The following is a 144,179-nucleotide window of genomic DNA, read 5'->3' as shown; positions in this document are numbered from 1 at the left end:
GAGAGAGAATACATTCCCTACTCCCCATAGAGGAGAGAGAATACATTCCCTACTCCCCATAGAGGAGAGAGAATACATTACCTACTAAACAGAGAGGAGAGAGAATACATTACCTACTAAACATAGAGGAGAGAGAATACATTCCCTACTCCACATAGAGGAGAGAGAATACATTCCCTACTCCCCATAAAGCAGAGAATACGTTACCTACTCCCCATAGAGGAGAGAGAATACATTACCTACTCCCCATAGAGGAGAGAGAATACATTCCCTACTCCCCATAAAGGAGAGAATACATTCCCTACTCCCCATAGAGGAGAGAATACGTTACTTACTCCCCATAGAGGAGAGAATACATTACCTACTCCCCATAGAGGAGAGAATACGTTACCTACTCCCCATAGAGGAGAGAATACGTTACCTACTCCCCATAAAGGAGAGAATACATTACCTACTCCCCATAGAGGAGAGAATACGTTACCTACTCCCCATAGAGGAGAGAATACGTTTCCTACTCCCCATAGAGGAGAGAATACGTTACCTACTCCACATAGAGGAGAGAATACGTTACCTACTCCCCATAAAGGAGAGAATACATTACCTACTCCCCATAGAGGAGAGAATACGTTACCTACTCCCCATAGAGGAGAGAGAATACATTACCTACTCCCCATAGAGGAGAGAATACGTTACCTATTCCCCATAGAGGAGAGAATACGTTACCTACTCCCCATAGAGGAGAGAATACGTTACCTACTCCCCATAAAGGAGAGAATACGTTACCTACTCCCCATAGAGGAGAGAATACATTACCTACTCCCCATAGAGGAGAGAATACATTACCTACTCCCCATAGAGGAGAGAATACGTTACCTACTCCCCATAGAGGAGAGAATACGTTACCTACTCCCCATAGAGGAGAGAATACATTACCTACTCCCCATAGAGGAGAGAATACGTTACCTACTCCCCATAGAGGAGAGAATACGTTACCTACTCCCCATAAAGGAGAGAATACATTACCTACTCCCCATAGAGGAGAGAGAATACATTACCTACTCCCCATAGAGGAGAGAATACGTTACCTACTCCCCATAGAGGAGAGAATACATTACCTACTCCCCATAGAGGAGAGAGAATACATTACCTACTCCCCATAGAGGAGAGAATACGTTACCTACTCCCCATAGAGGAGAGAGAATACGTTACCTTCTCCCCATAGAGGAGAGAGAATACATTACCTAACTCCCCGTTACCTACCCCATAGAGGAGAGAGAATACATTACCTACTCCCCATAGAGGAGAGAGAATACATTCCCTACTCCCCATAGAGGAGAGAATACGTTACCTACTAAACATAGAGGAGAGAGAATACATTCCCTACTCCCCATAAAGGAGAGAATACGTTACCTACTAAACAGAGAGGAGAGAGAATACATTACCTACTAAACATAGAGGAGAGAGAATCCATTCCCTACTCCCCATAGAGGAGAGAGAATACATTCCCTACTCCCCATAGAGGAGAGAGAATACATTCCCTACTCCCCATAAAGGAGAGAATACATTACCTACTCCCCATAGAGGAGAGAGAATACATTCCCTACTCCCCATAGAGGAGAGAGAATACATTCCCTACTCCCCATAAAGGAGAGAATACATTACCTACTCCCCATAGAGGAGAGAGAATACATTCCCTACTCCCCATAAAGGAGAGAATACGTTACCTACTCCCCATAGAGGAGAGAGAATACATTCCCTACTCCCCATAGAGGAGAGAGAATACATTACCTACTCCCCATAAAGGAGAGAGAATACATTCCCTACTCCCCATAGAGGAGAGAATACGTTACCTACTCCCTATAGAGGAGAGAATACATTACCTACTCCCCATAAAGGAGAGAATACGTTACCTACTCCCCATAGAGGAGAGAGAATACGTTACCTACTCCCCATAGAGGAGAGAATACGTTACCTACTCCCCATAGAGGAGAGAGAGAATACATTCCATACTCCCCATAGAGGAGAGAATACGTTACCTACTCCCCATAGAGGAGAGAGAATACGTTACCTACTCCCCATAGAGGAGAGAATACATTACCTACTCCCCATAAAGGAGAGAGAATACATTCCCTACTCCCCATAGAGGAGAGAATACGTTACCTACTCCCCATAGAGGAGAGAGAATACGTTACCTACTCCCCATAGAGGAGAGAATACGTTACCTACTCCCCATAGAGGAGAGAATACGTTACCTACTCCCCATAAAGGAGAGAATACGTTACCTACTCCCCATAGAGGAGAGAATACATTACCTACTCCCCATAGAGGAGAGAATACATTACCTACTCCCCATAGAGGAGAGAATACGTTACCTACTCCCCATAGAGGAGAGAATACGTTACCTCCTCCCCATAAAGGAGAGAATACATTACCTACTCCCCATAGAGGAGAGAATACGTTACCTACTCCCCATAGAGGAGAGAATACGTTACCTACTCCCCATAAAGGAGAGAATACATTACCTACTCCCCATAGAGGAGAGAATACGTAACCTACTCCCCATAGAGGAGAGAGAATACATTACCTACTCCCCATAGAGGAGAGAATACGTTACCTACTCCCCATAGAGGAGAGAATACGTTACCTACTCCCCATAGAGGAGAAAAATACGTTACCTACTCCCCATAAAGGAGAGAATACGTTACCTACTCCCCATAGAGGAGAGAATACGTTACCTACTCCCCATAGAGGAGAGAATACATTACCTACTCCCCATAGAGGAGAGAATACGTTACCTACTCCCCATAGAGGAGAGAATACATTACCTACTCCCCATAGAGGAGAGAATACATTACCTACTCCCCATAGAGGAGAGAATACGTTACCTACTCCCCATAGAGGAGAGAATACGTTACCTACTCCCCATAAAGGAGAGAATACATTACCTACTCCCCATAGAGGAGATAGAATACATTACCTACTCCCCATAGAGGAGAGAATACGTTACCTACTCCCCATAGAGGAGAGAGAATACATTACCTACTCCCCATAGAGGAGAGAATACGTTACCTACTCCCCATAGAGGAGAGAATACGTTACCTACTCCCCATAGAGGAGAGAATACGTTACCTACTCCCCATAAAGGAGAGAATACGTTACCTACTCCCCATAGAGGAGAGATAATACGTTACCTACTCCCCATAGAGGAGAGAATACGTTACCTACTCCCCATAAAGGAGAGAATACATTACCTACTCCCCATAGAGGAGAGAATATGTTACCTACTCCCCATAGAGGAGAGAATACGTTACCTACTCCCCATAGAGGAGAGAATATGTTACCTACTCCCCATAGAGGAGAGAATACGTTACCTACTCCCCATAGAGGAGAGAATACGTTACCTACTCCCCATAGAGGAGAGAATACGTTACCTACTCCCCATAGAGGAGAGAGAATACGTTACCTACTCCCCATAGAGGAGAGAGAATACATTACCTACTAAACATAGAGGAGAGAATGCATTACCTACTAAACATAGAGGAGAGAGAATACATGACCTACTCCCCATAAAGGAGAGAGAATACGTTACCTACTAAACATAGAGGAGAGAATGCATTACCTACTAAACATAGAGGAGAGAGAATATATTACCTACTCCCCATAGAGGAGAGAGTGAATACATTACCTCTTCCCCATAGAGGAGAGAGAGTACATTAGCTACTCCCCATAGAGGAGAGTGATAATACATTACCTATTCCCCATAGAGGAGCGAATACATTACCTCTTCCCCATAGAGGAGAGAGAGAATACATGACCTACTCCCCATAGAGGAGAGAGAGAATACATTACATCTCTCCCATAGAGGAGAGAGAGAATACATTACCTCTTCCCCATACAGGAGAGAGAGAATACATTACCTACTCCTCATAGAGGAGAGAGAGAGAATACATTACCTCTTCCCCATACAGGAGAGAGAGAATACATTACCTACTCCTCATAGAGGAGAGAGAGAGAATACATTACCTCTTCCCCATACAGGAGAGAGAGAATACATTACCTACTCCTCATAGAGGAGAGAGAGAATACATTACCTCTTCCCCATACAGGAGAGAGAGAATACATTACCTCTTCCCCATTGAGGAGAGAGAGAATACATGACCTACTCCCCATAGAGGAGAGAGAATACATTACCTCTTCCCCATAGAGGAGAGAGAGTACATTAGCTACTCCCCATAGAGGAGAGTGATAATACATTACCTATTCCCCATAGAGGAGCGAATACATTACCTCTTCCCCATAGAGGAGAGAGAGAATACATGACCTACTCCCCATAGAGGAGAGAGAGAATACATTACATCTCTCCCATAGAGGAGAGAGAGAATACATTACCTCTTCCCCATACAGGAGAGAGAGAATACATTACCTACTCCTCATAGAGGAGAGAGAGAGAATACATTACCTCTTCCCCATACAGGAGAGAGAGAATACATTACCTACTCCTCATAGAGGAGAGAGAGAATACATTACCTCTTCCCCATACAGGAGAGAGAGAATACATTACCTCTTCCCCATTGAGGAGAGAGAGAATACATGACCTACTCCCCATAGAGGAGAGAGAGAATACATTACCTACTCCCCAAAGAGGAGAGAAAATACATTACCTACTCCACATAGAGGAGAGAGAATACATTACCTCTTCCCCATAGAGGAGAGAGAATACATTACCTCTTCCCCATAGAGGAGAGAGAGAATACATTACCTCTTCCCCATAGAGGAGAGAGAGAATACATTACCTACTCCCCATAGAGGAGAGAGATAATACATGACATTACCTATTCCCCATAGAGGAGAGAATACATTACCTCTTCCCCATAGAGGAGAGAGCGCATACATTACCTCTTCCCCATAGAGGAGAGAGAGAATACATTACCTACTCCACATAGAGGAGAGAGAGAATACATTACCTACTCCACATAGAGGAGAGAGAGAATACATTACCTCTTCGCCATAGAGGAGAGAGAGAATACATTACCTACTCCCCATAGAGGAGAGAGAGAATACATTACCTATTCCACATAGAGGAGAGAGAGAATACATTACCTACTCCCCATAGAGGAGAGAGAATACATTACCTACTCCCCATAGAGGAGAGAGAGAATACATTACCTACTCCCCATAGAGGAGAGAGAGAATACATTACCTACTCCCCATACCGGAGAGAAAGCGAAAAAGCGAGAGAGGAGGAGACAGTGACTCATCAGTCTGGATCACTTTTAAAAATAGTCACTCCTTTTCAGAGATTCTCCTCTTTTTCATGTAGTATTGTGAGGTACAAGGACATGGTTACAACCCTGATCTCACACACACACATGCACACACACACACACACACACACACACACACACCAAAACGAATATCAGGTTAGCTACAAGTCACATGTAAGAACCAGACTTTGGCAGAAAAAATGTTGTATTTTGTTATTCATTTGAAAATAGTGTTTAAATAGAGTTTCAACAGCTCTGAACAAAGATATTAAACTCAAAATGCAACAATTGAAAAGATTTTACTGGATTTCAGTTCATATAAGGGAATCAGTCAATTGAAATAAATAAATTAGGCCCGAATCTATGGATTTCACAAGACTGGGAACACAGATACCTTTCAAAAATAAAGTAGGTGTGGATCAGAAAACCAGTCAGTATCTGGTGTGACCACCATTTGCCTCATGCAGCGCGACACATCTCCTTCACATAGAGTTGATCAGGCTGTTGATTGGGGTCTGTGGAATGTTGTCCCACTCCTCTTCGATGGCTGTGTGAAGTTGCTGGATATTGGCGGAAACTGGAACACGCTGTCGTACACGTCGATCCAGAGCATCCCAAACATGCTCAATGGGTGACATGTCTGTTGAGTATTCAGGCCTTGGAAGAACTGGGAGATTTTCTTCTTCCAGGAAATGTGTACAGATCCTTGCCACATGGGGCCGTGCATCATTGTACTGAAACATGAGGTGATGGAGGAGGATGAATGGCACGGCAACGACCTCAAGATGTCATCACTGTATCTCTGTGCCTTCAAATTGCCATCGGTAAAATGCAATTGTGTCCAATAACCGTAGCTTATACCTGTCCATACCATAACCCCACCCCCCCATGGGCACTCTGTTCACACTGTTGACATCAGGAAAAACCTTCGCCCACACAACGCTGCCACCTGGTACACCTGGTACACCTGGTACATCTGGTACACCTGATACATCTGGTACACCTGGTACACCTGGTACACCTGGTACATCTGGTACATCTGGTACACCTGGTACACCTGGTACACCTGGTACATCTGGTACATCTGATACATCTGGTACACCTGGTACACCTGGTACATCTGGTACACCTGGTACACCTGGTACACCTGGTACAGCTGAAACCAGGACTCATCCGAGAAGGGCGTACTTCTCCAGTATTGCCAGTGGCCATCGAAGATGAGCATTTTACCCACTGAAGTCGGTTACGACACCGAACAGCAGTCAGGTCAAAACCTTGGTGAGGACGACGAGCATGCAGATTAGCTTCCCTGAGAAGGTTTACCAAAAACATTTGTGAATAGACATTGGTATTTATTGATCCCAGGTATTTATTGATCCCAGGTATTTATTGATCCCAGGTATGTATTGATCCCAGGTATTTATTGATCCCAGGTATTTATTGATCCCAGGTATTTATTGATCCCAGGTATGTATTGATCCCAGGTATTTATTGATCCCAGGTATTTATTGATCCCAGGTATGTATTGATCCCAGGTATTTATTGATCCCAGGTATTTATTGATCCCAGGTATTTATTGATCCCAGGTATGTATTGATCCCAGGTATGTATTGATCCCAGGTATTTATTGATCCCAGGTATGTATTGATCCCAGGTATTTATTGATCCCAGGTATTTATTGATCCCAGGTATTTATTGATCCCAGGTTACGTTGAGCTTCTCTCCACTGCTCCTACTTTGTTTTTGGTTTTAGTCAGGTCGGGGTTTTGAACTTGCAACCTTCCGGTTACTAGTCCAACACTCTAACCACTAGGCTACCCTGCAGGAGGCAGTTACTCAGTGACGTGTTGTGTTGGATTTGCCCCAATCATAAGCCAAAAAATGTAATCCTTTGTTGTGTGTTTTTCCCTCCTCGCTATTACTTTAGTTCCTTGTTTTTGCATAAATTCTGCTGTTGCAACTCCTCTCTTGAATGAATGAACATTTTACAATCTGACACAATGGTAACCTACCTGTTGGGCTTTGCTTTGGAGATGTGCAATTATTTTCAGGATTTTTTTCTTAAGCACTTCTAACGAGGGGGGGGCATCTTAAAAAAAAAACAGCATTGGAATAGTATTTACATCTATTTAGCATAAATTTACATAAACAATTAGCCTACCTGTCAAAGTTTAGCCACGGTTTAACGCATATTGGCTACAGCGTCTCATGTCCACACTGTTGCTGACACGAGAGGTGCCAGAAGATGAGGCTTTTAATCACATAAATATAGGCGCAAGTCAGGTTTGAATATTATATATATTATAATGTAGAATCATTTACATTAACGTCTAAAAGTCTTTGGTTCTGTTGACATACTTGAGGCATGTCTAAAATATCGGTTCTGTTGACATACTTGAGGATTGTCTAAAATATCGGATCTGTTGACATACTTGAGGATTGTCTAAAATATCGGTTCTGTTGACATACTTGAGGATTGTCTAAAATATCGGTTCTGTTGACATACTTGAGGATTGTCTAAAATATCGGTTCTGTTGACATACTTGAGGCACAGTTCCTTGTATTTTTATTAAATGTGTCTGAATGGGGCTCCCTGTATGGACTCAATGGGGCTCCCTGTATGGTCTCAATGGGGCTCCCTGTATGGACTCAATGGGGCTCCCTGTATGGTCTCAATGGGGCTCCCTGTATGGACTCAATGGGGCTCCCTGCTTGGTCTCAATGGGGCTCCCTGTATGGTCTCAATGGGGCTCCCTGTATGGACTCAATGGGGCTCCCTGTATGGACTCAATGGGGCTCCCTGTATGGTCTCAATGGGGCTCCCTGTATGGTCTCAATGGGGCTCCCTGTATGGTCTCAATGGGGCTCCCTGTATGGACTCAATGGGGCTCCCTGTATGGTCTCAATGGGGCTCCCTGCATGGTCTCAATGGGGCTCCCTGTATGGTCTCAATGGGGCTCCCTGTATGGTCTCAATGGGGCTCCCTGTATGGACTCAATGGGGCTCCCTGTATGGACTCAATGGGGCTCCCTGTATGGTCTCAATGGGGCTCCCTGTATGGACTCAATGGGGCTCCCTGTATGGACTCAATGGGGCTCCCTGTATGGTCTCTATGGGGCTCCTGCATGGACTGAATGGGGCTCCCTGTATGGACTCAATGGGGCTCCCTGTATGGACTCAATGGGGCTCCTGTATGGTCTCAATGGGGCTCCTGCATGGTCTCAATGGGGCTCCCTGTATGGTCTCAATGGGGCTCCCTGCATTGACTCAATGGGGCTCCCTGCATGGTCTCAATGGGGCTCCCTGTATGGACTCAATGGGGCTCCCTGTATGGACTCAATGGGGCTCCCTGCATTGACTCAATGGGGCTCCCTGTATGGTCTCAATGGGGCTCCCTGTATGGACTCAATGGGGCTCCCTGTATGGACTCAATGGGGCTCCCTGTATGGTCTCTATGGGGCTCCCTGCATGGACTGAATGGGGCTCCCTGTATGGACTCAATGGGGCTCCCTGTATGGACTCAATGGGGCTCCCTGTATGGTCTCAATGGGGCTCTCTGCATGGTCTCAATGGGGCTCCCTGTATGGTCTCAATGGGGCTCCCTGCATTGACTCAATGGGGCTCCCTGCATGGTCTCAATGGGGCTCCCTGTATGGACTCAATGGGGCTCCCTGTATGGACTCAATGGGGCTCCCTGCATGGTCTCAATGGGGCTCCCTGCATTGACTCAATGGGGCTCCCTGCATGGTCTCAATGGGGCTCCCTGTATGGACTCAATGGGGCTCCATGTATGGACTCAATGGGGCTCCCTGTATGGACTCAATGGGGCTCCCTGCATGGTCTCAATGGGGCTCCCTGCATGGTCTCAATGGGGCTCCCTGCACGGTCTCAATGGGGCTCCCTGCATTGACTCAATGGGGCTCCCTGTATGGACTCAATGGGGCTCCCTGTATGGACTCAATGGGGCTCCCTGTATGGTCTCAATGGGGCTCCCTGCATGGACTCAATGGGGCTCCCTGCACGGTCTCAATGGGGCTCCCTGTATGGTCTCTATGGGGCTCCCTGCATGGACTCAATGGGGCTCCCTGCTTGGTCTCAATGGGGCTCCCTGCATGGACTCAATGGGGCTCCCTGTATGGACTCAATGGGGCTCCCTGTATGGTCTCAATGGGGCTCCCTGTATGGACTCAATGGGGCTCCCTGCATGGTCTCAATGGGGCTCCCTGCATGGTCTCAATGGGGCTCCCTGCACGGTCTCAATGGGGCTCCCTGCATTGACTCAATGGGGCTCCCTGTATGGACTCAATGGGGCTCCCTGTATGGTCTCAATGGGGCTCCCTGTATGGACTCAATGGGGCTCCCTGTATGGTCTCAATGGGGCTCCCTGCATGGTCTCTATGGGGCTCCCTGCATGGACTCAATGGGGCTCCCTGCTTGGTCTCAATGGGGCTCCCTGTATGGACTCAACGGGGCTCCCTGTATGGACTTAATGGGGCTCCCTATATGGACTCAATGGGGCTCCCTGTATGGTCTCAATGGGTCTCCCTGCACGGCCTCAATGGGGCTCCCTGTTTGGACTAATTGGGGCTCCCTGTATGGTCTCAATGGGGCTCCCTGCATGGTCTCAATGGGGCTCCCTGTATGGACTCAATGGGGCTCCCTGTATGGTCTCAATGGGGCTCCCTGTATGGACTCAATGGGGCTCCCTGTATGGACTCAATGGGGCTCCCTGTATGGACTCAATGGGGCTCCCTGTATGGACTGAATGGGGCTCCCTGCATGGATTCAATGGGGCTCCTTGTATGGACTGAATGGGGCTCCCTGCATGGATTCAATGGGGCTCCCTGTATGGTCTCAATGGGGCTCCCTGTATGGTCTCAATGGGGCTCCCTGCATGGTCTCAATGGGGCTCCCTGTATGGACTCAATGGGGCTCCCTGTATGGACTCAATGGGGCTCCCTGTATGGTCTCAATGGGTCTCCCTGCACGGTCTCAATGGGGCTCCCTGTTTGGACTCAATGGGGCTCCCTGTATGGACTGAATGGGGCTCCCTGCTTGGATTCAATGGGGCTCCCTGTATGGACTGAATGGGGCTCCCTGCATGGATTCAATGGGGCTCCCTGTTTGGACTAATTGGGGCTCCCTGTATGGTCTCAATGGGGCTCCCTGTATGGACTCAATGGGGCTCCCTGCATGGTCTCAATGGGGCTCCCTGTATGGACTCAATGGGGCTCCCTGTATGGTCTCAATGGGGCTCCCTGTATGGACTCAATGGGGCTCCCTGTATGGACTCAATGGGGCTCCCTTTATGGACTCAATGGGGCTCCCTGTATGGACTGAATGGGGCTCCCTGCATGGATTCAATGGGGCTCCCTGTATGGACTGAATGGGGCTCCCTGCATGGATTCAATGGGGCTCCCTGTATGGTCTCAATGGGGCTCCCTGTATGGTCTCAATGGGGCTCCCTGCATGGTCTCAATGGGGCTCCCTGTATGGACTCAATGGGGCTCCCTGCATGGTCTCAATGGGGCTCCCTGTATGGTCTCAATGGGGCTCCCTGTATGGACTCAATGGGGCTCCCTGCATGGTCTCAATGGGGCTCCCTGTATGGACTCAATGGGGCTCCCTGTATGGACTCAATGGGGCTCCCTGTATGGCCGCAATGGGGCTCCCTGTATGGTCTCAATGGGGCTCCCTGTATGGATTCAATGGGGCTCCCTGTATGGACTCAATGGGGCTCCCTGTATGGACTCAATGGGGCTCCTTGTATGGACTCAATGGGGCTCCCTGCATGGACTCAATGGGGCTCCCTGTATGGACTCAATGGGGCTCCCTGTATGGACTCAATGGGGCTCCATGTATGGACCGAATGGGGCTCCCTGCATGGATTCAATGGGGCTCCCTGTATGGACTGAATGGGGCTCCCTGCATGGATTCAATGGGGCTCCCTGTATGGTCTCAATGGGGCTCCCTGTATGGTCTCAATGGGGCTCCCTGCATGGTCTCAATGGGGCTCCCTGTATGGACTCAATGGGGCTCCCTGCATGGTCTCAATGGGGCTCCCTGTATGGTCTCAATGGGGCTCCCTGTATGGACTCAATGGGGCTCCCTGCATGGTCTCAATGGGGCTCCCTGTATGGACTCAATGGGGCTCCCTGCACGGTCTCAATGGGGCTCCCTGCATGGACTCAATGGGGCTCCCTGTATGGACTCAATGGGGCTCCCTGTATGGTCTCAATGGGGCTCCCTGTATGGACTCAATGGGGCTCCCTGTATGGACTCAATGGGGCTCCCTGTAAGGACTCAATGGGGCTCCCTGCATGGACTCAATGGGGCTCCCTGCACGGTCTCAATGGGGCTCCCTGCATGGATTCAATGGGGCTCCCTGCAGGGTCTCAATGGGGCTCCCTGTATGGACTCAATGGGGCTCCCTGTATGGACTCAATGGGGCTCCCTGTATGGACTCAATGGGGCTCCCTGTATTGACTGAATGGTGCTCCCTGCATGGATTCAATGGGGCTCCCTGTATGGACTGAATGGGGCTCCCTGCATGGATTCAATGGGGCTCCCTGTATGGTCTCAATGGGGCTCCCTGTATGGTCTCAATGGGGATCCCTGCATGGTCTCAATGGGGCTCCCTGTATGGACTCAATGGGGCTACCTGCATGGTCTCAATGGGGCTCCCTGTATGGTCTCAATGGGGCTCCCTGTATGGACTCAATGGGGCTCCCTGTATGGACTCAATGGGGCTCCCTGTATGGCCTCAATGGGGATCCCTGTATGGTCTCAATGGGGCTCCCTGTATGGATTCAATGGGGCTCCCTGTATGGACTCAATGGGGCTCCCTGTATGGACTCAATGGGGCTCCCTGTATGGACTCATTGGGGCTCCCTGCATGGTCTCAATGGGGCTCCCTGTTTGGACTCAATGGGGCTCCCTGCATGGACTCAATGGTGCTCCCTGCTTGGTCTCAATGGGGCTCCCTGCATGGACTCAATGGGGCTCCCTGTATGGACTCAAAGGGGCTCCCTGCAGGGTCTCAATGGGGCTCCCTGCATGGTCTCAATGGGGCTCCCTGTTTGGACTCAATGGGGCTCCCTGTGTGGTCTCAATGGGGCTCCCTGCATGGACTCAATGGGGCTCCCTGTATGGACTCAATGGGGCTCCCTGTATGGTCTCAATGGGACTCCCTGTATGGACTCAATGGGGCTCCCTGTATGGACTCAATGGGGCTCCCTGCACGGTCTCAATGGGGCTCCCTGCATGGACTCAATGGGGCTCCCTGTATGGACTCATTGGGGCTCCCTGTATGGTCTCAATGGGGCTCCCTGCAGGGTCTCAATGGGGCTCCCTGCACAGTGTCAATGGGGCTCCCTGTATGGACTCAATGGGGCTCCCTGTATGGACTCAATGGGGCTCCCTGTATGGATTCAATGGGGCTCCCTGTATGGTCTCAATGGGGCTCCCTGTATGGACTCAATGGGGCTCCCTGTATGGACTCAATGGGGCTCCCTGTATGGACTCAATGGGGCTCCCTGTATGGACTCAATGGGGCTCCCTGTATGGACTCAATGGGGCTCCCTGTATGGACTCAATGGGGCTCCCTGTATGGACTCAATGGGGCTCCCTGCACGGTCTCAATGGGGCTCCCTGCATGGTCTCAATGGGGCTCCCTGCATGGACTCAATGGGGCTACCTGTATGGACTCAATGGGGCTCACTGTATGGTCTCAATGGGGCTCCCTGTATGGACTCAATGGGGCTCCCTGTATAGTCTCAATGGGGCTCCCTGCAGGGTCTCAATGGGGCTCCCTGCACAGTGTCAATGGGGCTCCCTGTATGGACTCAATGGGGCTCCCTTTATGGACTCAATGGGGCTCCCTGTATGGATTCAATGGGGCTCCCTGTATGGTCTCAATGGGGCTCCCTGTATGGACTCAATGGGGCTCCCTGTATGGACTCAATGGGGCTCCCTGTATGGACTCAATTACATTTACATTTACATTTACATTTAAGTCATTTAGCAGACGCTCTTATCCAGAGCGACTTACAAATTGGTGCTTTCACCTTATGACATCCAGTGGAACAGCCACTTTACAATAGTGCATCTAGGTCTTTTAAGGGGGGGGAGGGGAGAAGGATTACTTTATCCTATCCTAGGTATTCCTTAAAGAGGTGGGGTTTCAGGTGTCTCCGGAAGGTGGTGATTGACTCCGCTGTCCTGGCGTCGTGAGGGAGTTTGTTCCACCATTGGGGGGCCAGAGCAGCGAACAGTTTTGACTGGGCTGAGCGGGAACTGTACTTCCTCAGTGGTAGGGAGGCGAGCAGGCCAGAGGTGGATGAACGCAGTGCCCTTGTTTGGGTGTAGGGCCTGATCAGAGCCTGGAGGTACTGAGGTGCCGTTCCCCTCACAGCTCCGTAGGCAAGCACCATGGTCTTGTAGCGGATGCGAGCTTCAACTGGAAGCCAGTGGAGAGAGCGGAGGAGCGGGGTGACGTGAGAGAACTTGGGAAGGTTGAACACCAGACGGGCTGCGGCGTTCTGGATGAGTTGTAGGGGTTTAATGGCACAGGCAGGGAGCCCAGCCAACAGCGAGTTGCAGTAATCCAGACGGGAGATGACAAGTGCCTGGATTAGGACCTGCGCCGCTTCCTGTGTGAGGCAGGGTCGTACTCTGCGGATGTTGTAGAGCATGAACCTACAGGAACGGGCCACCGCCTTGATGTTATTTGAGAACGACAGGGTGTTGTCCAGGATCACGCCAAGGTTCTTAGCGCTCTGGGACGAGGACACAATGGAGTTGTCAACCGTGATGGCGAGATCATGGAACGGGCAGTCCTTCCCCGGGAGGAAGAGCAGCTCCGTCTTGCCGAGGTTCAGCTTGAGGTGATGATCCGTCATCCACACTGATATGTCTGCCAGACATGCAGAGATGCGATTCGCCACCTGGTCGTCAGAAGGGGGAAAGGAGAAGATTAATTGTGTGTCGTCTGCATAGCAATGATAGGAGAGACCATGTGAGGTTATGACAGAGCCAAGTGACTTGGTGTATAGCGAGAATAGGAGAGGGCCTAGAACAGAGCCCTGGGGACACCAGTGGTGAGAGCACGTGGTGAGGAGACGGATTCTCGCCACGCCACCTGGTAGGAGCGACCTGTCAGGTAGGACGCAATCCAAGCGTGGGCCGCGCCGGAGATGCCCAACTCGGAGAGGGTGGAGAGGAGGATCTGATGGTTCACAGTATCGAAGGCAGCCGATAGGTCTAGAAGGATGAGAGCAGAGGAGAGAGAGTTAGCTTTAGCAGTGCGGAGCGCCTCCGTGATACAGAGAAGAGCAGTCTCAGTTGAATGACTAGTCTTGAAACCTGACTGATTTGGATCAAGAAGGTCATTCTGAGAGAGATAGCGGGAGAGCTGGCCAAGGACGGCACGTTCAAGAGTTTTGGAGAGAAAAGAAAGAAGGGATACTGGTCTGTAGTTGTTGACATCGGAGGGATCGAGTGTAGGTTTTTTCAGAAGGGGTGCAACTCTCGCTCTCTTGAAGACGGGAGGGACGTAGCCAGCGGTCAGGGATGAGTTGATGAGCGAGGTGAGGTAAGGGAGAAGGTCACCGGAGATGGTCTGGAGAAGAGAGGAGGGGATAGGGTCAAGCGGGCAGGTTGTTGGGCGGCCGGCCGTCACAAGACGCGAGATGTCATCTGAGAGAGAGGGGAGAAAGAGGTCAGAGCACAGGGTAGGGCAGTGTGAGCAGAACCAGCGGTGTCGTTTGACTTAGCAAACGAGGATCGGATGTCGTCGACCTTCTTTTCAAAATGGTTGACGAAGTCATCTGCAGAGAGGGAGGAGGGGGGAGGGGGAGGAGGATTCAAGAGGGAGGAGAAGGTGGCAAAGAGCTTCCTAGGGTTAGAGGCAGATGCTTGGAATTTAGAGTGGTAGAAAGTGGCTTTAGCAGCAGAGACAGAGGAGGAAAATGTAGAGAGGAGGGAGTGAAAGGATGCCAGGTCCGCAGGGAGCGCGAGTTTTCCTCCATTTCCGCTCGGCTGCCCGGAGCCCTGTTCTGTGAGCTCGCAATGAGTCGTCGAGCCACGGAGCGGGAGGGGAGGACCGAGCCGGCCTGGAGGATAGGGGACATAGAGAGTCAAAGGATGCAGAAAGGGAGGAGAGGAGGGTTGAGGAGGCAGAATCAGGAGATAGGTTGGAGAAGGTTTGAGCAGAGGGAAGAGATGATAGGATGGAAGAGGAGAGAGTAGCAGAGAGAGAGAGCGAAGGTTGGGACGGCGCGATACCATCCGAGTAGGGGCAGTGTGGGAAGTGTTGGATGAGAGCGAGAGGGAAAAGGATACAAGGTAGTGGTCGGAGACTTGGAGGGGAGTTGCAATGAGGTTAGTGGAGGAACAGCATCTAGTAAAGATGAGGTCGAGCGTATTGCCTGCCTTGTGAGTAGGGGGAAGGTGAGAGGGTGAGGTCAAAAGAGGAGAGGAGTGGAAAGAAGGAGGCAGAGAGGAATGAGTCAAAGGTAGACGTGGGGAGGTTAAAGTCGCCCAGAACTGTGAGAGGTGAGCCGTCCTCAGGAAAGGAGCTTATCAAGGCATCAAGCTCATTGATGAACTCTCCGAGGGAACCTGGAGGGCGATAAATGATAAGGATGTTAAGCTTGAAAGGGCTGGTAACTGTGACAGCATGGAATTCAAAGGAGGCGATAGACAGATGGGTAAGGGAGAGAGAGAGAATGACCACTTGGGAGAGATGAGGATCCCGGTGCCACCACCCCGCTGACCAGAAGCTCTCGGGGTGTGCGAGAGCACGTGGGCGGACGAAGAGAGAGCAGTAGGAGTAGCGGTGTTGTCTGTGGTGATCCATGTTTCCGTCAGAGCCAAGAAGTCGAGGGACTGGAGGGAGGCATAGGCTGAGATGAACTCTGCCTTGTTGGCCGCAGATCGGCAGTTCCAGAGGCTACCGGAGACCTGGAACTCCACGTGGGTCGTGCGCGCTGGGACCACCAGATTAGGGTGGCTGCGGCCATGCGGTGTGGAGCGTTTGTATGGTCTGTGCAGAGAGGAGAGAACAGGGATAGACAGACACATAGTTGACAGGCTAGAGAAGAGGCTACGCTAATGCAGAGGAGATTGGAATGACAAGTGGACTACACGTCTCGAATGTTCAGAAAGTTAAGCTTACGTAGCAAGAATCTAATTGACTAAAATGATTAAAATGATAGAGTACTGCTGGGGTAGGCTAGCTGCGTTGTTGACACTACCTAATCAAGTCGTACCGTTGAGTGTGAAGTTTCTACAATGCTGCTTTTCGGGAGCTAGCTGGCTAGCTAGCAGTGTTGGTTACGTTACGTTGCGTTAGGAGAACGACAATAGCTGGCTAGCTAACCTAGAAAATCGCTCTAGACTACACAATTATCTTTGAAACAAAGACGGCTATGTAGCTAGCTATGTAGCTAGCTACGATCAAACAAATCACACCGTTGGGACTGTAATGAAATGAAATGAAAAAGTGATACTACCTGTGGAGCGACGCGGAATGCGACCGGAATGCGAAAGTTCTATTCAGTAGACGTTGGCTGGCTATTGGCTAGCTAGGAGTGTCTCCTACGTTAAGGACGACAAAATAGCTGGCTAGCTAACCTCGGTGAATTAAGATAATCACTCTAAGACTACACACTCTAAACTACACAATTATCTTGGATACGAAGACAGCAAAGACAACTATGTAGCTATCTAATACTACACTAATCAAGTCGTTCGGTTGAGTGTGATAGTTACTACAGTGCTACGGTAGCCGGTGAACGTATGCTAGCTGGCTAGCTGCTAGGCAGATAGGAGGGCGACGAAATACGATAATAACGCAATTATCACTCTAAGACTCCACACTCTAAGCTACACAATTATCTTGGATACGAAGACAGCAAAGACAACTATGTAGCTAGCTATGTAGCTAGCTAACACTACACTAATCAAGTCGTTCAGTTGAGTGTGATAGTTACTACAGTGCTACGGTAGACGGTGAACGTGTTGGACAGATAGGAGACGACGAAATACGATAATTACGCAATTATCTTTGATACAACGACGACTATGTAGCTAGCTAAGAAGAAATTGCTAAGATTAGACAAATCAGACCGTTGTACTATAATGAAATGTAATGAAATGTAATGAAAAAGTTATACAACCTGCAGACCGAAGCGCGGATGCGACCAGATCGCTCCGCGCTCCCTGTATGGTCTCAATGGGGCTCCCTGTATGGTCTCAATGGGGCTCCCTGTATGGACTCAATGGGGCTCCCTGCATGGACTCAATGGGGCTCCCTGTTTGGACTCAATGGGGCTCCCTGTTTGGACTCAATGGGGCTCCCTGTATGGTCTCAATGGGGCTCCCTGTATGGATTCAATGGGGCTCCCTGTATGGACTCAATGGGGCTCCCTGTATGGCCTCAATGGGGCACCCTGTTTGGACTCAATGGGGCTCCCTGTATGGACTCAATGGGGCTCCCTGTTTGGTCTCAATGGGGATCCCTGTATGGATTCAATGGGGCTCCCTGCATGGTCTCAATGGGGCTCCCTGTATGGATTCAATGGGGCTCCCTGCATGTTCTCAATGGGGCTCCCTGTATTGATTCAATGGGGCTCCCTGTATGGTCTCAATGGGGCTCCCTGTTTGGTCTCAATGGGGCTCCCTGTTTGGTCTCAATGGGGCTCCCTGTATGGACTCAATGGGGCTCCCTGTTTGGTCTCAATGGGGCTCCCTGTATGGACTCAATGGGGCTCCCTGTTTGGTCTCAATGGGGCTCCCTGCATGGTCTCAATGGGGCTCCCTGCATGGACTCAATGGGGCTCCCTGCATGTTCTCAATGGGGCTCCCTGTATTGATTCAATGGGGCTCCCTGTATGGTCTCAATGGGGCTCCCTGTATGGACTCAATGGGGCTCCCTGTTTGGTCTTAATGGGGCTCCCTGTATGGACTCAATGGGGCTCCCTGTTTGGTCGCAATGGGGCTCCCTGCATGGTCTCAATGGGGCTCCCTGCATGGACTCAATGGGGCTCCCTGTATGGACTCAATGGGGCTCCCTGTTTGGTCTCAATGGAGCTCCCTGCATGGTCTCAATGGGGCTCCCTGCATGGACTCAATGGGGCTCCCTGTATGGTCTCAATGGGGCTCCCTGTATGGACTCAATGGGGCTCCCTGTATGGACTCAATGGGGCTCCCTGTATGGTCTCAATGGGGCTCCCTGCTATGGACTCAATGGGGCTCCCCATGGACTCAATGGGGCTCCCTGCTTGGACTCAATGGGGCTCCCATGGACTCAATGGGGCTCCCTGCATGGTCTCAATGGGGCTCCCCTGTATGGACTCAATGGGGCTCCCTGTATGGACTCAATGGGGCTCCTGTATGGACTCAATGGGGCTCCCTGTATGGACTCAATGTGGCTCCCTGTATGGACTCAATGGGGCTCCTGTATGGACTCAATGGGGCTCCCTGCACGGTCTCAATTGGGCTCCCTGCATGGTCTCAATGGGGCTCCCTGTATGGATTCAATGGGGCTCCCTGCATGTTCTCAATGGGGCTCCCTGTATTGATTCAATGGGGATCCCTGTATGGTCTCAATGGGGCTCCTTGTTTGGTCTCAATGGGGCTCCCTGTTTGGTCTCAATGGGGCTCCCTGTATGGACTCAATGGGGCTCCCTGTTTGGTCTCAATGGGGCTCCCTGTATGGACTCAATGGGGCTCCCTGTTTGGTCTCAATGGGGCTCCCTGCATGGTCTCAATGGGGCTCCCTGCATGGACTCAATGGGGCTCCCTGCATGTTCTCTATGGGGCTCCCTGTATTGATTCAATGGGGCTCCCTGTATGGTCTCAATGGGGCTCCCTGTGGACTCAATGGGGCTCCTGTTTGGTCTCAATGGGGCTCCCTGCTCAATGGGGCTCCCTGTCTCAATGGGGCTCCCTGCATGGTCTCAATGGGGCTCCCTGTATGGATTCAATGGGGCTCCCTGCATGTTCTCAATGGGGCTCCCTGTATTGATTCAATGGGGCTCCCTGTTTGGACTCAATGGGGCTCCCTGTTTGGACTCAATGGGGCTCCCTGTATGGTCTCAATGGGGCTCCCTGTATGGATTCAATGGGGCTCCCTGTATGGACTCAATGGGGCTCCCTGTATGGCCTCAATGGGGCACCCTGTTTGGACTCAATGGGGCTCCCTGTATGGACTCAATGGGGCTCCCTGTTTGGTCTCAATGGGGATCCCTGTATGGATTCAATGGGGCTCCCTGCATGGTCTCAATGGGGCTCCCTGTATGGATTCAATGGGGCTCCCTGCATGTTCTCAATGGGGCTCCCTGTATTGATTCAATGGGGCTCCCTGTATGGTCTCAATGGGGCTCCCTGTTTGGTCTCAATGGGGCTCCCTGTTTGGTCTCAATGGGGCTCCCTGTATGGACTCAATGGGGCTCCCTGTTTGGTCTCAATGGGGCTCCCTGTATGGACTCAATGGGGCTCCCTGTTTGGTCTCAATGGGGCTCCCTGCATGGTCTCAATGGGGCTCCCTGCATGGACTCAATGGGGCTCCCTGCATGTTATCAATGGGGCTCCCTGTATTGATTCAATGGGGCTCCCTGTATGGTCTCAATGGGGCTCCCTGTATGGACTCAATGGGGCTCCCTGTTTGGTCTCAATGGGGCTCCCTGTATGGACTCAATGGGGCTCCCTGTTTGGTCTCAATGGGGCTCCCTGCATGGTCTCAATGGGGCTCCCTGCATGGACTCAATGGGGCTCCCTGTATGGACTCAATGGGGCTCCCTGTTTGGTCTCAATGGAGCTCCCTGCATGGTCTCAATGGGGCTCCCTGCATGGACTCAATGGGGCTCCCTGTATGGTCTCAATGGGGCTCCCTGTATGGACTCAATGGGGCTCCCTGTATGGACTCAATGGGGCTCCCTGTATGGTCTCAATGGGGTTCCCTGTATGGACTCAATGGGGCTCCCTGTATGGACTCAATGGGGCTCCCTGTATGGTCTCAATGGGGCTCCCTGCATGGACTCAATGGGGCTCCCTGCATGGACTCAATGGGGCTCCCTGCTTGGACTCAATGGGGCTCCCTGCATGGACTCAATGGGGCTCCCTGCATGGTCTCAATGGGGCTCCCTGTATGGACTCAATGGGGCTCCCTGTATGGACTCAATGGGGCTCCCTGTATGGACTCAATGGGGCTCCCTGTATGGACTCAATGTGGCTCCCTGTATGGACTCAATGGGGCTCCCTGTATGGACTCAATGGGGCTCCCTGCACGGTCTCAATTGGGCTCCCTGCATGGTCTCAATGGGGCTCCCTGTATGGATTCAATGGGGCTCCCTGCATGTTCTCAATGGGGCTCCCTGTATTGATTCAATGGGGCTCCCTGTATGGTCTCAATGGGGCTCCCTGTTTGGTCTCAATGGGGCTCCCTGTTTGGTCTCAATGGGGCTCCCTGTATGGACTCAATGGGGCTCCCTGTTTGGTCTCAATGGGGCTCCCTGTATGGACTCAATGGGGCTCCCTGTTTGGTCTCAATGGGGCTCCCTGCATGGTCTCAATGGGGCTCCCTGCATGGACTCAATGGGGCTCCCTGCATGTTCTCTATGGGGCTCCCTGTATTGATTCAATGTGGCTCCCTGTATGGTCTCAATGGGGCTCCCTGTATGGACTCAATGGGGCTCCCTGTTTGGTCTCAATGGGGCTCCCTGTATGGACTCAATGGGGCTCCCTGCATGGTCTCAATGGGGCTCCCTGCATGGACTCAATGGGGCTCCCTGCATGTTCTCAATGGGGCTCCCTGTATTGATTCAATGGGGCTCCCTGTATGGTCTCAATGGGGCTCCCTGTATGGACTCAATGGGGCTCCCTGTTTGGTCTCAATGGGGCTCCCTGTATGGACTCAATGGGGCTCCCTGTTTGGTCTCAATGGGGCTCCCTGCATGGTCTCAATGGGGCTCCCTGCATGGACTCAATGGGGCTCCCTGTATGGACTCAATGGGGCTCCCTGTTTGGTCTCAATGGAGCTCCCTGCATGGTCTCAATGGGGCTCCCTGCATGGACTCAATGGGGCTCCCTGTATGGTCTCAATGGGGCTCCCTGTATGGACTCAATGGGGCTCCCTGTATGGACTCAATGGGGCTCCCTGTATGGTCTCAATGGGGTTCCCTGTATGGACTCAATGGGGCTCCCTGTATGGACTCAATGGGGCTCCCTGTCTCAATGGGGCTCTCAATGGGGCTCCCTGCATGGACTCAATGGGGCTCCCTGCATGGACTCAATGGGGCTCCCTGCATGGTTTCTCAATGGGGCTTGGTCTCAATGGGGCTCCCTGTATGGACTCAATGGGGCTCCCTGTTTGGTCTCAATGGGGCTCCCTGCATGGACTCAATGGGGCTCCCTGCATGGACTCAATGGGGCTCCCTGTATGGACTCAATGGGGCTCCCTGTGGACTCAATGGTCTCAATGGGGCTCCCTGCATGGTCTCAATGGGGCTCCCTGCATGGACTCAATGGGGCTCCCTGTCTCAATGGGGCTCCTGCATGGACTCAATGCTCCCTGTATGGACTCAATGGGGCTCCCTGTATGGTCTCAATGGGGCTCCCTGTATGGACTCAATGGGGCTCCCTGTATGGACTCAATGGGGCTCCCTGTATGGTCTCAATGGGGCTCCCTCAATGGGGTATGGACTCAATGGGGCTCCCTGTATGGACTCAATGGGGCTCCCTGTATGGTCTCAATGGGGCTCCCTGCATGGACTCAATGGGGCTCCCTGCATGGACTCAATGGGGCTCCCTGTTGGACTCAATGGGGCTCCCTGGTCTCAATGGGACTCAATGGGGCTCCCTGCATGGTCTCAATGGGGCTCCTGTATGGACTCAATGGGGCTCCCTGCATGGCAATGGGGCTCCCTGTATGACTCAATGGGGCTCCCTGTATGGACTCAATGGGGCTCCCTGTATGGACTCAATGGGGCTCCCTGGGACTCAATGGGGCTCCTGTATGGACTCAATGGGGCTCCCTGTATGGACTCAATGGGGCTCCCTGTATGGCTCCCTGTATGGTCTCAATGGGGCTTCCTGCATGGACTCAATGGGGCTCCCCTGACTCAATGGGGCTCCTGTATGGTCTCAATGGGGCTCCCTGCATGGTCTCAATGGGGCTCCCTGCATGGACTCAATGGGGCTCCCTGTATGGACTCAATGGGGCTCCCTGTATGGTCTCAATGGGGCTCCCTGTATGGACTCAATGGGGCTCCCTGTATGGACTCAATGGGGCTCCCCCTGGGGCTCCCTATGGACTCAATGGGGCTCCCTGTATGGTCTCAATGGGGCTCCTGTATGGTCTCAATGGGGCTCCCTGCATGGTCTCAATGGGGCTCCCTGGACTCATGGACTCAATGGGGCTCCCTGTATGGACTCAATGGGGCTCCCTGCATGGTCTCAATGGGGCTCCTGTCTATGGTCTCAATGGGGCTCCCTGTATGGACTCAATGGGGCTGGGGCTCCCTGTATGGACTCAATGGGGCTCCTGTTTGGTCTCAATGGGGCTCCCTGTATGGTCTCAATGGGGCTCCCTGACTCAAGGGTCTCAATGGGGCTCCCTGCATGGTCTCAATGGGGCTCCCTGTATGGACTCAATGGGGCTCCCTGTATGGACTCAATGGGGCTCCCTGTCAATGGTTCAATGGGGCTCCCTGTATGGTCTCAATGGGGGGGCTCAATGGGGCTCCCTGCATGGACTCAATGGGGCTCCCTGTTCAATGGGGCTCCCTGGATTCAATGGGGCTCCCTGTCTCAATGGTCTCAATGGGGCTCCCTGTATGGATTCAATGGGGCTATGGTCTCAATGGGGCTCCCATGGACTCAATGGGGCACCCTGTTTGGTCTCAATGGGGCTGGGGCCCTGTATGGTCTCAATGGGGCTCCCTGTATGGACTCAATGGGGCTCCCTGACTCAATGGTCTCAATGGTCTCAATGGGGCTCCCTGTATGGACTCAATGGGGCTCCCTGTTCTCATGGCTCCCTCAATGGGGCTCCCTGTATTGGTCTCAATGGGGCTCAATGGACTCAATGGGGCTCCCTGTATGGTCTCAATGGGGCTCCCTGTATGGACTCAATGGGGCTCCCTGTATGGTCTCAATGGGGCTCCCTGCATGGACTCAATGGGGCTCCCTGCATGGACTCAATGGGGCTCCCTGGGGCTCCCTGGACTCAATGGGGCTCCCTGCATGGACTCAATGGGGCTCCCTGCATGGTCTCAATGGGGCTCCCATGGACTCAATGGGGCTCCTATGGACTCTGTATGGACTCAATCCCTGTATGGACTCGGCACCCTGTATGGACTCAATGGGGCTCCCTGTATGGACTCAATGGGGCTCCCTGTATGGACTCAATGTGGCTCCCTGTATGGACTCAATGGGGCTCCCTGTATGGACTCAATGGGGCTCCCTGCACGGTCTCAATTGGGCTCCCTGCATGGTCTCAATGGGGCTCCCTGCATGGACTCAATGGGGCTCCCTGTATGGACTCAATGGGGCTCCCTGTATGGTCTCAATGGGGCTCCCTGTATGGACTCAATGGGGCTCCCTGTATGGACTCAATGGGGCTCCCTGTATGGACTCAATGGGGCTCCCTGCACGGTCTCAATTGGGGTCCCTGCATGGTCTCAATGGTGCTCCCTGCATGGACTCAATGGGGCTCCCTGTATGGACTCAATGGGGCTCCCTGTATGGTCTCAATGGGGCTCCCTGTATGGACTCAATGGGGCTCCCTGTATGGTCTCAATGGGGCTCCCTGTATGGTCTCAATGGGGCTCCCTGCAGGGTCTCAATGGGGCTCCCTGCACGGTGTCAATGGGGCTCCCTGTATGGACTCAATGGGGCTCCCTGTATGGACTCAATGGGGCTCCCTGTATGGATTCAATGGGGCTCCCTGTATGGTCTCAATGGGGCTCCCTGCATGGACTCAATGGGGCTCCCTGTTTGGACTGAATGGGGCTCCCTGTATGGTCTCAATGGGGCTCCCTGTATGGATTCAATGGGGCTCCCTGCATGGACTCAATGGGGCACCCTGTTTGGACTCAATGGGGCTCCCTGTATGGTCTCAATGGGGCTCCATGTATGGATTCAATGGGGCTCCCTGCATGGTCTCAATGGGTCTCCCTGTATGGATTCAATGGGGCTCCCTGCATGGTCTCAATGGGGCTCCCTGTATTGATTCAATGGGGCTCCCTGTATGGTCTCAATGGGGCTCCCTGTATGGACTCAATGGGGCTCCCTGATTGGTCTCAATGGGGCTCCCTGTATGGACTCAATGGGGCTCCCTGTTTGGTCTCAATGGGGCTCCCTGCATGGTCTCAATGGGGCTCCCTGCATGGACTCAATGGGGCTCCCTGCATGGACTCAATGGGGCTCCCTGTATGGACTCAATGGGGCTCCCTGTATGGACTCAATGGGGCTGCCTGCATGGACTCAATGGGGCTCCCTGCATGGACTCAATGGGGCACCCTGTTGCAATGAAGGTGAAATTAGAATTCAGAGCAAATGGTCACGAGCGGGGAAAAATAGTCTAGTCGGTACCTGTTGTTCCCTGCACACGTCAGCCATCTTGCAATCTGAGCAGAGGTAGTCGGCTTTCACAATCCCTGTGACTATTCCCCAGGTCGTTGTCTAATCATCCCTCCTCTCCCCTGTAACTATTCCCCAGGTCGTTGTCTAATCATCCCTCCTCTCCCCTGTAACTATTCCCCAGGTCGTTGTCTAATCATCCCTCCTCTCCCCTGTGACTATTCCCCAGGTCGTTGTCTAATCATCCCTCCTCTCCCCTGTAACTATTCCCCAGGTCGTTGTCTAATCATCCCTCCTCTCCCCTGTAACTATTCCCCAGGTCGTTGTCTAATCATCCCTCCTCTCCCCTGTAACTATTCCCCAGGTCGTTGTCTAATCATCCCTCCTCTCCCCTGTGACTATTCCCCAGGTCGTTGTCTAATCATCCCTCCTCTCCCCTGTGACTATTCCCCAGGTCGTTGTCTAATCATCCCTCCTCTCCCCTGTAACTATTCCCCAGGTCGTTGTCTAATCATCCCTCCTCTCCCCTGTAACTATTCCCCAGGTCGTTGTCTAATCATCCCTCCTCTCCCCTGTAACTATTCCCCAGCTCGTTGTCTAATCATCCCTCCTCTCCCTGTAACTATTCCCAGGTCGTTGTCTAATCATCCCTCCTCTCCCCTGTAACTATTCCTCAGGTCGTTGTCTAATCATCCCTCCTCTCCCCTGTAACTATTCCTCAGGTCGTTGTCTAATCATCCCTCCTCTCCCCTGTAACTATTCCCCAGGTCGTTGTCTAATCATCCCTCCTCTCCCTGTGACTATTCCCCAGGTCGTTGTCTAATCATCCCTCCTCTCCCCTGTAACTATTACCCAGGTCGTTGTTCTAAACATCCCTCCTCTCCCCTGTAACTATTCCCCAGGTCGTTGTCTAATCATCCCTCCTCTCCCCTGTAACTATTCCCCAGGTCGTTGTCTAAATCATTCCCTCCTCCCTCCCCCTGTAACTATTCCCCAGCTCGTTGTCTAATCATCCCTCCTCTCCCCTGTAACTATTCCCCAGGTCGTTGTCTAATCATCCCTCCTCTCCCCTGTGACTATTCCCCAGGTCGTTGTCTAATCATCCCTCCTCTCCCCTGTAACTATTCCCCAGGTCGTTGTCTAATCATCCCTCCTCTCCCTGTAACTATTCCCCAGGTCGTTGTCTAATCATCCCTCCTCTCCCCTGTAACTATTCCCCAGGTCGTTGTCTAATCATCCCTCCTCTCCCCTGTGACTATTCCCCAGGTCGTTGTCTAATCATCCCTCCTCTCCCTGTAACTATTCCCCAGGTCGTTGTCTAATCATCCCTCCTCTCCCCTGTAACTATTCCCCAGGTCGTTGTCTAATCATCCCCTCCTCTATTCCCCCTGTAACTATTCCCCAGGTCGTTGTCTAATCATCCCTCCTCTATTCCCCTGTCTAAATCCCTCCTCTCCCCTATTCCCCAGGTCGTTGTCTAATCATCCCTCCTCTCCCTGTAACTATTCCCCAGGTCGTTGTCTAATCATCATCCCCCTCCTCCTCTCCCTGTAACTATTCCCCAGGTCGTTGTCTAATCATCCCTCCTCTCCCCTGTAACTATTCCCCAGGTCGTTGTCTAATCATCCCTCCTCTCCCCTGTAACTATTCCCCAGGTCGTTGTCTAATCATCCCTCCTCTCCCCTGTAACTATTCCCCAGGTCGTTGTCTAATCATCCCTCCTCTCCCCTGTAACTATTCCCCAGGTCGTTGTCTAATCATCCCTCCTCTCCCCTGTAACTATTCCCCAGGTCGTTGTCTAATCATCCCTCCTCTCCCCTGTAACTATTCCTCAGGTCGTTGTCTAATCATCCCTCCTCTCCCCTGTAACTATTCCCCAGGTCCCTCCTCTCTAATCATCCCTCCTCTCCCCTGTAACTATTCCCCAGGTCGTTGTCTAATCATCCCTCCTCTCCCCTGTAACTATTCCCCAGGTCGTTGTCTAATCATCCCTCCTCTCCCCTGTAACTATTCCCCAGGTCGTTGTCTAATCATCCCTCCTCTCCCTGTAACTATTCCCCAGGTCGTTGTCTAATCATCCCTCCTCCCCTGTAACTATTCCCCAGGTCGTTGTCTAATCATCCCTCCTCTCCCCTGTGACTATTCCCCAGGTCGTTGTCTAATCATCCCTCCCTAACTATTCCCCTGTCTAACATTCTCCCTGTAACTATTCGTTGTCTAATCATCCCTCCTCTCCCCTGTAACTATTCCCAGGTCGTTGTCTAATCATCCCTCCCCCTATTCCTCCCTCCCCTGTAACTATTCCTCAGGTCGTTGTCTAATCATCCCTCCTCTCCCCTGTAACTATTCCCCAGGTCGTTGTCTAATCATCCCTCCTCTCCCCTGTAACTATTCCCCAGGTCGTTGTCTAATCATCCCTCCTCTCCCCTGTAACTATTCCCCAGGTCGTTGTCTAATCATCCCTCCTCTCCCCTGTGACTATTCCCCAGGTCGTTGTCTAATCATCCCTCCTCTCCCCTGTAACTATTCCCCAGGTCGTTGTCTAATCATCCCTCCTCTCCCCTGTGACTATTCCCCAGGTCGTTGTCTAATCATCCCTCCTCTCCCCTGTAACTATTCCCCAGGTCGTTGTCTAATCATCCCTCCTCTCCCCTGTGACTATTCCCCAGGTCGTTGTCTAATCATCCCTCCTCTATTCCCCCTGTAAATCCCTCCTCTCCCCTGTGACTATTCCCCAGGTCGTTGTCTAATCATCCCTCCTCTCCCCTGTAACTATTCCTCAGGTCGTTGTCTAATCATCCCTCCTCTCCCCTGTAACTATTCCTCAGGTCGTTGTCTAATCATCCCTCCTCTCCCCTGTAACTATTCCCCAGGTCGTTGTCTAATCATCCCTCCTCTCCCCTGTAACTATTCCCCAGGTCGTTGTCTAATCATCCCCCCTCCTCTCCCCTGTAACTATTCCCCAGGTCGTTGTCTAATCATCCCTCCTCTCCCCTGTAACTATTCCCCAGGTCGTTGTCTAATCATCCCCCCTCCTCTCCCCTGTAACTATTCCCCAGGTCGTTGTCTAATCATCCCCCCTCCTCTCCCCTGTGACTATTCCCCAGGTCGTTGTCTAATCATCCCTCCTCCTCTCCCCTGTAACTATTCCCCAGGTCGTTGTCTAATCATCCCTCCTCTCCCCTGTAACTATTCCCCAGGTCATTGTCTAATCATCCCTCCTCTCCCCTGTAACTATTCCCCAGGTCGTTGTCTAATCATCCCTCCTCTCCCCTGTAACTATTCCCCAGGTCGTTGTCTAATCATCCCTCCTCTCCCCTGTAACTATTCCTCAGGTCGTTGTCTAATCATCCCTCCTCTCCCCTGTAACTATTCCCCAGGTCGTTGTCTAATCATCCCTCCTCTCCCCTGTGACTATTCCCCAGGTCGTTGTCTAATCATCCCTCCTCTCCCCTGTAACTATTCCCCAGGTCGTTGTCTAATCATCCCTCCTCTCCCCTGTAACTATTCCCCAGGTCGTTGTCTAATCATCCCTCCTCTCCCCTGTGACTATTCCCCAGGTCGTTGTCTAATCATCCCTCCTCTCCCCTGTAACTATTCCCCAGGTCGTTGTCTAATCATCCCTCCTCTCCCCTGTGACTATTCCCCAGGTCGTTGCTGTAAATGGGAATGTGTTTCTCAGTCAACTGACCTGGTGAAATAAGGGTTAAATAAAGGTAAAACAAGTTCAGCTGGCCGACTCCGGCCCCTGACATATGTCTATCTGGCCCATGAAATGATTTGTGTAGTCAATTCCCTTTGGCCTGCTTCCATACCACCCGAGATGCGCTGCACTACAAGTCCCAGCAAGCACTGCCAACGCGCTGCACGCCAAACAATAGTGAATTGCCACACACACACACACACACACACACACACACACACACACACACACACACACACACACACACCCTCTTCCCAGACCCACCCTTGAGCCAGCCAGTGATATCATCACTAACGGTACTGATCTTCTACTGGACCGAGGGGTCGTTGTTATGGCCTACAGAACATGTCAGCTTGGTCAAAAAATATATGAGATAAAGCATTCCTACGTATAAAATACTACTGAAATACAATACTACTGAAGTGCAATACTACTGAAGTGCAATACTACTGAAGTGCAATACTACTGACATACAATACTACTGAAGTACAATACTACTGAAATACAATACTACTGAAATACAATACTACTGAAGTACAATACTACTGAAATACAATACTACTGAAATACAATACTACTGAAGTACAATAATACTGAAATACAATATTACTGAAGTACAATACTACTGAAATACAATACTACTGAAATACAATACTACTGAAGTACAATACTACTGAAATACAATACTACTGAAGTACAATACTACTGAAATACAATACTACTGAAATACAATACTACTGAAGTACAATACTACTGAAATACAATACTACTGAAGTACAATACTACTGAAGTACAATACTACTGAAATACAATACTACTGAAGTACAATACTACTGAAGTACAATACTACTGAAGTACTACTGAAGTACAATAGGACACACAAGTGCCCTCGGAAAGTATTCAGACCCCTTGACTTTTTCCACATTTTGTTACGTTTCAGCCTTATTCTAAAATTGATTACATTGTTTGTTTGTTTTTTCAACATTCAATATCCGATAATGGTTTTTACACATTTTTGCTAATTTATTAAAAATAAACTGAAATATCACATTTACATAAGTATTCAGAACCTTTACTTAGTACTTTGTTGAAGCACCTTTGGCAGCGATTACAGCCTCGAGTCTCCTCGGGTTCGACGCTACAAGCTTGGCACACCTGTATTTGGGGAGTTTCTCCCATTCTTCTCTGCAGATCCTCTCAAGCTCTGTCAGGTTGGATGAGGAGCATCGCTGCACAGCTATTTTCAGGTCTCTCCAAAGATGTTGGATCGGGTTCAAGTCCGGGCTCTGGCTGGGCCACTCAAGGACATTCAAAGACTTGTCCCGAAGCCACTCCTGCGTTGTCTTGGCTGTGTGCTTAAGGTTGTTGTCCTGTTGGAAGGTGAACCTTCGCAACAGTCTGAGGTCCTGAGCGCTCTGGAGCAGGTTTTCATCAAGGATCTCTCTGTACTTTACTCCGTTCATCTTTGCCTCGATCCTGTCTAGTCTCCCAGTCCCTGCCATCCCTTCACTGTAGGGATGGTGCCAGGTTTCCTCCAGACGTGACCCTTGGCATTCAGGCCAAAGAGTTCAATCTTGGTTTCGTCAGACCAGAGAATCTTGTTTCTCATTGTTTGAGAGACTTTAGGTGTCTTTTGGCAAACTCCAAGTGGGCTGTCATGTGCCTTTTACTTAGGAGTGGCTTCCGTCTGGCCACTCTATCATAAAGGCCTGATTGGTGGAGTGCTGCAGAGATGGTTGTCCTTCTGGAAGGTTCTCCCATTTCCACAGAGGAACTCTGGAGCTCTGTCCGAGTGATCATTGGGTTCTTGGTCATCTCCCTGACCAAGGCTCTTCTCCCCCTGATTGCTCAATTTGGTCGGGCGGCCAGCTCTAGGAAGAGTCTTGGTGGTTCTAAACGTCTTCCATTTAAGAATGATGGAGGCCACTGTGTTCATGTTCCTTCAATGCTGCAGAAATGTTTTGATCTGTGCCTCGACATCTCTGAGCTCTATTGACAAATCCTTCGACCTCATAGCTTGGTTTTTGCTCTGACAGGCACAGTCAACTGTGGGACCTTTATATATATCAGGTGTGTTGCCTTTCCAAATCATGTCCAATCAATTGAATAGACCACAGGTGAACTCCAATCAAGTTGTAGAAACATTTCAAGGATGATCAATGGAAACAGGATGCACCTGAGCTCAATTTTGAGTCTCATAGTCTGAATACTTATGTAAATAAGATATTTCTGTTTTTGCTTTTGTCATTATGGGGTAGTGTGTAGATTGTTAACGAGTCAACAGCTGAGTGGTGTACTGAAATGAAATTACAGCCTGATACGCTTTTCATCTGTGAATTCAACATCAATTACGCTGCTTTCCTGTTTGTTTCCTGCTTTCGTGTACTTCCTGTTTGCAGCTTGCAGCTGGAGGGTACAAGACACATGTCACAGTCACAGCTCGGCTACTAAAATGTTTCAGTCCCGGCTTTGATACATTTTTTTTTTTAAAGCTTTACCATGAATAACCAAAAAAAACAAACACGAGGTAAAGGAGAAACATATAGGCCTGTTACAGCAACATTACAGCATTATTATCCTTATTATAGAGCAACATTATCCTCGGCTGGTCACCTGACGAAGGCTGTTTGTAGGTCACCTGACGAAGGCTGTTTGTAGGTCACCTGACGAAGGCTGTTTGTAGGTCACCTGACGAAGGCTGTTTGTAGGTCACCTGACGAAGGCTGTTTGTAGGTCACCTGACGAAGGCTGTTTGTAGGTCACCTGACGAAGGCTGTTTGTAGGTCACCTGACGAAGACTATGTATAGGTCACCTGACGAAGACTATGTATAGGTCACCTGACGAAGGCTGTTTCAGCCAAAACAGTGTATCTGCCTGAAGGAGTAAAGCACAGGAGCAACACGGAGGCTTTTATCTACAAGACATGTTGAATGCACCACACAGCTGCGTTCAACTGCACCAGTGGGCCATGCAGTGAAAAATAATAAATTAACCTAGCTACGTTATTTGGAGTTATTAAAAACTTTTTACAAATAATATTCATGTCTTCTTTTGTTTTAATATGTTAAAATGCTATTTTCAGCCTCCTATGTACATCAGTGGACAATATAAAGGTCCATTTAAAAAATTTAAAATAAAAAGTACAGCCAGTTTGGGCCAAGACATAATAGTCCATTTATTCAATATGGCCCAGTGAATTCTTTGTGTTTTATTTTTTATTTATTTTTTATTATACCTTTATTTTACCAGGTAGGCAAGTTGAGAACAAGTTATTATTTACAACTGCGACCTGGCCAAGATAAAGCAAAGCAGTTCGACACATACAACGACACAGAGTTACACATGGAGTAAAACAAACATACAGTCAATAATACAGTATAAACAAGTCTATATACGATGTGAGCAAATGAGGTGAGAAGGGAGGTAAAGGCAAAAAACAAAGGCCATGGTGGCAAAGTAAATACAATATAGCAAGTAAAACACTGGAATGGTAGATTTGCAATGGAAGAATGTGCAAAGTAGAAATAAAAATAATGGGGTGCAAAGGAGCAAAATAAATTAATTAGGGAAAGAGTAGGGAAATACAGTAGGGAAAGAGGTAGTTGTTTGGGCTAAATTATAGGTGGGCTATGTACAGGTGCAGTAATCTGTGAGCTGCTCTGACAGTTGGTGCTTAAAGCTAGTGAGGGAGATAAGTGTTTCCAGTTTCAGAGATTTTTGTAGTTTGTTCCAGTCATTGGCAGCAGCATTCAATATGGCCCTGTGAATTCTTTGTGTTTTGTTCAATATGGCCCTGTGAATTCTTTGTGTTTTATTCAATATGGCCCAGTGAATTCTTTGTGTTTTGTTCAATATGGCCCAGTGAATTCTTTGTGTTTTGTTCAATATGGCCCAGTGAATTCTTTGTGTTTTATTCAATATGGCCCAGTGAATTCTTTGTGTTTTGTTCAATATGGCCCAGTGAATTCTTTGTGTTTTGTTCAATATGGCCCAGTGAATTCTTTGTGTTTTATTCAATATGGCCCAGTGAATTCTTTGTGTTTTATTCAATATGGCCCAGTGAATTCTTTGTGTTTTGTTCAATATGGCCCAGTGAATTCTTTGTGTTTTATTCAATATGGCCCAGTGACTTTTTTTTCCCTCGCCAACTTTAAACATCTGCTATCTGAGCAGCTAACAGATCGCTGCAGCTGTACATAGTCTATCGGCAAATAGCCCACCCATTTTTACCTACCTCATCCCCATATTGTTTTTATTTATTTACTTTTCTGCTCTTTTGCACACCAGTATCTCTACCTGTACATGAGCATCTGATCATTTATCACTCCAGTGTTTATCTACAAAATTGTAATTATTCGCCTACCTCTTCATGCCTTTTGCACACAATGTATATAGACAGTAGATATTTTCTACTGTGTTATTGACTTGTTAATTGTTTACTCCATGTGTAACTCTGTGTTGTCTGTCCACACTGCTATGCTTTATCTTGGCCAGGTCGCAGTTGTAAATGAGAACTTGTTCTCAACTAGCTTACCTGGTTAAATAAAGGTGAAATAAAAAAATAAAACAATTAAAAAGCATTTATTTGGGCTGCAATTTATGAGGCTGGTAACTCTAATGGACTTATCCTCTGCAGCAGAATAAACACTGGGCCTTCCATTCATGAGAAGAGATGAGTCTTCAATAAAGACTTAAAAGTTGAGACAAAGTTTGCGTCTCTCACATGGGTAGGCAGAGCATTCCACAAAAATGGAGCTCTATAGGAGAAAGCTCTGGCTCCAGCTGTTTGCTTAGAAATTCTAGGGAAAGTTAGGAGGCCTGCGTCTTGTGACCGTAGCGTACGTGTAGGTATGTACGGCAGGACCAAATCAGAGAGATAGGTAGGAGCAAGCCCATGTAATGCTTTGTAGGTTAGCAGTAAAACCTTGAAATCAGCCCTTGCCTTAACAGGAAGCCAGTTTAGAGAGGCTAGCACTGGAGTAATATGATCAAATGTTTTGGTTCTAGTCAGGATTCTAGCAGCCGTATTCAGCACTAACTGAGGTTTATTTAGTGCTTTATCCGGGTAGCCGGAAAATAGAGCATTGCAGTAGTCTAACCTAGAAGTGACAAAAGCATGGATTAATTTTTCTGCATAATTTTTGGACCAGTATCAAAAGCAGCACTAATGTCTAGGAGCACGAGGACAGATGCAGAGCCTCGGTCTGACGCCATTAAAAGGTAATTTACCACCTTCACAAGTGCAGTCTCAGTGCTATGATGGGGTCTAAAACCAGACTGAAGCATTTCGTATACATTGTTTGTCTTCAGGAAGGCAGTGAGTTGCTGCGCAACAGCTTTTTCAAAAGACATTGAGAGGAATGGAAGATTCGATATGGGCCGATAGTTTTTTATATTTTCTTGGTCAAGGATCGGCTTTTCAAGAGAGGCTTTATTAATGCCACTTTTAGTGAGTTTGGTACACATCCGGTGGATAGAGAGCCGTTTATTATGTTCAACATAGGATGGCCAAGCACAGGAAGCAGCTCTTTCAGTAGTTTAGTTGGATAGGGTCCAGTAGCAGCTTGAAGGTTTAGAGGCCATGATTATTTTATTCATTGTGTCAAGAGATATAGTACTAAAACACTTGAGTGTCTCCCTTGATCCCAGGTCCTGGCAGTGTTGTGCAGACTCAGGACAACTGAGCTTTGGAGGAATATGCAGATTTAAAGAGGAGTCAGTAATTTGCTTTCTAATGATCATGATCTTTTCATTGAAGAAGTTCATGAATTTATTACTGCTGAAGTGAAAGCCATCCTCACTTGGGGAATGCTGCTTTTTAGCTTTACGACAGTATCAAAAATACATTTCGGATTGTTCTTATTTTCCTCAATTAAGTTGGAGAAATAGGATGATCGAGGAGCAGTGAGGGCTTTTCGATACTGCACGGTACTGTCTTTCCAAGCTAGTCGGAAGACTTCCAGTTTGGTGTGGCGCCATTTCCGTTCCAATTGTGTGGAAGCTTCATGTCTCTGATATTTTCTGAGTACCAGGGATCTAGTTTCTTATGACACATGTTTTTAGTTTTTAGGGGTGCAACTGCATCTAGGGTATTACGCAAGGTTAAATTGAGTTCCTCAGTTAGGTGGTTAACTGATGTTTGTCCTCTGACGTCCTTGGGTAGGTGGAGGGAGTCTGGAAGGGCATCTAGGAATCTTTGGGTTGTCTGAGAATTTATAGCACGACTTTTGATACTCCTTGGTTGGGGTCTGAGCAGATTATTTGTTGCGATTGCAAACCTAATAAAAGTGTGGTTCGACAGTCCAGGATTATGAGGAAAAACATTAAAATCTACAACATTTATTCCATGGGACAAAACTAGGTCCAGAGTATGACTATGGCAGTGAGTAGGTCCGGAGACATGTTGGACAAAACCCACTGAGTCGATGATGGCTCCGAAAGCCTTTTGGAGTGGGTCTGTGGACTTTTCCATGTGAATATTAAAGTCACCAAAAATGTGAATATTATCTGCTATGACTACAAGGTCCTATAGGAATTCAGGGAACTCAGTGAGGAACGCTGTATATGGCCCAGGAGGCCTGTAAACAGTAGGTATATAAAGTGAATTCAGGGAACTCAGTGAGGATGCTGTATATGGCCCAGGAGGCCTGTAAACAGTAGCTATATAAAGTGAATTCAGGGAACTCAGTGAGGATGTTGTATATGGCCCAGGAGGCCTGTAGCTATATAAAGTGATTGAGCTGCATAGATTTCATGACGAGAAGCTCAAAAGATGAACACATCGTTTTTTTGTTTGTAAATTGACATTTGCTATCGTAAATGTTAGCAACACCTCCGCCTTTGCGGGATGCACGGGGGATATGGTCACTAGTGTAGCCAGGAGGAGAGGCCTCATTTAACACAGTCAATTCATCAGACTTAAGCCATGTTTCAGTCAGGCCAATCACATCAGGACTTTGATCAGTGATTAGTTGATTGACTATAACTGTCTTTGAAGTGAGGGATCTAACATTAAGTAGCCCTATTTTGAGATGTGAAGAAACACGATCTCTTTCAATAATGTCAGGAATGGAGGAGGTCTTTATTCTAGGGAGATTGCTAAGGCGAACACAGCCATGTTAAGTTTTGCACAACCCAGGTCGAGGCACAGACACGGTTTCAATGGGGATTGCTGTGCTGACTACACTGACTGTGCTAGTGGCAGACTCCACTATGCTGGCAGGCTGGCTAACAGCCTGCTGCCTGGCCTGCACCCTATTTCATTGTGGAGCTAGAGGAGTTTAGAGCCCTGTCTATGTTGGTAGATAAGATGAGAGCACCCCTCCAGCTAGGATGGAGTCCGTCACTCCTCAGCAGGTCAGGCTTGGTCCTGTTTTTTGGGTGAGTCCCAGAAAGAGTGCCAATTATCTACAAATTCTATCTTTTGGGAGGGGCAGAAAACAGTTTTCAACCAGTGACCACCTCTACCTTGTCACAACACAACTGATTGGCTCAAACACATTAAGAAGGAAACAAATTCCACAAATTAACTTTTTAAGAAGGCACAACTGTTAATTGAAATGCATTCCAGGTCACGACCTCATGAAGCTGGTTGAGAGAATTTCAAGAGTGTGCAAAGCTTTCATCAAGGCAAAGGGTGGCTACTTTGAAGAATCTCAAATATAAAAATAAATGTTTAACCTCTCTAGGGTAGAGGGCAGCATTCGGAATTTTGAGGGAGTGTGCAAGCCAATTGCACACTCCCTCAAAACTTGAAAAATCTGTGGTATTGTGTTGTCAAAAAACTGCACATTTCAGAGTGGCCTTTTAATGTCCCCAGCACAAGGTGCACCTGTGTAATGATCATGCTGTTTAATCCGTTTCTTGATTTGCCACACCTGTCACGTGGATGGATTGGTTTGGCAAAGGAGAAATGATCACTAAAAGCGATGTAAACAAATTTGTGCACAAATTTTGAGAGAAATTTTCCGGGATTTTTTATTTCAGCTCATGGAACATGAGACCCAACACTTTACATGTTGCGTCTATATTTTTTGTTCAATATAAAATAGATGCTAATATGAGCGTATCTTTTTGTGTGAGGATGGCTTACCCTGTGTCCTCTCAAACCCTGACCGAACGTGATAAGCTAATTGTTTACACATTTCCTTGCTTTGTCTCTTTTGGAATGGCCTGCCAGCTCTCCACCGGCACCCTGGGTGAAGACAAACGTTTTCAAACGGAAACATCTATATGTGTTTCCAATAAAACAAAATAACTTGCTCGATTAACGTGCAAACAGGGGTTCTGAAAAAGGTGTGTATTTTTGTTTTGCATTAACTACACTACCTGATTGTTTGGCACAGGGTCGTTTCTAGTGATCAACAAATGAAGAATATTGACCAAAATTCTCATTATTTAGAGAATGTCGCCACCCTGTGGATATTTATTTGGGCACTACTCTCAAGGACAAGAACAAAAAAACGCAGCATAACAAGCAAAAAGGTCTCCGTGTTTGTTTCCTAACAGCCTTGATTATATTTATGAAGCCATCTTTGATTATTAGTAATAATTATTATATCAACAACAATAATGAGAGTACATTTTACTGTTGCTTATTCCAAGAAGCATTTACACTTCAACAATGACCTTATCCTTACACAGAATTAAGAGCCACACAGTATTTTTGTTGAAAAATAATATGTATAATATGTATTAAATAACAAATATAACTTGCATTAAATAAACTAACTTGAATTTATATAAAAAATAAACGAACTTTAAATAAAAATAAAGTTGAATTTGTAACGGTTTTCTTCTGTGGACAAAGGATCGGACCAAAACGCAGTGTGGTTAGAGTTCAACATGTTTAATAAAGACCATAAACGTGAACACTACAAAAATAACAAAATAACAAACGTGAAAAACCAAAACAGTCCTATCTGGTGCATAGACACAAAGACAGGAAACAACCACACACCAAAACCCAACACAAAACAGGCTAAATATTGTTCCCAATCAGAGACAATGACTAACACCTGCCTCTGATTGAGAACCATATCAGGCCAAACATAGAAATGGGAAAACTAGACACACAACATAGAATGCCCACTCAGCTCACGTCCTGACCAACACTAAAACAAAAAAACACAAAAGAACTATGGTCAGAACGTGACATAATTATATAAAAATAAACTAACTTTAATTATATACAAAATAAACGTACTTTAATTATATAAAAATGAATACTCCACCCCACACAGTGGAACCACTTCCAACAGTTGTCACACAAGACCCATGACCTGTCTCCTTGGGTGGGAGGCAACACCCCCCAGTCAGCCCCAGAGTGGGATAAGGCCAGCCCCAGAGTGGGATAAGGTCAGCCCCAGAGTGGGACATGGCCAGCCCCAGAGTGGGATAAGGCCAGCCCCAGAGTGGGATAAGGCCAGCCCCAGAGTGGGACATGGTCAGCCCCAGAGTGGGATAAGGCCAGCCCCAGAGTGGGATAAGGCCAGCCCCAGAGTGGGATAAGGCCAGCCCCAGAGTGGGACATGGTCAGCCCCAGAGTGGGATAAGGCCAGCCCCAGAGTGGGATAAGGCCAGCCCCAGAGTGGGATAAGGCCAGCCCCAGAGTGGGACATGGCCAGCCCCAGAGTGGGACATGGTCAGCCCCAGAGTGGGACATGGCCAGCCCCAGAGTGGGATAAGGCCAGCCCCAGAGTGGGATAAGGCCAGCCCCAGAGTGGGACATGGCCAGCCCCAGAGTGGGACATGGCCAGCCCCAGAGTGGGACATGGCCAGCCCCAGAGTGGGATAAGGTCAGCCCCAGAGTGGGACATGGCCAGCCCCAGAGTGGGACATGGCCAGCCCCAGAGTGGGATAAGGCCAGCCCCAGAGTGGGATAAGGTCAGCCCCAGAGTGGGACATGGCCAGCCCCAGAGTGGGATAAGGCCAGCCCCAGAGTGGGACATGGCCAGCCCCAGAGTGGGATAAGGCCAGCCCCAGAGTGGGATACGGTCAGCCAGAGGAGGATGGACGTCGGCGGGGCTAGGAGGCTGACAGTAGCGAAACCAGAGGGGCTGAGGGCAGGAACGGTGGAACGTGTTGGTGGAACGTGTTGGTGGAACGTGACGGGGCTGTTGAGTGGCCACATATGAAACTGGTGTTGGATCTGCAGCTAGGGGACCCATTCCCGGGGATGTCCGTACGTCCCCGTCCAATGTTTGTAGAATGTCCTCGTCCAGGGAGAAGCGTCTCACTGCCCGCTGCTGCCTCAGGGCTAGAGGTGTTACGGGGACCGTATTACCGCCACACCGACGGTCATGAGTCATGATGTTAGTCAAATTCCATGTGACTGTTTTGTCACTGTAATTATATGTTTCTCTAAGCTCTGATGCTGCTGATGGTCATTAGTAACCTACCAAACTTGCTAACTGCCTGGTACTCAGCACTCTATTGTCCCTTTAATCACTCTGACATCAATGGAACATCTAATGGAAAATCTGATCAAGGACTTCATGAGATCTCATGTTGCGCAACATTTATATATACTATGCAATTGCACGAGACAACAGAGTTACGATGGCCTCTATTAAAAAGGGGAGGATCAGCTTTCTATAGTCTAGGCCTACTATTTTTATTTATCAGCCTTCTTAATATTAAGCTCATTGCATATCTCTACAGCAGGAGTATATCCTACCTGGCTGGCATGAAAATGAAGCACGGGGAAAAGCTGTCCTTAGATGAACTTTTCAACTGGCCTGGGCCCTAGGACCATGTCCCAGGACTACCTGACATGATGACTCCTTGCTGTCCCCAGTCCACCTGGCCATGCTGCTGCTCCAGTTTCAACTGTTCTGCCTTACTATTACTCGACCATGCTGGTCATTTATGAACATTTGAACATCTTGGTCATGTTCTGTTATAATCTCTACCCGGCACAGCCAGAAGAGGACTGGCCACCCCACATAGCCTGGTTCCTCTCTAGGTTTCTTCCTAGGTTTTGGCCTTTCTAGGGAGTTTCTCCTAGCCACTGTGCTTTTACACCTGCATTGTTTGCTGTTTGGGGTTTTAGGCTGGGTTTCTGTACAGCACTTTGAGATATCAGCTGATGTACGAAGGGCTATATAAATAAATTTGATGTGATTTGATTTGAACTATTTTTTTTCTTTCTCTGCACCCTGTTCCTAGACAGGAACACGATAATGGTCCATTCTAAATCACAACAAATTTTACACATATATTATTTAGTACAGTGCCTTCATAAATAATTCAGACCCTTTGACTTTTTCCCACACTGTTTTTGTTACAGCCTTATTCTTAAATTATTTTTTAATTATTTATTTTTTAATCCTCAGTCATCTATACACAATACCCCATAATGACAAAGTGAAAACAGGTTTTCAGAAATGGCTGCAAATTTATTTTTAAAAAACCCATTGACATAAGTATACAGACCCTTTGTTATGAGACTCAAAATTGAGCTCAGGCGCAACCTGTTTCCATTAATCATCCTTGAAATGTTTCTACAACTTGATTGGAGTCCACCTGTGGTAAATTCAATTGATTGGACATGATTTGGAAAGGCACACACCTGTCTATATAAGGTTCCACAGTTGACAGTGCATGTCAGAGCAAAAACCAAGCCATGAGGTTCGAAGGAATTGTCTGTAGAGCTCCGAGACAGGATTGTGTCGAGGCACAGATCTGGGGATGGGTACCAAAAAAATGTCTGCAGCATTGAACGTCCACAAGAACACAATGGCCTCCATCATTCTTAAATGGAAGAAGTTTGGAACCACAAAGACTCTTCCTCGAGCTGGCCGCCCGGTCAAACTGAGTAATCAGGGTAGAAGGGTCTTGGTCAGGGAGGTGATCAAGAACCTGATGGTCACTCTGACAGAGATAGAGTTCCTCTGTGGAGATGGGAGAACCTTCCAGAAGGACAGCCATCTCTGCAGCACTCCACCAATCAGGTCTTTATGGTAGAGTGGCCAGATGGAAGCCAGTCCTCAGACCCCGGCCTGTGCAACTGGGTCCTGGACTTCCTGACGGGCCGCCCCCAGGTGGTGAGGGAAGGTAACAACATCTTCACACCACTGATCCTCAACACTGGGGCCCCACAAGGGTGCGTTCTGAGGCCTCTCCTGTACTCCCTGTTCACCCACGACTGCGTGGCCATGCACGCCTCCAACTCAATCATCAAGTTTGCAGACGACACTACAGTGGTAGGCTTGATTACCAACAACGACGAGACGGCCTACAGGGACGAGGTGAGGGCCCTCGGAGTGTGGTGTCAGGAAAATAACCTCAAACTCAATGTCAACAAAACAAAGGAGATGATCGAGGACTTCAGGAAACAGCAGAGGGAGCAGCCCCCTATCCACATCGATGGAACAGTAGTGGAGAAGGTGGAAAGTTTTAAGTTCCTCGGTGTACACATCACGGACAAACTGAAATGGTCCACCCACACAGACAGCGTCGTGAAGAAGGCACAGCAGCGCCTCTTCAACCTCAGGAGGCTGAGGAAATTTGGCTTCATTTGGATTCACCGCCTGGTACGGCAACTGCTCTGCCCACAACCGTAAGGCTCTCCAGAGGGTAGTGAGGTCTGCACAGCACATCACTGGGGACAAACTACCTGCCCTCCAGGACACCTACACCACCCGATGTCATAGGAAGGCCATAAAGATCATCAAGGACAACAACCACCCGAGCCACTGCCTGTTCACCCCGCTACCATCCAGAAGGCGAGGTCAGTACAGGTGCATCAAAGCTGGGACCGAGAGACTGAAAAACAGCTTCTATCTCAAGGCCATCAGACTGTTAAACAGCCATCACTAACATTGAGTGGCTGCTGCCAACACACTGACTCAACTCCAGCCACTTTAATAATGGAAACAATGGATGTAATACATGTATCACTAGTCACTTTAAACAATGCCACTTTATATAATGTTTACATACCCTACATTACTCATCTCATATGTATATGTATATACTGTACTCTATACCATCTACTGCATCTTGCCTATGCCGTTCGGCCATCACTCATTCATATATTTTTATGTACATATTCTTAATTCAATCCATTACACTTGTTGTGAAATTGTTAGGTTAGATTACTCGTTGGATATTACTGCATGGTCGGAACTAGAAGCACAAGCATTTCACTACACTAACATTAACATCTGCTAACCATGTGAATGTGACAAATAACATTTGATTTGATTTACTAATACAGACTAATAATAATACTAGACTAATACTAATACAGACTAATACTAGACAAATACTGATACTAGACTAATACTAATACAGACTAATACTAGACTAATACTAATACAGACTAATACTAGACTAATACTAATACAGACTAATACTAATACAGACAAATACTAATACCGACTAATACTGATACTAGACTAATACAGACTAATACTGATACTAGACTAATACAGACTAATACTAATACAGACTAATAATAATACTAGACTAATACTAATACAGACTAATACTAGACTAATACTAATACAGACTAATACTAATACAGACAAATACTAATACCGACTAATACTGATACTAGACTAATACAGACTAATACTGATACTAGACTAATACAGACTAATACTAATACAGACTAATACTAATACAGACTAATACTAATACAGACAAATACTAATACAGACTAATACTGATACTAGACTAATACAGACTAATACTAATACAGACTAATACTGATACTAGACTAATACAGACTAATACTAATACAGACTAATACTAATACAGACTAATACTAATACAGACAAATACTAATACAGACTAATACTAAAACTAGACTAATACAAGACAAATATTAATACTAGATGAATATTAATACAGGTGAATACTAATACAGACTAAACCTAATACAGACTAATATTAGACTAATACAAATACAGACATTAATACAGACTTATACTAATACAGACTAATACTAATACAATACTAATACAGACTAATACTAATACAATACTAATATAGACTAATACTAATATTAGACTAATACTAATACAATATTAATACAGACTAATATGAATACAATACTAATACAGACTAATACTAATACAGACTAATACTAATACAATACTAATACAGACTAATACGAATACAATACTAATACAGACTAATACTAATATTAGACTAATACTAATACAATACTAATACAGACTATTACTAATATTAGACTAAAACTAATACAATACTAATACAGACTAATACAATACTAATACAGACTAATACTAATACAGAATAATAGTAATACAGATATACTAAAATAGACTAATATTAATATTAGACTAATACTAATACAATACTAATACAGACTAATACGAATACAGACTAATACAATACTAATACAGACTAATACTAATACAGACTAATAGTAATACAGATATACTAATATAGACTAATATTAATATTAGACTAATACTAATACAGACTAATAGTAATACAGATATACTAATATAGACTAATATTAATATTAGACTAATACTAATACAGACTAATACTGATATTGGACTAATACTAATACTAATATAGACTAATACTGATATTAGACTAATACTAATATTAGACTAATACTAATACAGACTAATACTGATATTAGACTAATACTAATACTAATATAGACTAATACTGATATTAGACTAATACTAATATTAGACTAATACTAATACTGATAAAAGACTAATACAGACTAATACTAATACAGACTAATACTAATACAGACATACTAATACAGACTAATACTAATATAATACTAATACAGACTAATACTAATATAATACTAATTCAGACTAACACTAATACAGACTAATACTAATACAGACTAATACTAATATAATACTAATTCAGACTAACACTAATACAGACTAATACTAATATTAGACTAATACAGACTAATACTAATATAATACTAATACAGACTAATACTAATACAGACTAATACCAATATAGACTAATACTAATATAATACTAATACAGACTAATACTAATACAGACTAATACTAATATTAGACTAATACTAATACAGACTAATACTAATATTAGACTAATACTAATACAGACTAATACTAATATAATACTAATACAGACTAATACTAATTCAGACTAACACTAATACAGACTAATACTAATAGAGACGAATACTAATACAGACTAATACTAATACAGACTAATACCAATATAGACTAATACTAATATAATACTAATACAGACTAATACTAATACAGACTAATACCAATATAGACTAATACTAATATAATACTAATACAGACTAATACTAATACAGACTAATACTAATATTAGACTAATACTAATACAGACTAATACTAGACTAATACAGACTAATACTAATACCGACTAATACTAATACAGACTAATACAGACTAATACAGACTAATACTAATACCGACTAATACTAATACAGACTAATACTAGACTAATACAGACTAATACTAATACCGACTAATACTAATACAGACTAATACCGACTAATACTAATACAGACTAATACTGATACTAGACTAATACAGACTAATACTAATACAGACTAATACCGACTAATACTAATACAGACTAATACTGATACTAGACTAATACAGACTAATACTAATACAGACTAATACTAGACTAATACAGACTAATACTAATACCGACTAATACTAATACAGACTAATACCGACTAATACTAATACAGACTAATACTGATACTAGACTAATACAGACTAATACTAATACAGACAAATACTAATACAGACTAATACTAAAACTAGACTAATACAAGACAAATATTAATACTAGATGAATATTAATACAGGTGAATTCTAATACAGACTAAACCTAATACAGACTAATATTAGACTAATACAAATACAGACATTAATACAGACTTATACTAATACAGACTAATACTAATACAATACTAATACAGACTAATACTAATACAGAATAATACTGATATTAGACTAATACTAATACTGATACAAGACTGATACAGACTAATACTAGACTAATACAGACTAAAACTAATACAGACTAATACGAATACAGACTAATACAATACTAATACAGAATAATAGTAATACAGATATACTAATATAGACTAATATTAATATTAGACTAATACTAATACAGACTAATACTGATATTAGACTAATACTAATACAAGACTGATACAGACTAATACTAGACTAATACTAATACAATACTAATACAGACTAATACTAGACTAATACAGACTAAAACTAATTCAGACTAACACTAATACAGACTAATACTAATACAGACTAATACTGATATTAGACTAATACTAATACAAGACTGATACAGACTAATACTAGACTAATACTAATACAATACTAATACTAGACTAATACAGACTAAAACTAATTCAGACTAACACTAATACAGACTAAAACTAATTCAGACTAACACTAATAGAGACTAATACTAATACAGACTAATACCAATATAGACTAATACTAATATAATACTAATACAGACTAATACTAATACAGACTAATACTAATATTAGACTAATACTAATACAGACTAATACTAGACTAATACAGACTAATACTAATACCGACTAATTCTAATACAGACTAATACTGATACTAGACTAATACAGACTAATACTAGACTAATACAGACTAATACTATTACAGACTAATACTGATACTAGACTAATACAGACTAATACTAGACTAATACAGACTAATACTATTACAGACTAATACTGATACTAGACTAATACAGACTAATACTAATACAGACAAATACTAATACAGACTAATACTAAAACTAGACTAATACAAGACAAATATTAATACTAGATGAATATTAATACAGGTGAATTCTAATACAGACTAAACCTAATACAGACTAATATTAGACTAATACAAATACAGACATTAATACAGACGTATACTAATACAGACTAATACTAATACAATACTAATACAGACTAATACTAATACAATACTAATATAGACTAATACTAATACAGAATAATACTGATATTAGACTAATGCTAATACTGATACAAGACTGATACAGACTAATACTAGACTAATACAGACTAAAACTAATACAGACTAATACTAATACAGACTAATACTAATACAGAATAATAGTAATACAGATATACTAATATAGACTAATATTAATATTAGACTAATACAGACTAATACTAATACAGACTAATACTAATACAGAATAATAGTAATACAGACTAATACTAATACAGACTAATAGTAATACAGATATACTAATATAGACTAATATTAATATTAGACTAATACTAATACAGACTAATACTGATATTGGACTAATACAGACTAATACTAATACAGACTAATACTGATATTAGACTAATACTAATACTGATACAGACTAATACTGATATTAGACTAATACTAATACAATACTAATACAGACTATTACTAATATTAGACTAAAACTAATACAATACTAATACAGACTAATACTGATATTAGACTAATACTAATACAATACTAATACAGACTAATACTAATACAGACGGTGCAGAGTGACTGACTCTCTCCCCAACCCCTCTCTCTTGCTCTCTCTCCCTCCCCCCCCCTCTCTCCCTCCCTCCCTCTGTCATCCCCCCTCTCTCTTGCTCTCTCTCCCTCTTCCTCTCTCCCTTCCTCTCTCTGTCATCCCCCCTCTCTCTTCCTCTCTCTCCCTCTTCCTCTCTCCCTTCCTCTCTCTGTCATCCCCCCCCTCTCTCTCTCCCTCCCCCAGCGGTATGTGGTGGCCATTGACACCGGTAATCCTCTGATCATGAGAGATGGAGAGAGGGTTGGACAGGACTATCTCCTCTGTGGCCGGTGAGAGCTACAGAGTTACCATGAGTTTGTCTGTTTGTAATTTGTCTGTTACAAAAAAATATATATCTAATAAGAGTGTGATTCTTAGAAAACAAGTGTATTGAGATATATATAATTTCTTATGTTTTAATGTAAAAAAAGAACCCCACCCTTGTAGATCACCTACCATGGTAGAAGATGAGTCCTCATCAAGAATGACAATATTTAAGGGTCAAGAAGATGGGACCTTGGTCCGTGTTTCAGCGGACAGGGGACAGCGACCCCTCTCAGTTGAAGTGGATAGATCTTGGTCTATGTTTCAGGGGACAGCGACCCCTCTCAGTTGAAATGAAATGCTGGGAGCTCTGCTGCCTGATATACAACATTCAACCACTTGGAGATGCTGTTGTATCAGCAGACTGGAAAAGCATACGAGATGCTGTTGTATCAGCCGACTGGAAAAGCATACGAGATGCTGTTGTATCAGCAGACTGGAAAAGCATACGAGATGCTGTTGTATCAGCCGACTGGAAAAGCATACGAGATGCTGTTGTATCAGCCGACTGGAAAAGCATACGAGATGCTGTTGTATCAGCCGACTGGAAAAGCATACGAGGACTAGGACATGGGCCCGACCATATTCGCAAAGCGTCTCAGAGTAGGAGTGCTGAACTATGATCAGTTTGGCCTTTTAGATCATAATGAATTTGATTATATAGACAAAGCGGGGGGGACCTGATCCTCCTAGATCATCATTCATACTCAGATGCTGTGGAAGTGTCTTTGGAAGACTTACAATAAGTTGCTTTAAGAAGTTTTAAGAGCTATAGAAGCGAGGCAGCCTTCTCTGCCGGCGCCATTTTTTTTTGTGCGAACAGAGTGGCCCATGTTGGTTGGTGGGGTTATGGTATGGGCTGGCATAAGCTACGGACAACCAACACAATTCAGATTTTAATCGATGGTTAATTTGAATGCACAAAAATAGTGTTATGAGATCCTGTTGCCCATTGGGAGGCACATTGACCAACAGATGCATATCTGTATTCCCAGTCATGTGAAATCCATAGATTAGGACCTAATGAATTCATTTAAATTCACTGATTTCCTCATATGAACTGTAACTCAGTCAATTATTTTAAATGGTTGTCTTTTATATTTTTGTTCAGTATAGAAGTAAATGAATATAAATGCTATTTCTCCACCCGGCACAGCCAGAAGAGGACTGGCCACCCCTCATAGCCTGGTTCCTCTCCACCCAGTACAGCCAGAAGAGGACTGGCCACCCCTCATAGCCTGGTTCCTCTCCACCCAGTACAGCCAGAAGAGGACTGGCCACCCCTCATAGCCTGGTTCCTCTCTAGGTTTCTTCCTAAGTTCCCGGCCTTTCCAGGGAGTTTTTCCAAGCCACCGTGCTTCTACATCTGCATTGCTTGCTGTTTGGGGTTTTAGGCTGGGTTTCTGTAGAGCACTTTGAGACATCAGCTGATGTACGAAGGACATTTAAATACATTTAAATGATTGATTGACTATATGGTCTTTAGAGGAGTCACTTTAGACCACATATGTTAAAAGTAATTTCACGGAGTGCCGAGTGTCTCTCCTCCCTCGTACCTGATTGATGAATCAAGGTCAGTAATTAGTAAGGAACTCCCTTCACCTGGTTGTCTAGGGGAGAAAAAAGAAAAACCTGCGGACACGAGGTCCTCCATGGAACGAGTTGGACAGCCCTGGTGTAGACTGACTGTAGGAACGGTCCGTAGGACGTTCAGTGGGATGATGTGTTGTCTTCATCACTAAATTGGAGTCTCTGTTCTTCATCACTAAATTGGAGTCTCTGTAGTGTTATTTGTATCGTTGATTTTGTTTTATTTCCAGAGACTCAAATAAAAGTATTTTATTTTCTTTATTATTATTTTATTATATTATTATTTATTTACTTTTCGAAAAAATAAAACGTGAAATTATTGAGCACAGAAGAGGCCATTTTCACCACATTGAATCAACCATCTCACATACTGACTACCCATGATGCACAGCACTGAGAACTGGACATAGACTTTATAGTCACTGCCATAGTACATCTCACAGACACACACACACGCGCGCGCGCGCGCGCGTTCAGGGAATGAGGAGTAGAGCGGAGGCTGCAGTGGTGATGGTCTCCACGGTGTCTTTAAAGTCGTTGCCGAAGTAACGCACCAGCAGGAGGTTGAAGATACCCACAATGCACATCAGGAACAGGAAGGACAGGACACGTTTCCCAAACACGAACCCTGGAGTGCTGTCAGACAGAACATACAATACAGTCAGTCAGTTACACACACAGGTACACACACACACACACACACACACACAGGTAGACAGGTACACACACACTCTCACCTCTGAGATGTCTGACCCATATACCCAACAAAGTACTTCTGTCTGGCCACCAGGTAGACGAGCCCTGCGAAGGCAGCAGGAGCTGAACACACCAAGATCACAGTTAGAGTTAGTTAGGGAATCATACTAGATCACAGTTAGAGTTAGTTAGGGAATCATACTAGATCACAATAAAGAAACATACTGTCAATGTTACCACTGGAGAATGTCACGTGTGTGTGTGTGTGTGTGTGTGTGTGTGTGTGCGTGATTGTGTGTGTGTGCATGCGTGTTAGGCTGGGTTTCTGTACAGCACTTTGAGATATCAGCTGATGTAAGAAGGGCTTTATAAATACATTTGATTTGATTTGTTAGTCATTTACCTTGGTTGAGACACAGTCCAGCACACCACAATACAGCCAGGAAGGTAGGGTATGAATCCATGCAGTTACGACTTGGTGGGGGGGGTCACACACATAGAAACAGGAGAATCACATTAGGAAATAATTCTCACAGCGATGTATATTGTCCTTCCCAATGAAACCTAATAAAGTCAAGTAAAAGGAAACCACAATTCTAGTAACTGGATTGGTAACAGCTGAGGGGCGGATCCTACACAGCCACGTACGTTTCCTATTCGCTTAGTGACGTCAGAGGAAGTTACAGGATTCACCCCATGTCTTATGTAGGAACTGATGTAAAAAAAAAAAAAAAACGATGCTGAAAATAACATTTGTTTTACAACCCAGAACTGAGTCAACCTCAGATTGAGGCACTGGGGTGAAAGCCCTTTTTTTTTACTACAAGAGAGCCGTTTCACATTAGTCTGTGGTGTGTGGTACGTGTAATATGCAGTGTTGTGGAACAATGATGAAATTGGACGCAAGGAATGACAGAATACTACCCCCCCCCCCGTGTGTGTGTGTGTGTGTGTGTGTGTGTGTGTGTGTGTTCACATATGTATGATTTATGATGCTAACAAAACCATCTTAAATGAGTCCTCCCTACAGAGCAGAGACAGGATGTTGGTCCACTGCTTCCTTGCTTAATAGAAGAAGTACATCAGTGCAATAACGATGGCCTCCTACTGACAACTTTACCCTCTGTTTCTTCATCTCTCCTACAGCCCCAGGGCATTTCCACACAGTAAACGTTGTCTTTATTATCAGGTTATTATCTGTCATCAGACAAGCTATATGTTCCTATCCGGCGCCGACAGAGATGGCCGCCTCGCTTCGCGTTCCTAGGAAACTATGCAGTTTTTTGTTTTTTTTTACGTGTTATTTCTTACATTAGTACCCCGGGTCATCTTAGGTTTCATTACATACAGTCGAGAAGAACTACTGAATATAAGATCAGGTTATGGCTTGTCTAGTATCAGGTTATGGCTTGTCTAGTATCAGGTTATGGATTGTCTAGTATCAGGTTATGGCTTGTCTAGTATCAGGTTATGGCTTGTCTAGTATCAGGTTATGGCTTGTCTTATCAGGTTATGGCTTGTCTTATCAGGTTATGGCTTGTCTTATCAGGTTATGGCTTGTCTAGTATCAGATTACGGCTTGTCTAGTATCAGGTTATGGCTTGTCTAGTATCAGGTTATGGCTTGTCTAGTATCAGGTTATGGCTTGTCTTATCAGGTTATGGCTTGTCTTATCAGGTTACGGCTTATCTTATCAGGTTATGGCTTGTCTAGTATCAGGTTATGGCTTGTCTAGTATCAGGTTATGGCTTGTCTTATCAGGTTATGGCTTGTCTTATCAGGTTATGGCTTGTCTTATCAGGTTATGGCTTGTCTAGTATCAGATTACGGCTTGTCTAGTATCAGGTTATGGCTTGTCTAGTATCAGGTTATGGATTGTCTAGTATCAGGTTATGGCTTGTCTAGTATCAGGTTATGGCTTGTCTTATCAGGTTATGGCTTGTCTTATCAGGTTACGGCTTATCTTATCAGGTTATGGCTTGTCTAGTATCAGGTTATGGCTTGTCTAGTATCAGGTTATGGCTTGTCTTATCAGGTTATGGCTTGTCTTATCAGGTTATGGCTTGTCTTATCAGGTTATGGCTTGTCTAGTATCAGATTACGGCTTGTCTAGTATCAGGTTATGGCTTGTCTAGTATCAGGTTATGGATTGTCTAGTATCAGGTTATGGCTTGTCTAGTATCAGGTTATGGCTTGTCTTATCAGGTTATGGCTTGTCTTATCAGGTTACGGCTTATCTTATCAGGTCACGGCTTGTCTTATCAGGTTATGGCTTGTCTTATCAGGTTACGGCTTGTCTCGTCTCAGGTTATGGCTTGTCTTATCAGGTTATGGCTTGTCTTATCAGGTTATGGCTTGTCTCGTATCAGGTTATGGATTGTCTTATCAGTTTATGGCTTGTCTTATCAGGTTATGGCTTGTCTCGTATCAGGTTATGGATTGTCTTATCAGTTTATGGCTTGTCTTATCAGGTTATGGCTTGTCTTATCAGGTTATGGCTTGTCTCGTATCAGGTTACGGCTTGTCTCGTATCAGGTTACGGCTTGTCTTATCAGGTTATGGCTTGTGTCTTATCAGGTTACGGCTTGTCTTATCAGGTTATGGCTTGTCTTATCAGGTTACGGCTTGTCTTATCAGGTTATGGCTTGTCTTATCAGGTTATGGATTGTCTTATCAGGTTATGGATTGTCTTATCAGGTTATGGCTTCTCTTATCAGGTTATGGATTGTCTATTATCAGGTTATGGATTGTCTTATCAGGTTATGGCTTGTCTAGTATCAGGTTACGGCTTGTCTAGTATCAGGTTACGGCTTGTCTTATCAGGTTACGGCTTGTCTTATCAGGTTATGGCTTGTCTTATCAGGTTATGGCTTGTCTATCAGGTTATGGCTTGTCTTATCAGGTTATGGCTTGTCTAGTATCAGGTTAAGGCTTGTCTCGTATCAGGTTACGGCTTGTCTTATCAGGTTACAGCTTGTCTTATCAGGTTATGGCTTGTCTCGTATCAGGTTATGGCTTGTCTCGTATCAGGTTATGGCTTGTCTAGTATCAGGTTATGGCTTGTCTAGTATCAGGTTAAGGCTTGTCTCGTATCAGGTTATGGCTTGTCTAGTATCAGGTTATGGCTTGTCTAGTATCAGGTTAAGGCTTGTCTCGTATCAGGTTATGGCTTGTCTAGTATCAGGTTATGGCTTGTCTAGTATCAGGTTAAGGCTTGTCTCCTATCAGGTTACGGCTTGTCTTGTATCAGGTTATGGCTTGTCTTATCAGGTTAAGGCTTGTCTTATCAGGTTAAGGCTTGTCTTATCAGGTTATGGCTTGTCTAGTATCAGGTTATGGCTTGTCTTATCAGGTCATGGCTTGTCTACTATCAGGTTATGGCTTGTCTAGTATCAGGTTACGGCTTGTCTAGTATCAGGTTATAGCTTGTCTTATCAGGTTAAGGCTTGTCTTATCAGGTTAAGGCTTGTCTAGTATCAGGTTAAGGCTTGTCTTATCAGGTTAAGGCTTGTCTTATCAGGTCACGGCTTGTCTTATCAGGTTAAGGCTTGTTTACTATCAGGTTATGGCTTGTCTTATCAGGTTAACCTCTTGCTTCTACTTGGGACGCTTGCGTCCCAACTAGAGCTCTGGAAATGCAAATGCGCTACGCTAAATGCTAATAGTATTAGTTCAAACTCAAAAGTTCATTAAAATACACATGCAGGGTATCAAATTAAAGCTACACTCGTTGTGAATCCAGGCAACAAGTCAGATTTTTAAAATGCTTTTCAGCGACAGCATGAGAAGCTATTATCTGATAGCATGCACCAATACACTACAACACAAAAGCACAGCAGGGGACGTAAACAAAATAATTAGCATTTCGGCGTTACACAAACCGCACAATAAAATAGAAAACAGTCATTACCTTTCACCATCTTCTTTGTTGGCACTCCTAGATGTCCCATAAACACTATTGGGTCTTTATTTCGATTAAATCGGGCCATATAAAGCCAAGATATCGTTATATGTAGACTGTGTGATAAACGAAAAAAACAGCGATTTCACAACGTAACGTCATTTTTTTAAATTCAAAAAGTAGACGATAAACTTTCACAAAACACTTCGAAATACGTTTGTAATGCTACTTTAGGTATTAGTAAACGTTAATAAGCGATAAAAATCATCCGTAGGCGATGTAAAAATCATTAGCTGTCGTCTTGGAAAAAATTTCACGAGAGAGCTCTTCCGGAATGATCTGGGCGGAGACCGGAGGTAAGTGGTGCCCCTGTTTCGGTTCAACCAAGAATCAAAGATGATTCAATTCACAAGACTCTAGACAACATGGGGATGCTGTGGGAGTTGAATGCTCGGTCTTATCTAATTCGGCTCACTGTTAACAATTGCTGGAAGTGGCGCAAGGATATTTATTTCCATTTTATGTGATCAGGTTTTCCTGCGCTTTCCGATGTAACGCACGTTATGTTATAGCCACAGTCGTGATTTAACCAGTTTTAAAAACGTCCGAGGGTTTCCTATCCACACATTCTAACCATATGAACGTACTATATTCCTGGCATGAGTAGCAGGGCGCTGAAATGTTGCGCGATTTTTAACAAAATGTTCAAAAAAGTAGAGGGTAGGAGCAACTAGTTAAGGCTTGTCTAGTATCAGGTTAAGGCTTGTCTTATCAGGTCATGGCTTGTCTACTATCAGGTTAAGGCTTGTCTAGTATCAGGTTACGGCTTGTCTAGTATCAGGTTGTGGCTTGTCTAGTATCAGGTTAAAGCTTGTCTTATCAGGTTAAGGCTTGTCTACTATCAGGTTATAGCTTGTCTAGTATCAGGTTAAGACTTGTCTTATCAGGTTACGGCTTGTCTACTATCAGGTTACGGCTTGTCTAGTATCAGGTTACGGCTTGTCTAGTATCAGATTAAGGCTTGTCTAGTATCAGGTTAAGGCTTGTCTAGTATCAGGTTATGGCTTGTCTAGTATCAGGTTACGGCTTGTCTAGTATCAGGTTATGGCTTGTCTAGTATCAGGTTACGGCTTGTCTAGTATCAGGTTATGGCTTGTCTAGTATCAGGTTAAGGCTTGTCTAGTATCAGGTTACGGCTTGTCTAGTATCAGGTTAAGGCTTGTCTAGTATCAGGTTACGGCTTGTCTAGTATCAGGTTATGGCTTGTCTACTATCAGGTTATGGCTTGTCTAGTATCAGGTTATGGCTTGTCTAGTATCAGGTTAAGGCTTGTCTACTATCAGGTTATGGCTTGTCTAGTATCAGGTTATAGCTTGTCTAGTATCAGGTTAAGGCCTGTCTAGTATCAGGTTAAGGCTTGTCTTATCAGGTTAAGGCTTGTCTAGTATCAGGTTATGGCTTGTCTAGTATCAGGTTAAGGCTTGTCTAGTATCAGGTTATGGCTTGTCTAGTATCAGGTTAAGGCTTGTCTACTATCAGGTTATGGCTTGTCTAGTATCAGGTTATAGCTTGTCTAGTATCAGGTTATAGCTTGTCTAGTATCAGGTTATGGCTTGTCTAGTATCAGGTTACGGGTTGTCTAGTATCAGGTTATAACTTGGTACACGGGGGTAGTAGCGTTTATGTAAATGTAATAAGATGTAAAGAAGCAGGGAAATAATGACTAGCGGGAGCTAATGACTAGCGGGAGCAATTATTACACATCTCTACAACGATACCTCCTTGTAGAAGGTAGGTACTGCGGGGCTCGACAGAGATCATTGCAGCCCAGTCAGCATTTTTCATGCTGCGGTTGGGAGACAGAGAACTTTGGATTTAAAATGTAAAAAATTGTTCCCGCAGATAATTTGGAAAGGGCCATCTTTCTGCTTTGTATGCGTTAGCTTTACCTATTGTGTTAACCTCTTCAGTCGACCCTCTACTTTTTTGAACATTCTGTTAAAAATCGCGCAACATTTCAGCGCCCTGCTACTCATGCCAGGAATATAGTATATGCATTTGCTTAGTCTGTGTGGATAGAAAACACTCAGACGTTTAAAAAACTGGTTAAATCACTGCTGTGGCTTTACCAGAACGGCATTTACATCGAAAAGCACAGGAAAAACTGATCACTGAAAATGGGGAAAATATATCCATGCGCTACTTGAACCCATTGATAAACGTGAACCACAATTAATTGACTGAGGTTGCAGTACCTACAGCTTCCACAGGGTGTCTAGAGTCTTGTCATTTCCCTTCGAGTTTTTTCTTGGTCAAACACATACAGGACACAGTATCTAATCCGGTCTAGGACCGGATATTTTCGTTGAGTTTCTAGCCGGACATTTTTCCAGACGGACAGCTAATGATCTTTACATCGCCTCCTGATGAATTTTATCGCTTATTAACGTTTACTAATACCTAAAGTTGCATTACAAACGTATTTCGAAGTGTTTTGTGAAAGTTTATCGTCGACTTTTTGAATAAAAAAAAATGACGTTACGTTTTGAAACAATGTTTTTTTCGTTTATCACACAGTCTACATATAACGATATCTAGGCTTTATATGGACCGATTTAATCGAAATAAAGACCCAAATAGTGTTTATGGGACATCTAGGAGTGCCAACAAAGAAGATGGTGAAAGGTAATGAATGTTTTCTATTTTATTGTGCGGTTTGTGTAACGCCGAAATGCTAATTATTTTGTTTACGTCCCCTGTGGGTCTTTTGGGGTGTTGCATGCTATCAGATAATAGCTTCTCATGCTTTCGCCGAAAAGCATTTAAAAAATCTGACTTGTTGCCTGGATTCACAACGAGTGTAGCTTTAATTCGATACCCTGCATGTGTATTTTAATGAACTTTTGAGTTTTAACTAATACTATTAGCATTTAGCGTAGCGCATTTGCATTTCCAGAGCTCTAGTTGGGACGCAAGCGTCCCGAGTAGAAGCAACAGGTTAAAAACACATAGTTGTTGCATTTTTCATAAAACTCTCAGAACTCGCTGCTTCAAGTGAAGCGGACTACTTCTCCTCTGATAGTTGGGTTTGGGAGATCAAGTGCACCTAGTAAAAATAGAAACGTCTCTTTTTCAGGAACCTGTCATTCAAAGATCATTCGTAAAAAATCCAAATAACTTCACAGATTTTCATTGTAAAGGGTTATAACACTGTTTCCCATGCTTGTTCAATGAACCATAAACAATTAATGAACATTCACCTGTGGAACGGTCGTTAAGACACTAATAGCTTGCAGACGGTAGGCAATTAAGGTCACAGTTATGAAAACTTAGTATACTAAAGAGGCCTTTCTACTGACTCTGAAAAACACCAAAAGAAAGAAGCCCAGGGTCCCTGCTCATCTGCGTGAACGTGCCTTAGGCATGCTGCAAGGAGGCATGAGGATGCAGATGTGGCCAGGGCAATAAATTGCAATGTCTGTACTGTGAGACGCCTAAGACAGCGCTACAGGGAGACAGGACGGACAGCTGATCGTCCTCGCAGTGACAGACCACGTATAACAACACCTGCACAGGATCGGTACATCCGAACATCATACATGCGGGACTGGTACAGGATGGCAACAACAACTACCCGAGTTACACCAGGAACGCACAATCCCTCCATCAGTGCTCAGAATGTCCACAATAGGCTGAGAGAGGCTGGACTGAGGGCTTGAAGGCCAGTTGTAAGGCAGGTCCTCACCAGACATCACCGGCAACAACGTCGCCTATGGGCACAAACCCACCGTCGCTGGACCAGACAGGACTGGCAAAAAGTGCTCTTCACTGACGAGTCGCGGTTTTGTCTCACCAGGGGTGATGGTCGGATTTGCGTTTATCGTCGAAGGAATGAGCTTTACACCGAGTTCTGTACTCTGGAGCAGGATCGATTTGGAGGTGGAGGGTTCGTCATGGTCTGGGGCGGTGTGCAAAAATGTAAACGTTCAACCTTAACATGTGATAACTATGCAACAGAACAGATGAACAGGAATGACATTTACTCTCATGGGTGGTTAAAAACAACTATCTGAAAGCCACGCCCCTGATAAACTACGCCTCCAGTCTTCTGATCTGCACCGATAACCCAGCACCAGTAACCCAGCACCAGTAACCCAGCACCAGTAACCCAGCACCAGTAACCCAGCACCAATAACCCAGCATCAGTAACCCAGCACCGATAACCCAGCACGATAACCCAGCACGATAACCCAGTACGATAACCCAACACTGATAACTCAGCACCGATAACCCAGCATCAATAACCCAACACCCAGCACCAATAACCCAGCATCAATAACCCAGCACCAAAAACCCAACACCCAGCACCAATAACCCAGCAGCTGTTAGCGATAACAACCCAAGTAGTGGCCCAAAGCCTGCAACTCAGCAGTAGAGTCAACCAAACTACCCAGCAGTAGAGTCAACCAAACTACCCAGCAGTAGAGTCAACCAAACTACCCAGCAGTAGAGTCAACCAAACTACCCAGCAGTAGAGTCAACCAAACAACCCAGCAGTAGAGTCAACCAAACTACCCAGCAGTAGAGTCAACCAAACAACCCAGGAGTAGAGTCAACCAAACTACCCAGCAGTAGAGTCAACCAAACAACCCAGCAGTAGAGTCAACCAAACTACCCAGCAGTAGAGTCAACCAAACTACCCAGCAGTAGAGTCAACCAAACGACCCAGTATTTTTTAAAAGGTGCAATGAGTGGATAGGCTACCTTGGTGAGCAAGTGTTTTCATTCAATATTGATTACCCATTTTTTTGTCTCTGTCTGCAAATCGTCCTCCTAAAATGTAGGATATACCCTATATGCTAATCGTCCTCCTGAAAGGTAAGCTGTATCCTATATGCTAATCAACCTCCTAAAAGGTCAGCTGTATTCTATATGCTAATCGTCCTCCTAAAAGGTAAGCTGTATCCTATATGCTAATCAACCTCCTAAAAGGTCAGCTGTATTCTATATGCTAATCGTCCTCCTAAAAAGTAAGCTGTATTCTATATGCTAATCGTCCTCCTAAAAGGTGGGCTATATCCAATTAGCTAATCGTCCTCCTAAAAGGTTGGCTATATGCTAATCATCCTCCTAAAAGGTAAGCTATATCCTTCATGCTAATCGTCCTCCTAAAAGGTAGGCCATATCCTGCATGCTAATCGTCCTCCTAAAAGGTAGGCTATATCCTATATTCTAATCGTCCTCCTAATAGGTAGGCTACATCCTATATGCTAATCGTCTTCCTAAAAGGTAAGCTATATGCTAATCAACCTCCTATAAGGTTAGCTGTATTCTATATGCTAATCGTCCTCCTAAAAGGTTGGCTATATGCTAATCATCCTCCTAAAAGGTAGGCTTTATCCTTCATGCTAATTGTCCTCCTAAAAGGTAGGCCATATCCTGCATGCTAATCGTCCTCCTAAAAGGTAGGCTATATCCTATATGCTAATCGTCCTCCTAAAAGGTAGGCTACATCCTATATGCTAATCGTCCTCCTAAAAGGTAAGCTGTATGCTAATCGTCCTCCTAAAAGGTAAGCTATATGCTAATCGTCCTCCTAAAAGGTAAGCTATATGCTAATCGTCCTCCTAAAAGGTTGGCTATATGCTAATTGTCCTCCTGAATGGTTGGCTATATCCTATATGCTAATTGTCCTCCTGAAAGGTTGGCTATATCCTATATGCTAATCGTCCTCCTAAAAGGTAGGCTACATCCTATATGCTAATCGTCCTCCTAAAAGGTAAGCTGTATGCTAATCGTCCTCCTAAAAGGTAAGCTATATGCTAATCGTCCTCCTAAAAGGTAAGCTATATGCTAATCGTCCTACTGAAAGGTAAGCTATATGCTAATCGTCCTCCTAAAAGGTAAGCTGTATGCTAATCGTCCTCCTAAAAGGTAAGCTATATGCTAATCGTCCTCCTAAAAGGTAAGCTATATGCTAATCGTCCTACTGAAAGGTAAGCTATATGCTAATCGTCCTCCTAAAAGGTAGGCTATATGCTAATCGTCCTCCTAAAAGGTAGGCTATATGCTAATCGTCCTCCTAAAAGGTTGGCTATATGCTAATCGTCCTCCTAAAAGGTTGGCTATATGCTAATTGTCCTCCTAAAAGGTTGGCTATATGCTAATCGTCCTCCTAAAAGGTAAGCTAAATGCTAATCGTCCTCCTGAAAGGTAAGCTATATGCTAATCGTCCTCCTAAAAGGTAAGCTATATGCTAATCGTCCTCCTGAAAGGTAAGCTATATGCTAATTGTCCTCCTAAAAGGTAAGCTATATGCTAATCGTCCTCCTGAAAGGAAAGCTATATGCTAATCGTCCTCCTAAAAGGTTGGCTATATGCTAATCGTCCTCCTAAAAGGTTGGCTATATGCTAATCGTCCTCCTAAAAGGTTGGCTATATGCTAATCGTCCTCCTAAAAGGTAAGCTATATGCTAATCGTCCTCCTGAAAGGTAAGCTATATGCTAATCGTCCTCCTAAAAGGTAAGCTATATATATGCTAATCGTCCTCCTAAAAGGCAGGCTATATCCTATATGCAAATCGTAGCTCAAGAGAAAGTGCAAGTGTCCATTGTCATCATTCTTGCTACTTGAAGCTCAGTGTCCATACCTGGTAGATAAATTAACCCACTGTTCCCCGATAGGCCGTCATTGTAAATAAGAATTTGTTCTTTAATTAACTGACTTGCCTAGTTAAATGAAGGTTAAAGGTTCCATTTAAAACTTGAAAAAATAGATCAGGTGCACGTGTAATCAGAGTTGGTCAATGGGCGGAGAAGCACGGGACAGTTATCTTTCAAAGGAAACGTACTTCCTAAATAAGATTAGGTTATAGTTTACTACATTGCCTAGAAATAAATATTGATCACCCATACTTGTATCTGTCTGAAATCCGTCCAACTCCTAAAAGGTAGCCCATAAAACGTAAGAGACTACATCAAACTACATCTAGCCTATTGGCTGACATAGCCCAGTAATACAGATAGTCAAATATAATCGGCCACATGAGAATCTCTGGTAATTTAACGTAAATGTGCCCTAATGGTGCCAAATTGCCTGCGACCATGACTAGCAAGTGAGCTGTGTCACATATGCCTAAAATAACGTTGCGTAACTGTGGTCGGGTTCGGGACCAGTTCCTACGGTTGCGGGTGGTTTATGAAAAGCTGAGTGTGCGTGCGGGCAGACCTCGACCTCTTTGTTACGACTTGGTTCATATTGAAAATACACAGGGAAAAACTATCGTTGTGCATATAATACTAAAAATGGAGTGTCTCGGATTTGAAAGTACAGAATAATCCGAAACGATCTCAGACCAGGTTGTGTACATTGATCAATTGAAGTGTGTATGTGATAGAAAGTGACTTACTTGGCGCAGGACACTCTCTCAAAAGTAGAAGTGTTGGCGTGGTGCTCTTTACCCTCCCTCTCTACCTTTGTGGCAAAGAAAGCTGGAAATCACACGACAGATTTAAAAATAAAAAAAATAAAAAATAAAACACCAACGGTCAGAAATGTATACTTCATCATCGATCAAAGAAGCAGAGAAACATCGTTGATTATCAAGTGATATACAGCAAGCCATATTATTCAACTGAAAGCAACATCTGAAAAGTTCGACGATGAATACATTTTACAGTATAAACAGACAGAGAACATGTCACCACTACTATCGCCTGTTATTCTAAATCGCACACAGTAGCTGGCTACTTTACAGTAAGTCCTCCTCGCGTCTATATGTATAAAGGTGTCTATCTCAATGAGACTTACTGGTTCAAATCAAATATATGTTGTAAATTGATAAATAAAGTTGATTTGTCATCTCACTAACGATGACAATTTCGGTACTGTAACTACACCACAGTTGTGTCATGCTGAAACAGGAAAGGGCCTTCCCCAAAAGGGCCTTCTTCTGCCACCAAGTTGGAAGCACAGAATCGTCCAGAATGTCATTGTAGCGTTAAGATTTCCCTTCATTGGAACTAAGGGGCCTGAACCGTGAAAAACAGCCCCAGAACATTATTCCCCCTCCATCAACATTTACAGTTGTCACAATGCATATTGGGGCAGGTAGTGTTCTCCTGGCATCCGCCAAACCCAGATTCGTCCATCGAACTGCCAGATGGTGGAGCGTGATTCGTTACCCCATAGAACACGTTTCCACTGATCCAGAGTCCAATGGTGGCGAGCTTTACACCACTCCAGACGAAGCTTGGCACTGCGCATGGTGATCTTAGGCTTGTGTGCGGCTGCTCGGCCACGGAAACACATTTCATGAAGCTCCCGAACGAACAGTTATTGCGCTAATGTTGTTTCCATCGGTAGTGAGTGTTGCAACTGAGGACAGACGATCAATGAGTGTTGCAACCGAGGACAGATGAATTTAACATGCTACGCACTTCAGCATTCGGCGGTCCCGTTCTGTGAGCTTGTGCGGCCTACCACTTCGCAGCTGAGCCGTTGTTGCTCCTAGACGTTTCCACTTCACAATAACAACACTCACAGTTGGCCAGGGCAGAAATTTGACAAACTAACTTGTTGGAAAGGTGGCATCCTATGACAGTGCCACGTTGAAAGTCACTGAGCTCTTCAGTACAGGCCATTCTATTGTCAATGTTTGTCTGTGGAGATTGCATGGCTGTGTGCTCAATTTTATACACCTGTCAGCAACAGCTGTGGCTGAAATAGCCGAATCCACTAATTTGAAGGGGTGTCGACATTCTTTTGTATATATAGTGTATATTATTTGTCAATGGCACCTCCTAGCTGAAATACAATAAAAACTGTCATAAAAATATATATATATTTGAAATTATATAAAGTTGATTAATTCTCTCACCATTCTGCAGGACACTGATGAGGGTGACGAGGACCAGGAGGAAGATGTGTTCTACCACTACGGACAGCATGACTGGAGAGATGACGGAGGGAGAGATGGAGCGAGAGGGAGGACAGGATGTTTGAATATAAGGATGGAGGAGAGACAACAGTTATAGCATCTCTCTCTCTCTCTCTCTCTGTCTCTCTCTCTCTATCTCGCTCTCTCTGTGTCTCTCTGTCTCTCTCTCTCTCTCTCTCTCTCTATGTCTCTCTCTCTCTCTCTCTCTCTCTCTCTCTCTCTCTCTCTCTCTCTGTCTCTGCCATGTACTTCCTGTTACACAGTCTGTTTGTTTCTTCTATTTGGTTTATGGAAATACACTCAGAAATTCTTGCCTCACCCACTATGGAGTCAGACAGAGAACAGTAGAACTCAGACAGAGAACAGTAGAACTCAGACAGAGAACAGTAGAACTCATTCAGCCAGAGTACAGTAGAATTCATTCAGACAGAGTACAGTAGAACTCATTCAGACAGAGTACAGTAGAACTCATTCAGACAGAGTACAGTAGAACTCAGACAGAGAACAGTAGAATTCATTCAGCCAGAGTACAGTAGAATTCATTCAGCCAGAGTACAGTAGAACTCATTCAGACAGAGAACAGTAGAATTCATTCAGACAGAGTACAGTAGAACTCATTCAGACAGAGTACAGTAGAACTCATTCAGACAGAGAACAGTAGAACTCATTCAGCCAGAGTACAGTAGAATTCATTCAGACAGAGTACAGTAGAACTCATTCAGACAGAGTACAGTAGAACTCATTCAGACAGAGAACAGTAGAACTCAGACAGACAGAGAACAGTAGAACTCAGACAGACAGAGTACAGTAGAACTCAGACAGACAGAGCACAGTAGAACTCAGACAGACAGAGAACAGTAGAACTCAGACAGAGAACAGTAGAACTCAGACAGAGAACAGTAGAACTCAGACAGAGAACAGTAGAATTCAGACAGAGAACAGTAGAACTCAGACAGAGAACAGTAGAACTCAGACAGAGAACAGTAGAACTCAGACAGAGAACAGTAGAACTCAAATCAAATGAAAATATATTTCTGTTTGTCATAAACTTCAGAAACAGCTGGTGTTGAATAACAGTGAAATGCTTAGGCCAACTTATTGGTCCTTTTCAAACAATGAAGAGTTAATGGTAAAGATATATATATATAGTGTTCGCGGGGTCCGACATGCCAATCAACCTGCTATCTGCCAATCACGAGAATGCCTGGAATGTTCTGATGCCGGGCATCCTGGCGGTTGGCTGAGGGGCGTGGAGGGGGTGGGGCATTGGAAGTTAAGACCAGGTTTAGCCATTGTTCTCTGTCTTACGTCTGGCCTTCACAAGAGAAGGTCAAGGTTGGCTTTGTGGGGTATCTTTCATTTATTTGGCCTTGGCTACGGCCAAACAGTAGCCTGTGTAAAGTTGGGTTAATAAACCGTCAATTCGTAACTCAACCCTCTGTCTGGACAATTGTTCCTTTATGATCTAGTCAGGTCATTCCAATATATATATTGTAGCGACCAGCACAGACAGCTGTGTGTTATGTGCTAGGCTAGGAGGTGGTTGTGTTGTACTGACCAGTACCCGGTGTTCGCGGGGTCCGACATGTCAATCAACCTGCTATCTGCCAATCACGGGAATGCCTGGAATGTTCTGATGCCGGGCATCCTGGTGGTTGGCGGAGTGGCGTGGAGGGGGGGTTGGGCATTGGAAGTTAAGACCAGGTTCAGCCTTTGTTCTCTCTCTCTTACATCTGGGCTTCACAAGAGAAGGTCACGGTTGGATTGTGTGTTATCTATTTGGCGTGTGCTACGGCCCAAACAGTAGCCTGTGTAAAGTTGGTTCAATAAACCGTCAATTCGCAAGCTCAGGCCTCTGTCTGGACAATTGTTCATTTATGATCTAGTCAGGTCATTACATTGATGTCAGAAGTAAAAACGTTGATACAAGTTAGCCAGCTAGCTAGCTGACTTATGTGGCTAGCTACCGTAGGTGAGAACGGGGATTGAAAATGCTTCGAGGGAATCCGAAAGTGAAGGTGGAGGTAGGGGACGATTATGGCCAAGGAGGTGCGTGTGAATGGACGTCGGGGGTTCTGTCTGAGGAGATCGCCAGGGCGTCGGAGCGCAGAGGCCGCTTGAGGGAGGACGTTAGAGTGATGGTGGCTGAAGCGGGCATGAGTGCTTCGTCGAGTGTATTTCGCGCGGATTCTGGTGGGCGGACCGAAGTGGCGACGTCGACGCGGCGTGACGAGGAATCTGGGGCTCAGGATGTAAACAAACATGGCGGCGCCCAGTTCCCGGCTGCGTCCGTATCTGTTAAGACCCCGAAGTATTCCGGTAAGGCGGATTGGGAAGCTTTTCATGCTCAGTTTGAACTGTTAGCTCATTTTAGGGGTGGTCGGATGAAGAAAGGGCACTGCAGTTGGCTTTATGCCTCACGGATGAAGCTCTGTCCTGTTTGATATTGATTAGCCCCGAGGACAGGCATGATTATGGTGCTCTAGTGGGAGCACTGAGGAGGCGCTATGGACAGTGTGTACAGCCCGGGCTACTGCGCTCCGAACTGAGGAATAGACGCAGGCAGCCTGGAGAGCCTCTACGGGTGCTAGCTAATGACATTGAGAGCCTCTCTCGGCGGGCATATGCTCACATGCCCCCTCCGTGCAGAGCGAGCTAGCACGGGACCAGTTCATACAGGCGCTCTCCCTACGGAGCTGCGCATACAGACCCAGCTGGCTCATCCTGAGTCATTGCAGACAGCCTTGGAGATGGCTTTGGAGAGGGAGCTGGTGTGGGCTGGGGCTTCAGCTGGGGCTTTGGTGGGGGTGCAGGGAGACACACCCTCTGTGCGAGCTGGGGGCAGAGCAGCCCGGAGCCGGAAAAGCCTGCTTGGGTGGCCGAAATGACAGAACTCATTCGGGCTGTGTCGCTACAGGCGGCACGAAACACAAGCCCTGGTCCCAGGGTCTGCTGGGGTTGTGGCCAGCCAGGCCATCTGCGCCGAGATTGCCCCATGTCCCCAGAGCTCAGGGAAACGGCTCGGGTCCGCATAGACCGGGTAGTGCGGACCCCTGGCTTTCTATCCCAACCACCATCATCTTCAGGAGGAGCCCACCGGCACAGACGGGAAGCAAGGCTCCACTTCCCCCAGAAGCAGACGAGGGCAAGCGGAGGGAGCCTGTTGTTGTGGTGGGCCGGACCTGTGTTGGGGACTTTTGTCATGTCCCTGTCACTGTGGAGGGGGTGCCCTGCTCCGCCCTGGTGGACACTGGGTCCACAGTAACCCTGGTGAGGCCAGATATTGTGCCAGGTTGGACTCAGTGTGAGCCTACAACTGTGCAGCTCCGCACAGTCACAGGTGAGCTGGCACCCATGAAAGGGAAGGGAATAATGACTCTGACAGTAGGGGGCAGGACTGTGCGTCATCCTGTGTGGGTGGCGGCTGTGCAGGACCCTTGTATCCTGGGGTTGGACTTTCTTAGGAGCACAGGCTGCCAGTTAGACCTAAATAGGGGCACACTGAGCTTCCAGGGAGGGACGGAAGTCACCATGGCCCCCCCTAATGTCACATTCACTCAACCCAACAAACCCTTTACTCCAACAGTTAAAGCAGCAGAGACTCATGGCTGCGCCCTCCCCCACAGCTGTGTGTGACTTTTCCCCAGTCCCCCTGTCACCTACGGCGGTGTGTTACATTCCCCCAGCTACCTCCATGACACAGCCCTCTGTGAGCCCGGGCCGCACCCCCCAGCCCAGCTACCCCAGATGGGAGAGGAGAGGACACTGTCTGCAGTGAGGGAGATATGGGGGAGGAACTGTGTTGGTCTTGACCCTGAGCAGCAGGAACGGTTGTGGCAGTTGCTGTTTGAATTCAGAGACAGCTTTGCGTTGAGTGAGGAAGAGGTGGGTCAGACTCTTCTGGTGCAGCATGAGATCGACACAGGTGATGCTCGACCCATCAAGATGCGTCCCCGCCGTATCCCGCTGGCACGCCAGGAGGCGGCAGACAAGGCTGTGTTGGAGATGCAGCGGGCAGACTTCATTGAGCCCTCAGACAGCCCCTGGGCGGCGCCAGTCGTCATGGTTCCGAAGAAGGGGGCAAGCTGAGGTTCTGTGCGGACTACAGGCGGCTGAATGAGGTAACCAGGAAGGACTCATACCCCATACCACGTATCGATGAGTCGCTGGACCTGGTTAGGGGTCCTCCTGGTTCTCCTCACTAGACCTCCGCAGTGGCTACTGGCAGGTGCCCCTCTCCCCAGAGGCCAGAGCCAAAACTGCGTTCTCCACTAACAGAGGACACTGGCAGTTCAAGGTCCTGTGCTTTGGCCTGTGCAACGCTCCAGCTACTTTTGAGCGTTTGATGGACAGGGTGCTGGATGGCATCCCCCGACAGCAGTGTCTGGTATACCTCGATGACATCCTGGCCCATGGCAGCTCCTTCCAGTCAGCCCTGGGGGCGCTACGGCGTGTGCTGGAGAGGGTGGCTGCCGCAGGTCTGAAGCTCCACCCCGAGAAGTGCCACTTCATGAGGAGAGAGGTGTCCTTCTTGGGCCACCGAGTGGGGAAGGAGGGGATCAGCACCATGGAGGACAAGGTAGGGGCTGTCAGAGACTGGCCCACCCCCACCGACCAGCGTCAGCTGAAGAGCTTCCTGGGCCTGGCCTCGTACTACAGGAGGTTTGTACGGGGCTTCTCAAGCGTTGCTGCTCCACTGAACCGCCTGCTGCCGAAGGACAAGGCTTTCACTTGGACAGTGGAGTGTGAGGAGGCGTTCAACACCCTCAAACGTGCACTGATCGAGGCCCCCGTGCTCGCCCCCCCTGACCTCACCTTGCCCTTTATCCTGGACACAGACGCGAGCAATGTGGGCATGGGTGGGGTGCTGGCCCAGGTGGGGCCAGAGGGGAGAGAGTGGTGGCGTACTTCAGCAAAACATTTGACAAACATGAGCGCCGCTACTGTGTCACCCGGCGGGAGCTCTTGGCTGTTGTGGCTTCCGTCAAACACTTCAAGTACTACCTGGGTGGTCTGCCCTTTACTGTAAGGACTGACCACTCTGCTCTCCAGTGGCTCATGTCTTTCAGAGAGCCAGAGGGGCAGGTGGCACGCTGGTTGGAGGAGCTTCAGCCGTATGACTTCACGGTGGTGCACAGGGCAGGGGCACGCCACTCCAACGCCGACGCCATGTCCCGTCGGCCCTGTACTGCAGACGGCTGCCGCCACTGTGAACGGAGAGAGGGACGGGAGAGAGAGCTGCGGGCGGAGGAGGGTGTCTGTGCCACAGTGTGTCGGGCGAGCGGGCCTGTCTGCTGTGAGCTGCAGACTGTCGACGTGGCTGAATGGCGGCAGCAGCAGGGACGGGACACAGACCTACAGCCAGTGCTACAGTGGGTAGAGGCGCAGGTGAGGCCACCATGGGAAGAGGTGACAGCGCTCTCACTCGCGACCAAAGGGTTGTGGTCGAAGTTTGAGAGACTGCGGCTGGCTGATGGCGTGCTACAGCGGGCATGGAAGGAGTCAGCTACGGGAGAGGAGAGGTGGCAGGTGGTGGTCCCAAAAGCATTGCGGGAGGCTGTGCTCCAGAGTACTCATGGGGGGTGGGGACTGGACACTTTGGGGTCACAAAAACACTGCGCCGTCTCCGTCAGGGCTTCTACTGGGGGCAGCACAAGAGGGATGTGGAGGACTTTTGTCGCCGCTGTGACAACTGCACAGCGAGAAAGGGCCCCCAGGCCGCTCTCATGCTCAGCTCCAACAGTTCCCAGTGGGGGCTCCCATGGAGAGGGTGGGAGTGGATGTAGTTGGGCCGTTCCCCACCACAGACAGTGGAAACCGCTGGGTGCTCACGGCCATGGACTATTTCACAAAATGGCCCGAGGCCTATGCTCTGCCTGACCAGGAGGCAGAGACCATCGTCGACGCCCTGACAGCGGGGATGTTCAGCAGGTTTGGAGCTGCAGAGTCCATCCACAGCGACCAAGGCAGAAACTTTGAGTCCCGTGTGTTCGCCACCATGTGTGAGAGGCTGGGTATGCACAAGACCCGCACTACTCCTCTCCATCCTCAAAGTGATGGCCTTGTGGAGCGCTTCAACAAAACGCTTGGACAGCAGCTGGCCATCGTCTCTTCCAAACACCAGCGTGACTGGGACAAGCACCTGCCTATGGTCCTCATGGCATGCCGCTCCGCTGTCCAAGACTCCACCTCCTGCACGCCTGCCCTCCTCATGCTGGGGAGAGAGATCCGCACCCCTGCGGAGATGGCGTTGGTCGGCCCCTGGATAGCCCTCATGTTCCTCCGGGGCCGGAGTATGCCCGGAGACTCCAGGACCGCCTGAGACAGCCCACACCTTCGCCAGAGAGCAGCTGGTGAATGCAGGTGTGAGGCAGAAAAGGAACTATGACGTGCACACCCGGGAAGGCACTTTGTGGCTGGGGAGCTGGTCTGGGTCTACAGCCCCTAAGGAAAAAAAGGCAGATGCCCCAAGTTGGACAGTCACTGGGTGGGACCCTGCAGTGTCCTGGAGAGGGTAGGGGAGGTTGTGTACCGGGTGCAGCTTCCTCCCAGGGGGAGAAAGGTGGCACTGCACCGGGACAGGTTAGCCCCATACAGAGGGGCCTCTTCTCCCCAAACCCCAGGAACCCCCACAATTCCCTCTCTGGCAATGACATTCTCCAGGCACCCACCCTCAGGTGCCGCAGACAAGGCTCCAGACAGCCCACTCCCCTGTCTCCCCCTGTGTCACCGCGTGGTTCCCCAGAACCACGGACTGTATTACCCGTTCCCGCTTCCTTGTCCCCCATATCCCTGCCTTCATCCCCTTGTTCCCAGAGGGGCACTCTGCGACCATCACGGCCACGCAGGCAAAGGAGACCTCCGGGTCGCTTCAGAGACTTTGTTTGTTCCCTCGGGGACGAGGGACTTTGTGGTGGGGGGGCTGTGTAGCGACCCGCACAGACAGCTGTGTGTTATGTGCTAGGCTAGGAGGTGGTTGTGTTGTACTGACCAGTACCCGGTGTTCGCGGGGTCCGACATGTCAATCAACCTGCTATCTGCCAATCACGGGAATGCCTGGAATGTTCTGATGCCGGGCATCCTGGTGGTTGGCGGAGTGGCGTGGAGGGGGGGTTGGGCATTGGAAGTTAAGACCAGGTTCAGCCTTTGTTCTCTCTCTCTTACATCTGGGCTTCACAAGAGAAGGTCACGGTTGGATTGTGTGTTATCTATTTGGCGTGTGCTACGGCCCAAACAGTAGCCTGTGTAAAGTTGGTTCAATAAACCGTCAATTCGCAAGCTCAGGCCTCTGTCTGGACAATTGTTCATTTATGATCTAGTCAGGTCATTACAATATGTATATATATATAATTACAGTGTCCTGAAAACACCGTTTTTTTACTGCAGTAATTTCGTAGTAGATTCATAATCCAGCCGTCATATGTATTGGTAGTACAGCATTTACTGTGATGCGGTCTCTGCAGAGACCAGGGCATTCATACTGCATTCGATGGAGAGAGACGCTATGCTACTGTAATGACTATGAAAACTCGAAGACAACTGCGCTATTAAGTTTTTTTCTCTCAAAGTTGTCGGAACGTCACGTGTCCTACTTATACCAGTACACTCGCAACAATTTAAGCATTGCGAAACTTCTATTCGATCAAATAAACCTCATAGCAAATGAGCCATGGCCTCAATATAAAAAGGTATTTGCGAGTGTACTGAAACAATGAAAAGACCGCCACCTGCTGGAGGGAAACAGGTTTTCCTCCGAGTTTGGCCTCTCTCTTCCTCTTCTTCTCTGGCTATGGGGAGACCTGCGCATTGGTACAACATTTGGGAGATGCACGGCGATGTGGTACAGCGCTTGATTTGGCCTCAGCAAGCCTCAAGAGGCGCAATTTACTCCACACCCTCCATACAAAGCGCCTTGCTCGTATTGTAGGATAAAAGCTTTTATCCTGGTGTGTGTGTGGGGACTGGTGTGTGTGGTAGAAAGGCCTATCAACTCCCCTTTCTCTTCTGGAAACATTTACAACACTGCTGTATCGAGGAACTACAGCAGCATCCCATATGGTCTAGCGGTTAGGATTCCTGGTTTTCACCCAGGCGGCCCGGGTTCGACTCCCGGTATGGGAATGAGTGTTTTGTTACTGTTCCTACTTCTGAATAGATATTGTAAGCATTTATTTAACTAGGCAAGTCAGTTAAAAACAAAATCTTATTTTACAATTACGGACAAACCCTCCCCTAAACCCAGACGACGCTGGGCCAACTGTGCGCCGCTTAATGGAACTCCCGATCACGGTCGGTCGGTTGTGATTACAACTCGGGGTCGAACCTGGGTCTGTAGTGACGGTTGCATTTGCTTACATATTTCTACAATGACGCGTGCATCCATCACGTTCCAATTGGCGACGAGTATTCTGCACGAAAAAAAACAAGATAGTCAAGTGAATATCAAATAAATCAGTCCCAGCTCGTACTGACTGTTACATTATTGTCGCCAATAATGAGAATATGTCCTACCATTAAATGAAACATTGATCCCGCCAACTGATAAAAATGATTTACGGTAGCATCAGTGAAAAGCCGAGCATGGGGAAAATGGATATGCTCTTTCGCATGTTCTCCACTAGGTGGCGTCCTAACACCGTCGAACAGCCGGACCTGGTCAATTAAAGTTACGCTACTCTTAGCTTCATTTTATTATCAGAATAAGTGGTAGTTGAACAACTTACCAATTAATTTATCATATTTAGTAGTTAACACATTTTATCACCCTGTAATATAGACCACAACTACAAAAAGCTAGTCAAACTCCTTGCCATGGCAACAGACTGGAACCAGGCTAGTTGATTCTCACAAATCCCCCCCCAGACTTGATTTCCTGTAGACTGACAGTATGTCATGTGACACTGAGCATTTTGTATCCTGATTGATTGGCTGCTATTAGAATTCACAGTATATTGTTTTACACTTGCTACCATACAAAAAAAAAAAATGAAGGTTAGGGAAAAGGCCTTGAGACCATCAATGACCCTGTCCAGGTGGTGTAAAAATACATCAAGCAGACTCAAATATTAGATACCGGGCTCAGACAAGTCCTCCGTTTAAAGAAAACATTTGATTTTATTAGAATTATATACAGTATCCAATCCTGTACAACATTTTACAACAAGTCACTTTTTGTATTACAAAAATTACATTCAAAAACAACCGATGGACAAGATCAGAGTTCCAACCACCTCTAAAACACGAACCCAGCTTTTTTTTTTTATCATAGTTGTCAGGCTTTTTTATCCTAGTTCAGGATTTTAAGTAATTCAGACAAAATGTAAACAAAATAATAAAAAGGCAAACTAAAGCAAAACAGTATCATGATTCCTCCAGAACATTCCGATCACTCGCCTATTAACCTTACAGAACCTTACCTTACCCTGAAACAACTATTAACCTTACAGAACCTTACCCTGAAACAACTATTAACCTTACAGAACCTTACCTTACCCTGAAATAACTATTAACCTTACAGAACCCTGAAACAACTATTAACCTTACAGAACCTTACCCTGAAACAACTATTAACCTTACAGAACCTTACCCTGAAACAACTATTAACCTTACAGAACCCTGAAACAACTATTAACCTTACAGAACCTTACCCTGAAACAACTATTAACCTTACCTTACCTTACCCTGAAACAACTATTAACCTTACAGAACCTTACCCTGAAACAACTATTAACCTTACCTTACCCTGAAACAACTATTAACCTTACAGAACCTTACCTTACCCTGAAACAACTATTAACATTACAGAACCTTACCTTACCCTGAAACAACTATTAACCTTACAGAACCTTACCCTGAAACAACTATTAACCTTACAGAACCTTACCCTGAAACAACTATTAACATTACAGAACCTTACCCCGAAACAACTATTAACCTTACAGAACCTTACCCTGAAACAACTATTAACCTTACAGAACCTTACCCTGAAACAACTATTAACCTTACAGAACCTTACCTTACCCTGAAACAACTATTAACCTTACAGAACCTTACCCTGAAACAAGCTCTATATTTCACATTCCTTTAAAAGCCTCAATCTGTCTATTTTTTTTATTTTTAACTTGAGGACCTTATAGGACCTGGTCAAAATATAGTGCACTATATAGGGAATAAGGTGGCAAAGCTTCAATGAGTATCAACGTTAAACCCTATTCAACATTCACAACATTCTTTTGGAAACAAGTCAACACGTGAATGATATGGTTTATTTGAAATGGCTGTTAAGAGACTCCACTTTGTGTGATACATGCTACCAATAACAGAACAACCCACTGATGCCATGCACACACACGCACACGCACACACACACACGCGACTGAAAGGTGTAGTAGCATGTCGTTTCTCCTAGCAACTGTCCACGTCTACACTGGCAACTCGACTTCCTATATAGTGATCTAGTCAACGAATTAGACACGAGAATATTTTTCATTGAACGAGATGTCGCCACTGATCTGAAGCTAAGCTTTGATGTTTAAGCTCAGGGGTTTGGGTAAGCAGATTGCAGATCCTAGACCTGTGGTTAACGAAGCCTAAAAGAACAGGTCGAAAGCACTGAGTGCTTCCGTCTCCATCTGCTGATTGGCCGACCCCGATATGAACTCCTCCAGGAAGTTCTCACCGGAGGTCATGATTGGCCCATCTAGACCAGGCAGTGGCATTACTACACCGTGATTGGCCGGTTGTAAGGTCGCAGTGGTCATCCCCTGTGAGGCTCCACCAATCGCATTCCCCCCACACGCCAAGTTCCCTCCCCCTTCTTGTCCATTGGTGGAGAGCATATCCAGGAAGCCCGTGCTGTCCGGTGATAGATTGCTGGCAGTCGTCGCGGGCGACAGAAGGTCGGCGAAGAACTCATCGTAGGCGGAGGTACTGGAGCTAACAGTAGAGGGGGAGCGAAGGTCGGCGCAGTCTGGTCCGTGGGTCACTTCCTGTCCTACTGCAGCCGCCTGGAAACCCAACTTCTGATTCAGCTTCTCCAGTTTCTTCTTCTTGGCTTTCAGCTTCTTCAGCAGCTTGTACCTGAGGGCTTCTGTCTCACTGAGGCCGGCCGGAACCTTCGAGACCTGGCCACCGGGGCCTTGATTCCTGGAGGAAGAGATTTTATGGAGCTCCGTGACTCCCGGAGAAGAAGGAAGTGAGGTCATGATAGGATACGCTGCAGCAGTGTTGTCGATAAGAGGTTTTCGCGAGGCGAGGGCGGCGCCAGGCTGACTTGGTGTCTTCCAGACGCCATTTTGAGGGTCAATTCTTTGAGAGAGGATCTGGGTTGGAGGTGAAGTCTTGGAAGAGACATTGTTTATGTTTGTATTTACGTTCCTGCTCCTGAACCCTCCGTACATCTCGGCAGCCTTCACCGGCAGGGCCTCATTGTCCTCCTTACTGAGTCTGGCTTTGGGGAGAGGAGGAGGCTTCTTCAACCTGGTGTCTGGGTTGGGGGGAGCCATCTTGGGGGTCTGTCGGCTCTGTGAAAGCTGCTGGAACCGGTTGGGTGTCGAGTGGTTCAACTGACTGGGTTGTCTCTGGGTGCCGGGGGAGTGGGGGTGGTGGTGGGGTGGCGGTTGAGCAGGTACGACCAGTGGGAGTTGGGGTGCGGTGGCGGAGGGAGACCAGGCGTGCTCTGCGGAGAGAGTTGGAGGTATTGGGGTGGGGCGGGGGAGAGGGAGGGAGACCAGGCGTGCTCTGCAGAGAGTTGGGGGTATTGGGGGTTTTGGGGTGGGATGGGGGAGAGGGAGGGAACTCTGGTGCTGCGGGGCTGGGATCCACATATGATGGTGACATCATAGATACAACGGAGGGCAGGATTATTTCACCACAGCTTCCAGAAAGTGCCATTGGTGTTGTTGTTGTGACCACCTTAGCTGCTGCAGCAACTGGAGCGTTGGACGCCATTGTAGGTCTACTGCTGCTTCTCCTGATCCTGGGAGGACTAGGAGTGAGTCCTTCAGAGTCGGTCTCAGACGGAACGTCACTGCTGTCAGGGAGAAACTCACTGGCCGTTTCGGGGGACGTTGGCCTTTCGACGAGGTCTTCGTCGTCCGTTTCAGAGGGCGTTTCAGATTCAGTGGGTATTTCACGGGCAAGTGGGGGGGTCTCGGATCTAGGAGCCGAGAGAAAGCAGACGTCTCTTCCATTTTGTTTGGGAGCCGCCGGGGTGACGTCGTGCAACGGTCCGCTCTCGGAGTCCATTTTGACCTCTACGAGGGTCAGGGTGACGACGTCATCGTGGGAGAGGCCTTCGAAGGCGTCGAGCAGCGTGGCAGAACCGATGGACGGCTCACCGGCTGTTACCGTGGTGTCCATGTCGTCATTATCGGCGTTGTCAGACACCGTCAGCGCCTCGACAACGGCCGTGTCATTGAGAGGGAGGGGGAGAGAGAGGTCGTGAGAAGAGAGGTCGTGAGAAGAGAGGTCGTGAGACCAGGACTGGAACGGTACGTCAGCAAGCATGGAGGTGGAACCGACGATGATGGGAGAGTCTACGTTATTTGTTAATGTGGTGTCCATATTGTCATCTATGTAGTCAGCCGTTATGGTGGCGTCGTCTATGACAACGTCGTCAGACACCGTCTGAGAAAGAGATTCTAGAGATTCGTTGACGACAAAGATCTTGGCCAGGTGAGGTTCTTTCTGTATCAAGGAAGTGCTCGTCAGGTTTTCGTCAGGAGAAGAGCAGGGTGTCTGTGGGCTGTCCGGTCGGTCTGTCTCCAACTCCCAGAAGACAACATGGATCTCTCTAGGCGGGACAGCCAGCTGGGTGTGCGAGACACAGACAGGATGCTTCAGGTCGTCAAACTCTAACCAACTTCCTGTTGGAAGAGAGAAGGTTAGGAATGGGTTTTATACTACTAGTCACAGAGGAATGGTTAACATGCTCCCTTCTCGTTCTTCAGTAGCAGGAAAGTGCTGAATCCTTGTGATAAATAAATGGATGATTGAAGGTATTTCTGGTGTCCATGTCTTTTATAGAGTTACCGCCAACACAACGTAGAGTCCTATCGATTGGCACTTTATACGAGACACATTATGGGACGGACTCACTTTTCAGTTCTAAAAATCTAGATTTATTTCTATCCATTGACAATGAAAGTAAATAATATAAAATAAAATATTTAAAAAAAATAAAAATAACACAAATTCACTCAGTGACCAGTAAACAACAACAACGATACTAAGTAAGGAATCGCCCGAGGGGACAAATAAAAGTTATACCTGAATTGAGTTGAAACAGACATTAAATTTAATAAATTAAATACCAAACGAACCGTCAGGGATACGTATCCAGCTGACCAAGTGGTTGAGCGGCTGGTCGTACTGCAGGACGGTGGTGATGGAGTACCTCTGCTGCTGGAAGGTGAAGGAGTACGCGCTGAGGTCGTTGTCAGGGAGACCTTCCGCAAAGTGTAGCACAAACACAGGAGACAGCCTGGAAGAAACGACACAGGAAATGTCGGGAAACAGAAGGAGAGACAACACTCTTCTCCTATCCTCCTCCATGTGCACTAACTGAATAAATGAGTAAACGAACAGAGACAATAGACAGAGAGAACAGAGACAATAGACAGAGAGAGAGAACAGAGACAATAGACAGAGAGAACAGAGACAAGAGAGAGAACAGAGACAATAGACAGAGAGAGAACAGAGATAGAGACAGAGAGAGAACAGAGACAATAGACAGAGAGAACAGAGACAATAGACAGAGAGAACAGAGACAATAGACAGAGAGAACAGAGACAATAGACAGAGAGAACAGAGTCAATAGACAGATAGAACAGAGACAATAGACACAGTGAGAGAACAGAGACAATAGACAGAGAGAACAGAGACAATAGAGAGAGAACAGAGATAGACACAGAGAGAGACACAGAGAGAGAACAGAGACAATAGACACAGAGAGAGAACAGAGACAATAGAGAGAGAACAGAGACAATAGAGAGAGAACAGAGATAGACACAGAGAGAGACACAGAGAGAGAACAGAGACAATAGACAGAGAGAACAGAGATAATAGAGAGAGAACAGAGATAATAGACAGAGAGAACAGAGACAATAGACACAGAGAGAGAACAGAGATAATAGACACAGAGAGAACAGAGATAATAGACAGAGAGAACAGAGAGACACAGAGAGAACAGAGATAGACACAGAGAGAGAACAGAGACAATAGACAGAGAGAACAGAGACAATAGACACAGAGAGAACAGAGACAATAGACAGAGAGAACAGAGACAATAGACACAGAGAGAGAACAGAGACAATAGACAGAGAGAACAGAGACAATAGACACAGAGAGAACAGAGATAGACACAGAGAGACAGAGATAGACAGAGAGAGAACAGAGACAATAGACAGAGAGAACAGAGATAATAGACACAGAGAGAGAACAGAGACAATAGACAGAGAGAACAGAGACAATAGACACAGAGTGAGAACAGAGATAATAGACACAGAGAGAGAACAGAGACAATAGACAGAGAGAACAGAGACAATAGACACAGAGAGAGAACAGAGATAATAGACACAGAGAGAGAACAGAGATAATAGACACAGAGACAATAGACACAGAGAGAGAACAGAGACAATAGACACAGAGAGAGAACAGAGACAATAGACAGAGAGAACAGAGACAATAGACACAGAGAGAGAACAGAGACAATAGACAGAGAGAACAGAGACAATAGACACACAGAGAGAACAGAGATAATAGACACAGAGAGAGAACAGAGATAATAGACACAGAGAGAGAACAGAGATAATAGACACAGAGAGAGAACAGAGATAATAGACACAGAGAGAACAGAGATAACAGACACAGAGAGAGAACAGAGATAATAGACACAGAGAGAACAGAGATAACAGACACAGAGAGAACAGAGATAACAGACACAGAGAGAACAGAGATAATAGACACAGAGAGAACAGAGATAATAGACACAGAGAGAACAGAGATAATAGACACAGAGAGAGAACAGAGATAATAGACACAGAGAGAGAACAGAGACAATGTAATTCTCCTCCACTGAATTGAAAGTTCCGCATTGTTTTTCTATGAGGACTTTTCAATTTGGAAATATAAATTTGAATTTAATGTACTTCCTGGATTGAAAACGGAAATTGACCCCCAATCCCTGGTTGAGATCCACACCAGGTATGAAAAGGTTAAAGGTCGCGGCCTCACCTCTCCAGCACCAACATCCTGGCTTGCTTCATCTTATTACACTTGCTGCAACGTGATTGGTTGGCAGCATTGAGAGGGTGCCAATCAGAAACCACATTGGTGAAAGTGGTGAGGGTCTTGTTACATCTGAAAAGAACACATTTCATTCATTCATTCTGAATAATGACACACACTAGTGACGTGTGTGTTGACTCCCTGTGTGTGTGTGTGTGTGTGTTGACTCCCTGTGTGTGTGTGTGTGTGTGTGTGTTGACTCCCTGTGTGTGTGTGTGTGTTGACTCCCTGTGTGTGTGTGTGTGTGTGTGTGTTGACTCCCTGTGTGTGTGTGTGTGTGTGTGTTGACTCCCTGTGTGTGTGTGTGTGTGTGTGTGTGTGTGTGTGGGTTGACTCCCTGTGTGTGTGTGTGTGTTGACTCCCTGTGTGTGTGTGTGTGTGTGTTGACTCCCTGTGTGTGTGTGTGTGTGTGTGTGTGTGGGTTGACTCCCTGTGTGTGTGTGTGTGTGTTTGTTGACTCAAACTGCGGTTATGTCTGCAGGGTAGGAGGGTTTAGGGTGATTAAATACTGTGTGGATGAAGAGCTGACGGGTTGAATAAATAATAAAGAAAAGAGAAAACAATTCCTTAAAATATCATTATTGTGCATTTTTATATCGAGAGGCTACATTGAGGTTTATCTTTCATTATCTGACGTCAGTGAGTAAATCTAAGCTTTATAGGGCCTAACTGCACCAAATAGCCGACACACCAATCGCCCAATCAGGAACGGGCAGAGAAAGTTACCGTTGATCCATGTTGGGGAAAAAAGACAACGTCAGCATTTAATTATGTTAGAGACAAGCTGCAAAATGGAGAGTTGAAAATAAAGAGAAGGGAGGAAAAGTAATGTTGGGAAAAGAATTGTTGACATGGTTAAAGAGGATGATAGCAGTTCCGGCTACGCTACAGCTACATTCCGGCTACGCTACGGCTACATGCCCGCCACGCCACGGTTACGTTCCGGCTACGCTACGGCTACATTCTGGCTACGCTATGGCTACGTTCCGGCTATGCTACGGCTACATTCCGGCTATGCTGCGGCTACACTACGGCTACATTCCGGCTACGCTACGGCTACGTTCCGGCTACATTCCGGCTATGCTACGGCTACACTACGGCTACATTCCGGCTACGCTATGGCTGCGTTCCGGCTACGCTACGGCTACGTTCCGGCTACGCTACGGCTACGTTCCGGCTACGCTACGGCTACGTTCCGGCTATGCTACGGCTACGCTACGGCTACATTCCGGCTATGCTACGGCTACGCTACGGCTACATTCCGGCTACGCTACGGCTACAGCTACGCTACGACTACGCTAATAATTTCTTTCTTTCAGCATCTTGAGAGATTGTGAATGGCATTTAGATACCATCTGTAGAGGTGCTGTCTTTATCAGCATCATGACAGCTGATAGTATTTCAACCACAGTTAGGGACCGTCTGTAAAGGTACTGTCTTTATCAGCATCATGACAGCTGATAGTATTTCAACCACAGTTAGGGACCGTCTGTAAAGGTACTGTCTTTATCAGCATCATGACAGCTGATAGCATTTCAACCACAGTTAGGGACCGTCTGTAAAGGTACTGTCTTTATCAGCATCATGACAGCTGATAGCATTTCAACCACAGTTAGGGACCGTCTGTAAAGGTACTGTCTTTATCAGCATCATGACAGCTGATAGCATTTCAACCACAGTTAGGGACCGTCTGTAAAGGTACTGTCTTTATCAGCATCATGACAGCTGATAGTATTTCAACCACAGTTAGGGACCGTCTGTAAAGGTACTGTCTTTATCAGCATCATGACAGCTGATAGCATTTCAACCACAGTTAGGGACCGTCTGTAAAGGTACTGTCTTTATCAGCATTATGACAGCTGATAGTATTTCAACCACAGTTAGGGACTGTCTGTAAAGGTGCTGTCTTTATCAGCATCATAACAGCAACATAAAATATGCAACCAAGACGAACTGAAATCTTATCAGAAACATGTTGGGTCATTTTTACAGGTTTCTATTTCCTTACAACCAGTCAAACTGAACATCTTTCCCGTTTTTGGGGGGAGGGTTAATTGCATTTTCTCCCCGGTGCCTAAATGTCTTTGCTCTGCGAAAGAAGCAGAAATGACAGAGAAAACTTTTGATGTCAACTAGATTGAATCATTCATTCTGTCGATGAATGACATTCTGGTGAGCAAGGGTTGATTTAGTCGTCTAGGGCAACATGTAATAACAGAATAGAAGCTGCATGTATCCAATTTGAGTCAACTGTCATTTTTTTGAAATTTTGAAATTGTCTTTAAATTTTCAAACCCTTATTGGTTTAAAATGGTGTATTTTTTTTTATCTTGTATTCTTTTGAACATGAATTGGGGTATTTAGAGTAGTATAGAGTGCATTTGAAAAGTATTCAGACCCCTTGACCTTTACCCACATTTTGTTACAATACTTATTCTACAATTTATTAAATACATGTTTTCCCTCATCAATCTAAATGTATTTAAATGTTTTTTTTTTGCAAATGTATAAAAAAAAAATATATATATATATCTTATCTTACTTATTTACATAAATATTCAGACTATGAGACTCGAAACTGAGCTCAGGTGCATCCTGTTTCCATTGATCATCCATGAGATGTTTCTACCACTTGATTAGGGTCCACCTGTGGTAAATTCAACTAATTGGACATGATTTAGAAAGGCACACACCTGTCTATTTAAGATCCCCCAGTTAACAGTGCAAAAGCAAAAAAGCAAAAACCAAGCCACGAGGTCAAAAAAATTGTCAGTAGAGATTTGGGGAAGGGTACCAAAACATTTCTGCAGCATTGAAGGTCCCCAAGAACACAGTCGCCTCCATCATTCTTAAATGTAAAAAGTTTGGGACTACCAGGACTCTTCCTAGAGCTGGCCGCCCAGCCAAACTGAGCAGTCAGGGGAGAAGGGCCTTGGTCAGGGAGGTGACCAAGAACCCGATGGTCACTCTGACAGAGCTATAAAGTTCCTCTGTGGAGATGGGAGAACCTTCCAGAAGGACAACCATCTCTGCAGCACTCCACCAATCAGGCCTTTATGGTAGAGTGACCAGACGGAAGCCACTCCTCAGTAAAAGGCACATGACAGCCCACTTGGAGATTTGCCAAAAGGCACATAAAGGACTCTCAGACCATGAGAAACAAGATTCTCTGGTCTGATGAAACCAAGATTGACTCTTTGGCCTGAATGCCAAGCATCACATCTGGAGGAAACCTGACACCATCCCTAAGGTGATGCATGGTGGTGGCAGCATCATGCTGTGGGGATGTTTTTCAGATGCAGGGACTGGGAGACTAGTCAGGATCGAGGGAAAGATGAACGGCGCAAAACACAGAGAGATCCTTGATGAAAACCTGCTCCAGAGCGCTCAGGAACTCAGACTGGGGGCGAAGGTTCACCTTCCAACAGGACAACAACCCTAAGCATACAGCCAAGAGAACGCAGGAGAGGCTTCGGGACAAGTCTCTGAATGTCCTTGAGTGGCCCAGCCGGAGCCCAGACTTGAACCCGATCGAACATCTCTGGAGAGACCTGAAAATAGCTGTGCAGCGATGCTCCTCATCCAACCTGACAGAGCTTGAGAGGATCTGCAGAGAAGAATGGGAGAAACTCTTCAAATACAGGTGTGCCAAGCTTGTAGCATCAAACCCAAGAAGACTGGAGGCTGTAATCGCTGCCAAAGGTGCTTCAACAAAGTACTGAGTAAAGGGTCTGAATACTTATGTAATGGAGATATGTTTTTAGACATTTTTGCAAATTTATAAAAACATGTTTTGCTTTGTCATTATAGGGTATTGTGTGTAGATTGATTAGGATATTTATTTAATTAAATCCATTTTAGAGTAAGGCTTTAACGCAAAATGTGGAAAAAGTCAAGGGGTGTGAATACTTTCTGAATGCACTGTATAGGTAGAAACCATTGAACAGGAGGAGGCCAGGTCAATAAATACATTTTCACAAAAACGCAGACAGAACGGTACAGTCCCAAGCTCTCGAAATAGCCTACTGAAATATAAGAAACGTAATAGCCTATTTCATTTCTGATATTCTGGTAGGCTATTTCATTTCTGATATTCTGGTAGGCTAAAAAAATGTGGTCTGTCGTCCGACTGTAGCCTACAGTGTATTTTCTATATTAGTGGGTTGGGGGTCAGGTGAGGGCCTCAGATTTTCACTATATAGTTGGGTGGTTGCAGGGTGACCAAACAGCTGACAGCACCAATGAGCCGGTCAGTGTCTCTGACAGCACCACTAACACCCCCTCTGGTCCCGTTGAGTCGGTCAGTGTCTCTGACTCTCTGACAGCACCACTAACACCCCCCTCTGGTCCCGTTGGGGGTCAGTGTCTCTGACAGCACCACTAACACCCCCTCTGGTCCCGTTGAGCCGGTCAGTGTTCTGACTCTTTGACAGCACCACTAACACCCCCTCTGGTCCCGTTGAGCGGTCAGTGTCTCTGACAGCACCACTAACACCCCCTCTGGTCCCGTTGAGCGGTCAGTGTCTCTGACAGCACCACTAACACCCCCCTCTGGTCCCGTTGAGCCGGTCAGTGTCTCTGACTCTTTGACAGCACCACTAACACCCCCCTCTGGTCCCGTTGAGCCGGTCAGTGTCTCTAACAGCACCACTAACACCCCCTCTGGTCCCGTTGAGTCGGTCAGTGTCTCTGACTCTCTGACAGCACCACTAACACCCCCCTCTGGTCCCGTTGAGTCGGTCAGTGTCTCTGACAGCACCACTAACACCCCCTCTGGTCCCGTTGAGTCGGTCTCTGACTCTCTGACAGCACCACTAACACCCCCTCTGGTCCCGTTGAGACGGTCAGTGTCTCTGACAGCACCACTAACACCCCCCTCTGGTCCCGTTGAGTCGGTCAGTGTCTCTGACAGCACCACTAACACCCCCCCTCTGGTCCCGTTGAGCCGGTCAGTGTCTCTGACAGCACCACTAACACCCCCTCTGGTCCCGTTGAGCCGGTCAGTGTCTCTGACTCTTTGACAGCACCACTAACACCCCCTCTGGTCCCGTTGAGTCGGTCAGTGACTCTGACAGCACCACTAACACCCCCCTCTGGTCCCGTTGAGCCGGTCAGTGTCTCTGACAGCACCACTAACACCCCCTCTGGTCCCGTTGAGCCGGTCAGTGTCTCTGACAGCACCACTAACACCCCCTCTGGTCCCGTTGAGTCGGTCAGTGTCTCTGACAGCACCACTAACACCCCCTGGTCCCGTTGAGCCGGTCAGTGTCTCTGACAGCACCACTAACACCCCCTCTGGTCCCGTTGAGCCGGTCAGTGTCTCTGACAGCACCACTAACACCCCCTCTGGTCCCGTTGAGTCGGTCAGTGTCTCTGACAGCACCACTAACACCCCCTCTGGTCCCGTTGAGCCGGTCAGTGTCTCTGACAGCACCACTAACACCCCCTCTGGTCCCGTTGAGCCGGTCAGAGTCTCTGACAGCACCACTAACACCCCCTCTGGTCCCGTTGAGTCGGTCAGTGTCTCTGACTCTTTGACAGCACCACTAACACCCCCTCTGGTCCCGTTGAGCCGGTCAGTGTCTCTGACAGCACCACTAACACCCCCTTCTGGTCCCCGGTCAGTGTCTCTGACAGCACCACTAACACCCCCCTCTGGTCCCGTTGAGCCGGTCAGAGTCTCTGACAGCACCACTAACACCCCCTCTGGTCCCGTTGAGCCGGTCAGTGTCTCTGACAGCACCACTAACAACCCCCTCTGGTCCCGTTGAGCCGGTCAGTGTCTCCCATTTCGGTCAACATTTACCTCCTTGTCGTTGCCATTCAAAAGACCAGTTCAACACAGAGACACACAGCTCCCCATATACACGAGGGGTCGCGGTGTTTCGCTGGTCTGCGTAACCACATGCAGCCCCCCCTCCCCTCCTCAACCACCTCAGAGCTTGCGAGCAAAATATTTTAGCGACCCCCCTCTTAACAGCGCAAGTTGTAAACATTTTGCCAGGCTCAGCGTGTTAGTTACTGGACCTAGTTTAGTGAAGAGTCATAATCACAACACTAACTTCACATAGAGTGTCAGCCATATTTTATGTTTTGGGCTCTTTGCACTGAGAAAATGTCGCTCAATAACTGCTGTCTGTAATTGGAACATTGGTAAGTGGTTTCTCAGAGTCACAATACGACCAATACACAAAAAACTAGAGGAAGGAAATTAGATGAGTTAAACGTTTGTTTTCATTCACGACTCGCTTCCTAAATCGATTTCTATGGTTCCTCTTTAAAAGAAGACATTCTCAGAGTAGAAGTCTGGGCTCTCCTCCAGCAGTACAATTACCATGTTGATATATTCACTTCCCCCCCCCTCTCTTTATTGCAGCCCATCTCAGCAGCATGTTGTGCCTGTGTAGGATGTTGTTACAGGCCAGGTGATCTGTCCGCTGAAAGTAGGAGAAGAGGCAGATATATCTGCTCTCTGATTGGCCATTAGGTTCATGTGACAGAGTCGACAGTATTGCAATGGGAGTCGACAGTGAGAGTCGACAGTGAGAGTCGACAGTATCGCAGTGAGAGTCGACAGTGGGAGTCGACAGTGAGAGTCGACAGTGAGAGTCGACAGTGAGAGTCGACAGTGAGAGTCGACAGTGAGAGTCGACAGTGAGAGTCGACAGTATCGCAGTGAGAGTCGACAGTGGGAGTCGACAGTGAGAGTCGACAGTGAGAGTCGACAGTGAGAGTCGACAGTGAGAGTCGACAGTGAGAGTCGACAGTGAGAGTCGACAGTGAGAGTCGACAGTGAGAGTCGACAGTGGGAGTCGACAGTGGGAGTCGACAGTGGGAGTCGACAGTGGGAGTCGACAGTGGGAGTCGACAGTGGGAGTCGACAGTGAGAGTCGAGAGTCGACAGTATCGCAGTGGGAGTCAACAGTGGGAGTCGACAGTATCGCAGTGGGAGTCAACAGTGGGAGTCGACAGTATCGCAGTGGGAGTCGACAGTATCGCAGTGGGAGTCGACAGTATCGCAGTGGGAGTCGACAGTATCGCAGTGGGAGTCGACAGTATCGCAGTGGGAGTCGACAGTATCGCAGTGGGAGTCGACAGTATCGCAGTGGGAGTCGACAGTATCGCAGTGGGAGTCGACGGTATCGCAGTGGGAGTCGACGGTATCGCAGTGGGAGTCGACGGTATCGCAGTGGGAGTCGACGGTATCGCAGTGGGAGTCAACAGTATCGCAGTGAGTCGACGGTATCGCAGTGAGAGTCGACGGTATCGCAGTGGGAGTCGACGGTATCGCAGTGGGAGTCGACGGTATCGCAGTGGGAGTCGACGGTATCGCAGTGGGAGTCGACGGTATCGCAGTGGGAGTCGACGGTATCGCAGTGGGAGTCGACGGTATCGCAGTGGGAGTCAACAGTGGGAGTCGACAGTATCGCAGTGGGAGTCGACAGTATCGCAGTGGGAGTCAACAGTGGGAGTCGACAGTATCGCAGTGGGAGTCGACAGTATCGCAGTGGGAGTCGACAGTGGGAGTCGACAGTATCGCAGTGGGAGTCGACAGTGAGAGTCGACAGTATCGCAGTGGGAGTCGACAGTATTGCAGTGGGAGTCGACAGTATTGCAGTGGGAGTCGACAGTATCGCAGTGGGAGTCGACAGTATCGCAGTGGTATTGCAGTGGGAGTCGACAGTATTGCAGTGGGAGTCGACAGTATTGCAGTGGGAGTCGACAGTATCGCAGTGGGAGTCAACAGTGGGAGTCGACAGTGGGAGTCGACAGTATTGCAGTGGGAGTCGACAGTATTGCAGTGGGACTACCATGAAAAACGAAGAAGTCGTCAAAAACAGATCTTCTAGGATGACGACTAATGGGGATATTCATCACTAAATCACTGATCGAGAAATGAATGTCACAGGAAGGCCATAAAGATCATCAAGGACATCATCACCACCCGAGCCACTGCCTGTTCACCCCGCTATCATCCAGAAGGCGAGGTCAGTACAGGTGCATCAAAGCTGGGACCGAGAGACTGAAAAACAGCTCATATCTCAAGGCCATCAGACTGTTAAACAGCCACCACTAACTCAGAGAGGCTGCTGCCAACATACAGCCTCGAAATCATTGGCCACTTTAATAAATGGGATCACTGGTCACTTCAATAATGTTTACATAGTCATCTCATATGTATATACTGTATTTTATACCATCTACTGCATCTTGCCTATGCCGTTCGTCCATCACTCATCCATATATTTATGTGTATATATTCTCATTCACCCATTTAGATTTGTGTGTATTAGGTAGTTGTTGTGGAATTGTTAGATTACTTGTTGGTTATTACTGCACGGTCTGAACTAGAAGAACAAGCATTTCGCTACACTCACATTAACATCTGCTAACCACGTGACTGTGACCAATAACATCTGATATATTCTCCATTGAAAGTGCTTCTTTAGTCCAAGACTAAATCAAATCAAATCAAATGTTATTTGTCACATACACATGGTTAGCAGATGTTAATGCGAGTGTAGCGAAAGGCTTGTGCTTCTAGTTCCGACAATGCAGTAATAACCAACAAGTAATCTAGCTAACAATTCCAAAACTACTGTCTTATACACAGTGTAAGGGGATAAAGAATATGTACATAAAGATATATGAGTGAGTGATGGTACAGAGCGGCATAGGCAAGATGCAGTAGATGGTATCGAGTACAGTATATACATATGAGATGAGTAATGTAGGGTATGTAAACAAGATGCAGTAGATGGTATAGAGTACAGTATATACATATGAGATGAGTAATGTAGGGTATGTAAACAAGATGCAGTAGATGGTATAGAGTACAGTATATACATATGAGATGAGTAATGTAGGGTATGTAAACAAGATACAGTAGATGGTATAGAGTACAGTATATACATATGAGATGAGTAATGTAGGGTATGTAAACAAGATGCAGTAGATGGTATAGAGTACAGTATATACATATGAGATGAGTAATGTAGGGTATGTAAACAAGATGCAGTAGATGGTATAGAGTACAGTATATACATATGAGATGAGTAATGTAGGGTATGTAAACAAGATACAGTAGATGGTATAGAGTACAGTATATACATATGAGATGAGTAATGTAGGGTATGTAAACAAGATACAGTAGATGGTATTGAGTGCAGTATATACATATGAGATGAGTATGTAGACAAAGTGGCATAGTTAAAGTGGCTAGTGATACATGTATTACATAAGGATGCAGTAGATGATATAGAGTACAGTATTTAGGTTTAATCTCGGTCCAGAAAACTTTCCCCAACAAGTTATTGACGGCTCTTACCTGGTTTTGGTGGCGTGCTGGCAAGTTGACGAGGTACACTGAAACTGCCAGTCATACTCATGCTGGAAGAGACGGTCGGCCCAGGAGTCAGCCCCGAGGAGGAGAGGCAGGACGAAAACCAGCCTCTCGTTCTGACCTGCCGGAGAGCAGACAACACAGCAGGGGTCAGGGTGAGGTCAGGGGTCAGGGTGTGGTCAGGGTGTGTTAGTCATGAAGGCAACACAGCAGGGGTCAGGGTGAGGTCAGGGTGTGTTCGTCATGAAGGCAACACAGCAGGGGTCAGGGTGAGGTCAGGGTGTGTTAGTCATGAAGGTAGGACATGGTTGAGACGTGTCTCCTAGAAGAGGTTCAGATCGGGGAGGAGTTGTCACGACAACATGGTAGAAGCACATGACAACAACATTACTAACGATATCAGGCCAAGTATCACGATACCAACATTTTACTAAACGATATCAGGCCAAGTATCACGATACCAACATTTTACTAAACGATATCAGGCCAAGTATCACGATACCAACATTTTACTAAACGATATCAGGCCAAGTATCACAATACCAACATTTTACTAACGATATCAGGCCAAGTATCACAATACCAACATTTTACTAAACGATATCAGGCCAAGTATCACGATACCAACATTTTACTAAACGATATCAGGCCCAGTATCACAATACCAACATTTTACTAACGATATCAGCCACACCAAACTGGAAGTCTTCCGACTAGCTTGGAAGGACGGTACCGTGCAGTACCGAAGAGCCCTCACTGCTGCTCGATCTTCCTATTTTTCTAACTTAATTGAGGAAAATAAGAACAATCCGAAATTCCTTTTTGATACTGTCGCAAAGCTAACTAAAAAGCAGCATTCCCCAAGAGAGGATGACTTTCACTTTAGCAGTGATAAATTCATGAACTTCTTTGAGGAAAAGATTATGATTATTAGAAAGCAAATTACGGACTCCTCTTTAAACCTGCGTATTCCTCCAAACCTCAGTTGTCCTGAGTCTGCACAACTCTGCCAGGACCTGGGATCAAGAGAGACGCTCAAGTCTTTTAGTACTATATCTCTTGACACAATGATGAAAATAATCATGGCCTCTAAACCTTCAAGCTGCATACTGGACCCTATTCCAACTAAACTACTGAAAGAGCTGCTTCCTGTGCTTGGCCCTCCTATGTTGAACATAATAAACGGCTCTCTATCCACTGGATGTGTACCAAACTCACTAAAAGTGGCAGTAATAAAGCCTCTCTTGAAAAAGCCAAACCTTGACCCAGAAAATATAAAAAACTAATCGGCCTATATCGAATCTTCCATTCCTCTCAAAAATTTTAGAGAAGGATGTTGCGCAGCAACTCACTGCCTTCCTGAAGAAAAGCAATGTATACGAAATGCTTCAGTCTGGTTTTAGACCCCATCATAGCACTGAGACGGCACTTGTGAAGGTGGTAAATGACATTTTAATGGCAACGGACCGAGGCTCTGCATCTGTCCTCGTGCTCCTAGACCTTAGTGCTGCTTTTGATACCATCGATCACCACATTCTTTTGGAGAGATTGGAAACCCAAATTGGTCTACACGGACATGTTCTGGCCTGGTTTAGATCTTATCTGTCGGAAAGATATCAGTTTGTCTCTGTGAATGGTTTGTCCTCTGACAAATCAACTGTAAATTTCGGTGTTCCTCAAGGTTCTGTTTTAGGACCACTATTGTTTTCACTATATATTTTACCTCTTGGGGATGTTATTCGAAAACATAATGTAAACTTTCACTGCTATGCGGATGACACACAGCTGTACATTTCAATGAAACATGGTGAAGCCCCAAAATTGCCCTCGCTAGAAGCATGTGTTTCAGACATAAGGAAGTGGATGGCTGCAAACTTTCTACTATTAAACTCGGACAAAACAGAGATGCTTGTTCTAGGTCCCAAGAAACAAAGAGATCTTCTGTTGAATCTGACAATTAATCTTGATGGTTTTACAGTCGTCTCAAATAAAACTGTGAAGGACCTCGGCGTTACTCTGGACCCTGATCTCTCTTTTGAAGAACATATCAAGACCATTTTGAGGACAGCTTTTTTCCATCTATGTAACATTGCAAAAATCAAACTTTCTGTCCAAAAATGATGCAGAAAAATTAATCCATGCTTTTGTCACTTCTAGGTTAGACTACTGCAATGCTCTATTTTCCGGCTACCCGGATAAAGCACTAAATAAACTTCAGTTAGTGCTGAATACGGCTGCTAGAATCCTGACTAGAACCAAAAAATGTGATCATATTACTCCAGTGCTAGCCTCTCTACACTGGCTTCCTGTCAAAGCAAGGGCTGATTTCAAGGTTTTACTGCTAACCTACAAAGCATTACATGGGCTTGCTCCTACCTATCTCTCTGATTTGGTCCTGCCGTACATACCTATACGTACGCTACGGTCACAAGACGCAGGCCTCCTAATTGTCCCTAGAATTTCTAAGCAAACAGCTGGAGGCAGGGCTTTCTCCTATAGAGCTCCATTTTTATGGAACGGTCTGCCTACCCATGTCAGTGACGCAAACTCGGTCTCAACCTTTAAGTCTTTACTGAAGACTCATCTCTTCAGTGGGTCATATGATTGAGTGTAGTCTGGCCCAGGAGTGGGAAGGTGAACGGAAAGGCTCTGGAGCAACGAACCGCCCTTGCTGTCTCTGCCTGGCCGATTCCCCTCTTTCCACTGGGATTCTCTGCCTCTACCCTGTTACGGGGCTGAGTCACTGGCTTACTGGGGCTCTCTCATGCCGTCCCTGGGGGGGTACGTCACCTGGGTGGGTTGATTCACTGTTGTGGTCGGCCTGTCTGGGTTGGCGCCCCCTGGGTTGTGCCGTGGCGGAGATCTTTGTGGGCTATACTCGGCCTTGTCTCAGGATGGTAAGTTGGTGGTTGAAGATATCCCTCTAGTGGTGTGGGGGCTGTGCTTTGGCAAAGTGGGTGGGGTTATATCCTTCCTGTTTGGCCCTGTCCGGGGTGTCCTCGGATGGGGCCACAGTGTCTCCTGACCCCTCCTGTCTCAGCCTCCAGTATTTATGCTGCATTAGTTTATGTGTCGGGGGGCTAGGGTCAGTTTGTTATATCTGGAGTACTTCTCCTGTCCTATTCGGTGTCCTGTGTGAATCTAAGTGTGCGTTCTCTAATTCTCTCCTTCTCTCTTTCTTTCTCTCTCTCGGAGGACCTGAGCCCTAGGACCATGCCCCAGGACTACCTGACATGATGACTCCTTGCTGTCCCCAGTCCACCTGGCCATGCTGCTGCTCCAGTTTCAACTGGCCTGGGCCCTAGGACCATGTCCCAGGACTACCTGACATGATGACTCCTTGCTGTCCCCAGTCCACCTGGCCATGCTGCTGCTCCAGTTTCAACTGTTCTGCCTTACTATTATTCAACCATGCTGGTCATTTATGAACATTTGAACATCTTGGCCACGTTCTGTTATAATCTCCGCCCGGCACAGCCAGAAGAGGACTGGCCACCCCACATATGCTCTCTCTAATTCTCTCTTTCTTTCTCTCTCTTGGAGGACCTGAGCCCTAGGACCGTGCCCCAGGACTACCTGACATGATGACTCCTTGCTGTCCCCAGTCCACCTGACTGTGCTGCTGCTCCAGTTTCAACTGTTCTGCCTTATTATTATTCGACCATGCTGGTCATTTATGAACATTTGAACATCTTGGTCATGTTCTGTTATAATCTCTACCCGGCACAGCCAGAAGAGGACTGGCCACCCCACATAGCCTGGTTCCTCTCTAGGTTTCTTCCTAGGTTTTGGTCTTTCTAGGGAGTTTTTCCTAGCCACCGTGCTTTTACACCTGCATTGCTTGCTGTTTGGGGTTTTAGGCTGGGTTTCTGTACAGCACTTTGAGATATCAGCTGATGTACGAAGGGCTATATAAATACATTTGATTTGATCAGGCCAAGTATCACGATACCAACATTTTACTAACGATATCAGGCCAAGTATCACGATACCAACATTTTACTAACGATATCAGGCCAAGTATCATGACACCAAGTAGTATGGTGATACCACAGGGCCCTCCTCCTCTCCAGGTCGCCTGGAGGCTCTGCACATGTGCTACACAAACCCCTGATCTTCACACCTCTACTCAATACAACATGGTAGCAACACATGACAACAACATGGTAGCAACACATGACAACACGGTAGCAACACATGACAACAACACGGTAGCAACACATGACAACACGGTAGCAACACATGACAACAACACGGTAGCAACACATGACAACAACACGGTAGCAACACATGACAACAACACGGTAGCAACACATGACAACACGGTAGCAACACATGACAACACGGTAGCAACGCAACACGGTAGCAACACATGACAACAACATGGTAGCAACACATGACAACAACACGGTAGCAACACATGACAACATGGTAGCAACACATGACAACAACACGGTAGCAACACATGACAACAACATGGTAGCAACACATGACAACACGGTAGCAACGCAACACGGTAGCAACACATGACAACAACATGGTAGCAACACATGACAACAACATGGTAGCAACACATGACAACATGGTAGCAACACATGACAACATGGTAGCAACACATGACAACAACATGGTAGCAACACATGACAACAACACGGTAGCAACACATGACAACAACACGGTAGCAACACAACAACACAGTAGCAACGCAACAACACGGTAGCAACACATGACAACATGGTAGCAGCACATGACAACAACACGGTAGCAACACATGACAACATCACGGTAGCAACACATGACAACATCACGGTAGCAACACATGACAACATCACGGTAGCAACACATGACAACATGGTAGCAACACATGACAACATCACGGTAGCAACACATGACAACATGGTAGCAACACATGACAACAACATGGTAGCAACACATGACAACAACACGGTAGCAACACAACAACACGGTAGCAACACATGAAAACATGGTAGCAGCACATGACAACATGGTAGCAGCACATGACAACATGGTAGCAGCACATGACAACAACATGGTAGCAGCACATGACAACAACATGGTAGCAGCACATGACAACAACATGGTAGCAGCACATGACAACAACATGGTAGCAGCACATGACAACATGGTAGCAGCACATGACAACATGGTAGCAGCACATGACAACATGGTAGCAGCACATGACAACATGGTAGCAGCACATGACAACATGGTAGCAGCACATGACAACAACATGGTAGCAACACATGACAACAACATGGTAGCAACACATGACAACATGGTAGCAGCACATGACAACAACATGGTAGCAACACATGACTACATGGTAGCAACACAACAGCATGGTAGCAACACATGACAACATGGTAGCAACACATGACAACATGGTAGCAACGCATGACATGGTAGCAACGCATGACATGGTAGCAACGCATGACAACAACATGGTAGCAACGCATGACAACAACATGGTAGCAACGCATGACAACAACATGGTAGCAGCACATGACAACAACATGGTAGCAGCACATGACAACATGGTAGCAACGCAACACGGTAGCAACGCAACACGGTAGCAACACATGACAACAACATGGTAGCAACACATGACAACAACATGGTAGCAACACATGACAACAACATGGTAGCAGCACATGACAACAACATGGTAGCAACACATGACAACAACATGGTAGCAACACATGACAACAACATGGTAGCAACACATGACAACAACATGGTAGCAACACATGACAACAACATGGTAGCAACACATGACTACATGGTAGCAACACATGACAACAACATGGTAGCAACACATGACAACATGGGACACCAACCATTTCTTAAAAACGTATGCGCGCAGATTCTTACCCAGTTTACATTTCAGCAGAGGCTCCAGCAGTTTAAAGATGGCCATCCTGATGGCCTGCATCTCAGTCTGGACCCTCTGTGCCACGGCGGAGGGCACTCGGACGACACCATCTGGAGAGAGGTGAGAGACGGGGGGAGAAGGACTCACATCAGGTGGAAACATTCATGTAGGACCAACAGAAAACACTTATTTTCTTCTTCTCTGGAAAGTGGACAATGCCGTCCAATAGGAAAAGAGAGAGGAATACACAAGAGATCCTGTTGACGGCAGCTGTATTGGATAAGAGCAAGAGAGTGTACGAATACATTCTGTCCCATTTCAAATAGATATTCAGCTCTTAGTTGCCAATGTGGTACATCAATACAAAATAAACTTTAGTAAATAGATATGTCCACCCACCTGCGCCAGTGTGTTGGTAGGCTGTGCTGAGACTACAGGCTCGGTCGTACCTCTCACACAGATCCCAGACCGGTTGACCCACAGTGGGCCTCTTGATGGGTCGTCGGTCCCTCAGGGTGCGACAGTGGACCAGCGCTACCAACAAGGTGTCCAGCCAACCCAGACTGTGCTCATTCTTCCAGAACAGGTGAGGTCCGGGAACCGGGACCAACTCCCCCGTCGAGATCAGTCCTGGGTCAAAGTCGGGCAACACTTCCTGCGTGTATTTAATAAGAGGAGTCTTTCTTGGCCGGCCCCTTTTCTTTTTCGGCGCCGGTGTCAGGACTTCCACTTCCTCTTTGACGCTTACTTCCTGTTCCTGTTCCTCGTCGCTTAGTTTCTGAGCTCTTCTTCTAGCTCTGATAGGACCGTCATCTTCCTGACCATCATGCACTTTGCTCTGACTGAGGTCCACACTGCAGGGTCTACAGACCCCCTGCGGGGGGCGCTCTTCATCCTGTATCTTCTCTTCCTCGTCAAAGACAGGCAGATCCTCATCTTTCTCTAAAGCAGGGACAACCTCAATCATGGCAGGTATAGACACAGCCTCCAAGGCCACAAGTGCAGTGACTTCTTCCTCCTTCTCCAAGGCGATTAGAACCAATTCTTCCTCTTCCTCCTCTTTCTGTAAGACGCTTAGCCCCTCCTTTATTCCAGGTGAAGCCTCTTCTTCTAAGACAGTTAGAGCCTCCTGCAAGACCAGGACAGCCTCCACGGTAGGAACAGGCTCCTTTCCCTCCGCATCTTCCTCCATGGCAGAGACAGCCTCCCCTGGGACAGGTAGAGCCTCCTCTAGCAGAGAGACAGCCTCCCCTGGGACAGGTAGGGCCTCCTGTAGCAGAGAGACAGCCTCCCCTGGGACAGGTAGAGCCTCCTGTAGCAGAGAGACAGCCTCCCCTGGGACAGGTAGAGCCTCCTGTAGCAGAGAGACAGCCTCCCCTGGGACAGGTAGAGCCTCCTCTAGCAGAGAGACAGCCTCCCCTGGGACAGGTAGAGCCTCCTCTAGCAGAGAGACAGCCTCCCCTGGGACAGGTAGAGCCTCCTCTAGCAGAGAGACAGCCTCCCCTGGGACAGGTAGAGCCTCCTCTAGCAGAGAGACAGCCTCCCCTGGGACAGGTAGAGCCTCCTCTAGCAGAGAGACAGCCTCCCCTGGGACAGGTAGAGCCTCCTCTAGCAGAGAGACAGCCTCCCCTGGGACAGGTAGAGCCTCCTCTAGCAGAGAGACAGCCTCCCCTGGGACAGGTAGAGCCTCCTCTAGCAGAGAGACAGCCTCCCCTGGGACAGGTAGAATCTCTAGGAGACCAACGGTGTCCTGTAAATTAGGGACAGTTACCCGTGGAGACAAAACTTTCTGTGGAGCAGAAACAGCCAAGTGTATGGGAGGTAAAATCTTCTCTAGGGCAGAAACAGCCAAGTGTATGGGAGGTAAAATCTTCTCTAGGGCAGAAACAGCCTCGTCTAAAGGACAGATACCTTCCTTTGGAGCAGGCTCAGCGTCTACAAAAGACTGTGCCAGTTGTGACGTAGGTACAGTCTTCTCTGGGAGAGGCAACCCCTTGTCTAAAGTAGGTGTAACCTCCTCTGGGAGAAAGACGCCATCTTCTCCCTCATCTAGGACTTTCTGGTCCATTTCCTCTGGTATCGGCCAATCAGAATCCTTGTGGTATCCATTGGCCCCTCCCCTCTCAGGAAGTGGATAGTTGAGGGTTTTATCCGCCAGCTCCATGTCTGTGGGTTCTGATTGGCCGGTTCTCCCCTTCTGTACTGGTGTTGTGTGCTTCGTCTTATGAAAGCAGTCTTCCTCATTGAGTGTGAAGCCGGCGATCCTCACGACTGGGCGACTCTCATTCTGTGACACGGCCTCCTCCGATCGTGCGTTTTTGGGCGAAGATACAGAGTCTCCGTTTTCCAAACCACCGGGACTCTTCCTCTTCCTCCCCGTCTGTGTTTGGGGTAGAGGGGGTACGAGGCCGGCCAGGACATCTTCCAAAGGCCGGGAGACCAGGGGAAACAGGCACTGTGGGGGGCGGAGGCCAGAGGGTAGAGGTTATTTAGATGGGTAGGTTTATTTAAAAACAGGCTAGTCAAATTAAGAACAAAATTGTTATTTAAGGCCTGGCAACAACAAATAAATTATCATAAACGGGCAACTATCTGGGAAACGTCTTCAACCTAGAACTTGTATTCACTCTTTCTGTCAAGGTGAGGCCAAGGACAACATCCACTCTCTATAACGTAGCACGGTGAAAGGACACGTTAGCAGGAGGACAGTGAAAGGCCACGTTAGCAGGAGGACAGTGAAAGGCCACGTTAGCAGGAGGACAGTGAAAGGCCACGTTAGCAGGAGGACAGTGAAAGGCCACGTTAGCAGGAGGACAGTGAAAGGCCACGTTAGCAGGAGGACAGTGAAAGGCCACGTTAGCAGGAGGACAGTGAAAGGCCACGTCAGCAGGAGGACAGTGAAAGGCCACGTCAGCAGGAGGACAGTGAAAGGCCACGTCAGCAGGAGGACAGTGAAAGGCCACGTCAGCAGGAGGACAGTGAAAGGCCACGTCAGCAGGAGGACAGTGAAAGGCCACGTCAGCAGGAGGACAGTGAAAGGACACGTCAGCAGGAGGACAGTGAAAGGACACGTCAGCAGGAGGACAGTGAAAGGACACGTCAGCAGGAGGACAGTGAAAGGACACGTCAGCAGGAGGACAGTGAAAGGCCACGTCAGCAGGAGGACAGTGAAAGGCCACGTTAGCGGGAGGACAGTGAAAGGCCACGTTAGCGGGAGGACAGTGAAAGGCCACGTTAGCGGGAGGACAGTGAAAGGCCACGTTAGCGGGAGGACAGTGAAAGGCCACGTTAGCGGGAGGACAGTGAAAGGCCACGTTAGCGGGAGGACAGTGAAAGGCCACGTTAGCGGGAGGACAGTGAAAGGCCACGTTAGCGGGAGGACAGTGAAAGGCCACGTTAGCGGGAGGACAGTGAAAGGACACGTTAGCGGGAGGACAGTGAAAGGACACGTTAGCGGGAGGACAGTGAAAGGCCACGTTAGCGGGAGGACAGTGAAAGGCCACGTTAGCGGGAGGACAGTGAAAGGCCACGTTAGCGGAGGACAGTGAAAGGCCACGTTAGCGGGAGGACAGTGAAAGGCCACGTTAGCGGGAGGACAGTGAAAGGCCACGTTAGCGGGAGGACAGTGAAAGGCCACGTTAGCGGGAGGACAGTGAAAGGCCACGTTAGCGGGAGGACAGTGAAAGGCCACGTTAGCGGGAGGACAGTGAAAGGCCACGTTAGCGGGAGGACAGTGAAAGGCCACGTTAGCGGGAGGACAGTGAAAGGCCACGTTAGCGGGAGGACAGTGAAAGGCCACGTTAGCAGGACAGTGAAAGGACACGTTAGCAGGAGGACAGTGAAAGGACACGTTAGCAGGAGGACAGTGAAAGGACACGTTAGCAGGAGGACAGTGAAAGGACACGTTAGCGGGAGGACAGTGAAAGGACACGTTAGCGGGAGGACGGGGGAGGACACGTTAGCGGGAGGACAGTGAAAGGCCACGTTAGCGGGAGGACGGGGGAGGACACGTTAGCGGGAGGACGGGGGAGGAAACGTTAGCGGGAGGACGGGGGAGGACACGTTAGCGGGAGGACACGTTAGCGGGAGGACAGTGAAAGGCCACGTTAGCGGGAGGACAGTGAAAGGCCACGTTAGCGGGAGGACAGTGAAAGGACACGTTAGCGGGAGGACAGTGAAAGGACACGTTAGCGGGAGGACAGTGAAAGGACACGTTAGCAGGAGGAAGGGGAGGACACGTTAGCAGGAGGACGGGGAGGACACGTTAGCAGGAGGACACGTTAGCAGGAGGACGGGGGAGGACACGTTAGCAGGAGGACGGTGAAAGGCCACGTTAGCAGGAGGACGGTGAAAGGACACGTTAGCAGGAGGACGGGGAGGACACGTTAGCAGGAGGACACGTTAGCAGGAGGACGGGGGAGGACACGTTAGCAGGAGGACAGTGAAAGGCCACGTTAGCAGGAGGACAGTGAAAGGACACGTCAGCAGGAGGACAGTGAAAGGCCACGTCAGCAGGAGGACAGTGAAAGGACACGTCAGCAGGAGGACAGTGAAAGGACACGTCAGCAGGAGGACAGTGAAAGGACACGTCAGCAGGAGGACAGTGAAAGGACACGTCAGCAGGAGGACAGTGAAAGGCCACGTTAGCAGGAGGACAGTGAAAGGCCACGTTAGCGGGAGGACAGTGAAAGGCCACGTTAGCGGGAGGACAGTGAAAGGCCACGTTAGCGGGAGGACAGTGAAAGGCCACGTTAGCGGGAGGACAGTGAAAGGCCACGTTAGCGGGAGGACAGTAAAGGCCACGTTAGCGGGAGGACAGTGAAAGGCCACGTTAGCGGGAGGACAGTGAAAGGCCACGTTAGCGGGAGGACAGTGAAAGGCCACGTTAGCGGGAGGACAGTGAAAGGACACGTTAGCGGGAGGACAGTGAAAGGACACGTTAGCGGGAGGACAGTGAAAGGCCACGTTAGCGGGAGGACAGTGAAAGGCCACGTTAGCGGGAGGACAGTGAAAGGCCACGTTAGCGGGAGGACAGTGAAAGGCCACGTTAGCGGGAGGACAGTGAAAGGCCACGTTAGCGGGAGGACAGTGAAAGGCCACGTTAGCGGGAGGACAGTGAAAGGCCACGTTAGCGGGGAGGACAGTGAAAGGCCACGTTAGCGGGAGGACAGTGAAAGGCCACGTTAGCGGGAGGACAGTGAAAGGCCACGTTAGCGGAGGACAGTGAAAGGCCACGTTAGCGGGAGGACAGTGAAAGGCCACGTTAGCGGGAGGACAGTGAAAGGCCACGTTAGCAGGACAGTGAAAGGACACGTTAGCAGGAGGACAGTGAAAGGACACGTTAGCAGGAGGACAGTGAAAGGACACGTTAGCAGGAGGACAGTGAAAGGACACGTTAGCGGGAGGACAGTGAAAGGACACGTTAGCGGGAGGACGGGGGAGGACACGTTAGCGGGAGGACAGTGAAAGGCCACGTTAGCGGGAGGACGGGGGAGGACACGTTAGCGGGAGGACGGGGGAGGACACGTTAGCGGGAGGACACGTTAGCGGGAGGACAGTGAAAGGCCACGTTAGCGGGAGGACAGTGAAAGGCCACGTTAGCGGGAGGACAGTGAAAGGACACGTTAGCGGGAGGACAGTGAAAGGACACGTTAGCGGGAGGACAGTGAAAGGACACGTTAGCAGGAGGAAGGGGGAGGACACGTTAGCAGGAGGACGGGGGAGGACACGTTAGCAGGAGGACACGTTAGCAGGAGGACGGGGGAGGACACGTTAGCAGGAGGACGGTGAAAGGCCACGTTAGCAGGAGGACGGTGAAAGGACACGTTAGCAGGAGGACGGGGAGGACACGTTAGCAGGAGGACACGTTAGCAGGAGGACGGGGGAGGACACGTTAGCAGGAGGACAGTGAAAGGCCACGTTAGCAGGAGGACAGTGAAAGGACACGTTAGCAGGAGGACAGTGAAAGGACACGTTAGCAGGAGGACAGTGAAAGGACACGTTAGCAGGAGGACGGGGGAGGACACGTTAGCAGGAGGAAGGGGGAGGACACGTTAGCAGGAGGACGGGGGAGGACACGTTAGCAGGAGGACGGGGGAGGACACGTTAGCAGGAGGACGGGGGAGGACAGTGAAAGGCCACGTTAGCGGGAGGACGGTGAAAGGCCACGTTAGCGGGAGGACGGTGAAAGGACACGATAGCGGGAGGACGGGGGGAGGCCACGTTAGCGGGAGGACAGTGAAAGGCCACGTTAGCGGGAGGACAGTGAAAGGCCACGTTAGCGGGAGGACACGTTAGCAGGAGGACGGGGAGGACACGTTAGCAGGAGGACGGGGAGGACACGTTAGCAGGAGGACGGGGGAGGACACGTTAGCAGGAGGACGGGGAGGACACGTTAGCAGGAGGACGGGGGAGGACACGTTAGCAGGAGGACGGGGAGGACACGTTAGCAGGAGGACGGGGAGGACACGTTAGCAGGAGGACGGGGGAGGACACGTTAGCAGGAGGACGGGGAGGACACGTTAGCAGGAGGACGGGGAGGACACGTTAGCAGGAGGACGGGGAGGACACGTTAGCAGGAGGACGGGGGAGGACACGTTAGCAGGAGGACGGGGGAGGACACGTTAGCAGGAGGACGGGGGAGGACACGTTAGCAGGACGGGGGAGGACACGTTAGCAGGAGGACGGGGGAGGACACGTTAGCAGGAGGACGGGGGAGGACACGTTAGCGGACTTCCGGCGCCGACAGAGATGGCCGCCTCGCTTCGCGTTCCTAGGAAACTATGCAGTTTTTTGTTTTTTTACGTGTTATTTCTTACATTAGTACCCCAGGTCATCTTAGGTTTCATTACATACAGTCGAGAAGAACTACTGAATATAAGATCAGCGTCAACTCACCATCAGTACGACCAAGAATATGTTTTCCGCGACGCGGATCCTGTGTTCTGCCTTACAAACAGGACAACGGAATGGATCGCATGCAGCGACCCAAGAAAACGACTCCGAAAAAGAGGGAAACGTAGCGGTCTTCTGGTCAGACTCCGGACAAGGGCACATCGCGCACCACTCCCTAGCATTCTTCTTGCCAATGTCCAGTCTCTTGACAACAAGGTTGATGAAATCCGAGCAAGGGTAGCATTCCAGAGGGACATCAGAGACTGCAATGTTCTCTGCTTCACGGAAACATGGCTTACTGGGAAGACGCTATCCGATGCGGTGCAGCCAACGGGTTTCTCCACGCATCGCGCCGACAGAAACAAACATCTTTCTGGTAAGAAGAGCGGCGGGGCGTATGCCTCATGACTAACGAGACATGGTGTGATGAAGGAAACATACAGGAACTCAAATCCTTCTGTTCACCTGATTTAGAATTCCTCACAATCAAATGTAGACCGCATTATCTTCCAAGAGAATTCTCTTCGATTATAATCACAGCCGTATATATCCCCCCCCAAGCAGACACGTCGATGGCTCTGAACGAACTTTATTTAACTCTTTGCAAACTGGAAACCATTTATCCGGAGGCTGCATTCATTGTAGCTGGGGATTTTAACAAGGCTAATCTGAAAACAAGACTCCCTAAATTTTATCAGCATATCGATTGCGCAACCAGGGGTGGTAAAACCTTGGATCATTGTTACTCTAACTTCCGCGACGCATATAAGGCCCTGCCCCGCCCCCCTTTCGGAAAGCTGACCACGACTCCATTTTGCTGATCCCTGCCTACAGGCAGAAACTAAAACAAGAGGCTCCCACGCTGAGGTCTGTCCAACGCTGGTCAGACCAAGCTGACTCCACACTCCAAGACTGCTTCCATCACGTGGACTGGGACATGTTTCGTATTGCGTCAGATAAAAATATTGACGAATACGCTGATTCGGTGTGCGAGTTCATTAGAACGTGCGTTTAAGATGTCGTTCCCATAGCAACGATAAAAACATTCCCTAACCAGAAACCGTGGATTGATGGCAGCATTCGCGTGAAACTGAAAGTGCGAACCACTGCTTTTAATCAGGGCAAGGTGTCTGGCAACATGACCGAATACAAACAGTGCAGCTATTCCCTCCGCAAGGCTATTAAACAAGCTAAGCGTCAGTACAGAGACAAAGTAGAATCTCAATTCAACGGCTCAGACACAAGAGGCATGTGGCAGGGTCTACAGTCAATCACGGACTACAAGAAGAAACCCAGCCCAGTCACGGACCAGGATGTCTTGCTCCCAGGCAGAGTAAATAACTTTTTTGCCCGCTTTGAGGACAATACAGTGCCACTGACACGGCCTGCAACGAAAACTTGTGGTCTCTCCTTCACTGCAGCAGAGGTGAGTAAGACATTTAAACGTGTTAACCCTCGCAAGGCTGCAGGCCCAGGCGGCATCCCCAGCCGCGCCCTCAGAGCATGCGCAGACCAGCTGGCCGGTGTGTTTACGGACATATTCAATCAATCCCTATACCAGTCTGCTGTTCCCACATGCTTCAAGAGGGCCACCATTGTTCCTGTTCCCAAGAAAGCTAAGGTAACTGAGCTAAACGACTACCGCCCCGTAGCACTCACTTCCGTCATCATGAAGTGCTTTGAGAGACTAGTCAAGGACCATATCACCTCCACCCTACCTGACACCCTAGACCCACTCCAATTTGCTTACCGCCCAAATAGGTCCACAGACGATGCAATCTCAACCACACTGGACACTGCCCTAACCCACCTGGACAAGAGGAATACCTATGTGAGAATGCTGTTCATCGACTACAGCTCGGCATTCAACACCATAGTACCCTCCAAGCTCGTCATCAAGCTCGAGACCCTGGGTCTCGACCCCGCCCTGTGCAACTGGGTACTGGACTTCCTGACGGGCCGCCCCCAGGTGGTGAGGGTAAGCAACAACATCTCCTCCCCGCTGATCCTCAACACGGGGGCCCCACAAGGGTGCGTTCTGAGCCCTCTCCTGTACTCCCTGTTCACCCACGACTGCGTGGCCACGCACGCCTCCAACTCAATCATCAAGTTTGCGGACGACACAACAGTGGTAGGCTTGATTACCAACAACGACGAGACGGCCTACAGGGAGGAGGTGAGGGCCCTCGGAGTGTGGTGTCAGGAAAATAACCTCACACTCAACATCAACAAAACTAAGGAGATGATTGTGGACTTCAGGAAACAGCAGAGGGAATACCCCCTATCCACGTCGATGAAACAGTAGTGGAGAGGGTAGCAAGTTTTAAGTTCCTCGGCATACACATCACAGACAAACTGAATTGGTCCACTCACACTGACAGCGTCGTGAAGAAGGCGCAGCAGCGCCTCTTCAACCTCAGGAGGCTGAAGAAATTCGGCTTGTCACCAAAAGCACTCACAAACTTCTACAGATGCACAATCGAGAGCATCCTGGCGGGCTGTATCACCGCCTGGTACGGCAACTGCTCCGCCCTCAACCGTAAGGCTCTCCAGAGGGTAGTGAGGTCTGCACAACGCATCACCGGGGCAAACTACCTGCCCTCCAGGACACCTACACCACCCGATGTTACAGGAAGGCCATAAAGATCATCAAGGACATCAACCACCCGAACCACTGCCTGTTCACCCCGCTATCATCCAGAAGGCGAGGTCAGTACAGGTGCATCAAAGCTGGGACTGAGAGACTGAAAAACAGCTTCTATCTCAAGGCTATCAGACTGTTAAACAGCCACCATTGAGTGGCTGCTGCCAACACACTGTCATTGACACTGACCCAACTCCAGCCACTTTAATAATGGGAATTGATGGGAAATGATGTAAATATATCACTAGCCACTTTAAACAATGCTACCTTATATAATGTTACTTACCCTACATTATTCATCTCATATGCATACGTATATACTGTACTCTACATCATCGACTGCATCCTTATGTAATACATGTATCACTAGCCACTTTAACTATGCCACTTTGTTTACTTTGTCTACATACTCATCTCATATGTATATACTGTACTCGATACCATCTACTGTATGCTGCTCTGTACCATCACTCACTCATATATCCTTATGTACATATTCTTTATCCCCTTACACTGTGTATAAGACAGTAGTTTTAGAATTGTTAGTTAGATTACTTGTTGGTTATCACTGCATTGTCGGAACTAGAAGCACAAGCATTTCGCTACACTCGCATTAACATCTGCTAACCATGTGTATGTGACAAATAAAATTTGATTTGATTTGATTTAGCAGGAGGGCGGGGGAGGACACGTTAGCAGGAGGACGGGGGAGGACACGTTAGCAGGAGGACACGTTAGCAGGAGGACGGGGGAGGACACGTTAGCAGGAGGACACGTTAGCAGGAGGACAGTGAAAGGACACGTTAGCAGGAGGACAGTGAAAGGACACGTTAGCAGGAGGACACGTTAGCAGGAGGACACGTTAGCAGGAGGACACGTTAGTGTCTGACTGTATTTACTACCAACAGTAACAGAATTCACCCATTAAGACCCTCGTAATACCGCCACTACGTCACCCATGCCTTAAGACCCTCGTAATACCGCCACTACGTCACCCATGCCTTAAGACCCTCGTAATACCACCACTACGTCACCCATGCCTTAAGACCCTCGTAATACCGCCACTACGTCACCCATGCCTTAAGACCCTCGTAATACCACCACTAAGTCACCCATGCCTTAAGACCCTCGTAATACCGCCACTACGTCACCCATGCCTTAAGACCCTCGTAATACCGCCACTACGTCACCCATGCCTTAAGACCCTCGTAATACCGCCACTACGCCAGACAGCAAAGCCAACCCAGACACTGAAACAATGTTTTTACAGGAAACCACTAAAACTGGCATCTTGTTTCAGACAAACTACTAAAACGGGAATCTTGTTTCAGACAAACGACTAAAACGTGTGTCTTTGATCCTCACTCATTGGCCCTGCTTTGTGAAATACCCCACTGTTATTGTCGATGTCGTGCTGATTGTGTTTGCGTTAGCCTACCAGTGGGTCAGTGCAGAGGGTGAGGACTTCCTGGAGGCTGATCCTATAGGAACGCAGAGCCCGAATGTGCCCTTTAGCAGCACACCACGGACACGTCTCCAACGAGGCTGAGCGCTCCTGGATCTGCAGGAGGGACCAATCATTATGACAACAAAGAACATGTTAATAACTTATATCGATATCAGGATTAGGGAGGGCAGCTTTGTCGCCTAGGAGACAACACACCGTAACACATCGCAGAGCATCGTACAGCGTAATTGAGAACAGTTGAGCATCGCTGAGTGTCATACAGTATCATTGGATATCTTTCTAAATATAATTCAGTGCTTTAGTGCAGGGGTGGGTAATTCCAGTCCTCGAGGGCCTGATAGGTGTCACAGTTTTGCCCCCCCCCCCCCTCAGCTAACACACCTGACTCCTAACACACCTGACTCCTAACACACCTGACTCCTAACACACCTGACTCCTAACACACCTGACTCCTAACACACCTGACCCCTAACACACCTGACTCCTAACACACCTGACTCCAATCATCACCTGACTCCTAACACACCTGACTCCTAACACACCTGACTCCAATCAACACCTAATCATGATCTTCAGTTTAGAATGACAATGTGATTAATCATCTGTGTTTGCTAGGGATGGATGAAAGAGTGTAAACACCCCCAATCAGGCCCTGGAGGACTGGAGTTTCCCACCCCAATCAGGCCCTGGAGGACTGGAGTTTCCCACCCCCAATCAGGCCCTGGAGGACTGGAGTTTCCCACCCCCAATCAGGCCCTGGAGGACTGGAGTTTCCCACCCCTATCAGGCCCTGGAGGACTGGAGTTTCCCACCCCCAATCAGGCCCTGGAGGACTGGAGTTTCCCACCCCTGTTTAAGTGTATCGAATACACTGTCATTGATTATAAGATATTTAGAGAATATGTCAATGTCATATAGTACACTGGAGTATCAGGTCAGAGTACACAGGATCATTGACTTTGTTAGAGCGAGTATCAAAGTATCAGAGCTGAATATTACAGAGTCCAGTCCAATCATAATGAAGTTCAGAGTCTGAGTTCACATGGACATGCATTATGTGCAATGTACCAGACTGCATATCAATTGATGTAAGCCTAAAAAAAAACATCCACACAAACGTTTCGCCTTTTAAAAGCAAAGATTTCCAATTTTCATTGAGTATATTATTTTGTTGGATTTTGATTTGGATACAATAAGGAGATTATACCCAATATAAATCCTTAAATCCAAAATAGCTTTGCACAAGTGACAGCAAGGGTAGAGGAGAGGAAGACAAATGAGTTCGACTGACTTTTTCCCAATACCCTGCAAGTGGGCCCGGGGGCCACAAACCAGTGCCTTCGCAACTCATCACAGGCAAATCTGCTGTTCCTTGTTGTCGTTGTGTCCAGCGCTAGTCACTATACATTACCATATCCCTGTGACCAACCAGGCTCACCTCCTCCGCATGAAGGGCTACAAGGGGAGGGGGAACAGCACATTGGCAAAGTTAACGTAGCAAAACGTTGGCATTACGTTTGGATCGCACGCTAACGGCTTAACGTTAGGTACGTCCACAATTGTTAATAATAATGTCAAAATACAGTTCATATGATTATACATGGATCCAATTGCTACTGTGATACCGTATGAAACTCGTAACACAAAAAAATATATAAAAATACCAACGTTAGCTAGCTTGCTAATCTAAGGTGTTGGTGATTAGCTAGCTTATTAGCAATGCAAGCTAACCTTAGCTAGCTACCGAGTAGTTCGAGAATGCGCTGCTGGACCTCAAAACCTGGCTATTATGTTTTACCTACCTCGCTAAAGAGCATACTCTATTCAATTTAGAGACGATGGTAATCACGATAATTCATCAACTTCTGCCGGTGGTGTGTCGCTTTCCATTCGCGTCCCTGTATCGTGGTCGAAACTTCCTGTTTCCGGTTGGGGGCTTGACGCCGGTTTGTGTAGCAAAGTTTACCTTCCCCCTTTCGAACGAGGAAACAAGCCGTTGTTGTACCGCCTCCCACTGGTCAGATAAATGTATTACGCCTTATTGTCTAGACTTGGTACAATGTGATTCAAATCGAGAAAGAACAGCAGATTCAAGTAGCTGCGACACACAGACACTGTGAAGGCCTAGAGATTCTGAAAAAGGATATGTTTTGCTAGCTAGCCGGTAATATAGCCTAGAGTACCACTGACCTGACTGGTGTGATGAGGGCTTTGTATTTAATAATAATAATAATAATAATAATAATGAAATCTAATCAATTGAATACATTTGATGATAATACAAGATAATATGCTATAATATGCATAATGCATAATGTGAATAAGTGTTGTATTACTATTCTAAAGGAGGGAACTGTAAAAAAAAATAAAAAAAATAAAAACAAGACTAATGTAAAATAGAGTAAAATGCAAATATTTCATCCTTTGTTATCCACATTTTTAAGTGGCGCTTTCTGATTTGAATTTACAAGAGGAGAAACATTAAACGAAGAGGGTGTATGGGGATTCTTTGGGGTACGGGGGGTTTCGGGGTACCCGTTATCTGAAAAACAATGCCCCCTTCGTGTATAGCTCAGTGCTCCTGTCTCTCCTCCCCCCACATCCCCTTCTACTGTCTCTCATTTATACCTCCACCCCTTTCCTTCTTTTCCCTGGCTGTACCCCCATACCTCTCCCCTTGTTTCCTCTGTGGTGCCTCTCTCCCCCTTTCCCTATTTCCCTTTTCCCCATACCCCCCCACCACCCCAACACACACACATGCACGTACACATAAACACACACACACTCCGACACCCCTTCTTCCAGCCCCTCCTGTATGCACCGCTGCTGTCCTCTATTTTTTTCTTCTGATGACAAATTAATTTGCATATTTTCTTCCCAGAGAGGCCTCATTAGAATGCATAGATACATTGGTGATGAACTCTCCCCTCACCCTCCTCTCCTCTCTTCTCATCCTCTCCTTCTCTCTCCTACCCCACCCTTCTCTCCTCTCCTCTCCCCTCACCCTCCTCTCCTCTCTTCTCATCCTCTCCTTCTCTCTCCTACCCCACCCTTCTCTCCCCTCCTGTCCTTTCCTCCTCTCTCCTCTTCCCTACCCCACCCTCCTCTCTGTTTCTCCTCTCCTCTCCTCTCCTCTCCCCTACCCCACCCTCCTCTCTGTTTCTCCTCTCCGTTTCTCCTCTCCTCTCCTCTCCTCTCCTCTTCCCTACCCCACCCTCCTCTCTGTTTCTCCTCTCCGTTTCTCCTCTCCTCACCTCCTCTCTCCTCTTCCCTACCCCACCCTCCTCTCTGTTTCTCCTCTCCGTTTCTCCTCTCCTCTCCTCTCTTCTTCCCTACCCCACCCTCCTCTCTGTTTCTCCTCTCCGTTTCTCCTCTCCTCTCCTCTCCTCTTCCCTACCCCACCCTCCTCTCTGTTTCTCCTCTCCGTTTCTCCTCTCCTCTCCTCACCCTCCTCCTCTTCCCTACCCCACCCTCCTCTCTGTTTCTCCTCTCCGTTTCTCCTCTCCTCTCCTCTCCTCTCCTCTCCGTTTCTCCTCTCCTCTCCTCTCCTCTCCTCTCCTCTCCTCTCCTCTCCTCTCCTCTCCTCTCCTCTCCTCTCCTCTCCTCTCCTTGTGCTTCATGGACAGGCTGTGTGACTTTCTGTCATCATGCTGCAGGTACTACTGCTACTACTCCCACATGGGACGGATGACAGTTTAATAGCTAGACAGAGACAAATGGGGCTCTGGATAAAAGTTGCCCTTAGGCACAGATCTGGGATCTGTTTCAGCTCCCTGAATCCTGATCGTAAATGTGAGAGGTGGAATTGCTACACTAATCGTAGATCAGTGTCTATGAGGGCCGGCTCCATTGACAATTTCTCTTTGTTTCAAAGATGTGACTGTGACATGTCCCTTTTCAAATGTTAAGTATCATCCATTGCTTCCCCTTTATTTTTTTATAGCACTGTGCTAGAATGTATTCCTATGGCAAAATCTGATAGATGCCACAATCAGTGTCTCCCTTTCACTGCTCTGTATGTCTAAGGGTAACCAAATCTACCTCCAAAGACAATGGAGAGGGTAACCAATCCTACCTCCAAAGACAATGGAGAGGGTAACCAATCCTACCTCCAAAGACAATGGAGAGGGTAACCAATCCTACCTCCAAAGACAATGGAGAGGGTAACCAATCCTACCTCCAAAGACAATGGAGATGGTAACCAATCCTACCTCCAAAGACAATGGAGAGGGTAACCAATCCCACCTCCAAAGACAATGGAGAGGGTAACCAATCCTACCTCCCAAGACAATGGAGAGGGTAACCAATCCTACCTCCAAAGACAATAGAGAGGGTAACCAATCCTACCTCCAAAGACAATGGAGAGGGTAACCAAACCTACCTCCAAAGACAATGGAGAGGGTAACCAATCCTACCTCCAAAGACAATGGAGAGGGTAACCAATCCTACCTCCAAAGACAATGGAGATGTTTGACATAACTGCAGGCAACATAGTCTGCATACAGGCCCTGGTGGATATAAAGCAGGATTCCTTACTGATACTTTGATTGATTGATTGATTGTAGCAGAACACTGTAAATCCAGGGCTGTTTCATTTTAGATGATGATGCCAACAAAGGTTTGCTAAAAAAAAACAGCAAATTAATATCAGACTGTGGAAAGAAAGCATGATTATCACCATCACCCATAAACCATTATATTATTCTTATTTTAATGACTAGAAATTAGCTTTAAAACGGCACAACTTTCTCTCAGCCTCATGGCAAAATGGGGCTGAGGTCTTAGGTTACTGGTATGATGATGATGATGATGATGAATTTGAGCTTGAGGGACTAAGGAATGAGAAAACCATCATTCACTGTGATACAAAGATATAAAGGGTGTATAAAGAGCGTGGAATATAGCGCTATCTACAAAGGTCCAATCAAATCTGTCAAAATCTAAATAATATTATATTTCTTAATGACATATGATTGTTTTTATTTTGACTTTTAAGTTAGGCTTCAATCAATGCACGGATTGACTTTATACGTGTGAATTGAATGCGCCCGTATGGGCCTGTGGAACGCAATACACTTCTATTCATAGGAGCGCTGGCGCATGTGAGAATTGGAACATACACGCACGTGTCAGCGCGTTGACATCAACATTTTTCTAGCAGGTCTCCAGCGAAGCACTTGCTTGTAATCCTAATGCATGTATCCAAAAGGTTGAGCCTTTAGCTACATAATCTGCTAAATTGTAATCATTCACTCCTATGGCCTATTTATTGCCTACCTCCTCGTGCCTTTTGCACACAATGTATCTAGATTATTTTTTTTCTACTGTGTTATTGACTTGTTAATGGTTTACTCCATATGTAACTCTGTGTTGTTGTCTGTTCACTCTGCTTTGCTTTATCTTGACCAGGTCGCAGTTGCAAATGAGAACTTGTTCTCAACTAGCCTACCTGGTTAAATAAAGGTGAAATAAAAAATATATATAAATAAAACATTCTAACAAAAACGTACAGTTACAAAAGCATAAAAATAACGGTATAAAGTAACGGTTCGAGTCAGAACTGTAGCCGATAAAAGCGCGTCAACACTGCTCCATATCGCCAGAGGACCGCACATAAAACGGATGGTTCCGTTTGTGACAATGAGGATTATAGTGAGGACAGATAGAATAGAAAAATAAATGGTCTTAAAATTGCTTGTCTACTTGTAGTTTTATTGGCTACGGTTTTCATTAAACCTCATTATAGACTCTCCCTCTGCTATCAACGTGCATTAGATTATACCGTGTAATGAACATTTGTTAAATAATCTTGTATTTCTCCTAAACAATCACTAATAACATAATAAACGCCGTCTTCTGTCGAAAAGAAGAACCTCTTTGCTTAATACTGCCTCGATATACTGTCATTGATACATCTGCATTGATGGTGTATACTGTGCCATGTCATTCATTGGTTCGTTACAAACGCCACAATTATCTAAAATTCCTTCTACATGATATACTGTATCATCCTACCAAGAGGTCCCTTCAAACACTTTTCTATTATTCCTATTTAAAACCCACCATCCTAATATATTCGATTAACAAAGTCTTAATTTGCTAATACAGTTAATTAACATAGGATGGTGTGAATAGTCAATGGTTGCAATTGATCATTGGGGGTGAGGTGGGAACTTCCCACCAACACCTTGTTCCCGTTCACTTTAACACGCTGTTGCTCACCAAAACGCTCCGCAGTTGTCCCATTCATTTGCGTTTCACTGTGTTCAACGCACAGAAACTCAATGCTATGGGCAAAACCACTCTACAAACATCCAGGAAGCTCAGCAACAACAACAAAAAATGTTCGTATCACCGCGCCATTTTACAACTCCCGTGACGTTTCACAAAAGGTAGCCAATGGCGCATCGTCTGATATTAGGACAATGAAAAAGTTATATCCTATCAGACTGGCACAAAACTTGGCGGTAGCCAATGGGAAGGGAGGAGAGAGAGAGAGAGAGAGAGCTCCACCGAGAGTGATGTTAGAGAAGAGACAAGACACTGCGTATCGCATTCGTTTTGGTGTTCAACATTACAGCCATTGCAGTGCATTTGAGATCCAAGCGGCAGCTTTTGGTAAGTATATCTCACACGATAGAGGGAGAGAAAATAATGTATGAGAAGTGTCGGTAAGGATGAAAAAAATGACAAGACAATTTAGAAAAAATCTTTGAAATGTATTGACCATGTTAGGTTTGCAACAAAATAAAATGTGTTTTTTTTTATTCGAAGAAACCGGTCAAAAACTACCAAGAAAAATGCCAGCGAAGCACCCAGTATTTAGCCGCTGGTTGAAAAAAAGGCGAAAACTAAAATAATCTACAGAAAAATAAAAATAAATGTATTTTATAAATTAATATCAGGTAATTGTTGCAGTGTTATTATAAAATGCGGTGTATTTACCGAGTTAAAAATCAGTAATGTTCAGTGGACAGCTGGCTAGCAAGGTAGCGCACAAACATGAGACTTGTGCTCATTGCAGTGTATTGCGAGGCTGTGATGCCTGTCATATGAAGATGGAAACCATGGCAAGAGTGACAATGAAAATATAGAAAACATTGAGAGAAAGAAATTTGCTCTGAAAAAAAATAACGAACAGTTACAGTTTTCTTCCACAAATTGCCTCACAATAGGGTGAGAAATTACCTCGGGAATCTGCGCTTTACTGTAATGGCTGACTGTACTCGCATAGGAAACAAGGCAGACAGTAACTGCGGAGCCAGCCATACAATCGCAGTTCACTTCCAACTTTTTCAAACCGTGATTTATCACCAACCATGTGTCTAATTGTAAAATATAAAAAATGAAAATGAAAGGCCCATCTCTCCTTATTCCAACGACAGTCTTTTTGTATTTTTCTGTTGAAATGAAAGAGTTGAAATCGCAGATTGAAAAGAGGTGGGTACCCCGCGGTCGCTCTGCCCTCTACTTGCATGCAATGGCTGTGCATTGACACAAAGAGAAGGAGCCATATTCCCCATGTTAGTGGATGAAGACACAAAGCGGCCATTCCGAGCTCATAGGACTCTACACAGCCCGCACATAGGCATAGCACAGACCCAGTGTATCACTATACACCACGGCTATTGCAATAGGAATCTACCGGGGAAAAACATGGTCAAGCTGACGGGCTTTGTCAACATATTTTTCGATTCAGAATGCGATCGGGAATGCGGGTGGAGACATTTCAGGGCGACTTTCTTTCATGAAGAAGGCTTTCTCACAAAATGGAAGAAGAAATATTGCCGTCGTTTGTTGACCTCCTTTTTCCTTCAACGAGAAGCCTTTATGCGCCATTACTACTTCACTCGACAGATAGAAACGCATTGCTTTGCTTACAACACAGACATGAAGCCATACTACCAGCAATATTAATAAGGAATTTCACGAGATTTTTTTTTCTCCACATTTTAATTTTTTTTTCAAATGTTGCTGAATCGAAATTGAAACATATTTTGACTTTATTTTGTGGTTTTAGGGTATTTTTTTTTTCTAGATTTTTCGGGTTTTGTTTTTCTAAGGAATATATTTCTATAGAGTTAGCTAAATGCACTAGTAACATTATACACGAATTAATCAGAAACCTGGTATTTTATGTATTTCTCATTTTCTTTCCGATTTAGTTCGTGAAATAGTGAAAAATGTCAAATCTGTCCGAAGGGTATCCCATGTTCTACACTTGAACTTCACAAAGTTTAAAGGATTTTTCCCCCTTGTAGAATGAGAACTTCTAACGTTCTGTAGCTAAAACTCCAATGATCAAATGACAGTCATTCTGCATTAAAAACGAAACAACTCACAAATATGAGGTGACTAACGTTAAGACTGTACAAAATGCATGAAAATAGCGTCTATTTATTTTTTAAAAAAAAATTACATTTCGCATGATTTGACCAGTAAAGGTAACGGCTGTGTTTTCAGCAAAGGGCACATTCCGCGTGACAGTCCGTAAACGTTCCTACAGACAAGGGTTTGTTTCCACAAACTTATTTTCTATCAAACACACAGAACCGGACGTGTTTATTCGCACAGAGCTGCGTTTACAGTTCTGATGCCAAGAGTAAGTCAGGGCAGGAAACAGTCTATTGAGTCCAGCCTGATAGGGGAAGGGGGAACCCAAATGATAGAAAATAAATTATCAAAATAAAAAATAATAATATTAAATATGTTTTCAGCCCCTTTGTCAAAGCAAATCTAATAACTCAGATGCAACAAATATTTGTAACATCTTGAAAAAAGGGGATTTCCACCTGTAATGCAATATACACCTGTCTCTGTGAGGGCCTTCCATCATGTCGTGAATTTCAACCATAGTTTCAATCATGAAGAACAAAGAGCTTTCAGACGAGTTCAGGGATAAAGTTGTAGATCGATAATAGACTAGGGGTAAGTTATAAGAAAATGTCCTATACATTGAGTACAGTCAGGCCAATCATTAAGAAGTGGAAGGTTTTATGGAACCACACAGACTCTTACCAGATCAGGATGACCTTCCAAAATAACCAGTTGGGACAAAAATATCTGAACTCACGTTGAAAGAGCTGCTGCAGAGTTCCATGGCTGAGATTGGGAGAACATGTCTACCAATCAGCTATTAGCTCGATCATCCGCCACCTGTAGCCGATACCGCGCAATCTAATAGGTCATTACAGAAAACAAAGGCAGATCTCCAATCACGTGCAGTTTGCATGAAAGCATTTAGGTAATATTTCAGAATATAGGGCAGTAAATCGTGTTTTTTTTTTTTTTTTTTGGGGGGTCAGAAAATACTGAATAAAATGTGACTTGTGTGTTTTAGGGGGGGTGGGTCAGAAAATACTGAATAAAATGTGACTTGTGTGTTTTAGGGGGGTCAGAAAATACTGAATAAAATGTGACTTGTGTTTTTTAGGGGGTCAGAAAATACTGAATAAAATGTGACTTGTGTTTTTTTTAGGGGGGTCAGAAAATACTGAATAAAATGTGACTTGTGTTTTTTAGGGGGGGGGGGGTCAGAAAATACTGAATAAAATGTGACTTGTGTTTTTGTTGTTTTACTTTTCTTGTCCATTTTGATAACTTCTAAAACCTTCTCTCTTCTCCATTTTAGATACCGATATTGAGATGGGGAAAGATCCAACGAAGCCGAGGGGCAAGATGTCCTCCTATGCCTACTTTGTCCAGACCTGTCGAGAGGAGCACAAGAAGAAACACCCGGAAGCTTCCGTCAACTTCTCCGAGTTCTCCAAGAAGTGCTCTGAGAGATGGAAGGTAAGTATGGAACACATCTCAGCTGTGACTGACTGGCACCCCCATTCCCTACATAGCGCACTACTTTTGATCAGCACCCTATGGGCCCTGGTTGAAAGTAGTGCACTAAATTGGAATAGTGTGCCGAAGGTAGTGCCGTTTTGGGACGCAGAACCGTTTAGTGGACACTGTCCTGTACCACTCGTAGTCCCGCGATCGTTGTCCGGTACGAGATAGTTTCAAATGAACGGTGTCACAGCTAAGTTGTTCCATACTAATCTGCCACCTCTTTCATGTCATTGTTTACGTTCTGTTCCTCTACCACTGTGTAGCACCTAACACACACACACGCACACACGCATACACACGCACACGCATACACACACATACACGCGCACACACACACACGCATACACACACACACACAAACACACACAATCAAACTGTTGACATCTGATCACACCTTCTGCTTCCCTCAGACCATGTCTGCCAAGGAGAAGGGGAAGTTTGAGGATCTGGCCAAGCTGGACAAGGTGCGTTATGAGAGGGAGATGAGGAGCTACATTCCTCCCAAGGGAGAGAAGAAGAAGAGGTTTAAGGACCCCAATGCCCCCAAGAGACCATCGTGAGTACTGCCTGACAGTAAAAGACAATCACCCCCCCCCCCCCCCCCTCCTTTCCAAAACTCATAATTCATGGATAATGTGCAGAGATTCAACTCCGGATGTCCGGCTGAATCGGTTAAAACGTGCCTTAAGTAAGTTATGAAACAATTACTACTATAAAATAATAAAATATAATATAAAATATAAAATAATGAACATTAACACTACATTTGAATAACACAAGTACTGCATTTTAAAGCAGCTCCTTTAACACTCAAATAAAACGTGTTTCCCAACAACCAGTGACCCTTCTGTTTCCTCTTTCCTGTTCTTCTTCTTTATTTAACCTTTTTTTATTTTACCTTTATTTAACTAGTCAGTTAAGAACAAATTATTATTTTCAATGACGGCCTATGAACGGTGGGTTAACTGCCTGTTCAGGGGCAGAACGACAGATTTGTACCTTGTCAGCTCGGGGGTTTGAACTTGCAACCTTGCGGTTACTAGTCTAACGCTCTAACCACTAGGCTACCCTGCCAACGCTCTAACCACTAGGTCTTCACCCTCCAGGTCTGCTTTCTTCATCTTCTGCGCTGATTTCCGACCCCAGGTGAAGGGGGAGACCCCTGGCCTGTCTATCGGTGACGTGGCCAAGAAGCTGGGAGAGAAGTGGAACAACCTGACAGCAGAAGACAAGGTGCCCTATGAGAAGAAGGCTGCGAAGCTGAAGGAGAAGTACGAGAAGGTAAACAAACCCCTTTTGTTATTTTATTGGTTTATTTAGATCTCTGTTCGCTGTTAGGTGGGATGTTCTCTCAGTCATGCTGTTAGGTGGGATGTTCTCTCAGTCATGCTGTTAGGTGGGATGTTCTCTCAGTCATGCTGTTAGGTGGGATGTTCTCTCAGTCATGCTGTTAGGTGGGATGTTCTCTCAGTCATGCTGTTAGGTGGGATGTTCTCTCAGTCATGCTGTTAGGTGGGATGTTCTCTCAGTCATGCTGTTAGGTGGGATGTTCTCTCAGTCATGCTGTTAGGTGGGATGTTCTCTCAGTCATGCTGTTAGGTGGGATGTTCTCTCAGTCATGCTGTTAGGTGGGATGTTCTCTCAGTCATGCTGTTAGGTGGGATGTTCTCTCAGTCATGCTGTTAGGTGGGATGTTCTCTCAGTCATGCTGTTAGGTGGGATGTTCTCTCAGTCATGCTGTTAGGTGGGATGTTCTCTCAGTCATGCTGTTAGGTGGGATGTTCTCTCAGTCATGCTGTTAGGTGGGATGTTCTCTCAGTCATGCTGTTAGGTGGGATGTTCTCTCAGTCATGCTGTTAGGTGGGATGTTCTCTCAGTCATGCATAGCCTGACAATTATAGTTATTATAACTAGTCATGCATAGCCTGACAATTCAAGTTATTATCACTAGTCATGCATAGTCTAACAATTATAGTTATCCACTAGTCATGCATAGTCTAACAATTATAGTTATCCACTAGTCATGCATAGTCTAACAATTCAAGTTATTATCACTAGTCATGCATAGCCAATTTTATTTTATTTAACCACTTTATTTAACCAGGTAGGCTAGTTGAGAACAAGTTCTCATTTACAACTGCGACCTGGCCAAGATAAAGCATTAAAGATATGATAAAGCAATTCGACAACAACAACACGGAATAAACACAACACACAGTCGATAATACAGTAGATAAAAGAAAACGAAAAGTCTATATACAGTGAGTGCAAATGAGATAAGATTTACATTTAAGTCATTTAGCAGACGCTCTTATCCAGATCCATTGGTAAGATAAGGGAGTTAAGGCAATAAATAGGCCATGGTGGCGAAGTAATTACAATATAGCAATTACACACTGGAATGGTAGATGTGCAGAAGATTAATGTGCAAGTAGAGATACTGGGGTGGAAAGGAACAAGATAAATAAATAAATGCAGTATGGGGATGAGGTAGTTGGATGGGCTATTTACAGATGGGCTATGTACAGGTGCAGTAATCTGTGAGCTGCTCTGACAGCTGGTGCTTAAAGTTAGTGAGGGAGATATGAGTCTCCAGCTTCAGTGATTTTTTGCAGTTCGTTCCAGTCATTGGCAACAGAGAACTGGAAGGAAAGACGACCAAAGGAGGAATTGGCTTTGGGGGTGACCAGTGAGATATACCTGCTGGAGCGCGTGTTACGAGTGGGTGCTGCTATGGTGACCAGTGAGCTGAGATAAGGCGGGGCTTTACCTAGCAGAGACTTGTAGATAACCTGTAGCCAGTGGGTTTGGTGACGAGTATGAAGCGAGGGCCAACCAACGAGAGCGTACAGGTCACAGTGGTGGGTGGTATATGGGACTTTGATGACAAAACGGATGGCACTGTGATAGACTGCATCCAATTTGTTGAGTAGAGTGTTGGAGGCTATTTTATAGATGACATCGCCGAAGCCGAGGATCGGTAGGATGGTCATTTTTACGAGGGTGTGTTTGGCAGCATGAGTGAAGGATGCTTTGTTGCGATATAGGAAGCTGATTTTAGATTTCATTTTGGATTGGAGATGTTTAATATGAGTCTGGAAGGAGAGTTTACAGTCTAACCAGACACCTAGGTATTTGTAGTTGTCCACATATTCTAAGTCAGAACCATCCAGAGTAGTGATGCTAGTCTGGCGGACAGGTGCGGGCAGCGATCGGTTAATGAGCATGCACTTAGTTTTACTAGCATTTAAGAGCAGTTGGAGGCCACGGAAGGAGTATTGTATGGCATTGAAGCTCGTCTGGAGGTTAGTTAACATAGTGTCCAAAGAAGGGCCAGAAGTATACAGAATGGTGTCGTCTGCGTAGAGGTGGATCAGAGAATCACCAGCAGCAAGAGCGACCTCATTGATGTATACAGAGAAGAGAGTCGGTCCAAGAATTGAACCCTGTGGCACCCCCATAGAGACTGCCAGAGGTCTGGAGAACAGGCCCCCCGATTTCACAGACTGAACTCTATCAGGGAAGTAGTTGGTGAACCAAGCGAGGCAATAATTTGAGAAACCAAGGCTGTCGAGTCTGCCGATGAGGATGTGGTGATTGACAGATTCGAAAGCCTAACAATTCATGTTAACACTAGTCATGCATAGCCTAACAATTCAAGTTACAACTAGTCATGCATAGCCTAACAATTCAAGTTACAACTAGTCATGCATAGTCTAACAATTCAAGTTACAACTAGTCATGCATAGTCTAACAATTCAAGTTACAACTAGTCATGCATAGTCTAACAATTCAAGTTACAACTAGTCATGCATAGCCTAACAATTCAAGTTACAACTAGTCATGCATAGCCTAACAATTCAAGTTACAACTAGTCATGCATAGTCTAACAATTCAAGTTACAACTAGTCATGCATAGCCTAACAATTCAAGTTACAACTAGTCATGCATAGCCTCAGAACCTCAACTTGGCAAGTCCAAGTGGTTGCTTGTAGCAATGAAGTGAACCACTACTCTCGTCCACTTCCCCGTTCTCAGGACATCACTGCGTATCGCAACAAGGGCAAGGTGCCCGTCAGCATGCCAGTGAAGGTCGCTGCCCCAACCAAGGACGACGACGACGACGATGACGACGACGACGACGATGACGACGACGACGACGACGACGATGACGAGTAGATCCACGTCGTCGTTGTTGTTGTTAGATCTTATCATTTCTTGTTTATAAAACATTTAACCCTTCTTGTTCACGCATCACTCAGAACAAAAGAAAAAAAACATTACTTGAAAAAGTTACACAAAAAAAAACAACCCCCCTCCCTTCTCCTCTCTCCCTCCAAAAGCGTAAACTCTGTGTGTTTTGCAGCTGTACAGATTGTTGTCACCTGTCTGTGTTTCTTTCTCCCAGTCTCTCTGCGTCCAAAAATGGAATCCTATTCCTTATTTCGTGCACTACTTTTGACAAAGACCTAATAGGGTTCAGGTTAAAAGTAGGTCACTATATAGGGAATAGGGTGCAATTTGTGGACGCCCCCACCCCGCCCCCGCCTCCTTTGTTACAGTTTAAAGCGGTTTGTAAAAAAAAAAAAAAAATGTATTGGAAACCGATGGGTCTATTTGCCTTAGCTAGCAGTGCACAACAGCACAGTACCTAGTTATAATGTAGGGTCTTAGTCGTTCTTCTGTTTCCAATGGGCCCCGTGCGTTTTGTTTTTCTTCTTGTTTTTAAATGCCGTAAACGTCATAAAGATATTTTACTGGACTATTTGAAAACCACTGTCATTGGAGAAAAAAAAAATAGGAAATATTTGCTTCTTTTTTTGAGATTCTGAATTGCTTCTGACGTCAATAAACTTTTTTTTTTTTATATATATATAGACTGGTTTCTTTCTTGTGTGTTTAGAGTCTCTTGGTTACGCAGATAATCTCATCCAGGGTTTCTCAAACTCTGTCCCGGGCCCCCCTGGTACACCTTTTGTTATTAGACAGCTGATTCAAAATAATCAAAGGCTTGATCAACGGTGTACGTGACCGAGTTTGGGAAAATGATCTAGTCGATCATGTCAGTCTACAGATTTACTCTATTCTAGACTTTGATTGTGTCATTCGGATGTTTTTAATTGTGAAACGGTAGTAACCAATGCAGCTATAGCTTATCGATTCATCGCGTCTACCAGCTGGCCATGTCTGTGGAACCGATGCCATTTAGCCTGGGGGACGAGATTCCTCATCAATGGACTTGACTGACAGGTAAATTGGGAGACAATCACTGGTGAATCAACGTGTTCACCTGTGAGGTCGCAGGAAAATCATCTCAGCTGCTTCGTTACGTCTCCTATTGACAACCAATTCCAGTCCATAATGCATCTTCATTAATGGTTTCGTTTAGTGATGATGACAGAATAACCATAGCTGGGTGTGGTGCTTTACAGGAGCTGTGGGGAAGGATTTGGCTAGCTTACACTACTACAAGTTACTGTCCAACTATAACGTCTCTCCTGGGACTGTAAGGCCTGGTGTGCCTCTGTCCTGTCCAACTGTCAGGTCTCTCCTGGGACTGTGAGGCCTGGTGTACCTCTGTCCTGTCCAACTTCCAGGTCTCTCCTGGGACTGTGGCCTTGTGTGCCTCTGTCTGTCCTGTCCAACTATAACGTCTCTCCTGGGACTGTGAGTTCTGGTGTGCCTCTGTCTGTCCTGTCCAACTATAACGTCTCTCCTGGGACTGTGAGGCCTGGTGTGCCTCTGTCTGTCATGTCCAACTGTCAGGTCTCTCCTGGGACTGTGAGGCCTGGTGTGCCTCTTGTCTGTCCTGTCCAACTGCCAGGTCTCCTGGGACTGTGAGTTCTGGTGTGCCTCTTGTCTGTCCTGTCCAACTGTCAGGCCTCTCCTGGGACTGTGAGGCCTGGTGTGCCTCTTGTCTGTCCTGTCCAACTGTCAGGTCTCTCCTGGGACTGTGAGTACTGGTGTGCCTCTGCCCTTTCAAACGGTCAGGTCTCTCCTGGGACTGTAAGGCCTGGTGTGCCTCTGTCCTGTCCAACTGTCAGGTCTCTCCTGGGACTGTGAGGCCTGGTGTGCCTCTGTCCTGTCCAACTTCCAGGTCTCTCCTGGGACTGTGAGGCCTTGTGTGCCTCTTGTCTGTCCTGTCCAACTGTCAGGTCTCTCCTGGGACTGTGAGGCCTGGTGTGCCTCTGTCCTGTCCAACTGTCAGGTCTCTCCTGGGACTGTGAGGCCTGGTGTGCCTCTGTCTGTCCTGTCCAACTGTCAGGTCTCTCCTGGGACTGTGAGTTCTGGTGTGCCTCTGTCTGTCCTGTCCAACTGTCAGGTCTCTCCTGGGACTGTAAGGCCTGGTGTGCCTTTCGTCTGTCCTGTCCAACTGTCAGGTCTCTCCTGGGACTGTGAGTTCTGGTGTGCCTCTGCCCTTTCAAACGGTCAGGTCTCTCCTGGGACTGTGAGTTCTGGTGTGCCTCTTTCCTGTCCAACTGTCAGGTCTCTCCTGGGACTGTGAGGCCTGGTGTGCCTCTGTCCTGTCCAACTTCCAGGTCTCTCCTGGGACTGTGAGGCCTTGTGTGCCTCTTGTCTGTCCTGTCCAACTGTCAGGTCTCTCCTGGGACTGTGAGGCCTGGTGTGCCTCTGTCCTGTCCAACTGTCAGGTCTCTCCTGGGACTGTGAGGCCTGGTGTGCCTCTGTCTGTCCTGTCCAACTGTCAGGTCTCTCCTGGGACTGTGAGTTCTGGTGTGCCTCTGTCTGTCCTGTCCAACTGTCAGGTCTCTCCTGGGACTGTAAGGCCTGGTGTGCCTTTCGTCTGTCCTGTCCAACTGTCAGGTCTCTCCTGGGACTGTGAGTTCTGGTGTGCCTCTGCCCTTTCAAACGGTCAGGTCTCTCCTGGGACTGTGAGTTCTGGTGTGCCTCTTTCCTGTCCAACTGTCAGGTCTCTCCTGGGACTGTAAGGCCTGGTGTGCCTCTGTCCTGTCCAACTGTCAGGTCTCTCCTGGGACTGTGAGGCCTGGTGTGCCTCTGTCCTGTCCAACTGTCAGGTCTCTCCTGGGACTGCGAGGCCTGGTGTGCCTCTGTCTGTCCTGTCCAACTGTCAGGTCTCTCCTGGGACTGTGAGTTCTGGTGTGCCTCTGTCTGTCCTGTCCAACTGTCAGGTCTCTCCTGGGACTGTAAGGCCTGGTGTGCCTTTGTCTGTCCTGTCCAACTGTCAGGTCTCTCCTGGGACTGTGAGTTCTGGTGTGCCTCTGCCCTTTCAAACGGTCAGGTCTCTCCTGGGACTGTGAGTTCTGGTGTGCCTCTTTCCTGTCCAACTGTCAGGTCTCTCCTGGGACTGTAAGGCCTGGTGTGCCTCTGTCCTGTCCAACTGTCAGGTCTCTCCTGGGACTGTGAGGCCTGGTGTGCCTCTGTCCTGTCCAACTGTCAGGTCTCTCCTGGGACTGTGAGGCCTGGTGTGCCTCTGTCTGTCCTGTCCAACTGTCAGGTCTCTCCTGGGACTGTGAGTTCTGGTGTGCCTCTGTCTGTCCTGTCCAACTGTCAGGTCTCTCCTGGGACTGTAAGGCCTGGTGTGCCTTTTGTCTGTCCTGTCCAACTGTCAGGTCTCTCCTGGGACTGTGAGTTCTGGTGTGCCTCTGCCCTTTCAAACGGTCAGGTCTCTCCTGGGACTGTGAGTTCTGGTGTGCCTCTTTCCTGTCCAACTGTCAGGTCTCTCCTGGGACTGTAAGGCCTGGTGTGCCTCTGTCCTGTCCAACTGTCAGGTCTCTCCTGGGACTGTGAGGCCTGGTGTGCCTCTTGTCTGTCCTGTCCATCTGTCAGGTCTCTCCTGGGACTGTGAGGCCTGGTGTGCCTCTGTCCTGTCCAACTTCCAGGTCTCTCCTGGGACTGTAAGGCCTGGTGTGCCTCTGCCCTTTCAAACGGTCAGGTCTCTCCTGGGACTGTAAGGCCTGGTGTGCCTCTGTCCTGTCCAACTGTCAGGTCTCTCCTGGGACTGTGAGGCCTGGTGTGCCTCTGTCCTGTCCAACTTCCAGGTCTCTCCTGGGACTGTGAGGCCTTGTGTGCCTCTTGTCTGTCCTGTCCAACTGTCAGGTCTCTCCTGGGACTGTGAGGCCTGGTGTGCCTCTGTCCTGTCCAACTGTCAGGTCTCTCCTGGGACTGTGAGGCCTGGTGTGCCTCTGTCTGTCCTGTCCAACTGTCAGGTCTCTCCTGGGACTGTGAGTTCTGGTGTGCCTCTGTCTGTCCTGTCCAACTGTCAGGTCTCTCCTGGGACTGTAAGGCCTGGTGTGCCTTTCGTCTGTCCTGTCCAACTGTCAGGTCTCTCCTGGGACTGTGAGTTCTGGTGTGCCTCTGCCCTTTCAAACGGTCAGGTCTCTCCTGGGACTGTGAGTTCTGGTGTGCCTCTGTCTGTCCTGTCCAACTGTCAGGTCTCTCCTGGGACTGTAAGGCCTGGTGTGCCTCTTGTCGGTCCTGTCCAACTGTCAGGTCTCTCCTGGGACTGTAAGGCCTGGTGTGCCTCTTTCCTGTCCAACTGTCAGGTCTCTCCTGGGACTGTGAGGCCTGGTGTGCCTCTTGTCTGTCCTGTCCAACTGTCAGGTCTCTCCTGGGACTGTGAGGCCTGGTGTGCCTCTGTCCTGTCCAACTGTCAGGTCTCTCCTGGGACTGTGAGGCCTGGTGTGCCTCTGTCTGTCCTGTCCAACTGTCAGGTCTCTCCTGGGACTGTGAGTTCTGGTGTGCCTCTGTCTGTCCTGTCCAACTGTCAGGTCTCTCCTGGGACTGTAAGGCCTGGTGTGCCTTTCGTCTGTCCTGTCCAACTGTCAGGTCTCTCCTGGGACTGTGAGTTCTGGTGTGCCTCTGCCCTTTCAAACGGTCAGGTCTCTCCTGGGACTGTGAGTTCTGGTGTGCCTCTTTCCTGTCCAACTGTCAGGTCTCTCCTGGGACTGTAAGGCCTGGTGTGCCTCTGTCCTGTCCAACTGTCAGGTCTCTCCTGGGACTGTGAGGCCTGGTGTGCCTCTGTCCTGTCCAACTGTCAGGTCTCTCCTGGGACTGCGAGGCCTGGTGTGCCTCTGTCTGTCCTGTCCAACTGTCAGGTCTCTCCTGGGACTGTGAGTTCTGGTGTGCCTCTGTCTGTCCTGTCCAACTGTCAGGTCTCTCCTGGGACTGTAAGGCCTGGTGTGCCTTTTGTCTGTCCTGTCCAACTGTCAGGTCTCTCCTGGGACTGTGAGTTCTGGTGTGCCTCTGCCCTTTCAAACGGTCAGGTCTCTCCTGGGACTGTGAGTTCTGGTGTGCCTCTTTCCTGTCCAACTGTCAGGTCTCTCCTGGGACTGTAAGGCCTGGTGTGCCTCTGTCCTGTCCAACTGTCAGGTCTCTCCTGGGACTGTGAGGCCTGGTGTGCCTCTGTCCTGTCCAACTGTCAGGTCTCTCCTGGGACTGTGAGGCCTGGTGTGCCTCTGTCTGTCCTGTCCAACTGTCAGGTCTCTCCTGGGACTGTGAGTTCTGGTGTGCCTCTGTCTGTCCTGTCCAACTGTCAGGTCTCTCCTGGGACTGTAAGGCCTGGTGTGCCTTTTGTCTGTCCTGTCCAACTGTCAGGTCTCTCCTGGGACTGTGAGTTCTGGTGTGCCTCTGCCCTTTCAAACGGTCAGGTCTCTCCTGGGACTGTGAGTTCTGGTGTGCCTCTTTCCTGTCCAACTGTCAGGTCTCTCCTGGGACTGTAAGGCCTGGTGTGCCTCTTGTCTGTCCTGTCCCACTGTCAGGTCTCTCCTGGGACTGTGAGTTCTGGTGTGCCTCTGTCTGTCCTGTCCAACTGTCAGGTCTCTCCTGGGACTGTAAGGCCTGGTGTGCCTCTGTCCTGTCCAACTGTCAGGTCTCTCCTGGGACTGTGAGGCCTGGTGTGCCTCTGTCCTGTCCAACTGTCAGGTCTCTCCTGGGACTGTGAGGCCTGGTGTGCCTCTTGTCTGTCCTGTCCATCTGTCAGGTCTCTCCTGGGACTGTAAGGCCTGGTGTGCCTCTTGTCTGTCCTGTCCAACTGTCAGGTCTCTCCTGGGACTGTGAGGCCTGGTGTGCCTCTGTCCTGTCCAACTGTCAGGTCTCTCCTGGGACTGTGAGGCCTGGTGTGCCTCTTGTCTGTCCTGTCCAACTGTCAGGTCTCTCCTGGGACTGTGAGGCCTGGTGTGCCTCTGTCCTGTCCAACTTCCAGGTCTCTCCTGGGACTGTGAGGCCTGGTGTGCCTCTGTCCTGTCCAACTGTCAGGTCTCTCCTGGGACTGTGAGGCCTGGTGTGCCTCTGTCCTGTCCAACTGTCAGGTCTCTCCTGGGACTGTGAGGCCTGGTGTGCCTCTGTCCTGTCCAACTGTCAGGTCTCTCCTGGGACTGTGAGGCCTGGTGTGCCTCTGTCTGTCCTGTCCAACTGTCAGGTCTCTCCTGGGACTGTGAGTTCTGGTGTGCCTCTGTCTGTCCTGTCCAACTGTCAGGTCTCTCCTGGGACTGTAAGGCCTGGTGTGCCTTTTGTCTGTCCTGTCCAACTGTCAGGTCTCTCCTGGGACTGTGAGTTCTGGTGTGCCTCTGCCCTTTCAAACGGTCAGGTCTCTCCTGGGACTGTGAGTTCTGGTGTGCCTCTGTCTGTCCTGTCCAACTGTCAGGTCTCTCCTGGGACTGTAAGGCCTGGTGTGCCTCTTGTCGGTCCTGTCCAACTGTCAGGTCTCTCCTGGGACTGTAAGGCCTGGTGTGCCTCTTTCCTGTCCAACTGTCAGGTCTCTCCTGGGACTGTGAGGCCTGGTGTGCCTCTTGTCTGTCCTGTCCAACTGTCAGGTCTCTCCTGGGACTGTGAGGCCTGGTGTGCCTCTGTCCTGTCCAACTGTCAGGTCTCTCCTGGGACTGTGAGGCCTGGTGTGCCTCTTGTCTGTCCTGTCCATCTGTCAGGTCTCTCCTGGGACTGTAAGGCCTGGTGTGCCTCTTGTCTGTCCTGTCCAACTGTCAGGTCTCTCCTGGGACTGTGAGGCCTGGTGTGCCTCTGTCCTGTCCAACTGTCAGGTCTCTCCTGGGACTGTGAGGCCTGGTGTGCCTCTTGTCTGTCCTGTCCAACTGTCAGGTCTCTCCTGGGACTGTGAGGCCTGGTGTGCCTCTGTCCTGTCCAACTTCCAGGTCTCTCCTGGGACTGTGAGGCCTGGTGTGCCTCTGTCCTGTCCAACTGTCAGGTCTCTCCTGGGACTGTGAGGCCTGGTGTGCCTCTGTCCTGTCCAACTGTCAGGTCTCTCCTGGGACTGTGAGTTCTGGTGTGCCTCTGTCTGTCCTGTCCAACTATAACGTCTCTCCTGGGACTGTGAGGCCTGGTGTGCCTCTTGTCTGTCCTGTCCAACTGTCAGGTCTCTCCTGGGACTGTGAGGCCTGGTGTGCCTCTGTCCTGTCCAACTTCCAGGTCTCTCCTGGGACTGTGAGGCCTTGTGTGCCTCTTGTCTGTCCTGTCCAACTGTCAGGTCTCTCCTGGGACTGTGAGGCCTGGTGTGCCTCTGTCTGTCCTGTCCAACTGTCAGGTCTCTCCTGGGACTGTGAGTTCTGGTGTGCCTCTGTCTGTCCTGTCCAACTGTCAGGTCTCTCCTGGGACTGTAAGGCCTGGTGTGCCTTTTGTCTGTCCTGTCCAACTGTCAGGTCTCTCCTGAGACTGTGAGTTCTGGTGTGCCTCTGCCCTTTCAAACGGTCAGGTCTCTCCTGGGACTGTGAGTTCTGGTGTGCCTCTTTCCTGTCCAACTGTCAGGTCTCTCCTGGGACTGTAAGGCCTGGTGTGCCTCTTGTCTGTCCTGTCCCACTGTCAGGTCTCTCCTGGGACTGTGAGTTCTTGTGTGCCTCTGCCTGTCCTGTCCAACTGTCAGGTCTCTCCTGGGACTGTAAGGCCTGGTGTGCCTCTTGTCGGTCCTGTCCAACTGTCAGGTCTCTCCTGGGACTGTAAGGCCTGGTGTGCCTCTGTCCTGTCCAACTGTCAGGTCTCTCCTGGGACTGTGAGTTCTGGTGTGCCTCTGTCCTGTCCAACTGTCAGGTCTCTCCTGGGACTGTGAGGCCTGGTGTGCCTCTTGTCTGTCCTGTCCATCTGTCAGGTCTCTCCTGGGACTGTAAGGCCTGGTGTGCCTCTTGTCTGTCCTGTCCAACTGTCAGGTCTCTCCTGGGACTGTAAGGCCTGGTGTGCCTCTGTCCTGTCCAACTGTCAGGTCTCTCCTGGGACTGTGAGGCCTGGTGTGCCTCTGTCCTGTCCAACTGTCAGGTCTCTCCTGGGACTGTGAGGCCTGGTGTGCCTCTTGTCTGTCCTGTCCATCTGTCAGGTCTCTTCTGGGACTGTAAGGCCTGGTGTGCCTCTTGTCTGTCCTGTCCAACTGTCAGGTCTCTCCTGGGACTGTAAGGCCTGGTGTGCCTCTTGTCTGTCCTGTCCAACTGTCAGGTCTCTCCTGGGACTGTGAGGCCTGGTGTGCCTCTTGTCTGTCCTGTCAAACTGTCAGGTCTCTTCTGGGACTGTGAGTTCTGGTGTGCCTCTTGTCTGTCCTGTCCAACTGTCAGGTCTCTCCTGGGACTGTAAGGCCTGGTGTGCCTCTTGTCTGTCCTGTCCAACTGTCAGGTCTCTCCTGGGACTGTGAGGCCTGGTGTGCCTCTGTCCTGTCCAACTGTCAGGTCTCTCCTGGGACTGTGAGGCCTGGTGTGCCTCATGTCTGTCCTGTCCAACTGTCAGGTCTCTCCTGGGACTGTGAGGCCTGGTGTGCCTCTGTCCTGTCCAACTGTCAGGTCTCTCCTGGGACTGTAAGGCCTGGTGTGCCTCTTGTCTGTCCTGTCCAACTGTCAGGTCTCTCCTGGGACTGTGAGGCCTGGTGTGCCTCTGTCCTGTCCAACTGTCAGGTCTCTCCTGGGACTGTGAGGCCTGGTGTGCCTCTTGTCTGTCCTGTCCAACTGTCAGGTCTCTCCTGGGACTGTGAGGCCTGGTGTGCCTCTGTCCTGTCCAACTTCCAGGTCTCTCCTGGGACTGTGAGGCCTGGTGTGCCTCTGTCCTGTCCAACTGTCAGGTCTCTCCTGGGACTGTGAGGCCTGGTGTGCCTCTGTCCTGTCCAACTGTCAGGTCTCTCCTGGGACTGTGAGTTGTGGTGTGCCTCTGTCTGTCCTGTCCAACTATAACGTCTCTCCTGGGACTGTGAGGCCTGGTGTGCCTCTTGTCTGTCCTGTCCAACTGTCAGGTCTCTCCTGGGACTGTGAGGCCTGGTGTGCCTCTGTCCTGTCCAACTGTCAGGTCTCTCCTGGGACTGTGAGGCCTGGTGTGCCTCTGTCCTGTCCAACTGTCAGGTCTCTCCTGGGACTGTGAGTTGTGGTGTGCCTCTGTCTGTCCTGTCCAACTATAACGTCTCTCCTGGGACTGTGAAGCCTGGTGTGCCTCTTGTCTGTCCTGTCCAACTGTCAGGTCTCTCCTGGGACTGTAAGGCCTGGTGTGCCTCTTGTCTGTCCTGTCCAACTGTCAGGTCTCTCCTGGGACTGTGAGGCCTGGTGTGCCTCTTGTCTGTCCTGTCGAACTGTCAGGTCTCTCCTGGGACTGTGAGTTCTGGTGTGCCTCTTGTCTGTCCTGTCCAACTGTCAGGTCTCTCCTGGGACTGTAAGGCCTGGTGTGCCTCTTGTCTGTCCTGTCCAACTGTCAGGTCTCTCCTGGGACTGTGAGGCCTGGTGTGCCTCTGTCCTGTCCAACTGTCAGGTCTCTCCTGGGACTGTGAGGCCTGGTGTGCCTCTTGTCTGTCCTGTCCAACTGTCAGGTCTCTCCTGGGACTGTGAGGCCTGGTGTGCCTCTGTCCTGTCCAACTGTCAGGTCTCTCCTGGGACTGCAAGGCCTGGTGTGCCTCTTGTCTGTCCTGTCCAACTGTCAGGTCTCTCCTGGGACTGTGAGGCCTGGTGTGCCTCTGTCCTGTCCAACTGTCAGGTCTCTCCTGGGACTGTGAGGCCTGGTGTGCCTCTTGTCTGTCCTGTCCAACTGTCAGGTCTCTCCTGGGACTGTGAGGCCTGGTGTGCCTCTGTCCTGTCCAACTGTCAGGTCTCTCCTGGGACTGCAAGGCCTGGTGTGCCTCTTGTCTGTCCTGTCCAACTGTCAGGTCTCTCCTGGGACTGTGAGGCCTGGTGTGCCTCTGTCCTGTCCAACTGTCAGGTCTCTCCTGGGACTGTGAGGCCTGGTGTGCCTCTTGTCTGTCCTGTCCAACTGTCAGGTCTCTCCTGGGACTGTGAGGCCTGGTGTGCCTCTGTCCTGTCCAACTTCCAGGTCTCTCCTGGGACTGTGAGGCCTGGTGTGCCTCTGTCCTGTCCAACTGTCAGGTCTCTCCTGGGACTGTGAGGCCTGGTGTGCCTCTGTCCTGTCCAACTGTCAGGTCTCTCCTGGGACTGTGAGTTGTGGTGTGCCTCTGTCTGTCCTGTCCAACTATAACGTCTCTCCTGGGACTGTGAGGCCTGGTGTGCCTCTTGTCTGTCCTGTCCAACTGTCAGGTCTCTCCTGGGACTGTGAGGCCTGGTGTGCCTCTGTCTGTCCAACTCAGGTCTCTCCTGGGACTGTGACTTCCAGGTCTCTCCTGGGACTGTGAGGCCTTGTGTGCCTCTTGTCTGTCCTGTCCAACTGTCAGGTCTCTCCTGGGACTGTGAGGCCTGGTGTGCCTCTGTCTGTCCTGTCCAACTGTCAGGTCTCTCCTGGGACTGTGAGTTCTGGTGTGCCTCTGTCTGTCCTGTCCAACTGTCAGGTCTCTCCTGGGACTGTAAGGCCTGGTGTGCCTTTTGTCTGTCCTGTCCAACTGTCAGGTCTCTCCTGGGACTGTGAGTTCTGGTGTGCCTCTGCCCTTTCAAACGGTCAGGTCTCTCCTGGGACTGTGAGTTCTGGTGTGCCTCTTTCCTGTCCAACTGTCAGGTCTCTCCTGGGACTGTAAGGCCTGGTGTGCCTCTTGTCTGTCCTGTCCCACTGTCAGGTCTCTCCTGGGACTGTGAGTTCTGGTGTGCCTCTTGTCTGTCCTGTCCAACTGTCAGGTCTCTCCTGGGACTGTGAGGCCTGGTGTGCCTCTGTCCTGTCCAACTGTCAGGTCTCTCCTGGGACTGTGAGGCCTGGTGTGCCTCTTGTCTGTCCTGTCCAACTGTCAGGTCTCTCCTGGGACTGTGAGGCCTGGTGTGCCTCTGTCCTGTCCAACTGTCAGGTCTCTCCTGGGACTGCAAGGCCTGGTGTGCCTCTTGTCTGTCCTGTCCAACTGTCAGGTCTCTCCTGGGACTGTGAGGCCTGGTGTGCCTCTGTCCTGTCCAACTGTCAGGTCTCTCCTGGGACTGTGAGGCCTGGTGTGCCTCTTGTCTGTCCTGTCCAACTGTCAGGTCTCTCCTGGGACTGTGAGGCCTGGTGTGCCTCTGTCCTGTCCAACTGTCAGGTCTCTCCTGGGACTGCAAGGCCTGGTGTGCCTCTTGTCTGTCCTGTCCAACTGTCAGGTCTCTCCTGGGACTGTGAGGCCTGGTGTGCCTCTGTCCTGTCCAACTGTCAGGTCTCTCCTGGGACTGTGAGGCCTGGTGTGCCTCTTGTCTGTCCTGTCCAACTGTCAGGTCTCTCCTGGGACTGTGAGGCCTGGTGTGCCTCTGTCCTGTCCAACTTCCAGGTCTCTCCTGGGACTGTGAGGCCTGGTGTGCCTCTGTCCTGTCCAACTGTCAGGTCTCTCCTGGGACTGTGAGGCCTGGTGTGCCTCTGTCCTGTCCAACTGTCAGGTCTCTCCTGGGACTGTGAGTTGTGGTGTGCCTCTGTCTGTCCTGTCCAACTATAACGTCTCTCCTGGGACTGTGAGGCCTGGTGTGCCTCTTGTCTGTCCTGTCCAACTGTCAGGTCTCTCCTGGGACTGTGAGGCCTGGTGTGCCTCTGTCCTGTCCAACTTCCAGGTCTCTCCTGGGACTGTGAGGCCTTGTGTGCCTCTTGTCTGTCCTGTCCAACTGTCAGGTCTCTCCTGGGACTGTGAGGCCTGGTGTGCCTCTGTCTGTCCTGTCCAACTGTCAGGTCTCTCCTGGGACTGTGAGTTCTGGTGTGCCTCTGTCTGTCCTGTCCAACTGTCAGGTCTCTCCTGGGACTGTAAGGCCTGGTGTGCCTTTGTCTGTCCTGTCCAACTGTCAGGTCTCTCCTGGGACTGTGAGTTCTGGTGTGCCTCTGCCCTTTCAAACGGTCAGGTCTCTCCTGGGACTGTGAGTTCTGGTGTGCCTCTTTCCTGTCCAACTGTCAGGTCTCTCCTGGGACTGTAAGGCCTGGTGTGCCTCTTGTCTGTCCTGTCCCACTGTCAGGTCTCTCCTGGGACTGTGAGTTCTGGTGTGCCTCTTGTCTGTCCTGTCCAACTGTCAGGTCTCTCCTGGGACTGTGAGGCCTGGTGTGCCTCTGTCCTGTCCAACTGTCAGGTCTCTCCTGGGACTGTGAGGCCTGGTGTGCCTCTTGTCTGTCCTGTCCAACTGTCAGGTCTCTCCTGGGACTGTGAGGCCTGGTGTGCCTCTGTCCTGTCCAACTGTCAGGTCTCTCCTGGGACTGCAAGGCCTGGTGTGCCTCTTGTCTGTCCTGTCCAACTGTCAGGTCTCTCCTGGGACTGTGAGGCCTGGTGTGCCTCTGTCCTGTCCAACTGTCAGGTCTCTCCTGGGACTGTGAGGCCTGGTGTGCCTCTTGTCTGTCCTGTCCAACTGTCAGGTCTCTCCTGGGACTGTGAGGCCTGGTGTGCCTCTGTCCTGTCCAACTGTCAGGTCTCTCCTGGGACTGCAAGGCCTGGTGTGCCTCTTGTCTGTCCTGTCCAACTGTCAGGTCTCTCCTGGGACTGTGAGGCCTGGTGTGCCTCTGTCCTGTCCAACTGTCAGGTCTCTCCTGGGACTGTGAGGCCTGGTGTGCCTCTTGTCTGTCCTGTCCAACTGTCAGGTCTCTCCTGGGACTGTGAGGCCTGGTGTGCCTCTGTCCTGTCCAACTTCCAGGTCTCTCCTGGGACTGTGAGGCCTGGTGTGCCTCTGTCCTGTCCAACTGTCAGGTCTCTCCTGGGACTGTGAGGCCTGGTGTGCCTCTGTCCTGTCCAACTGTCAGGTCTCTCCTGGGACTGTGAGTTGTGGTGTGCCTCTGTCTGTCCTGTCCAACTATAACGTCTCTCCTGGGACTGTGAGGCCTGGTGTGCCTCTTGTCTGTCCTGTCCAACTGTCAGGTCTCTCCTGGGACTGTGAGGCCTGGTGTGCCTCTGTCCTGTCCAACTTCCAGGTCTCTCCTGGGACTGTGAGGCCTTGTGTGCCTCTTGTCTGTCCTGTCCAACTGTCAGGTCTCTCCTGGGACTGTGAGGCCTGGTGTGCCTCTGTCTGTCCTGTCCAACTGTCAGGTCTCTCCTGGGACTGTGAGTTCTGGTGTGCCTCTGTCTGTCCTGTCCAACTGTCAGGTCTCTCCTGGGACTGTAAGGCCTGGTGTGCCTTTTGTCTGTCCTGTCCAACTGTCAGGTCTCTCCTGGGACTGTGAGTTCTGGTGTGCCTCTGCCCTTTCAAACGGTCAGGTCTCTCCTGGGACTGTGAGTTCTGGTGTGCCTCTTTCCTGTCCAACTGTCAGGTCTCTCCTGGGACTGTAAGGCCTGGTGTGCCTCTTGTCTGTCCTGTCCCACTGTCAGGGCTCTCCTGGGACTGTGAGTTCTGGTGTGCCTCTGTCTGTCCTGTCCAACTGTCAGGTCTCTCCTGGGACTGTAAGGCCTGGTGTGCCTCTTGTCTGTCCTGTCCCACTGTCAGGTCTCTCCTGGGACTGTAAGGCCTGGTGTGCCTCTTGTCGGTCCTGTCCAACTGTCAGGTCTCTCCTGGGACTGTAAGGCCTGGTGTGCCTCTGTCCTGTCCAACTGTCAGGTCTCTCCTGGGACTGTGAGGCCTGGTGTGCCTCTGTCCTGTCCAACTGTCAGGTCTCTCCTGGGACTGTGAGGCCTGGTGTGCCTCTTGTCTGTCCTGTCCATCTGTCAGGTCTCTCCTGGGACTGTAAGGCCTGGTGTGCCTCTTGTCTGTCCTGTCCAACTGTCAGGTCTCTCCTGGGACTGTAAGGCCTGGTGTGCCTCTGTCCTGTCCAACTGTCAGGTCTCTCCTGGGACTGTGAGCCCTGGTGTGCCTCTGTCCTGTCCAACTTCCAGGTCTCTCCTGGGACTGTGAGGCCTTGTGTGCCTCTTGTCTGTCCTGTCCAACTGTCAGGTCTCTCCTGGGACTGTGAGGCCTGGTGTGCCTCTGTCCTGTCCAACTGTCAGGTCTCTCCTGGGACTGTGAGTTCTGGTGTGCCTCTGTCTGTCCTGTCCAACTATAACGTCTCTCCTGGGACTGTGAGTTCTGGTCTGCCTCTGTCCTGTCCAACTATAACGTCTCTCCTGGGACTGTGAGTTCTGGTCTGCCTCTGTCCTGTCCAACTGTCAGGTCTCTCCTGGGACTGTGAGGCCTGGTGTGCCTCTGTCTGTCCTGTCAAACTGTCAGTACTATCCTGGGACTGTGAGGCCTGGTGTGCCTCTGTCCTGTCCAACTGTCAGGTCTCTCCTGGGACTGTGAGTTCTGGTGTGCCTCTTGGCTGTCCTGTCCAACTGTCAGGTCTCTCCTGGGACTGTAAGGCCTGGTGTGCCTCTTGTCTGTCCTGTCCAACTGTCAGGTCTCTCCTGGGACTGTGAGGCCTGGTGTGCCTCTGTCCTGTCCAACTGTCAGGTCTCTCCTGGGACTGTGAGTTCTGGTGTGCCTCTGTCTGTCCTGTCCAACTGTCAGGTCTCTCCTGGGACTGTAAGGCCTGGTGTGCCTTTTGTCTGTCCTGTCCAACTGTCAGGTCTCTCCTGGGACTGTGAGTTCTGGTGTGTCTCTGCCCTTTCAAACGGTCAGGTCTCTCCTGGGACTGTGAGTTCTGGTGTGCCTCTTTCCTGTCCAACTGTCAGGTCTCTCCTGGGACTGTAAGGTCTGGTGTGCCTCTTGTCGGTCCTTTTTCAACTGTCAGGTCTCTCCTGGGACTGTGAGTTCTGGTGTGCCTCTTGTCTGTCCTGTCCAACTGTCAGGTCTCTCCTGGGACTCTAAGGCCTGGTGTGCCTCTTGTCTGTCCTGTCCAACTGTCAGGTCTCTCCTGGGACTGTGAGGCCTGGTGTGCCTCTGTCCTGTCCAACTGTCAGGTCTCTCCTGGGACTGTGAGGCCTGGTGTGCCTCTTGTCTGTCCTGTCCAACTGTCAGGTCTCTCCTGGGACTGTGAGGCCTGGTGTGCCTCTGTCCTGTCCAACTTCCAGGTCTCTCCTGGGACTGTGAGGCCTTGTGTGCCTCTTGTCTGTCCTGTCCAACTGTCAGGTCTCCTGGGACTGTGAGGCCTGGTGTGCCTCTGTCCTGTCCAACTGTCAGGTCTCTCCTGGGACTGTGAGTTCTGGTGTGCCTCTGTCTGTCCTGTCCAACTATAACGTCTCTCCTGGGACTGTGAGGCCTGGTGTGCCTCTTGTCTGTCCTGTCCAACTGTCAGGTCTCTCCTGGGACTGTGAGTTCTGGTGTGCCTCTTGTCTGTCCTGTCCAACTGTCAGGTCTCTCCTGGGACTGTAAGGCCTGGTGTGCCTCTTGTCTGTCCTGTCCAACTGTCAGGTCTCTCCTGGGACTGTGAGGCCTGGTGTGCCTCTGTCCTGTCCAACTGTCAGGTCTCTCCTGGGACTGTGAGGCCTGGTGTGCCTCTTGTCTGTCCTGTCCAACTGTCAGGTCTCTCCTGGGACTGTGAGGCCTGGTGTGCCTCTGTCCTGTCCAACTTCCAGGTCTCTCCTGGGACTGTGAGGCCTTGTGTGCCTCTTGTCTGTCCTGTCCAACTGTCAGGTCTCTCCTGGGACTGTGAGGCCTGGTGTGCCTCTGTCCTGTCCAACTGTCAGGTCTCTCCTGGGACTGTGAGTTCTGGTGTGCCTCTGTCTGTCCTGTCCAACTATAACGTCTCTCCTGGGACTGTGAGTTCTGGTCTGCCTCTGTCCTGTCCAACTATAACGTCTCTCCTGGGACTGTGAGTTCTGGTCTGCCTCTGTCCTGTCCAACTGTCAGGTCTCTCCTGGGACTGTGAGGCCTGGTGTGCCTCTGTCTGTCCTGTCAAACTGTCAGTACTATCCTGGGACTGTGAGGCCTGGTGTGCCTCTGTCCTGTCCAACTGTCAGGTCTCTCCTGGGACTGTGAGTTCTGGTGTGCCTCTTGGCTGTCCTGTCCAACTGTCAGGTCTCTCCTGGGACTGTAAGGCCTGGTGTGCCTTTTGTCTGTCCTGTCCAACTGTCAGGTCTCTCCTGGGACTGTGAGTTCTGGTGTGCCTCTGCCCTTTCAAACGGTCAGGTCTCTCCTGGGACTGTGAGTTCTGGTGTGCCTCTTTCCTGTCCAACTGTCAGGTCTCTCCTGGGACTGTAAGGCCTGGTGTGCCTCTTGTCTGTCCTTTTTCAACTGTCAGGTCTCTCCTGGGACTGTGAGTCCAGGTGTGCCTCTTGTCTGTCCTGTCCCACTGTCAGGTCTCTCCTGGGACTGTGAGTTCTGGTGTGCCTCTGTCTGTCCTGTCCAACTGTCAGGTCTGTCCTGGGACTGTAAGGCCTGGTGTGCCTCTTGTCGGTCCTGTCCAACTGTTAGGTCTCTCCTGGGACTGTAAGGCCTGGTGTGCCTCTGTCCTGTCCAACTGTCAGGTCTCTCCTGGGACTGTGAGGCCTGGTGTGCCTCTGTCCTGTCCAACTGTCAGGTCTCTCCTGGGACTGTGAGGCCTGGTGTGCCTCTTGTCTGTCCTGTCCATCTGTCAGGTCTCTCCTGGGACTGTAAGGCCTGGTGTGCCTCTTGTCTGTCCTGTCCAACTGTCAGGTCTCTCCTGGGACTGTAAGGCCTGGTGTGCCTCTGTCCTGTCCAACTGTCAGGTCTCTCCTGGGACTGTGAGGCCTGGTGTGCCTCTGTCCTGTCCAACTGTCAGGTCTCTCCTGGGACTGTGAGGCCTGGTGTGCCTCTTGTCTGTCCTGTCCATCTGTCAGGTCTCTCCTGGGACTGTAAGGCCTGGTGTGCCTCTTGTCTGTCCTGTCCAACTGTCAGGTCTCTCCTGGGACTGTAAGGCCTGGTGTGCCTCTTGTCTGTCCTGTCCAACTATCAGGTCTCTCCTGGGACTGTGAGGCCTGGTGTGCCTCTTGTCTGTCCTGTCCAACTGTCAGGTCTCTCCTGGGACTGTGAGTTCTGGTGTGCCTCTTGTCTGTCCTGTCCAACTGTCAGGTCTCTCCTGGGACTGTAAGGCCTGGTGTGCCTCTTGTCTGTCCTGTCCAACTGTCAGGTCTCTCCTGGGACTGTGAGGCCTGGTGTGCCTCTGTCCTGTCCAACTGTCAGGTCTCTCCTGGGACTGTGAGGCCTGGTGTGCCTCTTGTCTGTCCTGTCCAACTGTCAGGTCTCTCCTGGGACTGTGAGGCCTGGTGTGCCTCTGTCCTGTCCAACTGTCAGGTCTCTCCTGGGACTGTAAGGCCTGGTGTGCCTCTTGTCTGTCCTGTCCATCTGTCAGGTCTCTCCTGGGACTGTAAGGCCTGGTGTGCCTCTTGTCTGTCCTGTCCAACTGTCAGGTCTCTCCTGGGACTGTAAGGCCTGGTGTGCCTCTTGTCTGTCCTGTCCAACTGTCAGGTCTCTCCTGGGACTGTGAGGCCTGGTGTGCCTCTTGTCTGTCCTGTCCAACTGTCAGGTCTCTCCTGGGACTGTGAGTTCTGGTGTGCCTCTTGTCTGTCTTGTCCAACTGTCAGGTCTCTCCTGGGACTGTAAGGCCTGGTGTGCCTCTTGTCTGTCCTGTCCAACTGTCAGGTCTCTCCTGGGACTATGAGGCCTGGTGTGCCTCTGTCCTGTCCAACTGTCAGGTCTCTCCTCGGACTGTGAGGCCTGGTGTGCCTCTTGTCTGTCCTGTCCAACTGTCAGGTCTCTCCTGGGACTGTGAGGCCTGGTGTGCCTCTGTCCTGTCCAACTGTCAGGTCTCTCCTGGGACTGTGAGGCCTGGTGTGCCTCTTGTCTGTCCTGTCCATCTGTCAGGTCTCTCCTGGGACTGTAAGGCCTGGTGTGCCTCTTGTCTGTCCTGTCCAACTGTCAGGTCTCTCCTGGGACTGTAAGGCCTGGTGTGCCTCTTGTCTGTCCTGTCCAACTGTCAGGTCTCTCCTGGGACTGTGAGGCCTGGTGTGCCTCTTGTCTGTCCTGTCCAACTGTCAGGTCTCTCCTGGGACTGTGAGTTCTGGTGTGCCTCTTGTCTGTCCTGTCCAACTGTCAGGTCTCTCCTGGGACTGTAGGGCCTGTTGTGCCTCTTGTCTGTCCTGTCCAACTGTCAGGTCTCTCCTGGGACTGTGAGGCCAGGTGTGCCTCTGTCCTGTCCAACTGTCAGGTCTCTCCTGGGACTGTGAGGCCTGGTGTGCCTCTTGTCTGTCCTGTCCATCTGTCAGGTCTCTCCTGGGACTGTAAGGCCTGGTGTGCCTCTTGTCTGTCCTGTCCAACTGTCAGGTCTCTCCTGGGACTGTAAGGCCTGGTGTGCCTCTTGTCTGTCCTGTCCAACTGTCAGGTCTCTCCTGGGACTGTGAGGCCTGGTGTGCCTCTTGTCTGTCCTGTCCAACTGTCAGGTCTCTCCTGGGACTGTGAGTTCTGGTGTGCCTCTTGTCTGTCCTGTCCAACTGTCAGGTCTCTCCTGGGACTGTAAGGCCTGGTGTGCCTCTTGTCTGTCCTGTCCAACTGTCAGGTCTCTCCTGGGACTGTGAGGCCTGGTGTGCCTCTGTCCTGTCCAACTGTCAGGTCTCTCCTGGGACTGTGAGGCCTGGTGTGCCTCTTGTCTGTCCTGTCCAACTGTCAGGTCTCTCCTGGGATTGTGAGGCCTGGTGTGCCTCTGTCCTGTCCAACTGTCAGGTCTCTCCTGGGACTGTCAGGCCTGGTGTGCCTCTTGTCTGTCCTGTCCATCTGTCAGGTCTCTCCTGGGACTGTAAGGCCTGGTGTGCCTCTTGTCTGTCCTGTCCAACTGTCAGGTCTCTCCTGGGACTGTGAGGCCTGGTGTGCCTCTGTCCTGTCCAACTGTCAGGTCTCTCCTGGGACTGTGAGGCCTGGTGTGCCTCTTGTCTGTCCTGTCCAACTGTCAGGTCTCTCCTGGGACTGTGAGGCCTGGTGTGCCTCTGTCCTGTCCAACTGTCAGGTCTCTCCTGGGACTGTAAGGCCTGGTGTGCCTCTTGTCTGTCCTGTCCATCTGTCAGGTCTCTCCTGGGACTGTAAGGCCTGGTGTGCCTCTTGTCTGTCCTGTCCAACTGTCAGGTCTCTCCTGGGACTGTAAGGCCTGGTGTGCCTCTTGTCTGTCCTGTCCAACTGTCAGGTCTCTCCTGGGACTGTGAGGCCTGGTGTGCCTCTTGTCTGTCCTGTCCAACTGTCAGGTCTCTCCTGGGACTGTGAGTTCTGGTGTGCCTCTTGTCTGTCCTGTCCAACTGTCAGGTCTCTCCTGGGACTGTAAGGCCTGGTGTGCCTCTTGTCTGTCCTGTCCAACTGTCAGGTCTCTCCTGGGACTGTGAGGCCTGGTGTGCCTCTGTCCTGTCCAACTGTCAGGTCTCTCCTCGGACTGTGAGGCCTGGTGTGCCTCTTGTCTGTCCTGTCCAACTGTCAGGTCTCTCCTGGGACTGTGAGGCCTGGTGTGCCTCTGTCCTGTCCAACTGTCAGGTCTCTCCTGGGACTGTGAGGCCTGGTGTGCCTCTTGTCTGTCCTGTCCATCTGTCAGGTCTCCTGGGACTGTAAGGCCTGGTGTGCCTCTTGTCTGTCCTGTCCAACTGTCAGGTCTCTCCTGGGACTGTAAGGCCTGGTGTGCCTCTTGTCTGTCCTGTCCAACTGTCAGGTCTCTCCTGGGACTGTGAGGCCTGGTGTGCCTCTGTCTGTCCTGTCCAACTGTCAGGTCTCTCCTGGGACTGTGAGTTCTGGTGTGCCTCTTGTCTGTCCTGTCCAACTGTCAGGTCTCTCCTGGGACTGTAGGGCCTGTTGTGCCTCTTGTCTGTCCTGTCCAACTGTCAGGTCTCTCCTGGGACTGTGAGGCCTGGTGTGCCTCTGTCTGTCCAACTGTCAGGTCTCTCCTGGGACTGTGAGGCCTGGTGTGCCTCTTGTCTGTCCTGTCCATCTGTCAGGTCTCTCCTGGGACTGTAAGGCCTGGTGTGCCTCTTGTCTGTCCTGTCCAACTGTCAGGTCTCTCCTGGGACTGTAAGGCCTGGTGTGCCTCTTGTCTGTCCTGTCCAACTGTCAGGTCTCTCCTGGGACTGTGAGGCCTGGTGTGCCTCTTGTCTGTCCTGTCCAACTGTCAGGTCTCTCCTGGGACTGTGAGTTCTGGTGTGCCTCTTGTCTGTCCTGTCCAACTGTCAGGTCTCTCCTGGGACTGTAAGGCCTGGTGTGCCTCTTGTCTGTCCTGTCCAACTGTCAGGTCTCTCCTGGGACTGTGAGGCCTGGTGTGCCTCTGTCCTGTCCAACTGTCAGGTCTCTCCTGGGACTGTGAGGCCTGGTGTGCCTCTTGTCTGTCCTGTCCAACTGTCAGGTCTCTCCTGGGACTGTGAGGCCTGGTGTGCCTCTGTCCTGTCCAACTGTCAGGTCTCTCCTGGGACTGTGAGGCCTGGTGTGCCTCTTGTCTGTCCTGTCCATCTGTCAGGTCTCTCCTGGGACTGTAAGGCCTGGTGTGCCTCTTGTCTGTCCTGTCCAACTGTCAGGTCTCTCCTGGGACTGTGAGGCCTGGTGTGCCTCTTGTCTGTCCTGTCGAACTGTCAGGTCTCTCCTGGGACTGTGAGTTCTGGTGTGCCTCTTGTCTGTCCTGTCCAACTGTCAGGTCTCTCCTGGGACTGTAAGGCCTGGTGTGCCTCTTGTCTGTCCTGTCCAACTGTCAGGTCTCTCCTGGGACTGTGAGGCCTGTTGTGCCTCTGTCCTGTCCAACTGTCAGGTCTCTCCTGGGACTGTGAGGCCTGGTGTGCCTCTTGTCTGTCCTGTCCAACTGTCAGGTCTCTCCTGGGACTGTGAGGCCTGGTGTGCCTCTGTCCTGTCCAACTGTCAGGTCTCTCCTGGGACTGCAAGGCCTGGTGTGCCTCTTGTCTGTCCTGTCCAACTGTCAGGTCTCTCCTGGGACTGTGAGGCCTGGTGTGCCTCTGTCCTGTCCAACTGTCAGGTCTCTCCTGGGACTGTGAGGCCTGGTGTGCCTCTTGTCTGTCCTGTCCAACTGTCAGGTCTCTCCTGGGACTGTGAGGCCTGGTGTGCCTCTGTCCTGTCCAACTTCCAGGTCTCTCCTGGGACTGTGAGGCCTGGTGTGCCTCTGTCCTGTCCAACTGTCAGGTCTCTCCTGGGACTGTGAGGCCTGGTGTGCCTCTGTCCTGTCCAACTGTCAGGTCTCTCCTGGGACTGTGAGTTGTGGTGTGCCTCTGTCTGTCCTGTCCAACTATAACGTCTCTCCTGGGACTGTGAGGCCTGGTGTGCCTCTTGTCTGTCCTGTCCAACTGTCAGGTCTCTCCTGGGACTGTGAGGCCTGGTGTGCCTCTGTCCTGTCCAACTTCCAGGTCTCTCCTGGGACTGTGAGGCCTTGTGTGCCTCTTGTCTGTCCTGTCCAACTGTCAGGTCTCTCCTGGGACTGTGAGGCCTGGTGTGCCTCTGTCTGTCCTGTCCAACTGTCAGGTCTCTCCTGGGACTGTGAGTTCTGGTGTGCCTCTGTCTGTCCTGTCCAACTGTCAGGTCTCTCCTGGGACTGTAAGGCCTGGTGTGCCTTTTGTCTGTCCTGTCCAACTGTCAGGTCTCTCCTGGGACTGTGAGTTCTGGTGTGCCTCTGCCCTTTCAAACGGTCAGGTCTCTCCTGGGACTGTGAGTTCTGGTGTGCCTCTTTCCTGTCCAACTGTCAGGTCTCTCCTGGGACTGTAAGGCCTGGTGTGCCTCTTGTCTGTCCTGTCCCACTGTCAGGTCTCTCCTGGGACTGTGAGTTCTGGTGTGCCTCTGTCTGTCCTGTCCAACTGTCAGGTCTCTCCTGGGACTGTAAGGCCTGGTGTGCCTCTTGTCGGTCCTGTCCAACTGTCAGGTCTCTCCTGGGACTGTAAGGCCTGGTGTGCCTCTTGTCTGTCCTGTCCCACTGTCAGGTCTCTCCTGGGACTGTGAGGCCTGGTGTGCCTCTGTCCTGTCCAACTGTCAGGTCTCTCCTGGGACTGTGAGGCCTGGTGTGCCTCTTGTCTGTCCTGTCCATCTGTCAGGTCTCTCCTGGGACTGTAAGGCCTGGTGTGCCTCTTGTCTGTCCTGTCCAACTGTCAGGTCTCTCCTGGGACTGTAAGGCCTGGTGTGCCTCTGTCCTGTCCAACTGTCAGGTCTCTCCTGGGACTGTGAGGCCTGGTGTGCCTCTGTCCTGTCCAACTTCCAGGTCTCTCCTGGGACTGTGAGGCCTTGTGTGCCTCTTGTCTGTCCTGTCCAACTGTCAGGTCTCTCCTGGGACTGTGAGGCCTGGTGTGCCTCTGTCCTGTCCAACTGTCAGGTCTCTCCTGGGACTGTGAGTTCTGGTGTGCCTCTGTCTGTCCTGTCTCTCCTGGGACTGTGAGTTCTGGGCCCTGTCCTGTCCAACTATAACGTCTCTCCTCTGTGAGTTCTGGTCTGCCGCTGTCCTGTCCAACTGTCAGGTCTCTCCTGGGACTGTGAGGCCTGGTGTGCCTCTGTCTGTCCTGTCCAACTGTCAGGTCTCTCCTGGGACTGTGAGGCCTGGTGTGCCTCTGTCCTGTCCAACTGTCAGGTCTCTCCTGGGACTGTGAGTGCCTCTTGTCTGTCCTGTGTCAGGTCTCTCTGGGACTGTGAGGCCTGGTGTGCCTCTGTCCTGTCCAACTGTCAGGTCTCTCCTGGGACTGCAAGGCCTGGTGTGCCTCTTGTCTGTCCTGTCCAACTGTCAGGTCTCTCCTGGGACTGGAGGCCTGGTGTGCCTCTGTCCTGTCCAACTGTCAGGTCTCTCCTGGGACTGAGGCCTGGTGTGCCTCTTGTCTGTCCTGTCCAACTGTCAGGTCTCTCCTGGGACTGTGAGGCCTGGTGTCCAGGTCTCTCCTGGGACTGTGAGGCCTGGTGTGCCTCTGTCCTGTCCAACTGTCAGGTCTCTCCTGGGACTGTGAGGCTCTGGTCCAACTGTCAGGTCTCTCCTGGGACTGTGAGTTGTGGTGTGCCTCTGTCTGTCCTGTCCAACTGTCTCTCCTGGGACTGTGAGGCCTGGTGTGCCTCTTGTCTGTCCTGTCCAACTGTCAGGTCTCTCCTGGGACTGTGAGGCCTGGTGTGCCTCTGTCCTGTCCAACTTCCAGGTCTCTCCTGGGACTGTGAGGCCTTGTGTGCCTCTTGTCTGTCCTGTCCAACTGTCAGGTCTCTCCTGGGACTGTGAGGCCTGGTGTGCCTCTGTCTGTCCTGTCCAACTGTCAGGTCTCTCCTGGGACTGTGAGTTCTGGTGTGCCTCTGTCTGTCCTGTCCAACTGTCAGGTCTCTCCTGGGACTGTAAGGCCTGGTGTGCCTTTTGTCTGTCCTGTCCAACTGTCAGGTCTCTCCTGGGACTGTGAGTTCTGGTGTGCCTCTGCCCTTTCAAACGGTCAGGTCTCTCCTGGGACTGTGAGTTCTGGTGTGCCTCTTTCCTGTCCAACTGTCAGGTCTCTCCTGGGACTGTAAGGCCTGGTGTGCCTCTTGTCTGTCCTGTCCAACTGTCAGGTCTCTCCTGGGACTGTGAGTTCTGGTGTGCCTCTGTCTGTCCTGTCCAACTGTCAGGTCTCTCCTGGGTGTAAGGCCTGGTGTGCCTCTTGTCTGTCCTGTCCAACTGTCAGGTCTCTCCTGGGACTGTAAGGCCTGGTGTGCCTCTGTCCTGTCCAACTGTCAGGTCTCTCCTGGGACTGTAAGGCCTGGTGTGCCTCTTGTCTGTCCTGTCCAACTGTCAGGTCTCTCCTGGGACTGTGAGGCCTGGTGTGCCTCTGTCCTGTCCAACTGTCAGGTCTCTCCTGGGACTGTGAGGCCTGGTGTGCCTCTTGTCTGTCCTGTCCATCTGTCAGGTCTCTCCTGGGACTGTGAGGCCTGGTGCCTCTTGTCTGTCCTCTGTCCTGTCCAACTGTCAGGTCTCCTGGGACTCCTGGGACTGTGGGAGGCCTTGTGTGCCTCTTGTCTGTCCTGTCCAACTGTCAGGTCTCTCCTGGGACTGTGAGGCCTGGTGTGCCTCTGTCCTGTCCAACTGTCAGGTCTCTCCTGGGACTGTGAGTTCTGGTGTGCCTCTGTCTGTCCTGTCCAACTATAACGTCTCTCCTGGGACTGTGAGGCCTGGTGTGCCTCTCTGTCTGTCCTGTCCAACTGTCAGGTCTCTCCTGGGACTGTGAGGCCTGGTGTGCCTCTGTCTGTCTGTCCTGTCCAACTGTCAGGTCTCTCCTGGGACTGTGAGTTCTGGTGGCCTCCTGTCCAACTGTCAGGTCTCTCCTGGGACTGTAAGGCCTGCCTCCTGTCCAACTGTCAGGTCTCTCCTGGGACTGTGAGGCCTGGTGTGCCTCTGTCCTGTCCAACTGTCAGGTCTCTCCTGGGACTGTGAGTTCTGGTGTGCCTCTGTCTGTCCTGTCCAACTGTCAGGTCTCTCCTGGGACTGTAAGGCCTGGTGTGCCTTTGTCTGTCCTGTCCAACTGTCAGGTCTCTCCTGGGACTGTGAGTTCTGGTGTGTCTCTGCCTTTGGTGTCTCTCCTGGGCCTGGTCTGTCTTTCCTGTCCAACTGTCAGGTCTCTCCTGGGACTGTAAGGTCTGGTGTGCCTGGTGTCAGGTCTCTCCTGGGACTGTGAGTTCTGTGCCTCTGTCTGTCCTGTCCAACTGTCAGGTCTCTCCTGGGACTCTAAGGCCTGTGTGCCTCTTGTCTGTCCTGTCCAACTGTCAGGTCTCTCCTGGGACTGTGAGGCCTGGTGTGCCTCTGTCCTGTCCAACTGTCAGGTCTCTCCTGGGACTGTGAGGCCTGGTGTGCCTCTTGTCTGTCCTGTCCAACTGTCAGGTCTCTCCTGGGACTGTGAGGCCTGGTGTGCCTCTGTCAGGTCTCTCCTGGGACTGAGGACTGTCCCACTGTCAGGGCTCTCCTGGGACTGTGAGTTCTGGTGTGCCTCTGTCTGTCCTGTCCAACTGTCAGGTCTCTCCTGGGACTGTAAGGCCTGGTGTGCCTCTTGTCTGTCCTGTCCCACTGTCAGGTCTCTCCTGGGACTGTAAGGCCTGGTGTGCCTCTTGTCGGTCCTGTCCAACTGTCAGGTCTCTCCTGGGACTGTGAGGCCTGGTGTGCCTCTGTCCTGTCCAACTGTCAGGTCTCTCCTGGGACTGTGACTGTCAGGTCTCTCCTGGGACTGTGAGGCCTGGTGTGCCTCTTGTCTGTCCTGTCCAACTGTCAGGTCTCTCCTGGGACTGTAAGGCCTGGTGTGCCTCTTGTCTGTCCTGTCCAACTGTCAGGTCTCTCCTGGGACTGTGAGGCCTGGTGTGCCTCTGTCTGTCCCTGTCAGGTCTCTCCTGGGACTGTGAGCCCTGGGTGCCTCTGTCCTGTCCAACTTCCAGGTCTCCTGGGACTGTGAGGCCTTGTGTGCCTCTTGTCTGTCCTGTCCAACTGTCAGGTCTCTCCTGGGACTGTGAGGCCTGGTGTGCCTCTGTCCTGTCCAACTGTCAGGTCTCTCCTGGGACTGTGAGTTCTGGTGTGCCTCTGTCAACTGTCCAAGGTCTCTCCTGGGACTGTGAGTTCTGGTCCTGTCCTGTGTGTCTCTCCTGGGACTGTGAGTTCTGTCTGCCTCCTGTCCAACTGTCAGGTCTCTCCTGGGACTGTGAGGCCTGGTGTGCCCTCTCTGTCTGTCCTGTCCAACTGTCAGGTCTCTCCTGGGACTGTGAGGTTCTGGTGTGCCTCTTGGCTGTCCTGTCCAACTGTCAGGTCTCTCCTGGGACTGTAAGGCCTGGTGTGCCTCTTGTCTGTCCTGTCCAACTGTCAGGTCTCTCCTGGGACTGTGAGGCCTGGTGTGCCTCTGTCCTGTCCAACTGTGTCTCTCCTGGGACTGTGAGTTCTGGTGTGCCTCTGTCTGTCCTGTCCAACTGTCAGGTCTCTCCTGGGACTGTAAGGCCTGGTGTGCCTTTTGTCTGTCCTGTCCAACTGTCAGGTCTCTCCTGGGACTGTTCTGGTGTGTCCTGGTGTCAGGTCTCTCCTGGGACTGTGAGTTCTGGTGTGCCTCTTTCCTGTCCAACTGTCAGGTCTCTCCTGGGACTGTGAGGTCTGGTGTGCCTCTTGTCGGTCCTTTTTCAACTGTCAGGTCTCTCCTGGGACTGTGAGTTCTGGTGTGCCTCTTGTCTGTCCTGTCCAACTGTCAGGTCTCTCCTGGGACTGTAAGGCCTGGTGTGCCTCTTGTCTGTCCTGTCCAACTGTCAGGTCTCTCCTGGGACTGTGAGGCCTGGTGTGCCTCTGTCCTGTCCAACTGTCAGGTCTCTCCTGGGACTGTGAGGCCTGGTGTGCCTCTTGTCTGTCCTGTCCAACTGTCAGGTCTCTCCTGGGACTGTGAGGCCTGGTGTGCCTCTGTCCTGTCCAACTTCCAGGTCTCTCCTGGGACTGTGAGGCCTGGTGTGCCTCTTGTCTGTCCTGTCCAACTGTCAGGTCTCTCCTGGGACTGTGAGGCCTGGTGTGCCTCTGTCTGTCCAACTGTCAGGTCTCTCCTGGGACTGTGAGTTCTGGTGTGCCTCTGTCTGTCCTGCTATAACGTCTCTCCTGGGACTGTGAGGCCTGGTGTGCCTCTTGTCTGTCCTGTCCAACTGTCAGGTCTCTCCTGGGACTGTGAGTTCTGGTGTGCCTCTTGTCTGTCCTGTCCAACTGTCAGGTCTCTCCTGGGACTGTAAGGCCTGGTGTGCCTCTTGTCTGTCCTGTCCAACTGTCAGGTCTCTCCTGGGACTGTGAGGCCTGGTGTGCCTCTGTCCTGTCCAACTGTCAGGTCTCTCCTGGGACTGTGAGGCCTGGTGTGCCTCTTGTCTGTCCTGTCCAACTGTCAGGTCTCTCCTGGGACTGTGAGGCCTGGTGTGCCTCTGTCCTGTCCAACTTCAGGTCTCTCCTGGGACTGTGAGGCCTGGTGTGCCTCTTGTCTGTCCTGTCCAACTGTCAGGTCTCTCCTGGGACTGTGAGGCCTGGTGTGCCTCTGTCCTGTCCAACTGTCAGGTCCTGGGACTGTGAGTTCTGGTGTGCCTCTGTCTGTCCTGTCCAACTGTCACGTCTCTCCTGGGACTGTGAGTTCTGGTCTGCCTCTGTCCTGTCCAACTGTAACGTCTCTCCTGG

General features: G+C 48.7%; 3 protein-coding genes and 1 non-coding gene across 4 annotated transcripts; 2 read left to right on the top strand and 2 right to left on the bottom strand.

Annotated features, from left to right (window-relative positions):
* Positions 1-48,291: 48,291 nt before the first annotated feature.
* On the bottom strand, positions 48,292-61,691 carry LOC115124718 (arachidonate 5-lipoxygenase-activating protein-like). Its single transcript, XM_029654184.2, has 5 exons — positions 61,529-61,691; positions 60,059-60,140; positions 49,152-49,222; positions 48,790-48,871; positions 48,292-48,688 (listed from the first exon to the last, which is right to left on the bottom strand). Exons 1-5 carry the CDS (start codon positions 61,596-61,598, stop codon positions 48,526-48,528), a joined length of 468 nt encoding a protein of 155 aa, XP_029510044.1. The 5' UTR covers positions 61,599-61,691; the 3' UTR covers positions 48,292-48,525.
* Positions 61,692-69,637: 7,946 nt separating this feature from the next.
* Positions 69,638-69,709, top strand: trnae-uuc (transfer RNA glutamic acid (anticodon UUC)). The gene has a single exon. It is a non-coding gene; the product is annotated as a tRNA-Glu (tRNA).
* Positions 69,710-70,678: 969 nt separating this feature from the next.
* LOC115126821 (SUMO-specific isopeptidase USPL1-like) lies at positions 70,679-105,053 on the bottom strand. The gene is given in 10 exon segments (XM_065024002.1): positions 70,679-73,064; positions 73,066-74,454; positions 74,911-75,071; positions 76,823-76,948; positions 86,205-86,340; positions 92,112-92,222; positions 92,512-94,567; positions 103,089-103,211; positions 104,410-104,573; positions 104,921-105,053. Coding segments are annotated over 9 exon segments (5,049 nt in total). The 5' UTR covers positions 104,470-104,573; positions 104,921-105,053; the 3' UTR covers positions 70,679-72,177.
* A 4,571-nt stretch (positions 105,054-109,624) lies between these two features.
* On the top strand, positions 109,625-117,833 carry LOC115126820 (high mobility group-T protein-like). The gene is made up of 5 exons (XM_065024001.1): positions 109,625-109,736; positions 112,750-112,910; positions 113,369-113,514; positions 114,065-114,239; positions 116,997-117,833. The coding sequence occupies exons 1-5, from the start codon at positions 109,640-109,642 to the stop codon at positions 117,135-117,137; spliced, it is 720 nt and encodes a 239-aa protein (XP_064880073.1). The 5' UTR covers positions 109,625-109,639; the 3' UTR covers positions 117,138-117,833.
* Positions 117,834-144,179: the final 26,346 nt, after the last annotated feature.

The sequence above is a fragment of the Oncorhynchus nerka genome, linkage group LG10 (assembly GCF_034236695.1).
Source record: "Oncorhynchus nerka isolate Pitt River linkage group LG10, Oner_Uvic_2.0, whole genome shotgun sequence".
Lineage (NCBI taxonomy): Eukaryota > Metazoa > Chordata > Actinopteri > Salmoniformes > Salmonidae > Oncorhynchus > Oncorhynchus nerka.
Note: the sequence above shows the minus strand (reverse complement) of the source record. Positions and strands in the feature narration are given on the sequence as shown.

Excerpts from the sequence above, each read along its gene's own strand:
- LOC115124718 (XM_029654184.2), bottom strand. The coding sequence starts at position 61,598 with ATGCTGTCCGTAGTGGTAGAACACATCTTCCTCCTGGTCCTCGTCACC. Across the intron at positions 48,872-49,151 it reads TGGACTGTGTCTCAACCAAG|CTCCTGCTGCCTTCGCAGGG; the intron begins GTAAATGACTAA and ends TGGTGTGTTCAG. Across the intron at positions 48,689-48,789 it reads ATGGGTCAGACATCTCAGAG|CACTCCAGGGTTCGTGTTTG; the intron begins GTGAGAGTGTGT and ends TCTGTCTGACAG.
- LOC115126820 (XM_065024001.1), top strand. The coding sequence starts at position 109,640 with ATGTTAGAGAAGAGACAAGACACTGCGTATCGCATTCGTTTTGGTGTT. Across the intron at positions 113,515-114,064 it reads AATGCCCCCAAGAGACCATC|GTCTGCTTTCTTCATCTTCT; the intron begins GTGAGTACTGCC and ends TTCACCCTCCAG. Across the intron at positions 114,240-116,996 it reads TGAAGGAGAAGTACGAGAAG|GACATCACTGCGTATCGCAA; the intron begins GTAAACAAACCC and ends CCCCGTTCTCAG.